This window comes from Dendrobates tinctorius, unplaced genomic scaffold (genome assembly GCF_039654945.1).
Source record: "Dendrobates tinctorius isolate UK_male_01 unplaced genomic scaffold, ASM3965494v1 ptg000098l, whole genome shotgun sequence".
Taxonomy (NCBI): Eukaryota; Metazoa; Chordata; class Amphibia; order Anura; family Dendrobatidae; genus Dendrobates; species Dendrobates tinctorius.
In genome coordinates, this window is record NW_027361766.1 from 20,044,329 (window position 1) to 20,188,507 (window position 144,179).

At 44.7% G+C, this 144,179-nt stretch overlaps 1 protein-coding gene across 1 annotated transcript; it reads right to left on the reverse strand.

Annotated features, from left to right (window-relative positions):
* Nucleotides 1–24,584: 24,584 nt before the first annotated feature.
* Nucleotides 24,585–117,454, reverse strand: DSTYK (dual serine/threonine and tyrosine protein kinase). The gene is made up of 13 exons (XM_073587196.1): nucleotides 117,134–117,454; nucleotides 86,620–87,008; nucleotides 65,025–65,679; nucleotides 49,683–49,918; nucleotides 48,110–48,193; nucleotides 46,991–47,167; nucleotides 41,017–41,146; nucleotides 39,911–40,067; nucleotides 38,749–38,881; nucleotides 36,688–36,801; nucleotides 35,503–35,617; nucleotides 26,237–26,371; nucleotides 24,585–26,110 (listed from the first exon to the last, which is right to left on the reverse strand). Exons 1-13 carry the CDS (start codon nucleotides 117,339–117,341, stop codon nucleotides 25,929–25,931), a joined length of 2,715 nt encoding a protein of 904 aa, XP_073443297.1. The 5' UTR covers nucleotides 117,342–117,454; the 3' UTR covers nucleotides 24,585–25,928.
* Nucleotides 117,455–144,179: the final 26,725 nt, after the last annotated feature.

A 144,179-nucleotide genomic window follows, 5' to 3' on the forward strand; every position in this document is an offset into this window, starting at 1 on the left:
TTATAAACTTCTGTAAAGCCCTTGTGGGTTCAAAGTTCTCACCACATATCTAGATAAGTTCCTTAGGGGGTCTAGTTTCCAAAATGGGGTCACTTGTAGGGGGTTTCCACTGTTTAGGTACATCAGGGACTCTCCAAACGTGACATGGCGTCCGATCTGAATTCCAGACAATTTTGCATTGAAAAAGTCAAACGGCGCTCCTTCCATTCTGAGCTCTGCCATGCGCCGAAACAGTCGTTCCCCCCCACATATCAGGTATCAGCATACTCTGGACAAATTGCACAATAACTTTTGCAGTCCAATTTCTCCTGTTACCCTTGGTAAAATAAAAAAAATTGAACCTGAAGTACTTTTTTTGTGAAAAAAAGTTAGATGTTCATTTTTTTTTTAAATATTCAAAAAAATTCCTGTGACGCACCTAAAGGGTTAATAAACTTCTTAAATGTGGTTTTGAGCACCTTAAGGGGTGCAGTTTTTAGAATGGTGTCACTTTTGGGTATTTTCTATCATATAGACCCCTCAAAGTGGCTTCAAATGTGATGTGGTCCGTAAAAATAAAATGGTGTTGTAAAAATGAGAAATCGCTGGTCAACTTTTAACCCTTATAACTTCCTAACAAAAAAAAATTTTGGTTCCAAAATTGTGCTGATGTAAAGTAAACATGTGGGGAATGTTAGTTATCAAGTTTTTTGGGTGCCATATTTCTGTGATTTAAGGGCATAAAAATTCAAAGTTGGAAAATTGCGAAATTTTCGCCAAATTTCCGTTTTTCTCACAAACGCAAGTTATTTGAATGAAATTTTACCACTAACATGAAGTACAATATGTCACGAGAAAACATTGTCAGAATCACCGGGATCCATTGAAGCGTTCCAGAGTTATGACCTCATAAAGGTACAGTGGTCAGAATTGTAAAAATTGGCCCAGTCATGAACGTGCAAACCACCCTTGGGGGTGAAGGGGTTAAACATACCTATATGGGAGTCTCTGTTTTCCTATTTGTTAACATACAGTAGTTCCTGTTCTGCTGCCACAGCTGCATCACTGTCTGCCTATTTTTGCTGTCTATTTGTATTGTTATTTGTAAATATCTTGTCCGTGTCCTGTTGTTGATCTTTTTGATTAAATCAATAAAATGTAATTTTTTTTATATATAACAGGACTTATTTTATATAGTGTATTTTCTTTGGAGGTAAAAAAAAACCTCTCATTTTCTCCTGATGTCTTGCTTTTTATTTAAGTAGCAAAAATTCACCGCACACTCTAACATGCCTCCCAACTTTTGAAGAAGGGAAAGAGGGACAAAGGCTGTGGTGGCAAATTTTAGGCCAAGCCCCGACCACACCCATTTCAGAACTAGTCAGACCCATGTTCATGCCCCAACGGCACCCATTTAGCACTGCTGATCACACTGACTGGTACTGAGGGCACAGTGACTGGCATTATGGGCACAGTGGCTGGTACTGTTGGCACACCTGACTGGTACTGAGGAAAAGAAAGAAAAAGAGAGAGAGAAAAAAGAAAACAGAGAAAGAAAGAACAGAGAGGGAAAGAAAGAGGGGAAAGAACGAACAGAAAGAAAGAAACAGAGAGAGAAAGAAAGAGGGGAAAGAACGAACAGAAAGAAAGAAAAAGAGAGGAAAGAATGAACAGAGAGAAAGAAAAGAACAGAGAGAGAAAAAGAACAGAGAGAGAGAGAACAGAGAGAAAGAACAAGATTAGAGAGAGAAAGAACAAAGAGAAAGAGAAAGAAAGAGGGGAAAGAAATAACAGAGAAAGAAAGAGGGGAAAGAGAGAAAGAACAGAGAGAGAAAAAAGAACAGAGAGAAAGAAAGAGGGGAAGAAAGAACAGAGAAAGAAAGAAGAAAGAAAAAGAACAGAGAGCGAGAAAAAAGAAAGAGGGGAAAGAAAGAACAAAGAGAGAGAAAGAAAGAGGGGAAAGAAAGAGAGAGAGAACAGAGAGGGAGGAAAGAAAGAAAGAAAGAACAGAGAAAGAAAGAAAGAAGGGAAAGAAAGAACAGAGCCTGTTTTTAAACAATATTTTACCTGACAAAATGTATCCTCTGCGATTTCCTGCTGTAATGTCAGTATTGTCTTTTGCTTCCTCCCCTGCCCAGGAGCTGTGGTATGTTCTGTACACGGTCAGACACAGACAACTTTTAAAATGAACTTTCGTTCGTGGGAAAACCCCTTTAAAAAGCAAATTTCAACACCAACATGGCTCCTCCTAAAAAGTACGCCTATGACAATGAAAGGAAAGCAGCAAAGGCGCAACGTTCCATGTTAATAAAATGTTACCTTTACCTACTTTGCTTTTATTTTAACACAGGGGGAGGGGTGAGTGCACATAGGAAAGAGGACACACGGGGAGACAGCTCAAATGAGAGAACACATGAGGGAAGAAGACAGCACAGTGGTTAAGATAGACAGAGCAGACAAGGGGGAGAGCACATTGGGTACACAGGTCAAAGAAGAGATGACATGAGAGGAGAAGACAGCAGATGGAGAAGAGAGAAAGCGCACATGGGTGAGAGAGACAGAGCACAGGGGGGAGACAGCTCAAACAGGACAGCACATGAGGGGAGAACACAGCACAGAAAGGAGAAAGACAGCAGAAAAGGGGGATAGCACTTGGGTAGACAGGTAAAAGAGGAGAGCACAGATGGGAGAAGTCAGCACATGGGGAAAGAGAGTGAATAGGTGGGTGAGCACATGGGGGGAGAGATTCTCAATGCTGCAAAGCCTACCCCCCATCGTGACATTACCGCCCTCCCAATGCGATAGTGGAGCGCTCCGGCCAGTATCGGGGTACTCGACACCGGGCACGTTGATCTCAATGGGAGTTATCAAGGAAGCTGTGACCCGGTCTGTGGCCCTGGGGCTCCATGGCAAAAGGGGTGAAAGAACAATGAAGTAGAATTGATGAATAGTTTATGACGCCACCTGTGGTGCTCGGCAAGGGGGATGTTAAGCCGACGCTGCATGCAGATCCTCTGGCACTGGTGGTGTGTTGCAGCCAAGATGGTGAAGCTCCCCACAGGTGGAGCTGTAGTCCCAGGGCAGTGTAGAAGCTGGTACCCAGATGTAGTGGTACCAGGTGTGTTGGCGCAGGAATGAATGGAGGACACCGGGGCTTGTAGCTCCAAAGCTTTACTCAGTCTGTAGTACACACCGGTGCCTGCCTCCGTACTGTGTCTTCCGGGTCAGAGGCTCAATCAACCTCCAAATCAGATGGAATGCTCCCTTCCAACACTCCGCCAACATGTACCTTTCTGAACGTCTCCTCTTATAGCGCCTTTAAGTGTGAAGATCTCCTAGTACTGAGTTACACTGGAGTTCCTCCTGACAGATGTTCCCAAGAACTCTACTTGTACTGCAGACAGCTGTAGCCTGCTTCGGGGACTCCTTACTCCTGATTCCCGGCTCACTATCAATGTTGCTGTTGGGCCCCCAAGTCTTAGATGGGAGTAGTGCATTTACAGCCCACTACTCCACCGGTGTCTGCTGCAGAACCATTAGTGTCCATACAACCTTGGGGACCGGGCCCCAGCCTTGCGCTTAGAACTTCTAGGCAGGGTTCCTCCTCTAACCCACATCCTCTGTTCCCTTTTACTCCTACGTTCCATACTAGTCTTTCCTTCTTATGGAAGATCAGGTTTCTGTTCAACGTCTTTCTCCTTCTTTCCTTTCCTGTGCCAGCTGGCTCAGATCACTGAGGCAGCTGCAGCACTCCTTCCTCCATCCCTCTCTCAGGGATCTTCCTTCCTCACTCCTCTCTGAGTGACTCCTCGACTGACTGACCTCGAACTCCTGAAATAAACCTTCCCACTCTTTTATGTATTCTAAACTCCACCCGCCTCCCAGCACGTTTCGTGTTCCAAGCAGGGAGCCACCAAAGGTGCTCTGCTACACTCCAAGCAGGGAGCCGCAATGTGGCTTTGCTGAACTACTGTGTTGTGTGGGATACGAGTGTTGGAGCGTGGTTTGCAGCCTCCAAGTCACCTGGATGGTGGGGTACCACACCTCAGGAGGAGGTGCAGTACTTCTGTGGCAACTGAACCCTCAGGGGCACCACAATAGCATCGGGCCTCCATCTAGTATATGTATAATTATCAAATACGTCACTATTTTTTAAATATATTTTTAAAGGTGATATTTACATGAAATTCTCACCAGATGACGGTAATAACTCATCCAATCCACACAGGCAAAGAAATGAAACCATAGATGTCCATAAATTAAGTTATGAGTAATAATAAGAAAAGTCAAAAATCGTGACAATTTTTACAAAGAATGCAGCTCTCCTGAAATTGCTAAGATATTGGGGCGCGATCACAGAACCATCAAAATTTTGTTACAAATAGTTAAAAGGATAGAAAAAAAAAGTGTTGAGAAAAAAATTTGTTTGAGAAGAATCAAACATGAAGAGACCAGGAAGCTATTATGATGTCAGTACCTGAGGCAGGTTGCTACATTGTATGGAGCTGATGTGTCGGACTACCACCTAAATTCTGGACAGTCCCTTTAGCTTTTTTGCGACATTGATCGTCACGTATGGCAGATGTGTGAACTAACTGTATGGAGCGGGCTCAGGAGCTGATCCTGCTTCATACAGTGCAGGTGCCGGCTGTGTTATACAACTGGTACCAGGGTGTAATTGCGGTGATCTGAACTAGCCCTGAGTGCAACAGTTTTACCTACAATTTATGGCTCTCTGATTATAGCACCTGAACCAAATTTTTTTAAAGGGAATGATTTGTGATTTGGAGCCTTACTGCACGATTCCAATCAGGCATACTTCTCTCTGCAATGCTCCAACGTTTCCAGAGGCTTATGTTTAGAGAGTAAAATGATATGTAGTCTGAAATCAGACATGTCATAGAATCATAGAATCGTAGAGTTGGAAGGGACCTCCTGGGCCATCTGGTCCAACCCCCTGCTCAAAGCAGGATTTGCTAAATCATCCCAGACAGATGTCTGTCCAGCCTCTGGTTGAAGACTTCTATTGAAGGAGAACTCACCACCTCTCGTGGCAGTCTGTTCCACTCATTGATCGCTCTGTCAAAAAGTTTTTTCTAATATCTAATCTGTGTCTCCTCCCATTCAGTTTCATCCCATTGCTTCTAGTCTTTCCTTGTGCAAATGAGAATAAAGATGATCCTTCTACAATGTGACAGCCCTTGAGATATTTGTAGACAGCTATTAAGTCTCCTCTCAGTCTTCTCTTTTGCAAGCTAAACATTCCCAAATCCTGCAACCTTTCCTCATAAGACAGGGTTTTCAGACTGGTCACCATTCTGGTCGCTCTTTTCTGAACTTGCTCCAGTTTGTTGATGTCTTTTTTAAAATGTGGTGTCCAAAACTGGACACAGTATTCCAGATGAGGTCTGACCAAAGAGGAGTAGAGGGCAATAATGAGTTCACGTGATCTAGACTGTATGCTTCTGTTAATACATCCTAGAATTGCATTTGCTTTTTTTGCTGCTGCATCACACAGTTGACTCATATTCTGTCTGTGATCTATTAGTATACCCAAGTCTTTTTCACATGTGCTGTTGCTTAGCCCTATTCCTCCCATTCTGTATATGCTTTTTTCATTTTTATTGCCTAGATGTAGTACTTTGCATTTTTCCCTGTTAAAAACCATACTGTTAGTTGCTGCCCACTGCTCCAGTTTATTTATATCTTTTTGAATCCTCTCTCTCTTCTCTAGTATTAGCTATCCCTCCTAGCTTTGTGTCATCAGCAAATTTAGTCAGTTTACCCTCAATTCCTTTGTCTAAATCGTTGCTAAAGATGTTGAACAATACAGGGCCCAGCACTGTGGGGTACCACTTGAGAAATTCTTCCAACTGGATATGCAGCCATTTGCGACCACTCTTTGGGTCAGATCACTAAGCCAGTTATGAATCCACCTAACAGTTGCCTTGTCCATTCCATACTTAGTCATTTTTTCAATAAGGATTGTGTGAGATACTTTGTCAAATGCTTTGCTGAAGTCAAGATATACTATATCTACAGCATTTCCCTGATCCGCCCAATCAGTGATTCTGTCACAGAAGGAAATTAAGTTAGTCTGACATGACTTATTAGTTGCAAACCCATGCTGACTCCATTTAATCACTTCATTCTTATCCAGGTACCTACATACATGTTGTTTAATAATTTGTTCAAAGATCTTATCTGGTATAGAAGTCAGACTCACCGTCCTATCGTTGCCTGGGTCCACCTTCTTCCCCTTTTTGAAGATAGGAACAACATTTGCTCTTCTCCAGTCTTCTGGGACTTCTGTTCTCCAAGAATTTTCAAAGATTATGGAGAGGGGTTCAAAAATTTCTTCTGCTATCTCCTTCAGTACTCTGGGGTGTAATTCATCTGGACCTGGAGACTTGAATTAATTTAGGTTAGCTAAGTGTTTCCTCACTATCTTTCTGTTTATAGATATCCTGGGTTCTTCTATTCCCTTAATAAGACAGTGATGAACAGTTGATGTTACATTACCTTTCTGAGAGAAAACAGATGCAAAATAGGAATTTAAAAGTTCGGCCTTCTCAATATCCTGGCTTACCATTTCATCATTTTCATCCTGTAAAAATCCTATAGTATCTTAGACTTTTCTTTTAATTTTGACATAGCCTCAAAATCCTTTATTATTGGTTTTGATGTCTCTTACAAGCTTCAATTCATTGTCAACTTTAGATAATCTGATTTGTGCCCTGCAGGTTCTGCAGACAGCATTATATTCTTCTTTAGATATGCATCCCTCTTTCCATTTTATAAACATTTCTTTCTTCCTTTTTAGCATGTGCCTAAGTTCTGTGTTCATCCATCCTGGTTTCCTTAAATGCTTCCTATTCTTCCCTCTTTTCGGAATTGTTAACAATTATGCTTTGAGAATTTCATTTTTCAAGATTTCCCATCCTTCCTGGACATTTTTGTCCTTAAATCCAGCCATTGGATCCCTTCAATTCTCTTTCGGAGTACCTTAAAATCTGCCTTTCTGAAATCTAACCTTGACATTTGAGTCTTCACAGGTCTTCCTCCTCTAGTTATCCAAAATTCTAAAATAGCATGGTCGCTACCTCCTAGGGTCCCAGCCACTTTTTCCTCCTCAACCATTTCCTCCTTGTTTATAAGGATTAGATCCAAGGTAGCATTTCCCCTTGTTTTCTCCCCTACCTTTTGGAAGATAAAGTTGTCAGCAAGAGAGGATAAGAATTTCCTTGACCTGTTAGTTTTGCCTGAGAGAGATTCCCAACAAATGTCTGGATGTCTGGATAGTTGAAATCTCCCATGACAACTATGTCATATTTTTTGGAGAACTTAGCCATTTGATGCATGAAGAGTTCATCCATTCTTCAGCTTGCACAGGCGGCCTGTAGTAAATGCCTACAATGGTGTCCTTTCCATTGTTCTGTCCTTGTATTCTTACCCAAACAGTTTCCACAGAACTCCCAGTCTCCGAAGCTTCAATCTTTGTGCAGATATACGCGTTTCTAACATACAATGCGACACCTCCTCCTCGTTTATCAAGTCTGTTTCTTGCAAATAAGTTGTATCCTTCTAGCATTGTATTCCAATCAGATACAAACCAGACAGGCCCAAATGCATCCGCCTCAACACAGGGCGCAGCGGACCCAAGCAAAATGGCAGCTGCACAGGTGCACAAATACCAAATGAAACAGCCAGCCTACAATCAGGGATTTGCCGTGTGGTACACCAGTGCAGAAGAAATAATCCGCATGTGGCAGTGTTCACACAGGGAATGCAGGGCTTCTGGTATTCCAATCATGTGTATGTCCCACCAAGTTTCAGTGATTCCAATGACATCATATTTCTTTTCCTGTGTTAGTAGTTCCAATTCTCCTTGTTTGTTGCCCATGCTTTGTGCATTAGTATAGAAACATTTTAGTTTGTGATTGGTTTCTCTTTCTCCAATATTTTTATTAATTAGATTCTTTTGTCTTTGTTCTTCCTTTCCACTTCTAATAGCAGAGTTCTCAATAGAATTTGTTAGGTGTATGGTTTTTTCTGGTCTTTTGCTTCCCTTCCCATGTTGTTCTAGTTTAAATCTCTCCTTACAAGTGTAGCAAGGCGACTTCCAAATACATGTTTTCCTGTCTTCGTAAGGTGCACCCCATCTCTAGCAAGTAGTCCATCGTATAGGTAATTCACTCCGTGATCCAGAAATCCAAATCTTTGCTGACGGCACCATCGACGTAGCCAGTTGTTCACCTGCAGAATCTTATTCCACCTCCTTGCTCCATGGCCATCCACTGGGAGGATGGAAGTGAAGACCACCTGCGCTCCCAGTTCTTTCGCTTTCTTTCCTAAGTTTTCAAAGTCACTGCTGATGGTTTCCAGGTTGTTTCTTGCTGTGTCATTTGTCCCCACATGTATTAGCAGGAATGGGTAGTCATCTGTAGGTCTGAAGGGTCCTGAAATCCTATCAGACACATCTTTAAGTTTTTGCACCTGGAAGACAGCACATTTCTCTTGAGGTTATATCCGGTCTGCAGATAGCAGCCTCTGTTCCTCTCAACAGGGAATCCCCCATGACCACCACTCTCCGTTTCTTCTTCACAACATTTTTCTTTCTTCATCCAGGAGGATTCTCTAGGCGTACAAGGTTGCTGTTTGTGGGCAAAGTCTTATCCTGATGTATTTCTTCATCGTTCTCCTGCGTAAGAGCCTGGTACTGGTTCCTGAGCAGTATGGGCGCTGACTGCCTCCCGATCCTCCTGCTTCTCTGGGTCACATGTTTCCATTCCTCTGTTTCTTCAGGTGCACTTCAAATTTCTTCTCTTTCTGTAACATGAAGAGATAATTCTGCTCTGTCTGAGAACTTTTCACCTTCCTTAATGATTTTCAATGTAGCTAACCTCTCTTCGAGATTTTCAACTTTTCCTCCAACAGGGACACAAGCTTGCATTTGTGGCATGTGAAGTTTGGCTTTTCCACTGGTAAGTCTGTGAACATGTAGGAAGAAATGCAGCTCACCAAATGGCTCCTGACCTTTTCCATATTGTTATGGTTAAAGAGATTGAAAAATGAGCCAAAATTCGGCGCACAGTTTACCGATTTCCTCTTTTCAGCTGCAACGGCCAAAATCCAGTGATCATTGAGCTCACGGAGACTCTTCACTTATCCCAGAAGGCCCTGGTAATATGCAAATGATCTCCTCAGGACTCTTCCCCTGGTTTCCCGTCGAATCCTTAACTCCTTTGCGGGACAATCATCTATCGGGGCGCTCATAGACTGTCTGCCAAACCATTGATATCAATACCAAAAATCACTAAAAAATTTAATTATCAATGAATTTCTAAATACCTTTATCTAGGGAAGTAATCACTATAGAATGTGAGTATGTTTTTAGTGCCTTTTATAGAAATTGCCGGATGTAATACCACATTTCTCCTGTAACGGCCGCTGCTTGGAAAACAAGTAACTGAGAGCAACTTTCACCAACAAAATGAGTTGATTGCTGGAGATTTTCGGATGCAGATCAGAGACTTTTAGATGATTGCTCAGATTATTAATGTGTATGCAAAATGTAAATTCATATAAACACATGACCTTTACACAGAGAAAACCAAAAACAAAAAGAAAACAAATATCCTGAAATAAAAAAGTTAAAAATAAATAGCTAAAATTGCATGAAGATAGTAATAATAATTATAATAATAAGGGTATTTATTAAACATAATTTTGATCAAAACCTGTTATTGAGTTGGGAAATCCATCCTGTCTGGCTTATGCTTTTACTAGTGGTCAGTCCCTCTGTCCTTGTTCACATTTAAGTCACTTGACAAGTGGAAAGGTTTTAAATACAAGAGTTAGGACTGTCCCACAAGGGTTGCCATGACGTGGCGGGATGGCTTGTACATTATTTTGATCAAAATTATGTTTACTAAATACCCTTACTATTATCTTCATGCAATATTTGCAATTTATTTTTAACTTTTTTATTTCAGGATATTTTTTTGTTTTGTTTTTGGCTTGCTCAGATTATTGTCTGTGTGATGAGACGACCCTAATAGACCTAGATGGATTATCATTGCTAGAACTGAACGTCTGCTAAAAATATAAGGTTAGTTCTTATGGCGAATTTTATGCCATGACTTGTCACACTGGCAAATGCATGCATGCATACAAGGGTTAATATGATTGGCATGAGAACGTCTATGGCTTTTAATCAGATTGATGAATAAAGCTAAGATTGCACTCTATTGTACTAAAGCAAATCAGTGTGTGATGAATGAAGTGTGAATAGCATAATGGCATTAGGAAATGAAAAAATACATGAGATGCTTAGCACAAGATTTGGCCAAAAATTATGAGCCCATCTATTTATTATGTTAGTTATTTTTGGTATGCACTAGTTCAGACTAGCTTTTTGTTCGGTCAGTTTTTCATTTTTATTATGTACTACTTTTTCTGACTTGGACACCCCGCTCTTCATGAAGCTTTGGTTTTAATTACGTTCAACCACATTTGGTTCCAACCTTCCTATATATACATACAGGCTTTACCATGTTAATAGCTAGAGGTAAGTTCACATTAGGCAGCCAGGTTAAGGACCCATCTGATTTTTACCTTGATGTTGGTAAATGGGCTCACAATTTTTGGCCAAATCTTGTGCTAAGCATCTCATGTGTTTTTTCATTTCCTAAAGCCATTATGCTAGTCACACTTCATTCATCACACACTGATTTTCTTTAGTACAATGGAGTGCAACCTTAAAGCTTTATTATGTTAGTTATTTTTGGTATGCACTAGTTCAGACTAGCTTTTTGTTCGGTCAGTTTTCCATTATTTTAATCAGATTGTTCTGGTGTCATGTGTCGGGTAATTCATGGTGTGTGCTCTGTCTGGGTAACTAGATGGCTCAGACGCAGTCTACTACGTCAGTGTCTGCCTCCTGTAGGTGTACACTCCCGAAAATGATGTATGGCAGGTCGCACGTTCGCTCTGCCATCATCATTACAGTCTATGGTCCTGTCGGCGCATTCGCCTGGAGCCCAGTTTTGCAAGGATTTCGGATGTATGCCGTGACAGGGACACAGAACGCAATGTGAAAGCACCCTTATGCAGCGGACGCCCAATTGTACCTGCTCGGATTGCAGCTAGCTGTGAACATCGCAGTATAACACCCTTAAATACTGCAGTCAATCATGACAGCAGAATATATGTGGTTCAATACTAGAGAGGTGGCCAGCCCATTCCATCACCTGTAAATGTGCCCCTCCGCAACACTATCCTAATGAAGGCCCTCATGTCTACCCATGTTTGTGCGCTTGTGGCCAGGCATCATTGGTGAGCAATTTTACAATTTCAACAGTACTATAGATTATTAACCAAAATTTAAAAAATAAATAAAAATTGAAGTACAAAAAAGTTATTTGTTATCGTTTCACCTATAACAGTCCAAACATATAAAATATATTAGTTATACTAGAAACACAAACACCAGGCACAGTATGGTATATAAGTATCAGGCCGTAATAAACCGTAAAACCATGGGCAAATGTGCCCAAAACAACCACTCTTAGATCAAATGACAAAAGGAGAAATAAATTTAGCTTTAAGGCTAAAAGTTCCTTTATTAATGCAAATTACAGTATATAAAATCAGTCACCTAAATCAAACCAAGACAAACAGTTAACAGGGGGCGGGAAGAATACTGAACCGATGAAAGGATTCACATCCTGTTGGTGGATAGGGAGGAAGAGTCAACATTTTTTTTACTTATATTTAATTTAGTAAAGGAAGTGTTGCCATAAAGTGTGTAACTCCTCCGTACCCTAAAAACATCCAAGAATATTTAACTAAGGGCCCCGTCACACATAGCGACTCACCAGCGATCCCGACGATATCAACTTGTCAGGATTGCTGGTGTGTCGCTACATGATCACTGGTGAGCTGCCAAACAGGCAGCTTCACCAACGATCAGCACCATTGACGACGAGCGCTCGCTTCGCTGTGTACCTTAGTTACCAGCGCGCTGATGCAGGGAGCTGGTAACCAAAGTAAACAGCGGGTTTCTAAGCGTCGTGCGGCACTTAGAAACCCACTGTTTACCTTGGTTACCAGCTCCCTGCATCAGCGTGCTGGTAACTAAGGTACACAGAGGGTTTCTAAGCGCCACGCGGCACTTAGAAACCCGCTGTTTACCTTGGTTACAAGATCCTGATCGCTGATCGCTGGTCTCCCGCCTGCCACACACAGCGATGCGTGCTGGCCAGCGGGAGACCAGCGACCAAAAAAAGTCCACCCCTTTCTACAACAATCAGCGATACCCGGCAGGGGTCCGGTCACTGATAGGTGTCTCACACAGCGATCTCGCTGGTGAGATCGCTGTTGCGTCACAAAACTTGTGACTCAGCAGCGTTCTCGCTAGCGAGATCGCTGTGTGTGACGGGGGCTTTAGATATATATTTCTCAAGGGGAAATAATTACCTAAATACCTCCCCATGAGAAAGCCATGGATTAATGACTGATTTTTTTATATTTTGTATTAATAAAGGAACTTTTAGCCTTAAAATTCCATTTATTCCTCCTTTTGTCATATTATTGATATTGAGCAGTGAAAAAAAGAATTTTAGTTTTTTGGGGACACTTCAACTCTAAAAAAAATCAAAAAAAACCCCCGTCTTTTTTTTTTATCCCAGATTAAGTGCCAATAAAAACTAAAGTCCGACTCTGCATCCGATTCTCAAGAACCTAGATCTTTCTCTTCTCGTGAAGCAGAAAGAACTTTACACTTTGCTGAATGAGAATTACGTGGAAGACGATGACATGTTCTGCTTTAACTCTTCTCCGGAGGTTTTACTATGGTGAGTAGCCGAGGTTTCCATGATATTAGATTGTTAGGTTCACATTTGTGTCAGAGTCTCCGGTTTAGATTAATTTGTTTTGACCAGAATATTTAGTCAATATGATGGATACCCTGGCAGACCTCAATGAGCCCCTAATGTAAGTCATTGGGGTCTGTTTGGTCACCGCCGGTATCCATTATGTGACATTTTTGTCATACCTCTTTGGCATTGGAAAGCAAGGCCTATCCAATGTCCATCTACTTCCAAAATTAAAGGAATAAAAAGATAGTGAGTAATGACCCTTCAACCCCTTCATGACCAGAGGTATTTCCATTTTTGCATTTTCGTTTTCTACTCCCCTTCTTCCCAGAGCCATAACTTTTTTATTTTTTAGTCAATATGGCCATGTCAGTGCTTGCTTCTTGTGGGACAAGTTGTACTTTTGAACAACACTATTAGTTTAACATATCGTATACAGGAAAAAAAAAAAAAAAGCCATTTTTTTTACCATGTTCACTAAATGCTAAAACTGACCTGCCATTATAATTCTCCAGGTCATTACAAGTTCCTAGACAACAAACATGTTTAGGTTCTTTTTTAGTTAAGTGGTGAAAAAAATGCAATGTTTGTTAAAAGAAAAAAAATGACTCCATTTTCCGATGGAGCGTCTCCGTTTTTTGTGATCTGGTGCTGGATGAGAGCTTATTTTTTGCGTGCCAAGCTGGCGTTTTTATTGATACCATTTTCGTGTGGTTGCGATCTTTTGATCGTCCTTTATTGCATTTTATTGCAATGTAGAGGCGACCAAATAACTAGAAGCTGCATTACTTCAATCTCCTCTGCTACATACAGGCGATGATCAGATAGCCTGTATGTAGAAGAAATGCTCACTTGGTATGAGCGCCGACCAACGACCTGTTTGGACGCCAAATCCCACAATCTAGGGTGCCAACCTCCGCTGCTAGGCAGGATCAGTGAGTCCATTTTTTTTATGATATAGAATCTGAGAGGGCATCACTGACCCGACACAATATTTATCCCTATCTGTGATAGGTCATCATTGAAAGTATGGTGAATCTGTTATAAGCATTCATATTGATATCTGTATTACTAAACAAAACTGTCAGGATCAGAATCTTTTAATGATTTTGTCTGCAATTGAATATTAATAAATAACTGTAGATACAAACTCACTATACACAGGGATTTATTGGGTGTATTTTAGTTTTTTTTTAAATAACTTCACACTTTTTATAGGGAATTATGTACTCGTGATGATATCTTACCCTTAGATTATGATGTAAATATATGTCTTCGTAATCTCGTCTATACATTGCAGATGCTTTCTGTGTGCAAATTGACCATCGGTGCAGATTTTTACATGTGCAGCAGGTCAGGTTTACAGATTTCACCCTTTACAATGGAAAGAATGTATATAGTACAAACAGGACTGGACCTCACTCATTACTGAAACGCCATTTACACTGTTATGTTCTGCAGAGTCATCAGATTCCAGTGGCTTCTGGCACAGTTGGGCCTTGTGTCTCAGGAGCCCATGTTCTGAGACTGCAGTATAGCGGAGAATGTCGCCTGTGGAGATCACAGCCAAGTGATGCAGTGTGGAGAAAGCAGCCAAGGAGACCAATATCCACAGCTTCATGGCATCACTCCCTGATGGAAGTCATCAAAACTATCATTTGTATGTGATTGACCTTTAGGCTGGGGAACATTACAACTGATAATTACAAGGTTAGAAGCTGCAGTTGTCAGGGACACGACGGACATCCTGAGGAGACTGGATGGTCTATCATTGGATTCTGATGTTACTTGTAACGGCTGACGTCGAGTCATTATATACAACTATTTGTCATGAGGATGGGCTTGAGGCTGCTGCTTTCTTTTTGTAGGCCAGTAACTTGGATGCAAATTTGAGGGAGCTGGTGTTGGACTTGTTGTGGTTCATACTGACACATAATTTCTTTACGTTCCAGGACCGCTACTACCTCCAGAGACGTGGTACAGCTATGGGGGCGGCGTGTGCGCCTTCTTATGCAAATTTGTTTCTTGGGTATTGGGAGAGAGAGATCTTCCCTGATGGCGCACACGCCTCCTCCCAGATCCTGGGGTGGTATCGGTTCATTGACGATATACTGTTTATTTGGCAGGGTACTGTGGATGAACTGGATGCCTTTATGTCAGGTTTGAACCGCAACAGTCGCAATATCAAGTTAACTTACACTTATAGTAAGGAGACCATCTCTTTCCTTGATATTGAAATCAGGGTACAAACCAATGGTCAACTGCATACTGACGTATATCATAAGCAGACATCAGTTAATGCACTACTGCATGCCTCCTCTGCTCATTTGAACTCACTATTAAGGCCATCCCCATGGGGCAATTTCTCCGTGTTAGACGGATTTGTACTACTAGTGATCTTTATGAAAAACAGGCTGTGGACCTTGGGCAAAGATTCAGGGATCGGGTTACAGTGAAAGGAATATTAAAGAAGGTTATTTGATGGCTAAGAGAGCCACTAGAAAGGATCTTTTGACATATCAAAAGAAACCCCAGAAAGAGGTGGGGATACGGTATTTCTTGACATTTAACAGACAGTGGGATGTAATGCGGACCATTTTGAGGCGTCAATGGTCCATACTTTTGACTGATCCAATTCTATCAAAACACCTTTCTAAAGGCCCATTAATGACTGCTCATCGCAGCAAAAATCTTAAAGATATCCTATGTAGGAGCCATTATGTGGGAGGTACGAAACAGATGCTATCTACTGGAGGGCAAAGAACGGGTTTCTTCCCATGTGGTGACTGCTTGGCGTGTAGGAATCATGTGAGAGCAAGCAGTTTCTTGTCGTCTAATGGCCAGAGAGAGTTTCAAATTAGGCATTATATCACGTGTAGGACAATGAATGTGGTTTACTATCCCCAATGTACCAGTAAGCTCATTGATATAGGTCTTACCTCCAGGGAGTTACGTGTTAGAACACGCGAACACGTGAGGGATATCTTGGCAGCACGAGAAATAGACGACTTGAACAGTTTGAAGACAATCCCACGCCACTTTAAGGCGAAACATAATTGTAATCCCAAGGAATTGAGGATTTGGGGGGATCGATTGTATTCATCTGGGGATTCGTGGTGGCGATGTGAAGCGTGCATTGGCACGTAGTGAGTGCCAATGGATTTCAACCCTTGATACAATGACGCCAGCTGGTTTGAATGAACAACTTAGTTTTGTTCCTTTTCTTTAAACCATTTGGCATCGTTCTTGGTTTTGTTTTATGTTATATTTTTTCTTGTTTTTTGTGTTTGTGTGTATTATTGTTTTTATTATATTTTGTCTTTTTTAGTATTATCCTTTTTACTGTACATATTAAAGATTTCTGCTGGAATCATCATACTGGCAATTCAAGAAAAGTGAACATCGGACTGCACAAAAAATGTTATTGTTGTATGTGGTCACTATTATCATATCACCATCTATGTTTATTATTTATTTTCCATATTCTAATATATACGTATATACATTGGTTTGCACAAAAAATGTCATTGTTGCATGTGGTCACCTTTATTTTCCCACGGTTATTCATTCTCCATATTGAATATACATGCATTGTCACTTTATTGGTATTTCACTATTTTATCACTATATATTATTGCATCTTGTGCCTTAGATTTATTATATGGCAAATATATTTATTATTCTCTATGCTGATACACCCTTTACAGTGTCCATGTTCGCAATCGCGTTTGCCAGTATATGTTCTTTATGCGATCCGTTAGGGCAAGTTTTAATGGTTTATCAGTGTTGGTCCCACAGTTAAAATGGTGGTCCGGGTATTTCCTGTACCGGAAGTGACGAGTGCGCATGTCTTGTGTGTTCACGTTGCTGGAGCGTCGCATCGGGCGCTCTTTGATGACGTGGCGGGCCTGTGACGTCAGCGGGGTTTTCCCCGAGACCCGCTCCGTCTTTGAGTGCCTGGTGCGTCGCAACTTCCGGGGCACGGGAGCAACACACGCTCCAGTAATTAAGTCACAGGTTGGCGCCACGCTCTGTTAGGTATTTAAAGCAGTATGGACACACTTTGGACACGGCCCCCTGAGGAAGCCAACGCAAAACGCGCGTTGGTGCTGCATGTTCCGGGACTCTGGGAAGGGGGACTATGGGTAAGAGTGGCTTTGTCAGTATTTTTTGAGATTTTCGTGCACTTTTTTTGGTTACTAATTTTTTGCTCTCAGCGGCTACACATAGCCATTAGGATATTTCTACAACTATCCAGCACTGGTATTTTTTGACCCGGGTGCCTATTAAAATGTGATCTTATTCTGCACTTTATTATTTGTTTATTAACTGAGCGCATTGATATATATATTGTTGCACTGATTATGATGATTGACTTGTATTAGCCCTGCTACTTTCCCACCTCTTTATATATTTATAATGCCAGACCCGGTGTTACATATTTACTTGTTTGTCTCTCCCCTCTATTCATGAACTTTACTATTTCTGACATTATTTTGTATTGTACTTTATAAATAAAAATTTTGTATATTTTTATATATTTAGGGGGTATACTCTGTGTTTCTTGTTATCATACTATTTAATGAGTGTTCCTATTGAAAGACATGTTTGTCCTGGTCCCAGTAAAATTGAATCCTGAGGATCTTATGTGATGCAGACACAATGTATTTCGTTCTAATTTGTCTCCGACTTGTGATAGTTGCAATAATTGTAAGCCAGCCACAATATTATCCCACAACTCCGTCCTCCATGCGGTGAAACCTTGATTAAAAGATAGTTAACTTCTGGCTCAGCTGTAAGTGGGCTTCCTATAGTATGCTGTATATTGCCAATACCTTAATATAAAGCAGATCTGTAACCAGAACACAATGCAAACTATAAGAATTATTAAATAGATCTCCTACACCTGATGAGGCAATTGTGCTTACTTTAAAAAATCCATGGCAGAATGCCTGCATAATTCTTTGTGAACGTTTGGTGCTCGCATGTTATTTGGGCAGTGATTAGTTTTGTCCGAGCATGCATCGGTCCCAATATCTTGGAAGTGAGCTTGACATTTACAGATTGTAGACCAATATTGGTTACTTTGCCTACATCAGACCACACTCTGTGCTACTTGTCAATCAGTGGACCAGGAATATCTGTTCTGTTCCCACATAAGGCGAATGGAGGTGTAGTTGAGTGGGGCTGGGAATGATTCCTACCTTCCGTTTCCCCGATGCAGAGCAGACAGGACCATTGTTGATGTTTTGCTGTTTATGCGTCCGGAGAGATGATACACACCAGATATTGTGAAGTCCAGACTTGTTTAATGGAAATCTGGACATACAGCGTATGCTTGGTAATGCAGTACTTCTCCAGAAATGCAGGTGTAACAACCCAGGTGGTACAGCAAGATGTATGCAGCAAGATGATTCAGCAAATTGTGTGTGGTCAAAAAACTAATGCCTTCCACAGCCTGGTAAGAGTGTCTCTCCCGGGTGAAAAAGAAACTAGTAATGGCAACCGGCAGGAAGAGAAGGAGTCACCTGACCTGGAAGTGGGAGGCATGTACTAGAATTAATTAGCTGCCGTCTGCTATACAGAAAAGGACAGCAGGTGGCAGCAGACCAAATGCAAAACTGAATACAAAGAAAGGTAACTTAACACAATTATATAAGCATACAATCATAACCTTAGATGGAACAGCACAATATCTGCCAGCCAAACCAGAGTGCGGCTCCAAGTTATTAAAGCTGTAAAAGCTCCAAAATTGGATCAACAGTTGAAATTGTGATGTTTGTGCTATTTTTTATGCTTTTACATTCTGATCTGTGTGTTAAATTCTTTGTATCTGTAATAATGTAATGTTTCTCTCCCCCTCAGGTTGTACAGGAACCTCTGGAAAAAGCTGGGGAAGGTCGCACAGGCATCGCTATCCGCCTGTCCAGCAATCAATACACAGATAAAATCACCATGATCCAGAACAAAAAAGTTGTAGAACAGGGACACATCAGCAGCTTTTGCAGATGATGAGGGAGGGACACATCAGCAGCTCAGACCCTCATGAGGACACGCGAGTGAACATTGCAGATTCAGATGGTTCTACTGTGAATCCAGAGACCATTAAGGGGCCAGCGCTAAGGACATTACACCGGGCTGGATCTCTCACTCTTTGTTCCTTCTGACGATAACCAAACGTAAAATGAAAAAAAATGAATGTTATGTTGTGTAAGAAATGGTTACGTCAAGTTCTATACAGTATATGTTTGGAGGAAGCAAAGACGCTGGTATAGAGATAGATGATGAGAGCTCTAATAGTGATGTTGGAGCTGTTTTCTGTATGCAAAATGTTTAATCCCTTAACGACCGCCGATACGCATTAAAACAGCCGTCGTTAAGGGGCCTTATTCCCTCATCGCCGATTTAAGATCGCAATCGGAATTAAGTAAATAACACCACCCCTCAGGCAACAGCTGTACATGATATCTGACACCCTGCAGTATCGGCCCCGGACGCTTCTGGAACCGATCGAGGCCGAGTAACCCTGTCAATTAAGTGGGTTGAAGAATCCCATTTGACCGGATCAACCACCCACGATCATAATCGGGGGGCGCATTGTACCCTGAGATCATCTGATGATCCCAGAGTACAGTGGCCTATAAGATACTGCTATAATCAGAGACTAAAGGGGGTTTTACACTAAGCGATATCGCTAGCAATATCGCTAAAACGTCACTGGTTTTGTGACGTTATAGCGATATTGCTAGCGATATCGCTATGTGTGATACTTACCAGCGACCGGCTCCCCCGCTGTCCATTGCTGATCGCGCGAGAATGTCCGGCTCCATTTCTCGTTGGGCGCTTCCTGCTGAGACTTCCTGCTGTGACGACGAGCGACGCGTGGAGGCGGGCGGGAGGACGCCAGGATCGCTGTGTGTGAATGGTAAGTATCGTGCGCTGCGTCGCTGTGAGATCTTTCTGTATGAAAGCTCACTAGCGATCATTTAGCGATGCACCAGCGATCCTGACCGGGTCGGATCGCTGGTTGGATCGCTAAATGTAAAGGGGCCTTAACAGGCTGAAGCAATGAGTCACTGACAGGTCTCCGACAGTGCAGTACATGGGAACTGCAATGCACAAGATCAGAGATGAAAGTAAAGCGTATACAGTGGGTATGGAAAATATTCAGACCTCTTTAAATTTTTTCACTCTTTGTTGCAAGTTCATTTTTTTCTCATTAATGTACACTCTGCACCCCATCTTGACGGAAAAAGCAAATGTAGAAATTTTTGCAAATTTATTTAAAGAAAAAACAAAATATCACATGGTCATAAGTATTCAGACCCTTTGCTCAGACGCTCATATTTAAGTCACATGCTGTCCATTTCCTTGTGATCCTCGAGAAGGTTCTACTCCTTCATTGGCGTCCAGCTGTGTTTAATTAAACCGATAGGACTTGATTTGTAAAGGCACAGACCTGTCTATATAAGACCTAACAGCTCACAGTGCATGTCAGACCGAATGAGAATCATGTGGTCAAAGGAACTGGCCAAGGAGCTCAGAGACAGAATTCTGGCAAGGCTGATGCTCTGCCCAGGATACAGAATCAGAGTTGGAAGGGACCTCCTGGGCCATCTGGTCCAACCCCCTGCTCAAAGCAGGATTCACTAAATCATCCAAGACAGATGTCTGTCCAGCCTCTGTTTGAAGACTTCTATTGAAGGAGAGCTCACACCTCTCGTGGCAGCCTGTTCCACTCATTGATCACTGTCAAAAAGTTTTTTCTAGTATCTAATCTGTGTCTCCTCCCATTCAGTTTCATCCCATTGCTTCTAATTTTTCCTTGTGCAAATGTGAATAAAGATGATCCTTCTACAATGTGACAGCCCTTGAGATGTTTGTAGACAGCTATTAGTCTCCTCTCAGTCTTCTCTTTTGCAAGCTAAACATTCCCATTTTTACTGAAACTGGACCTCAGGAGAGGTCTAGCATGGACTGTACCATTCTACGTCCAAATTTTTTTTTGGGTATACTGGACTTCAAAGAATTTTAAACGATAATTAAAGATGGATACCAAACTGAAGTTTTTTTATTAACCCCTTCACAACCCATGACGCCTACGTAGGCGTCACGACAAGTCGTGCCCAAACGACCCATGATGCCCCCCGTAGGCGTCATGCTTTAAATAGTGTTCCTGCGGGTCGGGTGACCGGGTCACCGAAATGTCACCCGACCCGCAGATACAGGACAACATGCAGTTAAGCCCGGGGGGGTGGCTTTGCACCCACGTGGTTAGGATCGCTCTGATTGGCTGTTAAAAGTGAAGCAGCCAATCAGAGCGATAGTAATATTTCATCAATGATAAAAGCATCGGACATGGCTGGAGACACTAACATGACCCCACTCCCACACGGCTGGTGGGGGCGATGGGCCCCCACCACGGACTGACGGCAGCGATGGGCCACTGCCATCACACTCTACTCCCCCTCCCTCCTGTTCCCCCCCCACCCTCCCTGGTACCTCCTATCTCCCGCTCTGCCTCCCGATGTCCCGCCATCCCTCCTGCAAGTGCGCCGCCATCTTGGAAAATGGCAGGCACATGCGCAGTGCGCCCGCCGGAATATGCCGGCCGGCAGATTCATTTATTTTGATCACTGTGAAACTATCACAGTGATCAAAATAAAAAAAAAAAAAATAAAATAAAAAGTAAATCACCGCCCCCCTTATCACCCCCATAGGCAGGCACATGTAATAAAATAAAGAAAATATTTTTCTTTTTCAATTAGGGCTAGGGTTGGAATTAGGGTTAGGAATAGGTCTAGGGGTGGGTTGGGATTAGGGAAAGGCTTGTGGTTAGGGGTGTATTGGGGTTAGGGGTGTGTTTAGGGTTATTAGGGTTGGGGTTAGGGGTGTGTTGGGTTAGGATTGGAGCTAGAATTGAGGGGTTTCCACTGTTTAGGCACATCAGGGGTCTCCAAACGCAACATGGAGCCACCATTTATTCCAGCCAGTTTTGCGTTCAAAAAGTCAAACAGTGCTCCATCCATTCCGAGCCCGACGTGTGCCCAAACAGTGGTTTACCCCCACATATGGGGTATCAGCGTACTCAGGAAAAATTGCACAACAACTTTGGTGGTCTAATTTCTCCTGTTACCGTTGGGAAAATAAAAAATTGGGGGCTAAAAAATTTGTGGAAAAAAAATGATTTTTTATTTTCACGCCTGGGCGTTATAAAATTCTGGGAAGCACTTGGGGGTTCAAAGTGCTCACCACACATCTAGATAAGTTCTTTGGGCGGTCTAGTTTCCAAAATTGGGTTACTTGTGGGGAATTTCCACTATTTAGGCACATCAGGGGCTCTGCAAACATAACATGACACCGACAGACCATTCCATCAAGTCGGCATTTCAAAACGTCACTACTTCCCTTCCGAGCCCCGACGTGTGCACAAACAGTGGTTTACCCCCACATATGGGGTACCATCGTACTCGACACAACAACTTTTGGGGTCGAATTTATCCTGTTACCCTTGTTAAAATAAAATATTGTGGGCTAAATAATCATTTTTTGAGGAAAAAAAAGTGATTTTTTTATTTTCATGGCTCTGCCTTATAACTGCTGTGAAGCACTTAGGGGTTCAAAATGCTCACCACACATCTAGATAAGTTCCTTGGGGGGGTCTAGTTTCCAGAATGAGGTCACTTGTGGGGGGTTTCTACTGTTTAGGTACATCAGGAGCTCTGCAAACGTAATATGATGCCCACAGACCATTCCTGTTGTGAGCTCATTTTCGGGTTTGCCTCTGGCTTCTAGTGAAGGTTATGGAGCTGGCTTTTGACAGAGGAGTAGTGAGTTCTCTATCAGGACTCCCTCGCTTGGTGAAGGGAGGTAATGAAGCTGATCTAAATGGCAGAGACCGGCCACCTGAGGAAGAGGACTGTGATTGGACATCAGGTATTTCTGATTGGATTTAAGGCAGCCGACTCCCTAGTTTCTTGCTGGTGATTTCTCCTGACTGTGGCTTCTGGTTTCCAGTTTGGTTCCTGCCTTCTTAAAGCTGAGTTCTCTCTATTGTTCATATGAGTTTTCGTCTGGTTTACTTAGTTTTTATGTTCAGCCAGCCCTGGCTGGAACTGGGCTGAATCCCCATTTGGTTCCTCTGATCAGTTGATCTCTTTTGCTCTGTCTTCAGAATATACCTGAGTGCTGATATAGGAAATTGAAGTCTAGCGACTTCAGGGCCTTTTTCTATCAGACGTGTTGGACATTTTTTGGCAGGGTTTTTTTGCATGAATGCAGACAGCAGCTTTTCTTTCCTGTCCTTTCTAGCTAGTGAGGGCCCCATCGTTTGCTCAGCCTATCTTTCTATCTGTGTTTGTGTTTTCATCTTGTTTCACCAACAATACATGTTGGGGGCTGTCTATTGCTTGAGGTCTGCTCTGGGGCAGTTTAGATTTTCCCTTTCTTTCGGCTTAGGCTAGTTTCACACTAGCGTTTATGAGCGCAGCGACGGCCTGCGCACGGCCGCCGCTAAGCCCCGCGCCCCCGCCGGTAGCTCCGCGCATCACAGGGGGCGCAGGCCGTGCGCAGTATGCGTTTGGCGGCGCATGCGCCTTTTTGACGGTGCGCCGACTCAACCAAACTGCAGCAGGTTGCGTTTGGCGCAGGTCGGCGCACCGTCAAAAGGACGCATGCGCCTCCAAACGCATACTGCGCACGGCCTGCGCCCCCTGTGATAAAGATAGGAGACGCATGGCGCATGCAGCGTCATGCGCTGGTGGGCGGAGCTACCGGCGGAGGCGCGACAGGGGGCGGGGCTTAGCGGCGGCCGTGCGCAGGCCGTCTCTGCGCTCATAAACGCTAGTGTGAAACTAGCCTTATTTAGTTCTCCGGCCGTGACGAGGCGTCTAGGACCACCGTAGGCACGCTCCACTGCTAGTTGTTGTGGATAGGATCAGGGGGTCTGCAATCTGCTAGTTACCAACCTCTCCGGTTTTCTGGGCTTAGCTTGCTTTTTGTGCAAAAATTTTCTCTCATTTGTGCATGTCACGTGTGTTTTTAAACTTTTTTTTTTTCCTTGCTTAGCATGGTTTGGGAGACCCCACCCCTCTCTTGTGTGACGTGCACATAAGAGCTGTCTCAGACCACAAGCCCATACTAGGGAGCGGACTGTCTGAATCCTGTTCATATTAGACACTGTTCACATGTTCAGGTTTTTAATACATTAGATAGGGACTGCTTCATTAGGGGTTACCTTGACGTGGTGGAGCAGCTTGGTGTACATTTTTTTGCGCAAAAAAAGTATCGACTAAATACCCTGTATTTGTTATCCAGCACTTGCTGATTACTGCCATTTTTTTATTGCAGAGTATTTTTGCAAATCTGTCATTCTGTGTTTTCTTGTTGTATCTCAGTTAGTGGGTGGTGTGAGCATTGTCTGATCGACGTGTTCACATTTGTGCATGTCACGTGTGTTTTTAATCTACTATATAAAATGGTACATCAATATTATATGGCTGCAAAACACCTTTAAATGTTCAATTATCCCTCCTCATGTATTTGTTGAGCATACCATTCCAAATTGCTAGAAATCCCCTTGCATTTTTAAGGGGGATGTGGAAGAAAAGTGTCAATGCACCCTAACTGAGCACGGTACCCGCAAGCTCATGGGTAGTGGCTACTCTCCAGTCCATGATTACTTCTGTACCAATACTGTATTGCAAAACAGTAGAATTGGAAACACAATGCATTCGCAAGGCACGGTTTATTATTTTAACTTTTAATAAAATATTAATAAACTGACTTTGGAGACCAATAAACTTCTTAAAACTAGGAGCCCATATTAGCCATATTATACACGTTGGATTACCTCTGGGGGAAGTATGTAACAATGCGAAAGAGCAATACAAGTACAGTACATTAAGGGACAGTACACTATGGTTACTGTTCATGGCTGATAGTGTTTCATTACTACGTAAACAGATGCACTACACACAGAAAACATTAGCATGTCTATGGTACTGATCCTTGGTGCACAGTGAAATGCTTAAAACCAATGTGGGGGAAAGACTCATTGGAAAGTACTTGTATTATATGTATCAGTAAAAAAATAATAATTTAGGGTGGCATGTCAAAGCTCATCCGTGTATGAATTGTGTATCAATTCCCTATTGATCAAAATATTTGCTTGCTGTCTAGGAATTAAAACATGACCTGTTCACATCCAGAGGTTAGGTGATGGCGGATTTCCATTATTTGCCTGTAGATCTTAAACTTTGTAGAATCAAAGCAGAATGTGGCATAAAACTCTTATAACGATTAGGGTTGTTTTAAGTTTGCTTTTTTTCTTTTAAATAATTATATAAATTTTAGTGGATAACTAGTTGGAGGAGATACCGGTCCCTCCCTCAAAAACTTAATTAAAATGAAAAATATATGGATAAATATTAAAAAACAAAACACGAGTGCATCTAAAAATGTGCAGCACCTATAACACAAACCATGTAGAAAACGTAATGAAGAATATCAAATTCAGGTTTTCCGGTCAAATGTGTAGTATGGGCCAATGCACAGCGATAGTGGAGGAGTGGCTTACAAACTGGCAGAAAGTAGTCTTTAAGGAGGAACGTTGGATAGTCCTTCAAAGGGAACATCTCAGGTACAAGTCAATAGTGTTCGTTTTTAGTAATGGATTTGGTAATATTAAATCGGGAAGGCCACACAATGATTTTCCATGGAAGGTATAAGAATCAAATCTCTATAAAAACACGCTCAGGAGATGTAACAGCTTTCAAGCACCCACCGTAAACAGAAGCAACAATCTATGAACAAGAACCCCTTCATATTGTAGCTTGACTGGTATTGCAAGTTTGCCCAAGAGCCACCAGTTCTGCGCTGGAGTCAATAGGGTTAAGAAAGTGACTACTACAACTGTGCAAATGGAGCAGCTCATCCTATAGCTTCATTCTACTGTGAGAGCATGCACAGGGCAAGGAACACCAGATCATACAAGGAGTCTTCACCTTCCTGCTGTACAGGGAGTCAATAGGCAGCATCTAAACATCCACACGTGCTACAGGTGCTGTGTCTTCAGGTTGAGTCTTCAAGGTTTTTGCTAGATTCCTGGTTGCGGCAAAGTCTGTCCTTGATACCCTGCAACATAGGCTGAACAATACCCAGAAGAGGCCTTTGAGAGGGGTCTCCATTCCAACATGCCTCCATTAACTTCCAACACTCATCATCAAAGACGGGAAGCCTCTCAGGACGGGCACCTGTGGATGGAGAATAAGGGTGATACCTTTAGCCTACAATATCATCTCACCATGTACATACACAAAAAGGAGTCTGGCTAGGCCTTATGCATACTACACAGTGGTGATATTTTTCAAGCCATTTACCTCTTTTGACATTATTCCATAGATGATCTTTATTTGCACATCTTTCAAAGGCTTCTGGAAGTTTCACTGACCCCGAGCAAATATACCAAAACAGGATCCCAAATGCATATACATCCACTGAATTGTCGTACTTTCCTAGTCGAGAAAAAGAACAAGGCATTAAAATCAACATATAGTAATCAAGATATTCTGCTTTTCCATGGTGCTTTCCCCTTTGCTGAATGTGAATTTTTTTAAATTGGTTTGTATTTTTTCAACTATAAAATTAATAAAAACATAGGAAAAGCAACCCCAGTAACCCGCTTTCCAACCCCAATCCATGGAGACATGATCAAAGCATGTTGTGCGACAGAACTTTCCAGCTTCCTAAAAAAACCCTAGGCAGCACCTAAAAAAGAAGCCATGCCCGATTCGTCAGTCCAGAGTGCCCACAGATTCTCAAAATGTAGTTAAATTTAAAAAAAGAGAAAGTTATCTTTAATCAAAATTTTTCGAGAATAACAGTCATAAAAGCACAAATGTAACACAGTAGAACAATTGTAACAACCAACAGAGAAATACATCAAAGATTGATATACAGAGCACAAAGAACTACTTGAACTTTTAAAAAAACATGAATCCTATCATAACCAAATGTGCATTGTAGTTCCAGATGAACCATTTTGTAATAACACAAAATAAATAAACTAAAAGAATAAAGGGGTTTGGGGGGGTAGTCAGAAAAGAAGTCAGATATTCAGAGGCTCCAAATTCCTTCTAGTAAAACAAAAGTTTTGTAGAAGCGCTCATATGAATTACTAACTGTAGAGGTGAGTTCCTCCATCAGCATTATCTCATTCATTTTAGAAAAAAAAACAAAAAACAAAAAAAAAAAAAAAACAACACACAAAACAAACAGGAGACTGTTGGGGTGGATGACTTTTTCCAAAGCACAGGGATGCATGCACATACAGTTACAATTACGAGGAATGCTGCAGTGATTGAGAAGGTGGAGAGCTGGGTTCAAGTCGGATTTCAGGTCAGTAATCGTAAATAGCACTCATTGCACTTTTTCACGGGAAGGAGTAAAACGTTTACAAGACCAGAATATACAGTTGTGCTCAAAAGATTATATATCTAGACAGAATTTTTGCTTTCTTGGCATTTTTTTGCCAAAGAATTTGAATACCAAATTTTTTTCTCCACTAATGGTTAGTGGTTGATTGAAGCCATTTATTGTCAAACTACTCTCTTTAAAATCAAAATGACAACCCAAAACATCCAAATGACCCTGATTAAAAATGTTACATACCCTGGTGATTTTGGCCTTATAACATCCACAGAAGTTGACACAAATGGGTTTGACTGGCTACTAAAGGTAACATCCTCACCTGTGTCCTGTTAGCTTTTATGCACACACACTGATTACAAGCAGAGTGAGTTTCTGGGATCCAGACAGGCTCTTGCATCTTATATCCAGCCACTGACGTTTCTGGATTGTGAGTCATGGGGAAAGCAAAAGAATTGTCAACGGACCTACGGGAAAAGGTAGCTGAACTGTATAAATCAGGAAAGGGATACAAAAAGATATCCAAGGAATTGATAATGCCAGTCAGTAGCGTTCAAACTGTGATTAATATATGGAAAATCCAGGGCTCTGTAAAAACAAAAACCACGGTCAGTTAGACCAACAAAAATTGGCCACAACTGTCAGGAAAATTGTTTGGAATGCAAAGAAAAACCCACAAACATCAGATGAAATACTGGACTCTCTGAAAACTAGCAGTGTATTTGTTTCAAGATGCACAGGAGGCACTTGAAGAAAAATGGGCTGCATGGTCGAGTCGCCAGAGGAAAGTCATTACTGCACAAATGCCACAAAGTATCTAATCTACAATACGCAAAACAGCACAGAGACAAGCCTCAAAACTTCTGGAACAAGGTAATTTGGAGCAATGAGACCAAAATTGAACTTTTTAACCACAACCATAAATGTTACATTTGGAGACAGGTCAACAAGGCCTATGATGAAAGGAACCCCATTCCTACTGTAAACCACGGAGGTGGATCGCTGAAGCTTTGGGCATGTGTGAGCTACAAAGGCACAGGAAACTTGGTCAAAGTTGAATGCAGTGCGTTATCAGCAAATACTGCAATCAGCCTAGAATCTGTGCATGGGACGTACGTGAGACATTCCAACATGACAACTATCCAAAACACAAAGCCAAGTCGACCTCATTGGCTACAGCAGAACAAAGTGAAGGTTCTGGAGTGGCCATCTCAGTCTCCTGATCTGAATATCAATGAGCCACTCTGGGGAGATCTCAACCGCGCAGCTAATTCTAGACAGCCCAGGAAATTACAGGAACTGGAGGCTTTTTGCCAAGAAGAGTAGGCAGCATTACCATCTGAGAAAATAAAGGACCTCATCCACAACTATCACAAAAGAGTTAAAGCCGTCATTGATGTTAGAGGGGGCAATACAATGTATTAAGAAATGGGGAATGTTTGGATTGTCATTATGATTTAAAAAGGGAAAACACAGTAGTAGTTCGACAATAAATGGCTTCACCCAACCACTAACCATGAGTGGAGGAAAAAGTTTTGATGTGATCATTCATATTCTCTGGAAAAAAAGGCCAATAAAGCAAAAAACAAAAAAAAAAACAAAAAAAAAAAACAAAACAAACACACACCATGGTTACTTACCGGCTAGTAACCATGGTTTTTTTTTTTTCTTCTTCTTTCCGGAACCCATGACAGCACACCTGAGAGAGGAATCCGCCCCGCCAGGACAGGAACCTACTGAGACATAAGGGGCGGCACCTCTCCCCCGCTTCGGTTGGGTTACAGAGCATTGAGAGGACTTCCCGGTTAGTTACATGTTTAATCCAACACTACATCACTCAAAAGCACCCTACTAACTGTGCACACCCATACGGTGAAAAGGGGGGGGGGGGGGATATACGAGTGCTGTCATGGGTTCCGGAAAAACAGGCTACCGGTAAGTAACCATGGTGGTTTTCCCTTCACCAATGACAGCACACCTGAGAGATTTTTGGAGACTACGAAGCACCTTAGGGAGGGACCACCGCTTGCAGCACCCTTCTACCAAAGGTAAAGTCAGCAGAGGAGGATAGATTTAATCTATAGTGCTTAAAGAAGGTGGAAGGTGAGGCCCAGGTAGCGGCCTTACAAATCTGTTCAATTGATACCTCTGCCTTTTCAGCCCAGGAGGTCGCCACGGCTCTGGTGGAATGAGCCTTGATGCTGTCAGGAATCGGGATACCACTAGCTGAGTAGGCTACACTAATGGCCTCCCTAATCCATCTAGCAATAGTCCCTTTCGAAACCCCATAGCCTTTCCTGGCACCCTGAAAGGCTACGAATAGGGACTGGGACCTCCTCCACTGGCTAGTGACATATATATTCTAATATAGCTCTCTTAACATCCAAACTATGGAATTTTTCCTCCCCAAAATTTTTTGGATTCTCGCAGAATGGGAGGACAATCTCCTGACCCCGATGGAAATCTGATGCTACCTTAGGCAGATAAGCAGGGTCTGTTCTTAACACCACCCTATCCTGAAAAACTTGTGTATAAGATGGATTTACCGAGAGAGCCTGTAAGTCGCTTATTCTGCGGGCTGACGTAAGGGCCACTAAAATGATTGTTTTTAGGGTCAGAAACTTTAGGGGTAGCTGGTGTAACGGCTTCTAGCACTAGGTTTAAATTCCAGTGGGCTATTCTGGGTATTGGGATAGGCCTAGCTCTATGGCAGGATTTAATGAGTCTGGCTACCCATCTATTTGATGCCAATTTGCAGTTGTAGAGCGCCCCTAGTGCAGACACCTGAACTTTAAGCGTGTTCACCGCTAACCCCATCTGCAACCCCGATTGTAAGAACTCCAGGATGGCACTAATCGGGGGTTCTTTTTCTAACGGCTTACCTAGGAACTGTAGGAACTTATTCCATGTTCTGCCGTAGATGTTAGTCGTCACTGGTTTCCTACTCTTTAGTAGGGTGGCCACCAACCCAAGGGAGAACCCTCTATCCATTAAAAGCGACCTTTCAAACTCCACGCCATCAGATGGAATCCTTTGACCTGAGCGTGGAATATTGGGCCCTGAGCTAGTAGGTCCGGGAATTCTGGCAGAACTCATGGATCGGAGAGGGACATTCTTTGTAGTAGAGAAAACTAGGGCCTTTTCAGCCAAAACGGGGCTATTAAAACAACCCTGACTTGATAGCTTCTGATCTTCCTGACAACTGTTGGGATCAGAGCCACTGGGGGGGGGGGGGGGGGGGGGGGTTACGCATAAGCTAGCCTGAAGTTCCACTGGATGTGCAATGAGTCCACTGCCCACGGCTTTTCCCTCGGGTTTAGAGAGCAAAACCTTTGTTTGCCCGTTATGCTTGTTGGCAAAGAGGTCTATCACTGGTTTCCCCCAAAGCTGCGTTCTTTTTTGAAAAATGGACCGATTTAGCGTCCATTCTCCGTGCCTCAAGGTATTGAGACTCAGAAAATCTGCCTCTGTTTTCTGCCCCTTTTATGTGTAAGGCTGTCAAGGAGTGTAGGTATTCCTCTGCTCTGCTCAGAATGTCGCTCGACACTTTCATTAGGGAGTGTGATCTTGTCCCCCCTTGGTGGTTGATGTATGCCACTGTTACCCTGTTGTCTGACATGATGCGTACATTGCGACCCTGGAGTAGCGAAATGAAGTGACTTAGGGCCTTGTTCACTGCCCACAGTTCTCTTAGGTTGGAAGATGCCTCCATTTCTTGAGGTGTCCAGGAGCCCTGGCCTATGAGGCCCCTTAGGTGTGCCCCCCACCCCGAGGAGCTTGCATCTGGTAAAATCACATCTGTTGTCTGTCTGTCCCATGGTATTCCTGAGGTCAGATTTGTACCGTCCAGCCACGACTTGAGAGAGTCTCTGGTTTTTACGGAAAGCTCCAGCTTTCCTTCTAAACGCCCTCTTAGCGATCTTTGTGCTGATAACATCTCCCCCTGGAGTTGTCGGGTGTGAAATTGAGCCCACCCGACCGCCGGAATACAGGACGTTAGGGTACCTAGTAGGGACATTGCCCTTCTTAATGTCATACATGGTTGGTTTCGGGCCGACAAGGCCAGATTCTGTACCTTCTCTATTTTGGACTCTGGGAGCAGACACGCCTGCCTTTCTGAATCCAGTATAAATCCCAGGAAGGTCTGTTTTTTTAGGGGTTGTAATTTCGTTTAAAATTGATTATCCACCCTAGTTCTTGCAAGGCGTCGGTCACCTGGCTCAACTGCACCGTGCAGTGGTCCTCTGAGCTGCCCACTATGGAAATCGTCCAAGTACGGTATGACCGTATCGTGAATCCGGAGAAAGGCTGTCACCTCCGCTATGACCTTGGTGAAAACTCTCGGGGCTATGGATATGCCAAATGGAAGAGCTCTGAACTGGAAATGCCTCAGTACGCCTTGGATATAAAGCGTTACCCTCAAGTATTTTTGGTAATCTGGATGGATATGGATGTGATAAGCATCCTTTAAAGTCGACTACGGCCATAAAACAAACAAACAAACAAACAAACAAACAAACAATCTTGATGTAGTAGCTACTGACTCAATCTTGAAGGTCTGGTTTCTTATCCATCGATTGAGCCGTCTGAAATTTATAATCGTCCTGAATGATTGATCCTTTTTTTTTTTTTAATAAGAAAAAGAGGTGAATAGAACTCCCTTCCTTCCTGTGTGTGTGGGACCTCGTAAAGTACCTGCTTGTCTATCAGGCTCAGGATCTCCGCTTCTAAGGCCAACTGTTCTTCGGTCACCTTCCTGATGGGTGTAATGACAACCACGGGTTTTGGCTGGCGAATAAAGGGGATTCTCAGGCCTTCTCTTAAGATGCCCAGGATCCAGGTATTGGAGGAGATCTTTTCCCAGGCCTGGAAAAAGAGTGCCAATCTCCCCCCCACTGGAATACTGGCATCATTGTGGCGATTTCTTTGAGGTGGAGGTGCTTCCAAACATAAATCCCGACTCTTTTCCTTTTATCCTCCCATCTTCTCCTGTCAGCAGGAAGACGCCCAGTATTGAATCTTCCCCTCCGAAAGGGCTGTCTCCTCTGTTCCGTCGGGAATCTCGGGAAGCCTTTTTTCCTATTGCTTGCTTTCTCCAGGATATCGTCCAAGTTCTTGCCGAATATGAACCGACCATCGCAGGGGAGAGAGCACAATTTAGCTTTAGACTGTAGGTCACCCGGGCAGCCCTTAAGCCATAACGTGCATCTGGCAGCATTTGATAGTCCAGCTGCTTTAGCTGTCAACCTCAGAGTCCGCCGAGGTATCTGCCAAAAAAGCTGCTGCCCCGTGCAAGAGATACATATCTGCTAAAATTTTCTCTTGGGACCCTTGATGCCAGCTTCTCTTCTAACTGCTGCAGCCAGATCATGAGGGAGCGTGCCGTGCAGGTGCCCGCTATCGCCGGCTTTAGTCCTCCTGCTGTCGCTTGCCACGCATGCCTCAAATATGAATCCGCCTTTTTGTCCAGCGGGTCTCTAAGAACCCCTGAGTCTTCCAAGGGCAGGGCCGACTTTTTGGAAGACCTGGATACTGCTGCATCTATTTTTGGGACTTTGTCCCATATCTCCGCATCCTTGTGCTCAAAGGGGTATCGTCTCTTAGAGGTGGACGGAAGGGCCCCAGATTTTTCGGGTTTCCTCCACTCTCTCTCAATAAGCACCTGGATCTTCTCGTACACTGGAAAGGTCCGCTTTTTCCTCTCTTGAAGCCCCCCAAACATGACATCCTCTAGGGTTTTAGCCGCCCTTTCTTCCTGTAGGCCCATTGTGGTTCTAATGGCCTTTAGGAGAGAATCTGTATCTTCTACAGGGAAACATGGCTTACCCCCCCGTGTCACTGTCTGAGGAGGATGCCCGTTCCGCCTGAGATGAGGCTGATGAGGAATCTGAGGGAGAACTAGGGGGATTCTTCCTACTTTTCTTCCCTTTTTTCAATAGGGTCGTAATTGTACCCTCCATTTCTGACCTGAGGGCGGATATCAAATTGGCTGCGAAACTAGGCGCTTCCTCCGCCATGGTCCGCTGAATGCAAGAGGCACAGAGATCTTTCTGCCAGTCTCTTGCTAGGCGAGTTTTACATATAGCACAGTCCCCATTCTTCTTGCTTACTGCTTTTTTGGGCCTTTCCTACAGGGTAAAGCATACAGAGAATCCCTATTAACATAAATGCTAGCATACACGAAGATCACTCACCACCCATAATCAAGGGTGCCGGACTCGGAGGCTGCGTCAGAGCACCTGTGCTCTCTGGACGACCTTGAGGATTCTCCTGATCTGCGGCGGCTGCTACTTGAGTGGCTTCCATGTTTGCCTGAGGGTTGTGAGGGAGGCAGAGACAGCGATCTCTCCTGCATTTCCCACCATCTTCCCCGCCGCTGGTCCTTAATATATGCAGCCTCTGCCGGTGGTGTCTCCTCCCCTCCCCCCTGCGACCGCCGGCCGACCGCTTCAGAAAAGCCGGCGTCGCGACACCGTCGCCCTGTGCTGACGTCAGCCGGCGCACCCACAATCCATAGCGCCGCTGATGTCAGCGGCCGGAAGGAGCCAGCATCTCTCCCCTGCCATGGGGATCGAGATGCGGCATGCACGAGGGGAGGGCGGCGTGGCGGGGGCTCCCCGGAGCCACCGGGATCCCATCCGCACCCACACGAACCTGGAGCCCAGAGGAACACCGGGGACTGTGCTTCCAGGACCCGACGGCCGGCGCTACAGGTAAGTTACCCGTTCTTCCCGCGCCGGGACGGGCCTGGGTCCCTTGCTTTCTTTTTTTCCTTCTTTCTTCGCCCATGACAAGCACTGCCACAGTGGGATTCCTTCCAGGACAGGAACCCAACTGAAGCGGGGGGAGAGGTGCCGCCCCTTATGTCTCAGTAGGTTCCTGTCCTAGCGGGGCGGATCCCTGTCTCAGGTGTGCTGTTATGGGTGAAGGGAAAATTCTGCTGTGGTATGTAAACTTTTGAGCACAACTGTATGTAGTATGTCCCCTTCCTCCTCCCCGCATCTCAAACAAGAGACTGACAACTGGGAAGATGTCGTGTAGGAGATTTGGGACCCTGTACCACCGCGACAGTAGTTATTGCATTTCCTTTTTCTAGATTCCACAGCTCATTTATTTTAAAGTTATTAATTGAGGGATCGCTGGCACCTCATCTGTTATCCAATACTGCGCTATCACCTTTCGTGCGAATGTGCCTTGTTTGAAGGTGGAAGTGGATCTTCTATCCTCATGTACCACAGATTGTGTTATCAGGGCTTCACCGCTTGTTATCGGCCAGTAATCGCCAAGTAGTTACTAACAGTGCCATATGTGCAAATTACCATTTTGGGGCACTTGGTTTGAAGTTAACATTGGCATAAGGTCATGGCTTACACCAAACCTGCAGAAGAATAAATCTAAAAATACAAACAATGCGCCGACTTCCAGTCCCACCTCCAAAGACTAGCATCTTTTTGCTATGCTAATACATAAGCACGCTGTGTATATGAAAGACTATGAAATCCAGCATTGTGATCTAATCAAATAGCTCTTCAGCCACAAGGAGGAACCGTCCTAAAGAATCACGTAAAATAGGCAACCATTAATGGTGCACTGTGTGTCCATGTCATCATCTAGGTAAAGTGAAGATGAAGTAAAGAGTGACCATGCATGAGTGCTGCCATAATTATAGTGGTTTATGTGAGAAGGGAAATACCCGACTGTCAGCATCCCTTATAAATATTGAAAAAAGGCAAGACTTTTCCCTTCTGGATTGTGAACAAAAGAGAATACAACCCCTCCTACAGATAGTTGTCGATACCATTTTTTGAATCGCCCCTTATGATATTTATGTTGTGATGTTAATGGATGTTTTATTGTGACCCATGGGGTTGGTTCAATCTGGAAAAGTGACAGTCTGAACATAAAAAAAAAAAAAAAAAAAAAAAAAAAAAAACCCACAAAAAAAAACAAAACTTTGGAATAGTTTTGGGAGTCTAATTATTGTATTGATATGGACCCAGTGGGATAAAATTCTCCAAATCAAGAAGCTGTGCAAAAAAGTGAGCAGTTATAAAGAGAACACATGGAGTTTGCAGTACGACAACTCATTGGATTCTATAATATTCTCGCATAAACTTTATTGGTACAGTCATTTGCCACAAAAGCATCAAAATAAGATTTCACAAAGACACTTTCATATATACAAGTAAAAAAGAAAAATAAAATAAAAAAGGTTTACCTGAAAAGAGCTCTGGTGCCATGTGTATAGGAGTTCCTACAATGCTGCCAGACATCATAGCCTCCGGCTTGCAGAAACCCAGATCAGTTATCTTGGCCCTGTTCGGTTTATCCAGCTGTATAAGTATTAAAGCACAATATTTTATTATGCTTTGCTTATATAGCACCATTAATTCCGCAGCGCTGTACAGACACCAACATCACTGTTCTGACTTGGCTCACAATCTAAATTCTTTATCAGTGGGTCTTTGGAATGTGGGAGGAAAAGGGAGAACCCGGAGGAAACCCACACAAACACGGGGAGAACATAAACTCCTTGCAGATGTTGTCCTTGAAGGAATTTGAACCCAGGACCTCAGTGCTGCAAGGCTGCAGTGATAACCACTGAGCCACCATGCATAATATGCACACCTCTACTGGCATCATGACAGAAATGACCAGTTTTAACATTAGAAATGGATCGTTTATCAAGTAGACAGGGCACTGAGTAATGGCTATCGATTCATCAGATGCTTACTGGATAGCTTGCTCAGAATAAATAAGTACTTCTGTCATTATCACTGTACATTGAAGTATATTGGATCCGTTGGGTTCCTTTTCACTTTAGAATTAATCTCAAACTATCCTATGCTGGTTGTCAGACTAATAGAAGCCTTGTCTCAATAAAAGTTGTCAACATAAACCACATTTTCTTGGCATGAAGATGTTTTGAAGGTAGAAACCATCTATAATATTTAAACAGGAATTGAGAAAACTCTAACCAGTAACAGTGCTGTGGCCCTAACCAATGTTCTCCAACTCTTCTTCTGAGAGCTTGTGATGGCATCGTTGCAAGATGCCAGTCCACCCACGCAGTAAGAAGTTTATATTCACTGTACCATAGGAATGAGTACGGATGATTGTGAACAACCTCAGTAGGCTAGGCTCAGATGACCATTTTCGTGTTCTTTATGTGGACCGTGATGGATGGACTTCAGGCCTCCTCTCCCAAACAGCATCATGGGTATATCGGAGGCTGATCAACGGGTCAGGAGAACTACAGTGCAGCAAGGCATTGTAGTCTGGAAACGACCAAGAAAGCTGGCTATCTGACCCAGCTTAACATCGGCCCAAGGAAGGGGGAATATAAGATCATTTAATAATCTATACTGCAGCTTTCTTGAAGTCAGCACGTCTAGCCTCTTACCAGAACATTCTTCAGCTTTATGTCTCTGTGGACGAGGCCCTGGCTGTGTAGGAATCTGATGCCTTCCACCACATCTAAGGCAATTTGCAATCGTGTTTCCAGAGAAAGCCCAGCCTGAGAAGAAAAGATGTGTGGGAGAAATGCTAGGAAGGAGCAGGATTATGGATCATGCCAGAAACCCCTCAGAATGTTCTCATTCTCCAACATGCAACATTGAGCTGTATAGGGAACATAGGCATGATGTTGGGGCTAGGTGAGGAATGACTACCAATTAGTATTCGCAAATTACTGGCAATAATGACTAAATATAGAAGAAAAACAAAACAAAAACACTTTAGGGGACATGGTGGAGGTAATGTGATGGTGTGGGGTTGCATTGGTGCTGGTAAAGTGGGAGATTTGTACAAGGTAATTGGGATTTTGAATAAGGAAGGCTATCACTCCATTTTGCAACGCCATGCTATACCCTGTGGACAGCGCTTGATTGGAGCCAACGTCCTCCTACAACAGGACAGTGACCCAAAGCACACCTCCAAATTATGCAAGAACTATTTAGGGAAGAAGCAGGCAGCTGGTATTCTATCTGTAATGGAGTGGCCAGTGCAGTCACCAGATCTCAACCCCATTGAGCTACTGTGGGAGCAGCTGACCGTATGGTACCCAAAAAGTGCCCATCAAGCCAAACCAACTTGTGGGAGGGGTTTCTGGAAGTATGGGGTGAAATTTCTCCAGATTACCTCAGCAAATTAACTGCTAGAATGCCAAAGGTCTGCAATACTGTAATTGCTGCAAAGGGAGCATTCTTTGACGAAAGCAAAGTTTGAAGCAGAAAATTTCAAATAAAAATCTTTTTTTTCGAACCTTGTCAGTGTCTGGACTGGATTTTAAATTCATTTGGCAACTCATCTGATTAATAAAAAAGTGTGAGTTTTCATGGAAAACACAAAATTGTCTGGGTGACCCCAAAATTTGGAACGGTAGTGTACATACCTCAAAAAGCGATAGCATTTTTAAACACCACACTCCTTAATATATTCAAAACTGCTGTCAGGTAGTTTAACCCTTAAGGTGCTTTTAGGGAATTAGCCCCTTCAAGACCTTGGGGTTTTCAGGTTTTTGCCCCATCTTCCCAGAGGTATAGCTTTTTCTATTTTTCGATGAGGGCCTGTTTTTTGAAGGACAAGTTCTACTTTTGAACTACCTCATTAGCTTTACCATTTGTGCACTGGATAAAAAAAAATGAGAAGTTAAAAAAAAAAAAAAAAAAAAAAAAAAAAAGCAATTCAACTTTTTTTTTTTTTTTTTAACCATGTTCAACAAAAGCTAAAACTGACCAGTGATTCTCCAGGTCATTACAAGTTTACAGATACCAAACATGTATAGGTTCTGTTTTATTGATGTGGTGGGGAGGGAATCGAATGTTTGTGGGGGGGGGGGGGGGGGGAGGCGCCAATTTTGGAGCCCCACAGTGTCTATTTTTTGGGTTCTGTGGCTGGGTGAGTGCTTATTTTTTGTGCACCGAGATTATGCTTTTAGTGATACCATTTTGGTTTATATACGATCTTTTGATCGTCTGTTACAATGTCGCCCTGCCAGAAAAAAAAACAAAAAAAAAAAAAAAAAAAAAAAAAAAAAGCATCAGGGATTGGAGCCCTGATTGGTGCCATCAATTGGATGACATTTTTCTGTTTTTGTATTTCTATAGAATGAAAGTTACACAATTTTATACCACTGGTTCTTTATGCATGGTTTTTTTTTCTGTCGGTTATATTTTGTTATAGTGCTGAACCTTTAATATTTTCCTTGGCTAGATTTGGAAACTTACTGTTGCTTACATGCTACTGTTATTTTTTGGATTTTTATTGCTTAGTGTGCTTTTATTATACTTCAGGGTACAATAAAAAGGTTGTACAGAAGTAAAACTTCACGGCTGCCTTCTTCCAAAATCAGCAACACACTGGTCAGTGAATGGTGTTCAACCCATTTCAATAGTCATCTTTCAATCTGAACTACATTTCACAAAAGCAACCTCCATCTGCAGTGCACAAATCCTACACTCACCTTAAGCCCTGCATAGAGGTCCCTATGGAGACGTTCCGTGATCAGCAAAACTGCAATACTTGAGCCTCCGCCATAGCTGTAATCAATCACTGAACCATGTAAATCCACTAGACGCTCATGTTTTGGGAGTGACCTAGAACAATTGAGACAATAAATGAGTTGCACATTACATTCTAATATTTAGCAGTTTCAAGTGAATTTGTCAAGCTGATTGTTAAGAAAATGTAAGCCAGGGCTGTGGAGTCTGTAAGCCAAACTTCTGACTCCGACTCCACCAAAATGGGCTCCGACTCCACAGCCTTAATGTAAACTCTTCTCAATATTCTATGTCGGTTTTGGAGAATATCAGATCGTCAAGATCGGAGTCTACTCCATACCCCAGCATCTACTGTTTAACCATTTAGATGCAGTCATCAATCACTCATACCAGCATTTATAAGACCTGTTTGCATGGCACAATGGAGCCCATTGCCTCATGTGTCTCCTTGTGATGGGATTGCAGAAAGCTAACGTATTGCTATGGCAGAAAACCCCCATCCCCATCTTGTGACTTGGCTTCATTGGAAAGCAATAATATTCCTATGTACTGCTGCACCCTGGAAAACCCATCATAAGTTCACATTCCTTAATGGGGACAATTAATAATAAAAAAATTACTCACATTTTTTACGATAGAAAAATAAAATGTTATGCATCTCAGACAACGGCAACACAAACCAAATTTTTGGCTATGGCTCTTGGGAAAAATGAAAAACCAAAAAATGGAAGTGCAAAAAGAAAAAATAAGATAAAGAAAAATAAGGAGTTTTGCTTTTCCATTACAAGCAGACCCATTAACTCTCACATGTGAAGTCTATTTTGCAATCCAAATTTTCAAGAATAAATAGGATAGCTAGTATGAGATACTCTTTCAGTGGAGGCCATTTCAGTCCCCTCAGAATTTGATCTCCATTACCATAATGAACCTTAGGATAAACATGACTCCAATTAAAAAGGGTCATTCCAGGATGGATAACTGATAAATAAGTGGTGGCCCAGGGCTCCAAAGCCCATAAATCACATGAATGAGTTCTGTCATATTGGATGGCTGGTGATAGGCGAGTACTGTACTCGCTTTGCTGCATACGGGGTTATCTACATGTGAAAGTTGTACCCAGCTTACCGCATGTAGTGAAATTCCAGCGCCAGGTCGTTCCAGTGCTTCTCATCCGGAGGTACAACAGACTTCAGTGCACAAGGGAAATGTCCTCCCCAATGTTCACACAAGTAGACAACCCCATACTGTCCCCTTCCCAGCTCTCGCCCCAACCTAGGCTTGCCTGCAGGCATAAAAAAAAAAAAAAAAAAAAAACGTTCAAGTGAGTGGGGAGGTAATGAATTTAGCAGCATAGACACTGGCCAGTAGTGCTGCTATAAAGGGTAACACTGATATGGGCCTTCACAGTGTTAGAGTTTGTAGCAGGGATCTACAGTACCAATCAAAGCAATGACTCACAAGATATAATATGGATATGGAATAAGCAAGTCTTCGGCGTGCTCGAAAAACATGTTTGAGTCCCTGTCGGCTGCATGTCTCATGGCTGTTAGTCAGCCGCACCACATGCAGGGATTGCCTAACAGCCGCAAGACATGCAGCCGTGGGGACTCTGATATAATTTTCAAGCATACTGAAGACACTCTGTTAGCACATGAGCATTCTTTGATAACTTATCCAAGAACGTTCACTCATCACTAGGGTTGATCGAATAGCTTTGGATAAGTGCTTATCCGAATAGCTGCCTTGGTAACCTGGAGCGCTCCCGATGATCAGCTGTTCAGCGCTGCAGCTGCATGACAGTCACAACACATGTATGGAGAGCCTGTTTGTTGTGTCTGTCACACAGCCGTGGCGCCAAACAGCTGATCATCAGGAGCGCTCCAAGCATCAAGGTTACCGATGCAGATATTCGGTAAGCGCTGTAGCTATTTGGATGAGTTATCCAAAGCTATTCGTTCAACTCTACTCATCACTAATATTGCTTCAGTATAAGAAATAGAGTAGCAATAAGTGGTTTTCTAAAATGAGACAAATTGCATTACACACGATATTTACCTTTAAAAGAAAAAAATGGATGCCAAACACCCATGAAAATAGCCTCTAATAATTAGCTCTGGAGTACCAGTGGTGTGAAAGCAGCCAAGATGTTTCATATTTTTAAATTTGCATGAGAGTCCAGCAGTGAATGAAGTTTGGGCACCAAAAGTCTAAACAGTCCCATGGCCTCTTACCATATAGTAAAACATCCCGAAGAGATCTGCTTTCCAGCGACAGCCGTGCCAGGCGTGGGGCATGATCTTTACGAACCCTTAACCAAAGATCCTCAGTTTTCTCAAGTCTGCCACAGTGACCAACCTCCAGCTGAAAAGGAGAAAGAAAGAAAAAAAAGGAAGCACACTTCTCAATTAAAGCTACTTTCATTAAAAGGAGGTTCTCCCATTTAACAAAGGTTTATAGAGCTCTGCATGCGGTAAAGCATTTAATGGCAGGATACTAAAGGGTGTGTGCACATGTTTTTTTGAAGATGAAGAAGAGGAAAGAGAAAAGAGAAAGAGAGAGAGAGAGAAAGAGACTCTTAGCCAAAACTCTGTAAACTGAACCCAGAGACCCACAAAGTGTTGGAAAAAGAGCACCGAGGATCAGCCAGTAACACTTTATGCCAGTGCAATTCTTTAGTATCTGGACAATTTTAATTATACAATAAACAACATCTCTGACAAATTTTTGGTGCAAAATTCCGATTACCGCTTTACACAACCTTGACATACTGTCCAACAGCTTCATCAGGTGGTCATCTAGGCTGACTTCCAATGAACAGGTATGCTTAGTCAAGAGTTCAAGAAGTGTTTGCAACCATCCGATGTGTTTTGTGGAACCATGGTTCAATAATGTGCTGAGCCCTATTCAATTTAGCTGTTCTAAGCCAGAATAAGGCGAGAAGCGCTCAACAGTAAAATAAATAAAATAGTAGTCCATAAAGTAATGATGGACTATGACTTTTTTATTTTAAGATGTGAAGGACAGGCTATCCAGAAAAATGCAAGAAACTTGAAGGCATCCTTAAATGCAATCATGAAAACAGTCAATTGCTATGATGAAACTGTCTCTAAAGGGAATCACCCCAGGAAAGGAAGACCAAGAATTACCTCTGCTGAAGACGATAAGGTCATCTGAGACGCCAGCCTCAAACTATAACTTGACAGCACCTCAGAGAGCAATCAACATAAATGATAGAGACAACAAGGAACATACATTTCAACATCAACTGTCCCGAGGAAAGTGCAGCAATTCATCCAAACAAGGATTGGACATTGAATCAGCTGGAAATATGTCCTGCAGTCATTAAACTAAATGAATTAAAATGTTGATATTTTTGGTACCCACCATGTCTTCGTGAAACTCAGAAAAGAAGAGCAGATTGTTTCTACACGTGTCGCATCCATCATTAAGGATGGAAGGGGATGTGTGATGTTTGTACTTTGCTGGTGACAATGTTGGCGATTTATTCCAAATTCAAGCAACACTTAACCAGCAGGTTGACCGCCACGTTATCCACCAGCATGACATACCATCTGATTTGCACTTGGTGGGATCATCATTTGTGTTGCAACAGGACAATGACGCAAAAACCCCTTCAAAAGGACTGTGACCAAAAAAAAAAAAAAAAAAAAAAAAAAAAAAGGAGCACTGAAGAGCAGTGCCTGATGATATGACCTCCATCATAACCAGATTTCAACGTAATTGAGAGGGACGAGTAGAATGTAGAGTGAAGGCAAAGCCGCCAACAAGTGATCTGCACCTCTGGGACATTTCCATGATGAGCTTTTGAGGTTTCAGAATTTAAATTGAAAAACATATGAGGAAAAGATTCCCTAGTCAGCTTTCCTCCCGAACATCCACTGTGGAGACTGCGGTGCATCAGAGTTCAATAGAGAGGAGGAAATTCCAGCAAAAGGCGGATCCAATAAAAATGGCAAAGTTTATTTAGTCATATAAAATTCAAGGATGAACTTAACCTGTCCCTGTTCCATCGCCGTGCACCGCTGTGTCTCCGGGTCCTCCTACTGTGACATTCAGGTCAGAGGGCGCGATGACGTAGTCAGTACGCGCCCTCTGCTAAACGTCACTGCAGAGAAACGGGAGACAGAGCGGTGGACGACGATGGAACAGGGACCGGTAAATATCGCCGGTGCCGGGGGGCTCAGGACACTGGCACCTGGCTCCCAGCGACGGATAGGTGAGTATGTCTTTTTTTTTTTTTTTTTTTAATTGCAACAAGCAGCAAATAAGGGGTATTTATGGAGCATCTTATGGGGCAGCATTAACCCTTGTGCAGCAGCATATGGGGGGTATTTATGGAGCATCTTACAGGGCAGCATTAACCCTTGTGCAGCAGCATATGGGGGGGTATTCTCTATGGAGCATCTTCCTGTACCACCATTAACCCTAGGCTTATACGCGAGTCTACAAGTTTTCCCAGATTTTTGGGGCATTTTTTTTTTTTTTTTTTTTTGGGGGGGGGGGGGGGGGGTCGGCTTGTACACGAGTATATACGGCAAGTTTCTTTACTCCTTCTTTCCATGTGTATTCCCTTGTGGTTTTGCGGCTTTTAGTCTATCTACAATGTACACATTCTAATAGGAATAAATAAAACCACTGCATTAGCAGGCATGTCTAAACTGTAGATAGAATCCACAGAGCGCTCAGTAATGGTAGATTGGCAGATTGCTGACTAAACCAAGCATTGGCACTTCAAATGCCAGAATTTGCTGTTCCTAAACTAACAATACATTTGTTTGTTTTTATACATTTATTAATAGTTCATATTTTTTGTCCAAAGTCAGGTCTTCATATATGATGTCCACTCAGGAGATTATGGCTTTGTTACATAGCCAGCATCTGCCTCCAACAGTAGCGACAAACCATGAGTGGTGTGGGTTTCTTGCCATTACAGCTCATGAAGACTAGCTGCAGGCTGGCCTTCATAGGAGACAGCGACATATATTAAAATAGTATAGGCAGACGAAGATAGAGTGTGTATAATATAATATATATATATATATATATATATATATATATATATATATATATATATATATATATATATATATATATATATATATATATATATATATATATTTTTTTTTTTATATATAAAATTTTCCAGACTTTCTTTGCAAGTGTTTTAAAAACATATGGTAATATGGACGACAGATTCAGATATTATACATTGATTTCTGCAAAATTTACAAAACTGAACATGAGATTCTTAGTTATCATTGCGATCAGACTGTATGAAGCCCACTGCAAAATCATGGCAGTGGGTCCCTAACTTGTCAGGTGTATGTGGGGAGGGGGAAAGAGCCAATGCACCCCAACAGCACCCATGCTGTAAGGCAAAGCTCCTACAACTACAGGTAAGCTTCAAAACTAGAACTCACCCAACAAAGAAAAACAATGTCGGCTGGTTGGGGGTGAAGGAGGGAGAAGAAATACAATAAAAATAGTGTGGTTCTGTAATTTATAGCCTGTATCACACAGGTTACCAATAGTGATGAGCGAGTATACTCGTTGCTTGGGTGTCCGAGTATTTTGGCGTGCTCGGAGAGTTAGTTTGTCAAAGCAGCTGCATGATTTGCGGCTGCTAGACAGCCTGAATACATGTGAGGAATGCCTGTTTGTTAGGGAATCCCCACATGTATTCAGGCTGTCTACAAGTCGCAAATCATTCAGCTTCTTCAACACAAACTAAATCTCCGAGCACGCCAAAATACTCGGAGATCACCTGAGCATGCTCGGGAAAACCCAAGCAACGAGTATACTCACTCATCACTAGTGACCAATAGTGCAATAAATCTGCAGACAAACAGAGTCCACAAGTGTTGGTCCTTATCCAGACATTGGTGTTTCGCGTGCGTGCTCCTTTCCAAATTTCACAGATACAAAACAAACCCTTTATAGTCTATGGGGCAGTTCACATCAGTGTCTGGAATAATCACGGACAGTGCATAGATTAGATAGGTGATTGACATTGTTATATATAGAAGCTTTTACTTCATTTATCCTTACGTGAGAAATCACTGATGAAACACTGGTAAGTGTATTACTTTTTATTATCAAGCACTAATGAAATGCTGATCCACAACACTCCTATCACTTACAGTGCCTACAAGTAGTATTCAACCCCCTGCAGATTTAGCAGGTTTACACATTCGGAATTAACTTGGCATTGTGACATTTGGACTGTAGATCAGCCTGGAAGTGTGAAATGCACTGCAGCAAAAATGAATGTTATTTCTTTGTTTAATTTTTTTTTAAATTGTGAAAAGTTTATTCAGAGGGTCATTTATTATTCAACCCCTCAAACCACCAGAATTCTGTTTGGTTCCCCTAAAGTATTAAGAAGTATTTCAGGCACAAAGAACAATGAGCTTCACATGTTTGGATTAATTATCTCTTTTTCCAGCCTTTTCTGACTATTTAAGACCCTCCCCAAACTTGTGAACAGCACTCATACATGGTCAACATGGGAAAGACAAAGGAGCATTCCAAGGCCATCAAGAGACAAGATCGTGGAGGGTCACAAGGCTGGCAAGGGGTAGAAAACCCTTTCCAAGGAGTTGGGCCTACCTGTCTCCACTGTTGGGAGCATCATCCGGAAGTGGAAGGCTTATGGAACTACTGTTAGCCTTCCACGGCCTGGACCGCCTTTGAAAGTTTCCTCCCGAGCCGAGGCCAGGCTTGTCCGAAGAGTCAAGGCTAACCCAAGGACAACAAGGAAGGAGCTCCAGGAAGATCTCATGGCAGTGGGGACATTGGTTTCAGTCAATACCATAAGTAACGTACTCCACCGCAATGGTCTCCGTTCCAGACGAGCCCGTAAGGTACCTTTACTTTCAAAGCGTCATGTCAAGGCTCGTCTACAGTTTGCTCATGATCACTTGGAGGACTCTGAGACAGACTGGTTCAAGGTTCTCTGGTCTGATGAGACCAAGATCGAGATCTTTGGTGCCAACCACACACGTGACGTTTGGAGACTGGATGGCACTGCATACGACCCCAAGAATACCATCCCTACAGTCAAGCATGGTGGTGGCAGCATCATGCTGTGGGGCTGTTTCTCAGCCAAGGGGCCTGGCCATCTGGTCCGTATCCATGGGAAGATGGATAGCACGGCCTACCTGGAGATTTTGGCCAAGAACCTCCGCTCCTCCATCAAGGATCTTAAGATGGGTCGTCATTTCATCTTTCAACAAGACAACGACCCAAAGCACACAGCCAAGAAAACCAAGGCCTGGTTCAAGAGGCAAAAAATCAAGGTGTTGGAGTGGCCTAGTCAGTCTCCTGACCTTAACCCAATTGAAAACTTGTGGAAGGAGCTCAAGATTAAAGTCCACATGAGACACCCAAAGAACCTAGATAACTTGGAGAAGATCTGCATGGAGAAGTGGGCCAAGATAACTCCAGAGACCTGTGCCGGCCTGATCAGGTCTTATAAAAGACGATTATTAGCTGTAATTGCAAACAAGGGTTATTCCACAAAATATTAAACCTAGGGGTTGAATAATAATTGACCCACACTTGTATGTTTAAAATTTATTAAAATTTAACTGAGCAACATAACTTTTTGGTTTGTAAGATTTATGCATCTGTTAATAAATCCTGCTCTTGTGTGAAGTTTGAAGGCTCTAACTTATTTGCATCTTATCAAACCTGCTAAATCTGCAGGGGGTTGAATACTACTTGTAGGCACTGTATGCGTACGTGGAAGAAAAAGGGAAAAAAAAAAAAAATAAAAAATAAAATGCATTTATAAACCAGCTATGTAAGCTTCAGAATTATTAATTTGATAATGGAATAAAGCAAAGGTTGGAACTCAGGACCAACAAAAGAATTAATGCAATGAATTAATAAGGGATTTTATGTTAAACTTGCATTTTTATACAATAAACACAAATTTAAAACTTAAGCTTTCCCCAATTGACAGCAGCTGTCCATGTGCCCCTTTAATCTATTCAACTTCATAGAGGAAGGTTTCCTCCACTCAGAACCCTTTAAGACCCAAGAAAAGCACGCTTCCAGATATAAAAAGCGCCAATAAAGCATCTGATCCCAGTGCTGCTAACAAAATAACGCACCCCCAGTCTCAGCACTGCAGAGAGAGATCGGTCACACAAGAGAGTTCATGCCGTTTTTGGTACCCACCTGTTTGAGAGATGCTGCAAAAGCTTCATGAGAGCTTTTGAGACGCTTACAAAACTGGCTGCAGATTCGTTTTGCAAGTTTAGACGCACTCAAGCTCTCTATGGCATCCTGAGCCACCTTGCGTTTCCATTCCGGGGTTATGGATGGTGGACTCACCCATGTAATGCGCTGTATTATCTAAAGGAAGAACATGTCATTAGTATAATAATCTGTAGGATGGCATTAAAGGGAATCTGTCACCTACTTTTGGCGGGCAATGAAAACGAGGTCAGTCCGGTCCGATGGGCGGTGTTCCCGATGTGTGCCGCCTCCCCATCCTTGGCCGCTGTCCGCAGTTTTTTGAGGAATAGGAGTAGGTCTCCGCCATTTGTTGCACGTGCGCCAAGCATTCTTGGCTAGCGCACGCACCGTATGGTTTGCCCAACTGCGGGAAAAGCCTGACGGCGCATGCGCTGGTTAACTAAGCCCCGGAACACAGCAAAATACTTCCTGACTGCGCATGCGCCAGTTAACCAAGCCCAAGTATTTTGCTGTGTTCCGGGGCTTAGTTAACCGGCGCATGCGCAGTCAGGCTTTTTGGCTTTGCCCGCAGTTGGGCAAAGCATACTGCGCATGCGCTAGCCAAGAATGGCGGAGACCTACTCCTATTCCTCAAAAAAACTGCGGACGGCAGCCAAGGATGGGGAGGCCGCACACATCAGGAACACAGCCCATCGGACTGGACCAACCTAGTCTTCATCGCCCGCCAAAACCAGGTGACAGATTCCCTTTAAGTACGGTGTACAAGACATATAAATTTTTTTTATATATATATATATATATATATATATATATATATATATATATATATATATATATATATATATATATATATATATATATATTTTTGAGGAAAAAGACATCTAGTGGCATCAGTGATCACACTCGTCCAATAGTAATTGTCAGGTTAATCTGTATCTAACACCTCTAGTGTTATGTACTGAATTCTTTAATTTTTTATTTGGTTTTTGAGTCATCTGTATCCAAGATCTGCCAAAGCTACAGCCAACGATTCCATGACGTTTCTTATGCATTCTAGTGAATGAGTCAAGACTGTCATTAGCGAGGGGTCTGTCTCACCTGGACTATCTGCTCCCACACCATTCTGGTGACTGTGGATCCAGAATTAAATGTGACCTCCACGTGGTATGCAGCATTCAGTATCTGGTAAGACATACAAAGAATGACAAAATAAAAATTATATCTACGCTAGTGTCCTAAAATTATTCATCAGATGGTAATAGAAGAAATATTACTGACCCACTAAATAAGTCAATTGTTTTGAACCCTTAAAAAAAAAACAAAAAAAAAAAACAAAAAAAAAACACAAAACCATCTACTATAAGAAAGGGCCAACAATTCCCACTGACCAGCTACGGCTATAAACCACATGCTGGGCACAGTGCCATTTAAACTGTAATGGCCGCAGCAGAACAGCTTTTATTCAAAAGTGATGATGCAGTACCTGGTAGCGGCCACTAAACTGTGAATGGATTCTAAAAACCTATATAACTATATACTTAAAGTGGAAAAAAAGCTGACCAGTTCCATAGACCAACTTGATAATCGAGTCATAATAGAACGCAACTTAAGTGGATTGTTTTTCACAAAAAAGAAAAAAAAAAAAAATCCTTGTACTATGGCATGATCTTTCCCCCCCTCATATAATCCAGGTGCTTGGATGACCACTGAAAGGAGTAGGTAGACTGTAGAGTAGTCTCTGGTCCAGAAACGTTTAGGGCAGGTGATTTATAATTGCTAATGCCAAGGTAAGTAATAACCAAATGCTGATACAATAGAGAAGAGAATAATAACGCACTGTATAACAGACAATGGGTTTGGGTACATGGGTAGGAAAATTCAGATGAGGGGCAAGCAGAGACAGATTCATTATAAAAAGGGAATCTGACAGCAGATACATACTGCCTGACCCATGGGCAGCAAGCACCACACACCGGCTGCATGGTATCAGACATATATTTTAAATAACGTGACGTTTCAGAGAAAAATATAGTATAAAAGCCACCAAAGGACTAAGCTGCACAGGACACTAGTCAGACAGGCATGTCCCTGGCAGCTTCTCCCCGCCCACGGCCAGTGACTGATCGCTCTCTCCCTGCATGCACTTGTAGGGAGAAACCTGTCAATTCAGGGCAGCGGGTAGACGCCACAAGAGAGCCCCGTGTCTAACTCATCTGCCATGCTGCTCAGTACTTGTAGGCTTCTAAGGCATGTATTCCTCCGAAATGCAACAGTGTTTCAGAAATAAAACATATGGTTGAGCTCATACAGCCAGCATCTAATACATGCTGCCCATGGATCAGGCATCAGTGATTTGCACCTCAAAAGCTATCTGGGTAAAGATGCCCTTCAGGGTAGCTTTGTTGGCATCCTACATTTCCTATTTACCAGTATTGGCCCTTTTAAAACAATAACATCCACACAATTATAGGAAAAAAAAAAAAAACAAAAAAAAAAAAAAAACCACACACACACACACACACACGACCTTTTAACATTGCCATAGACCTTGATCAGTTGCAATTTTTATCACAATTGGTGGTAAATCGGTCGCTTTGGCCAAGCTTCATCTTCTGCACCAAGCAAGTCTACATCTAACAAGACATCCACGGCAATCACAAGTACTACGTACCTGCTTCAGGTGGTTGCTTGTAACATGTGAAGACGACTCTTGCTGGGACTTTTCTAGACTTCGGAGACATCTTTCTAGTGTGCCCACAAAACTCTCTCGTAGATAATCCACGGAGCTGATCAGTTTGTTCACTACAGCTTGGTTGAGTCGTGAAATGATCAGGTCTTTGATCTGAAAGATGCAGTTTTTCACTTCTTGTACTCCAAGAGGCTCGCCATTTTGAGGGATGGAGATACCTGAGGAAACAGAAGAGCATGCATAAAGATCCTAAGTGTCGGTAACTTCTGAACAGGCCACTATAGCCCGCAGACTCTACGGCCGCTATTTGGCTGTGAATTGTCATGGCGAACATCAGGACCACACAATCGCTGAAGGGGATAAAGAGGAACCCCCACACTCTTATTTATATGATATAGTCAATATTGAAAGCTGCATCTAAGGGGTCAAACAGATTTGGATGGTGCCATCACTGATCATGGCTGATGCAGCAAGTTGTCAGCTGTAGTGTGCAACGGACAGCGCTGGATTGTCACCTGTATGGGGATGATATTCTCATATCTCAGGTTAGTAAAAAGTCATATTGGCGGTCATTAAGGTGTTAAATATTGTTATTTCTCACATTTACAGATGCTATTGCTGGTAAGTTCCCCTCTCAAATTGAAATCCATGAGCATTTAAGATCGGGCGCTTGCTAGCCTAAAATACAACTATGATCCTAAATTTGCCCCTCCTGTCAGACATTCACCGACCCATAAACTTGCATAAAATAGCTGGAAAATAATTGACGTCATTCACCAACTCCCTTCCCTGTGCACACTATGGACACTTACACAACCCCTTTCTTCTCGTGTATGAGACGTGCTACCTTTCAAAAGCTCCGAAGTCACCGTGCCCAGACTCTTCTACATACATTATATATACATATATATACACACACACACACACACACACACACACACACACACGGGTTGGACAAAATAATGGAAACGCCTACAGTTGTGGCCAAAATTATTGACACCCCTGCAATTCTGTCAGATAATACTCAGCTTCTTCCTGAAAATGATTGCAAACACAAATTCATTGCTATTATTCTCTTCATTTACTTTGTCTTAAGTGAAGAAACACAAAAAGAATTGTCCTAAAGCCAAATTGGATATAATTCCACACCAAACATAAAAAAGAGGGTGGACAAAAGTATTGGCACTGTTCGAAAAATCATGTGATGCTTCTCTAATTTGTGTAATTAACAGCACCTGTAACTTACCTGTGGCACCTAACAGGTGTTGGCAATAACTAAATCACACTTGCATCCAGTTGACATGGATTAAAGTTGACTCAACCTCTGTCCTGTGTCCTTGTGTGTACCACATTGAGCATGGAGAAAAGAAAGAAGACCAAAGAACTGTCTGAGGACTTGAGAAACCAAATCGTGATGAAGCATGAGCAATCTCAAGGCTACAAGTCCATCTCCAAAGACCTGAATGCTCCTGTGTCTACCGTGCGCAGTGTCAAGAAGTTTAAAGCCCATGGCACTGTGGCTAACCTCCCTAGATGTGGACGGAAAAGAAAAATTGACAAGAGATTTCAACGCAAGATTGTGCTGATGTTGGATAAAGAACCTCGACTAACATCCAAACAAGTTCAAGCTGCCCTGCAGTCCGAAGGTACAACAGTGTCAACCCGTACTATCCGTCGGCGTCTGAATGAAAAGGGACTGTATGGTAGGAGACCCAGGAAGACGCCACTTCTTACACCGAGACATAAAAAAGCCAGGCTGGAGTTTGCCAAAACTTACCTGAAAAAGCCTAAAACGTTTTGGAAGAATCTTCTCTGGTCAGATGAGACAAAAGTAGAGCTTTTTGGGCAAAAGGCATCAACATAGAGTTTACAAAAGAGAAAAAAAAACAAACAAAAAACACGGCATTCAAAGATAAAAAAACACGGTCCCTACAGTCAAACTTGGCGGAGGTTCCCTGATGTTTTGGGGTTGCTTTGATGCCTCTGATAATAATACCAAACAATTTGTGTTTGCAATCATTTTCAGGAAGAAACCGAGTATTATCTGACAGAATTGCAGGGGTGTCAATACTTTTGGCCACAACTAACGTTTTGGCATCATAATCTTCAAACATGTTATAAACATGCAAACTGACATATGGTAATGTTTTGTAGTTGATTATTTGTGTTATGTGATATGTGTATGTAAATTAACTGTGTTTTGCAGAATTGTAAGAACAGTGATGAGAACCTGATACCAATGGCAGACCGCTCGGATTTTCAAAGAGGCCAAATTGTTGGTGCTTGTATGGCAGGCACTAGTGTAACAGAAAGTGCCCGAATGCTTGGCGTGTCAAGAGGTACTGTCTCCAAAGCAGTGATGACTGCGTTTGAAAGAGAAGGAAAAACGTCCGCAGCAAAGCACAGGTTCAGCCGAAAGTCAAAGTTGACAGAGACCGTCGGACTCTAAAGCGAATTGCGAGAGGATCGCAAGACCACGGCTCCGAAAATCACTGCTGAGCTCAATGAACACCTACAGAACCCAGTTTCCACGAAAACGGTTCGTCGGGAGCTGAACAAATCTGGATTCCACAGAAGAGCTGCAATTAGAAAACCGCTGCTCTCAATGACAAATGTTTCCAAGCGTTTAGAATGGTGTAGAAACCTCCAGAATTGGTCCCTCGAGCAGTGGAAACATGTGATATTCTCAGACGAATTATCGTTTACCCCATTTCCGGCCGAGTGTACGTTTGGAGACAGCCGAATGAAGCATTCCATCCAGACTGCCTTCTCCCAACCGTAACACATGGCGGAGGTTCTGTGATGATCTGGGGTGCTATTTCGTGGATATCCGCCAGGCTAATGATATCCTTTCATGGAAGAATTAACAGCCGCGATTATTTAGCCATTTTGGGCGACCAAGTGCATCCTATGGTTCAAGCACTGTTCCCGGAGGGGAACGCAATCTTTCAGGATGATAATGCACCAATTCATACAGCTAGAATCGTTAAAGCATGGCACGAGGAACATTCTAATGAAGTTGAGCATCTAATTTGGCCCCCACAATCCCCAGACCTCAACATTATTGAGCATTTATGGTCGATTTTAGAAATTCAAGTTAGACGTCGCTTTCCATCGCCACTCAAAGAACTGGAGGGTGTTTTACCTGAAGAATGGGCTAAAATTCCTTTGGAAACAATTCACACCTTGTATGAATCCATACTTCGGAGAATTGAGGCTGTATTCGCCGCAAAAGGTGGACCTACACCCTATTAAACTAACTTTTGTTGAGGTTTCCAGGTGTTTCCATTATTTTGTCCAACCCCGTATACATTTGCCTTAAACTGTCCATCATCCACTTCCGTCTGGATGTCCTCGAATCCCATGATTCCCCGCGTCGACCGTAAGTACGCCGACCGCCATATTGGAATACCCAATATGACACCCACGTCGGACCACACCCGCCGCCGCTGGACATGCTGCCAGAACACGCCGCCGTCTGCCCACCCACCTCCGTGCAGTCACAGCCAGCAGAAAAGACTGCGGCTTGTGCTGGAGATGGGGTGCGGGCACCCTCTGGTGACGCTGCAGCACCCCATCTCCAGCACAGGCCACAAACCACGTGTTTCCTAACGGCTGTGACTGCGTGGAGGTGGGTAGGCAGGCAGTGGCAGTACACACCCCACACACACTTCCCTTCCAATATGGCAACCCTCTCTGCTGGGTCTCACCCGCCGCCAGGACCCCAAGTCGCAAAGACTCCACACCCCAAGGACCCCTCTCCACCGCTGGGATCCAGCCGCCGCTGTAATCCCGGCCGCCGGCGATACATAGGGAGATGCTAAGTAGATATGAACTACATACATAGCTGCTAGATACATGTCACATACTGTACATTGCTAGATGATAGGTTCATACAACATACATCTATGATACAGACATAGATGGAAATCACATACATACATTAAATATAGATTGAGACATAGATGACAGGAGAGCGCACAGACAGGATAACTCAGCACATGGTGAAAAGAGAAAGTGGATAGGTGGGTGAGCACTTGAGACAGATTCTCAGTGCGGCAAAGCCTGCCCCCATCAGGACGTCACCGCCCTCCTGATGCGATAGCATTGGGCCTCCATCTAGTATTACATAAAGCATTTTTTTTTTCCTGCCTTACTTATCCGGGATTCCCACAAGATGTTTGCAACTCCGTCAAGATGTTGTGCCGGTGCCCTGACAGTTTTCTTGGTTGGCTTATGTCCATCTGTAGCATATATTTCACTCTTATCAAGATTGTAGACTTGTTTCTTGTAGACTATGCATTTTAATGGAGCATGCCATGGGTACAAGAGCAGAACACAGATTAAGGAGTAACAGGGGAAAACTGGCACCATGTTGCCCAACAAGGCAATACAACTTCAGAGATGCTGTTCATGCCATGTAGACAGTGGCTGAAATCATGATTAGAGGTGTATTCTCAAAACTAGAATTTATTCCAAGGCCGGGGTCAAACGTGCGAGAAACTCGCACGCGTCTTGCACATCAATACCCACCACTGCCGCCGGCACTCGGATCGGAGCGTTCAGCTGCATGTATTTCTATGTAGCTGAACGCTCCGGGCCCGAGTGCCGGTGGCAGTGCCAAGTATTGACATGCGAGACTCGTGCGAGGTTTTATACGTCTGACCCCAGCCTTACAATGAATAGGGGTACAACTTCCAAACTTGAGAATATAGCCTTTTAACGCAGTCTCTTTATAATGAGTACAAGTCAGGGTTCGCAAGCTTTCTACTCCCGCAATATAGGCGACAGCCCCGACGATTCCGGACCCTTCATGGAGGAGACATGCCTAGTTAGTTCATTCCCTTACACAGTCTCAAGGAGTTTATAAATGGCAGGACTATCCAAGTAACAAAGAGCGCCGGTTCTCAGGTGACCTATATCATATCAGATTATCCAACAGGGTCACATCATAGAAAAGTAGTTGAACATCTCCACCATAATGGAAAGCCAATGATGCTCTGTAGATGACTTGTCAAACTCTGGCCGGCAAGCAGATAACACTCCCGCAGGAAGGCAGTCTGAAGGAACAGCACCAGACACAAGCAAGTGCCCTGTGCACAGTGAGTGTAAGGTTACTTGCCACCACTTCTTTAGACTGTCCAATCGGAGAAGAGAAGTCCCAGCAGGTGACCTGACAAGAGATGCTTCTGTGTAAGGATAGAGCAGACCTTTCTTCTGTACACAGTAAATCCCCACGTGACCGCAGCTTGCCTCTGCTGGGAGGAAGGGGCTGGAGAATTGTACTGGCTCCTGTGCCATTCAGAAAATAGAATTAGACTTACCGGTAATTCGGTTTCTAGGAAACCTTCCACGACAGCCACCTTGGAGGTTGTCTCCCCGCCCTAATAGGGGACAGGAACACGAAGAGGTTAAATAACCCTCCCCTTCCTGCTACCTCAGTGTTTATGAACATACTGGCATGAATAGTTACCGCCAGTAGAGCAGGAATAATCAGGTAAATACATCATATAGGGAGGGAAATTAGTACTGTCGTAGAAGGTTCCTAGAAACCAAATTACCGGTAAGTCTAATTCTATTTTCTCTAGTCACCTTCCACGACAGCCACATTGGAGTCATGCCAACGTTAATTTTTTAGGGAGGGACTACGGCTTGCAAGACGCGTCTGCCGAACGTCAGATCCCTATTGAAATCCAGTCTATAGTGTCTAGTAAAGGTGTGCACAGAGGACCAGGTGGCTGCTCTGCATATCTGCTCCGAAGACGTATTTCCCCTTGCTGCCCAGGACGTGCCGACTGATCGAGTGGAGAGGGCCTTTAACGACTCTGGAGGAGAGAGATGTCTTGCAGAATATGCCAGAGAGATGGACTGCTTGATCCAGGCCGCTATCATGTTCTTTGCCGCCTTCTTCCCTTTATTTCTTCCTGAATACTGAAGGAACAGGTTCTGATCGATTCTCCAATCCTTGGTTGCTTCGAGGTAACGGAGAACTACCCTGCGGACATCCAGGGTATGAAATTTCGCTTCCTTCGGGTTAGAAGGATTTGGGCAAAATGAGGGCAACACGATATCCAGGCTTCTATGAAAGTCTGACACCATCTTGGGCATAAAGGAGGGGTCTAGGCGTACTACTATACTGTCTGAATTGAGTAGGAGATAAGGTTCCTGTACTGAAAGGGCCTGTAGCTCCCCCACCCGTGTAGCCGATGTGATCGCCACAAGAAACTGTTTTGAGTGTGAGTATTTTTTCTGGAACTTCTGACAGGGGCTCAAACGGGGCCTGTGTTAGGCCTTTAAGCACTAAATTAAGATCCTAGGGGGGAACCCAGCTAGGGAGCGAAGGGCGAATCCTGCCTGCTGCTATCATGAACCGCTTCACCCAGCGATGTTTGGCTAGGTCTTGGGGGGGGGGGGGAAAAAAAAAAAAGCACTTAGAGCAGATACCTGTACCTTTAACGTACTCGGAGTAAGCCCTAGATCTAACCCTTTCTGTAGGAAGTCTAGTATTTGGGCAATATTTGGATGGGCGGGGTCAGGGACCCTCAGGAGGCACCAGGAGGAAAATCTTTTCCATATTTTGCCGTAAATTGCATTCGTTATCGGCTTTCTACTCTTTTGAAGGGTCCGGATTACCTCATCCGACAACCCTTTGGCCTTCAAAATGTTGGCCTCAACCAGGCTGCTAGGGATAGCTTGGCTGGGTCCGGGTGCAGCAATGGACCCTGAAAAAGGAGGTCGGTCTTCTGGGGTAATAGCAAGGGACCTTCTTGGGCCATGTCCAACAGAGCGCTGTACCAGCTTCGTCCTGGCCACATCGGAGCCACCAGGATCGTCTCGACTCCGTCTGCCCTGATCTTTTGTAGGGTTTTTGCCAGCATCGGGATTGGTGGAAAAGCGTAGGCCAGTCTGAAGACCCATGGATGGGCAAATGCATCCGTCCCCCTGGCTCCGTAAGTGGGACTGAGGGAGAAGTAGGTTGCAGCCTTTGTATTTTGTGCATTCGTGAACAGGTCGACTTCTGGATCCCCCCCCCCCCCCCCCATCTTGAGGCTAGAGCCTGGAACACCTCTTAGTTCAGACACCATTCTCCTGGATGGACGTACTTCCTGCTCAGGAAGTCTGCCTGGATGTTTTCCGACCCCTTCAGGTGTACCGCGGAAATGGATAACAGGTGCTTCTCTGCCCAGAGGAAGATCCTTGCTGCTACTTTCTTTAGGCTGGCATACCTTGTGCCCCCTTGATGCCTGAGGTATGCCACCGTGGTCACGTTGTCGGAGTATATCCGAACATGATGGTTCTTGACAAGGGCTGCTGCGACCTTCAGTGACGCTTCCACCGCCGTCAGCTCCCTTAGGTTTGAAGATCCGGCCCTTACGTTCTGGGGCCACTGCCCCTGGAAGTATGAATCTTCGACCACAGCCCCCGAGACCCTCAGGCTGGCATCGGTGCATAGTATTCTTAGAGGAAGCTGATCCCAGCTTACTCCTCGCCTCTGGTTTCGGTAGCTCAGCCACCACCAGAGGGTCGATTTTACATGTCCTGGAAGTAGAACCCTTTTTGATAGGTTGTTTGGATATTTCTTCATATTTATTAGGACATACGACTGGAGGACTCGCTTGTGAGCTTGTGCCCAGGATACCGCCTGTCAGGGAACCCAGGATGGACATGGCGTCCCTCAGCGACGGAGCCCTTTGTTCTCTGAACCGGATTATTTTCTGCCGAAAGTCTTTTTGACGATCTTCGGGAAGAAAGGACGTCCTCTTCTCTGAATCCAAGAGAATCCCTAGGAATTTTTTCCTCGGGGAAGGACAAAGGGTCGACTTCTGGAGATTTGGTATCCACCCTAGAGTTTCAAGAATCTGTAGGGTTCTCGATACGTCCTGGTTCAGCCGGTCTATTGATGGGGTGACGATCAGCAGATCGTCCAGATACTGTACAATGCATATCCCCAGAAGCCGAATGAAGATGACTGCCTCTTTCATGATCTTCGTGAACACCCTTGGTGCTGGGGATACCCCAAACTGCAGGGTGTTGAACTGAAGGTGGCCGATTCCTCGGTTGTGGGTGACCGCAAACCTCAGAAACTTCCGGTGGTCCGGATGAATGGGTACATGGTAATACGCATCCCTTAGGTCTATTGTCGCCATCTGCAAGTCTCGTCCAATAAGAGGAATCGCTGATCTTACTGACTCCATCTTGAACCTTCGGTAATTGATGAAGTGGTTCAGGGGTTTTAGATTTATAATGAGCCTGTGCTTTCCTGAGGGTTTCTTTATCAGGAACAGGCGAGAATAATGTCCCCTTCCCTCCTCTTGTGGAGGTACATATGAGACCACTTGTTCCCATAGCAGTTCTTCTATCTGAAGCCACAGAACTTTTTGCAGACTTGGGGGATTGCGCTGGGGTAATCCTTAGGGCATGTGGTGAGGGGAGGGGGGGTGCTCGAATGCCAGTTTTAGCCCAAACTGAATAGTGTGCAGGACCCACTGGTTCGCAGTCGTGGCCTGCCATTGGGCGAAAAACTGTGTGAGTCGACCCCCTACCCGGGAGTCACTGATTTTCCGGGAGCTGCAGCTGCTGGGGCACAAGGATGTTTCTTCCCTTACCCCTTTACGCCCTTTGAGAAGTCTGTTCCCTTGAGGGATGAAAAAAAAAAACCCGCCTTTTGGTGGGTTTCTGTTCCGGCAGTGACTTATTCTTGTCAGAAGCCTTCTCAAGGATGTCATCGAGGACCAGCCCGAACACGTGGTGACCCTGGAAGGGGATGGCACAAAGTTTCGTATTGGAAGTGATGTCGCCTCCCCATGACTTCAGCCACAAGGCTCTCATGGCCGAGTTTGAGAGGAATAGGGACCTTGCTGCCACCCGTACCGTTTCTCCTGAAGTGTCAGCTAAACAGCCTGTTGCCTTTTGGAGGATCGACAGGGAGTCTAAGATTTCCTCCCTTGGAGTGCCCCCCGACAGGTGGTCTTCCAACGTACGTAGCCAGAAAAACAACGATCTGGCTACGCAGGTGGATGCAATATTTGCTTTGAGCAGGTACGTAGAGGCTTCCCAGGACTTTTTAAGATGGCTCTCTATTTTGCGATCCATCGGATCCTTCAATTGGGAGGCATCCTCAAAGGGCATCGTCTTCTTAGCGACTTTAGACACCTGGACGTCCATTTTAGGGATCTCCAAAATGGAACTCTCCCCCTCTAGGGGGAACCGATTTTTTTTTAGCTCAGAGGGCACCGTAAGTGCTTTCTCGGGGGAGGACCACTCCTGAGCTATTAAATCCTGTATAACCTCATGAACCGGGAAACCCTTCCTACCTCTGGGTTTCAACCCTCCAAACATCTCATCCTGGACTGAGAGCCTAACCTCCTCCTCCTCCAATCCCATGGTATTTCTTACCATGGAAACTAACTCCTCCATATCCTCCGAGGAGAAATAGTATTTTTTTGTATCATGACTGGAGGTGGATGTGGAGCCCTCATCTTCCCAAATCTCCTCCGACCTCGAGGAACGGACCACTCCCGAGTCGGCTTCTATAGGTACCCTTTTCCTCTTTTTTGGGGCAGGGCCCCGAGTCGGGGTTTGGGCTGCTATGGAGGTCTGAACCTCCTGTCCAATGAGAGACTTTATGCTGTCAAACAGGGAGGGTTGCTCGGTACGCAGTATATTTTGCATACAAGGCTGGCATAACTTTTCTGTAATCAGAAGGAAACCTGGCACCACATATACCACACTTGCGGGGGTTTTTAGTGGCAGAGGCTTTGCCTTCCTGCAAGAGAAGAGAATGCCTACTCAGACCTGTGCCACCAGTCATCTGACAGGCAAGGGACCGGCCCCGCTACTCCCTGTAGGAGGGGGAACGCTGGGCTCCGCAGATGCTGCAGTCGAGGGCTTCTCACCGTCCATTCTGCACACACACTCTGCACTTACCTGGAGCTGCTGCACCCTTTTAAGGGTGATTGAGGCGTTCATTCCTGGTGCTCCTCCCTGGGGAGGATATGCTCGACTCCCGCCATCGTGATCGTTTCCCCGGGTGCCGGTGCGCGTTTCCCCTGTACAGGACGCCGGAGGTCGCAAACCGGAAGTCGACTGCCCGCCCCCTCTGACGCACGCGCCCTGGCCCAATGTGGCACTGGGAGGAAGGAGGAAGCCGGGGAGGTGTGCAGGACCCCGGCAGGCACCGTACCGCCCCGCTTTACCCCGGAGGGCGTGGGAGGGGCGGCCGACATCCCGAGTCACACCAGTGGTGGAGACGGGAGCAGCGTATGGAGGAGGAGAGGCGAACCCCCCGACCTCGGCTGCCCAGCTCTGTAAGTACCTAGGGGCTCCGCTCGCTGGCCACGGCAGCCCCTTGTGACCTCTTCATGCCCCGATAGGGACAGGAAAAACACTGAGGTAGCAGGAAGGGGAGAGTTATTTAAGCTCTTTGTGTTCCTGTCCCCTATTAGGGCGGGGAGACAACCTACAAGGTGGCTGTCGTGGAAGGTGACTAGAGAAACAGCAGGGATTCCTCACACGTACTGCTTTCCAGGTCTGAACATTAGAGCACTGTAGGTTTCCTTAGATTTTCATTCCATACTGCTTGGTTTTTCCTTTGCTACATTCTTGATGCTTTTGATGTCAGGCTTGTCAAATTGCTAGTGTGCTTAAAGCTTTACTTGTCTTCAAGATCCAAAATTTGCCACCTTAAAGGCACCCGAAAAAGAACCCCAGCATCACCCGCGCCGCCCACCGCCTCCTCTCTCCCATACACATTCTGTAGCAAATCACACTACAGTAGGAATGGAGTCCTGCATAAAGAGCCTGAATCCGGTGTTCTTCCCTGTGAGGTCACTCACCCCAGCAGCAAATAGTGAGCGCGGAGTTGTGCACCTGAAGGGGTAGTGGCATTTCCCTGGTGTGTTATCTGGGAGGCACCATTTCAGTTACACTGCAGTGCCAATCATCTTGAGATTCATTAAAAGGAGTTGTCTAGTTTAAAACGACAAGTCTGCACTTACTCCATGCGACTGCAGACTTGCGAATGCTCCCAGCACACACTGCTCGCTGTAATGATACTCCACAGTCAGCGCTGGGAACAATAGTCACGTGACCGCAAGTATACAATATGCCAGAACCTGACTAGACTTATTATGGCATGCTCAATATTGGTATATTGTACGAGGTCAGAAACAGTCTACTTATATTTGTTGATAAGGTAAAAACGTCCTAAATTATAGACATTGTTTTAATAACATCAAGGTCGGCCTGCGACTTTGTCCAAGTTTTTAATCTTGGCCCTCTGTGGATTTGAGTTTGACATCCCAGCTGTAGACGGTCAGGGCTGGATGAGTTGGAAAGTGCTCGGAGCTGATCAGCTCATGCTAAAAAAGGTCCATTAGGCATGTCTCACATTTCAATATTTTATATAAAGAGAACCTGTAACTTCCAGAAGTGCAATTTACCGGCAGATATAGGGTTAACCTGCAGGTTCATAGGATGCATGTCCTGTATAGGCTGGGGTTTCCACACTTGCGAGTGCGATGCGAGAAACTCGCGCAAGTCTCTTGCATCAATACCCAGCACTGCCGCCGGCACTCGGGACCGGAGTGTGTGGGGCTGCATAGAAATACATACAGCCGCACACTCCAGTCCCGAGTGACGGCGGCAGTGCCAGGTATTGATGAGAGTTTCTTGCACTGTACTCGCAAGTGTGACCCCGGCCTTAGCCAGATTTCTACAGCAGCAGCTAAAGGAAGAAACTGAGGACAAGATTTACAGGAGGCATCTCAGAGTGGCTGCTGGAGTGTCACCCACACTGGCCAGAGCTTCTCAAGCCTCTGTGGGCATTTCCTTGATCACTAGAAGAGCTTGTACAAGGGTATAGTAGCTTGCAAAAAAATATTTACCCCCTTAGTATTTTTCATGTTTTGTTACCTTACAACTTGGAATTTCAGAGATTTTTTTTGAGGGTTTACATCAGTTCATGCAAAGAACATGCCTACAACTGTGAACATTTGGTTTTCGTTATATTGTGAAGCAAACAAATCGAACAAAATTACTGGGGGGGGGAACGACTTAATTGTGCACAACTATTCACCCCCCTAAAGTCAGTGCTTTGCAGAGCCTCCTTTTGCAACAATTACAGCTGCAAGTCGCATTGGATAAGTCTCTAGGAGCTTTCCACATTTTGCCACATTAACCCTTTCCCATATTTCACATTGGCGCAATCTGGTTGATTTCCATGCCAACATAACCACACAAGTCAATTTTATTCAATTATTCATTTCTTCACGTCAATTTTTTTGCTACCAGCTTGCGCACAAAATGAACAATAGAGTGCTGTGCAACTCATGTATGCAAATGGTTAAATAATCTAAACTCACCTTTGAATACAGTTTTAAAGTTCACATTTCATCTGATTTAAAATACGAGGGGCGATCGTAGTACACTTTTATTCTTAAATAAAAGGGTTGTCCACTACTTGGACAACCTCTTCTCATTCTTCTTGTTTAGCTCCACACAAAAAAACAAAAAAAAAAAAAAAAAAAAAAAAAAAAACCACACCACACACTTAGGCTTCTTTCAGACTTACGTTAGGAGGCGCAGCACAGGGCTGCAGCTATGCTCCGCCCCGGCCGCGCCTCCTCCGGTCACCTCCTCCTCTGGGCGCATGACACTGCATGCGACCGGCGTACCCTATATTTAAGCATTGGGTACGCTGGCCGTGTGCTTATGTTTTTGCTGGCGCACGTGCCCTTTTTGCGCTGCGCCGACGTGCACCAAACGCACCGTGTAGCATTTTTGTACGCTTGGCGTAGCGCAAAAAGGGGTCATGCGCCGGCAGAAACATACCAGCGCACGGCCAGCGTATCCAAAGCTAAATATAGGGTACACCGGTTGCACGCAGCATCATGAGCCCAGAGGAGGAGCTGATCAGAGGAGGCGTGGCCGGGGGTGGAGCTCTGCGGCGGCCCTGCACTCCACGCAAGTCTGAAAGTAACCTTACTCGCCTCCTGTGCTGATGCCGCTCCAGGGACATCGGACCTGGCGTTCCCAGGGCTCACATGAGGTTGTTGCATCATATGAGCCTGGTGTCCAATTAGAGTCGGCGTCACTGGCCCTGCCCTTCGAGACACATCCAACATCAAGAGGAAATTGGGGCAGCCTCAGCTTCCTGCTGGTGTTCAATACGTCCAAAAGGTGGGACCGTGAGGCACGGGAGAAGAGTACAGATGTTTTTACTTTACATGGGGAATGAAGTTGTTGATCTAGTATTGGACAATCCTTTACTATTGTACTTATCCTTGGCTAAACCTTTGAGGCTTAAAGATAATACCTTTAATATCTGCGATCCAATGTCTTATTCCAGAAAAATCCAGGTTTTTCTTCTACGTATATAGGCCAGACACATATCAAGGTATCACTGTATTCAGCTTCCTATGACCTGGATTTCCATATATACTGCTTAGAAGGGTCCAAACCAATAAGTCTGACTACTTATGAACCCCACCCGCCCGCACACACACTGAGTTGCTGGGTTTCTCCGGTATCTGATCCGGGACTGGAGGCTATGTATGCGTTATACATACCTCTGGCCAGTGGGGGTGGCCTTGCTCCATACACTTGTATGGAGTGAGGCTGCACCCACTAGCTGTCCGCATCACTGGTCGGGGCCCGGCCTCTGCTCAATACAAGTGTTGAGGGCTCCCGGGTCCAAAACCGGCGAAACTCCACAGCGCACAATGCATGTGCTGGGAGGATTCACAAGTCTGCAGTCACACAAATTGTCCTTCTAAAAGCCAGAACTTTAAAATTTTTCTGACAGACGTATGAGCGCTGGTCTTTTGTAGATAGAGTTGTTCTTTCGAAGGACACCATTCATTTTACCACATAGCAGGAAGAAAAAAACAAAATATTCAAGAAAGTGATGACTTTCCAAAAACACTTTATACTTTGATGATAGCCCCACATACCGTATTTTGCGGATTATAAGATGCACCCCAAATTGAGAAAAATAGGGAAAAAAAAAAAAAAAACAAAAACAAAAAAAAAAACAAAAAACAAAAAAACCATAAAATGGTGGTGCTTCTCGGCACCAAAATCTTAGGAGATGAGTTCTTAGCGCTGAGATCTCCATCTGCACATGCGCCGCCCCTGGCAGCCATTTTTCCTGAGTCCACCGCACAGTAAACCATGTAAGTGCGGTGGCTCTGGGCTTTCGCAAAATGTTGGTAGAGCCCCCACACCACCGAACACCCGCAGCGGCGCACATCGGTACACCCCCTCAATCCCAGCCTGCAACAACGCTCCACTCTTGCCTCCTTCAGCAGTGACACCAGGACCCTGCTCCACTGCAGCCGGTAAGGTACATCCACATTACAAGAGGCACCCTGATTTTCCTCCCAAGTTTTGGGGAAAAAAGGTGTGGCTTATAATCCGAAAAATACAGTACCTTCTGTTTCAGCCACAGGAGTGGGCAGCTTTAGCTCTTCAGTCAAACGCCCATTTCAAATTCTCCACACCCATCACATCATGATTCCTCCCCTTCACTGATCCCTACATCACTGCAATTTCCCAGCAGATCCCACGCTTGCACAATGACAGTCAGCTTTTCCAGCATGCACACTGAATCTGAGTGTGCGCTTCTGCTTCATATTCTATATGCGCATGCTCCAGAAAGCTGAGATGTACACCCAAGTTCATATTTACCATGTTCACTACATTGTAAGACTGACCAGGCAATATGACTCTCCAGGCCAGTACGAGTACACACATGTGAAACATGTATACATTTTTGTTTTATTTCAGAGGTGAAAAAGAAACAGACATTTGTATGAAAAAGTAGTTTTTATGTAGCCAATTTCCGAGACTTGTATCGTTTTTGATTTTCGATATATAGCGCTATGGGACGGCTTATTTTTTTGCACCCTGTGAGGATGTTTCTACTGATACTACATATAATGTTTTGATCGCCTCTATTGCAATGTTGGAGAACAAAATATGCAACTCTGGAGTTTCAATTTATTTTTCTCGATACGCCACTTGCTGATCCGATTAATTTTATATTTTAATAAAATCAGACTTCTGAACACAAACCAAAATTTGTATTTTTTTAATGGTTTTATTTTCATTGGGGGGGGAGATTTGAACTTACTGTATTTTTTTCCTCCACTTTTTACTGTATTTATTAGTCCCCTTAGGGGACTTGAAGCCATGATCATCTGACACATAGCAGCACAACAGCAAATATTTTTTTGGCTCCAATTATTCCACTGATCAAACCTGTGGTTAGGATATATTCTGCATTATCTAAAGCACTTCATACAGACCATACTGGTGACCAACCTTGGAATTCCATGTTGGCCGCGTCCTCCAGAAGTTGCTCCCTCATGCTGTTGAGGGTTTCCACAATCATGTCCTTCAGTTCTTCTTGCTTACGATCAGCGATCCCCATGAGAGATTCGTACAGCTCACTCTCCTTCTGCCGTGTGTACTCTAGTCTTTTTGGTGTAATTTGAAGATCTCTCCGCATATCAAACGCCGTATTGATGAATAATTCCAAACTACGACTGTGCACCATGTTAAGAACCATTGCTGCATCAACTAGGTGCATCTGCAGCACTTGCCGGGAGAAACCGCCGAGTAGACGCAACTTGTCAAATTGTTCAACCAGAACATTAGGGGCTGGACTGCCAGACCCTGCGGCTCCGCAGCTACATATACCCCTTTTTATATAGCCAAGTTCAGTCATCTGCTCGTGTAGTGCTGACAGCTCACTGTCTGAGCTACTTATCAATTTGTCCTTAGGAGTTGTTCGAATGAAAAAGATGGGGAGTTTGTACTTTGTCTTAATATCTGTAAGCTCCTCTTCATCCTGGGTAGATAGGAGGTTCTCACTAATGGCATAAACAACCACTGACTGCACATGGTCAATGTAGTCTTCAATGGTAGTGGTCACAGGTTGGGAGCCACGACAAGGGGTGACCACAAGATCAACATCCTGTGAAAAAAGAAGACAAAAAAAGTTCAAATGAAATTAGAAGTATGCAAACACAGAACATGACTGTCTGATTCATACTGTTTATAAGGATTGTTTCAACTGGACAGCACAATCTGAAGGGAAGCCAGTCGCTTTGGCACATGGACCCCAACAAGCCTCAGACAGGTAACCTAGCTCAGATATTTCTCTTTAAAAGGAAACATCTGGGATTTTTAGAAAATTGGGTTAACAGCAGCTCAGTTGAGATCAGCGATTACTTCCCTGTAATGTACCATTAACTACCTGGCCTATACGGATAATGCTAGCAAGTACGACAAGAACAGCGATTGGCTACAGCGGTCATATAAATGTAAGACATTCCTACAGGGAATGGATCACTGGTCTCTGATCTGGTGCTGTACATGCCAACATCACCACAGAGGCCAGTGATTGAGGCAGCGGTCAGAGATCACCACTGCAAGTAAACAAAGATCAGCGACATTCAGAAGTTAAATGCAAGATTTGCAAAGAGGGTAATGGGGATTTGTTTTATCTCTAAGGGCCCCATCATACATAGCAATCTCGGTAGCGAGATCGCTGCTGAGTCACAAGTTTTGTGACACAATAGCGATCTCACCAGCGAGATCGCTGTGTGTGACAGCGATCAGCGACCGGCCCCCATGCCGGTATCGCTGATTGCTGTAGGAAACCGCTGGACATTTCTTTTGTCGCTGGTCTCCTGCTGGCCAGCACACATCGTTGTGTGTGACAGTCGGGAGACCAGCGATCTGCTGGTAACTAACGTACACATCGGGTATCCAAGGGATGTGCATCCCTTAGATACCTTATGTGTACGTTAGTTACCAGCTCCCTGCATCAGCGCGCTGGTAACTAACAAACACAGCGATGCCGCGCTGATGCAGGGAGCTGTGCTGATCGCTGGTGAAGCTGAGTGACAGCTCACCAGCGATCACTTAGCGACTCACCAGCAATCCTGACACGTTGATATCGTTGTCGGGATCGCTGGTGAGTCGCTATGTGTGACTCCAGCTTAAGACTTTCGGTACGCGACTTGCGCACAAAATCTACATGTACTCCATTCTGCCATGTGTGGATTTTTTTAATTTACATTTACAAATGCTTATATTCAGCATGCAGACCTGAAAAATAAAACCCAAAAAGAAAGGGGGGGGGGGGGGGGGAAATGGAAGCAGCACTCTCCTTTATTCAGCAGCAAAATGAGCCAAATGCAGTCAGACCCATCATCTTATCTGCCTTGTAGGTCTCGCTCGATTAACAAGCTAGATGCTGGATATATGCCAACCTCAAAAAAGACATGACTCACGCTTTTTGCATGGTATTTTTAAAAGGAGGCAAGCAGAACAGGGGGAAAAAAAAACGTCAGTAATAATTACTGAAAGGTTTAAGAGATCCAAAATACCCAAACTTTGTATTCCACCCAACAAGTATGAGCACTACTGCGAAATAAATCCTTAGACTATGTTCACACTGCACTTCTGCGACTCACTCCGAATTCCCCTAGAAACAAGGATTCAGACAAACTGCAGACTGGGCCATAGACTGCAGTGAAAAACAGAGTTAATTTGATTTCTTCCTGAGCCTTTCCCCTGAACATGTCTATTTGGTGAGACATAGAAATGCAATGTATTCTACATGTATGTATACAGACACGTTATAGGGAATCTGTCAACAGGTTTTTGCAATGTAATCTGAAGGCAGTATGTGGTAGGGGTGTGGCATTGATTTTAGTGGTATCATTTATTAGACTATTAGATGGAGGCCCGATGCTATTGCATTGGGAGGGCGGTAATGTCACAATGGGGGCAGGCTTTGCAGCGTTGAGAATCTCTTTCCCCCTCCCCATGTGCTCACCCACCTATCCACGCTCTCTTTCCCCATGTGCTGACTTCTCCCGTGTGTGCTCTCTTCTTTGACCTGTCTACCCCATGTGCTGTCCCCCTTGTCTGCTGTCTCTCTCCTTCCTGTGCTGTTTTCTCCCCTCATGTGCTGTCTCGCTTGCGCTGTCTCCCCCTGTGCTTGACCGTGTACAGAACATACCACAGCTCCTGGGCAGGGGAGGAAGCAAAAGACAATACTGACATTACAGCAGGAGATCGCAGAGGATACTTTTTTTTTTTGAGGTAAAGTATTGTTTAAAAACAGTGAAATATTTTACCTCACAAAATGAATCCTCTGTGATCCCCTGCTTTAATGTCAGTATTGTCTTTTTCTTCCTCCCCTGCCCAGGAGATGTGGTATGTTCTGTACACAGTCAGACACAATTTTTAAAATTAACTATCATTTGTGGGAAAACCCCTTTAATGTGACCGGCTTCCTCTGCCTGTGGACACGTCACGCATCTGCCTCCAGGATCAGCAGAATGATTCACTGCACCTGCGCGGAATTCGCGCAGGCGCAGTGCGATGGTGTTCTACTGGCTGCGTGAGAGTGAGTGAGTGTGTGTTGCGACGGTATTCCGCTGGTGGTGCCGCGCAATAGGTTGGTACCAGCAGCAGTTTCCATATTGAGACACCCATCACTTGGTTGTCCCAATATGGAGGTCGGTAAACTTCCGCCGCTTGGAATTCTGGAATGCGGTGACATCTGGACAGAACAGGAAATGAAAACAATACAAGGTAATTATATAAATAAATGTGCAGTTTCAATTCAATAAGTTTTATCAGCAGATCATTACTGCCAGACTAGCTGCCACATGCATCCATGACCAACCACCCTCACCCCAGCACTGATTAGCAGTTTACTGTAAAAATTCAAAAAAAACCCAAAAACACAAAGCTGTGGTGTGAGCAGGGTTAGCTTTCTGTGCTCTGCTACATCTAAGAACTGACTATCACACTTGCAGCACCCAGTGAACTAAGTGACACATCGCTGGAATCAGGGTCTCTCTCTACATTATGCTGCTGTCAGTTGAGGGAGCAAAACGTGCTAACAGATTTGCTTTGATATTTATACATCTAGAAAAACTTAGCAACTTAAGCAGTGTCGGCACATTGTTCCTTTGTAAAACTTTAGGTAAAACACAATTTTCTCTTTTTAATATATTTCGCAACTCCCACAGAAAGTTGAATGTAAAAGGCTGCACAAATCTTACTGCGATATGAAAAATGCATTGCGCCACTTTGCAACTTCCCAAAAGGAAATATCTTCCGTGTCGGGGGAAGGGAAGGGCGGGGATCGCATGAGAGTGGGACTGATGAGTCAGACTCAGGACCGTTGTACAAGGAGGAAACCAGAATGCAAAAACAAACCTACTGAAAAGGGAGAAGCAAAGCAGCATCAAAAGCAACAGGAGAAAAGTGCACAAGTAACAGTTCTGAGAAACAAGATTAATGTGAATTTGACACAGAACTTCAGCATGTCAGTACGCCTGCAGGAAAAGGCTCTGCACACACATGCTACCGAGCCACGCTCGCTACAGATCTGCTGTGTTATTATTTGTGCATGCCACAAGCAGATCACATGTGTTTTCTTTCCCAGGGCCTGAGGCAAATCCTTACAGACCTCACCTGATGCACAGAGCAATGCTGGGCAGCAGGGGGGCTCAGTGGTTAGCACGGTTGCTTTACAGCCCCAGTGAGGACAGTGATGATCATATACAGGCGCTTCTCACAAAATTAGAATATCGCCAAAAAGTTCATTTCAGTTCTTCAATACAAAAAAGTGAAACTCATTACAGAGTGATCTATTTCAAGTGTTTATTGCTGTTAATGATGATTATGGCTTACAGCCAACGAAGACCCAAAAGTCATTATCTCAGTAAATTAGAATACTTTATAACTCCAGCTTGAAAATTTTTTAAAAAAATTCAAAAGTGTTGGCCTTGATGCAGTAATTGATGCCAGAGGAGCCCTGACCAAGTATTGAGTGCATTTACTGAACATACATTTCAGGAGGCCAACATTCCAGATTTTAAAATCATTTTTTTTCAAGCTGTTAGGCCGGTTTCACATTTGCGTGTCAGGGCGCAGCGACGGCCTGCGCACGGCCGCCGCTAAGCCCCGCCTCCTCCGGTAGCTCCGCCTACCGGCGCATGACACCCCCTATCTTTATCACTGGGGATGCAGGCCGTGCACAGTGTGCGTTTGGCGGCGTATGCGTCCTTCTGACGGTGCGCCGAGCGCAACCAAATTGCAACAGGTTGCGTTTGGAGCTGGTCGGCGCACCGTCAAAAGGACGCAGACGCCGCCAAAACGCATACTGCACACGGCCTGCGTCCTCAGTGATAAAGATAGGGGACGCATGACGCATGCAGCGTCATGCGTCTGGAGGTGGAGCTACCGGCGGAGGCGCGGCAGGGCGCAGGCCGACGCTGCAGCCTTTAACGCAAATGTGAAACTAGCCTTATAAAGTATTCAATTTACTGAGATACACGGGTATTACATACCTGGTAATGTGTTTTTTCATGAGACATGACGGCACCACGAGAGAGGGGATCCGCCCTACGAGGACAGGAAACCTTCAAGATAAAAGGGGCGGCTCCTCTCTCCGCATCAGTTGTTTTACAGAGCACGAGAGGAACTCCGCAGGTTAGTGCACACATAAATAATACCTATTTTACACTGCTAAATTTCCAACACCAAGGGAGTGTATAATACTAACCAAACACCCAACTAATGACGTGATCAAATAGGGCGGGAATATAAGGGTGCCTTCATGTCTCATGAAAAAACACATTACCAGGTATGTAATACCCGTGTTTTTCCATGGTACATGACGGCACCACGAGAGAGTTACAGAGATTTGTATTCCCTTTAGGGGGGGGGGGGGGGGAATCACTGCCTGTAACACTCTTCTCCCAAATGTGAGATCAGAGGTAGCAGATAGGTCTAATCTGTAATGTCTGAAAAAGGTAGATGAGAGAACCAAGTGGCCGCCTTACAGATTTGGTCGATGGAGGAGTCCGCTCTCTCCGCCCAGGACGTTGCCATGGCCCTCGTGGAGTGGGCTTTTAGGCCCTCTGGATCAGCCCTGCCTGCACTATTATATGCTAGTATGATGGCCTCTCTCACCAATCTAGCTATAGTTTGCTTAGAGGCTTTAAGGCCTTTCCTTGCCCCCTGATATGAGACAAATAAGGCCCTCTGTTTCCTCCATGGCTTTGTCACCTCTAAATACTGTAGGATACACCTCCTAACGTCTAAGCAATGTAATCTCTGTTCCTTTTTGTTACTAGGGTTAGGACAAAAGGATGGCAAGATTATTTCCTGAGCTCTGTGGAATTTCGACACTACCTTAGGGAGGTATGCTGGATCTAATCTTAACACGACTCTATCGTCCATAACCTGAGTGTATGGTGAATCTGCTGATAGTGCGTGTAAGTCCCCAACCCTACGTGCCGATGTGAGTGCCACTAACAAGGCTGTTTTTAAAGTTAACACTTTATCTGATGTTGCGTTTATTGGTTCAAATGGACTTTCCGTTAGGGATGATAAGACTAAACTTAGATCCCAGGGAGGAGGTTTAGGGGATGGGACAGAGTCAGCTCTAGTACAGGCCCGGATAAATCTGGCGACCCATCTATCGCTTGCCAGGTCATAGTTGAATAATGCTGCCAGGGCTGAAACGTGTACTTTCAGGGTGCTGACCGCTAAGCCCAAGTCTAAACCCCTTTGTAGAAACTCTAGCACTGCCCTCACAGGTACTTCCCCCTCCTGTATTGGGCCTGAGGTGGACAAAAATTTTCTCCATATCCTCCCATATATTTTTGTAGTCACTGGCTTTCTGCTACTGATTAGGGTGGCAATCAACCTTGCTGAAAAACCTCTCTTCTCTAACAGTGACCTTTCAAATTCCAGGCTGTCAAATGCAGCCTGGAATTCGGAGGATGATTGAAGGGACCTTGTGTTAGGAGGTCGTGGTCCTCTGGGAGCACCCATGGGTCTGTCACTGACATCACTCTCAGCCAAAAGAACCACGTCCTTTTTGGCCAAAAGGGAGCTATCATAATTACTCTGGCTTGGTCCTCCCTGATCTTCTTCAGGACTAATGGAATGAGGCATATCGGAGGGAAGGCGTACAGGAGACCTGATGTCCATTTTATTCTGAAGGCATCTACCGCCAGTGGCATGTCTGCTGGCCATAGGGAGCAGAATTTTTGAACTTTTCTGTTGGTTTTTGAGGCGAAGAGATCTATTATGGGTTTTCCCCACCTCTGCACAATTTGTTGAAAAATGGACTCTTTTAGGCACCATTCGCCTTGCTTTAAGTGGTTCCTGCTCAGAAAGTCCGCCTTCCGGTTGTCCGCGCCTCGGATATGCAGGGCCGATAATGAGAGAAACTGATGTTCCGCCAGAGTCAGGATTCTTCTTGCTATTTCCATTAACGACCGAGAACGGGTGCCCCCCTGATGGTTCACGTATGCAACTGCTGTACAATTGTCCGATAGGACTTTCACATGATGTCCTCTCAGGTGTGTCAGTAATCCTTCCAGCGCTCTTTCGATGGCTAGTAGCTCCCATTCGTTTGAGGATAGATCTTTTTCCTCCTGAGCCCAAGGATCTTGGAGCCATAGGGTGTCTAGATGGGCTCCCCAGCCCCAGGGACTGGCATCTGTCGTGACTACTCTGGAGGCTGCATATGTCCAGGGTACTCCCCTCGGAGAGGACTCTATCTGTAACCACCATTTTAGTGACTGGAGTACAGGATCCGGGATGGTGAGCTTCTGTTCTAACTGCCCTTGAAGCGTCAGATCGCTTTGTAACACGCACCACTGAAGTTCCCTTGTGTGAAATTGAGCCCATTTCACCACTGGTATGCAGGAGGTTAGGGACCCCAACACTGACATGGCTTTCCTCAGAGTCATTGTTGGCTTTCCTAATGCTGTTCTGATTAGGTTTTTGATTTTCTCTTCTTTCTCCTCCGGGAGGCGACACTCCTGTATTACCGAGTCTATTGTTAGGCCCAAAAAATTCTGGACCATTGTTGGCTCCAACCTGGATTTTTTGAAGTTCAGTTGCCAACCCAGAGTCTGAAGAGTCTCTATCACTATCTTGACTTGTTCCTGACAGTGAGCGAAATCTTTCCCCACTATCAAGAAGTCGTCCAGATATGGTATTACTAGAGCATCTTTTTCCCTGAGATGTGCTGTGACCTCCGCAATCAATTTCGTGAAGACCCGGGGGGCTGTTGCTACCCCAAAGGGCAGAGCCTTGCACTGAAAGTGATGCCACTGAGATTTTATCTGGACTGCCACCCTGAGATATTTGCGGTCTTGCTGCCGGATCGGGACATGATAGTAAGCATCCTTGAGATCCAGGACCGACATGTAACACCGAGGAAAGAGGAGTTTCACTGTAGATCTTATCGTCTCCATCTTGAATGATGGGACTACTAGATACTTGTTGAGGCCTTTCAGATTTACAATCGTCCTCCAGGAATCGTCTGGTTTCTTTATCAGAAATAGGGGGGAGTAAAAGCCTTCCTTCTTTTCTTTTTCTGGAACTTCTTCCAGTACGAGTTTTTGTACAAGCGATAATACCTCCTCCTCCATCTCTTTTGTCTTTCTTGAGATGATTGTACCGGAGTTTGAATGAATTTTTGTGGTGGAATTTTAACTCCAGACCTGACCCTACTATCTGTCGGATCCAGGTGCTGGATGAGATCCTTTCCCAGGCTGGGAGGAAGTGAGAGCCTTCCCCCCACCTGAGAAGGACCGTCACTGGGCGGGTTTTTTGGCTTCTCTAGGGGGCTTACTGAAATAGAAGCCTCTCCCTCCTCTGTATCGCCTGTCAGAATTGTTTCTGTCACGATCTTTAAATTGTTGCCTTCTGAATTTTCGGCCCCTCTGAAAGGAGCGCCGAAAGGCTTGAAATGGTTGTTTCGGAAAATTCTTTTTTTGTATCACTCGCTTTTTCTAACACTTCATCCAATGCCGGACCGAATAAGAAATTTCCTTCACATGGTAGAGAGCAAAGCTTCATTTTTGCCTGGGTGTCCCCCGGCCAGCATTTGAGCCATACTGCACGTCGTCCTACATTGGTTAAGGCTGCTGACTTTGACGCTAGTCTGTCCGAATCTGCTGACGCCTCTGCGAGAAAGTCCGCCGCCGCTCTAATAGCCGGCAATGATTCCAGAATCGTCTCTCTGGGAACTCCTTGTTCTAAATGATCCTCCAAGTTGTCTGTCCATATCTTTAGGGACCTAGCCACACAAGTGGCTGCGATGGCGGGTCTTAGTGCGCCAGCCGAGGTTTCCCAGGCTGCTTTAAGGCAATTGTCCGCCTTTCGGTCCAGCGGCTCTTTTAGAAACCCCAGGTCCTCAAAGGGTAGGGAAGATTTTCTGGCGACCTTTGATATCGCTACATCAATTTTGGGGGCCCTATCCCAGGATGAGGATGCCTCTTCCTCAAAGGGGTATCTCCTCTTCAGGGAATTCGTTATCTGGGACTTCCTTTCTGGCTTTTCCCATTCGCGTTTTAGGAGTGCTTTTAGTTGCTCATTAACAGGGAAGGTCTTACGTTTTTTCTTTTGTAGCCCACTGAACATGACATCTTGGGCTGTCTTTTTTGTCCGTTCTTCTACTAGCCCCATGGTAGATCTAACTGCTTTAATGAGTTCATCCGTAGTCTCTACTGGAAAGGTATCTTCCCCGTCCGAGCTACTTCCTGAATACTGCGACTTATTTGAGTCGTCCTCTGACCCTGTAGAGTCTTGTTGAGAGACCCCTGAGGGGCTTGATCTCCTAGTTTTCCTCTCTGTATCTACTGTTTGTAATGCTCTTACTGACTTGGAAACTTCTGTCTGAATTATAACCCTCATTTTCGGATAGTCTGAGGGCGTCTCCTCCGCTATGGTCTTGTTAATGCACTCCTGGCATAACTTTTTGTTCCAGGCTGCTTCTACGGGACTTTTACATAAGGCACATTCTTTATTTTTTGACTTTCCTCTACATTTCTTAGGGACCTCCTATACTCCACCCCGCCAATGTATGTAAGAGGAGGAGGAGGAGGAGAAGGAAAGAGAGGAGAAAAGATAAAGAGAACAGACATTAGACTACTGGACTTCCTCGAAGTTCACTCACCACTCGGACGCTTCCTAGAACGGGTACCGGATCTGGAGGTTGGCTGGTCCTTTCACTGTCTCCCAACGAGATTATGGACCCCTCTTTTCTGCGGTGACGATCCGCCCGTGCGCTGCCCGAGTGGCTCACACTGCTGCTGCGGCGTGTCTTTGCTTTCTCCTCTGAGCACGACCGCCTCTCCTTTGCTTCCTGGCGCGATTGCACATGCTCTGGCGAAGGGATCTCCATTATGCTGCTTATGGCTGCAAGCAGTCACCTCCAACTCAGAATTGGTGCTGTGACACCTGCTCGCCTTCTCTGGCGATCTTAAATAGCCCCTCTTTTTTTTTTTTTTTTTTTTTTTTTTAGACCACCTGGTCTCGCACCTGCCCTGCTCGCTGTGTGGGCGCGCGCGCGTGCCTCATGCCTCTGCGTGCCCCCCCCCCCGGGACCGAGCACACCTTCTGACTCTCCCAGGCCCCGCGGTGCTGTGCGCGCCGCTACCTCCGGGTCGCATGCAACCACTTCCGGTTCATCGGCCATCATGCGCGCTCCTCCCGGTGCGGCCATACGAACCCGGGCCGGGTGAGCGCCTGGGCCCTGCTAGCTTCGGGGCCCCCAGACACCCCTTACCTGCGCGATGGACCCCTTCCTGATCTGACTGCAGGTATACCCTTTTCCGCTGCGGGGTCCGGCGTCTGGTCTTCAAAAGGTAGGGTACGCTGTCTGTGGCCTCCGAGGAGCTCTCTGCCCGGGCACCGATGTGTCTCCTGGGCTGCATGGCCACTGTATGTCGACAGGGAGGGAACACTGAAAAAACCACGAGAGCAAAAAGAATTTGACCCTAAAAATTAACTTTTATTCCAATATTAAAAACCTGGATAGTACCAATATAGGGAGCAGGGTACATAATATTTTGAACATACAAATTGTGCAATACATCAGGGCACTACACTCGCCCTAATAGGCCCTAGTACGTCCCTTCCTTGCCGCGGAGGTTGGCACCCTAATATATGCGATATGGCGCCCCCGCTCAACGTCGGTGACCCCAATAGCACCCTGTACAACCCTAGTCGACGAAGAGGATACACAAAAAAACACAAACACACACACAAATCCCGAAAAAATGACCCCTAGTGGAGAGACCATGTACTGTCTCTAGGAGTACACCTAATCTTAACACAGAGTGGAGGGTATATATCCACCCTAATATCTCGTAGTAAAAAATGCTTATGGTTGCAGCTCAATTAGAACCTAATCTCGTAGGAAAAAATGCCAAATGCTGCATAGATGACAGACTGTAGCTTTCTAAAAAAGCGTTTACACATAGCAATAATGCATAGATTAAATCCAACAGGAGTTCATCAGGAAAACATATTTGCTGATCTAGCGTGTCCAAGGGACATAATAGTCCTCAAAAATCACAATAGACACAATAATCTCTTTTATAAACAAGTATGGCAAAAAGCACCATTAAATTCATTCATGGGATGACCCAATTACCCAATAAACAAATTGCCATCCATCAGTCTGTCAGCATAAAAAAAAAAAAAAAAAAAAAAAAAATACTTATCAGCCATCAGATGATAACGAGCCCAGCCCGACGCGTTTCTCCCTCTTAGATGTTGAGGGTTCATCAGGGGCAAAAGAGCGCAAGGGGTCTCATCACCCCAGCCGAATGATCAATGCAGTGTGCGGCGTGTTTTCTGTCTCCCGCCGGCTCATATTTACCGCGTTCAGACTACGGTAAATATGAGCCGGCGGGAGACAGAAAACACGCCGCACACTGCATTGATCATTCGGCTGGGGTGATGAGACCCCTTGCGCTCTTTTGCCCCTGATGAACCCTCAACATCTAAGAGGGGGAAACGCGTCGGGCTGGGCTCGTTATCATCTGATGGCTGATAAGTATTTTTTGATTTTTTTTTTTTTTTTATGCTGACAGACTGATGGATGGCAATTTGTTTATTGGGTAATTGGGTCATCCCATGAATGAATTTAATGGTGCTTTTTGCCATACTTGTTTATAAAAGAGATTATTGTGTCTATTGTGATTTTTGAGGACTATTATGTCCCTTGGACACGCTAGATCAGCAAATATGTTTTCCTGATGAACTCCTGTTGGATTTAATCTATGCATTATTGCTATGTGTAAACGCTTTTTTAGAAAGCTACAGTCTGTCATCTATGCAGCATTTGGCATTTTTTCCTACGAGATAAGGTTCTAATTGAGCTGCAACCATAAGCATTTTTTACTACGAGATATTAGGGTGGATATATACCCTCCACTCTGTGTTAAGATTAGGTGTACTCCTAGAGACAGTACATGGTTTCTCCACTAGGGGTCATTTTTTCGGGATTTGTGTGTGTGTTTGTGTATCCTCTTCGTCGACTAGGGTTGTACAGGGTGCTATTAGGGTCACCGACGTTGAGCGGGGGCACCATATCACATATATTAGGGTGCCAACCTCCGCGGCAAGGAAGGGACGTACTAGGGCCTATTAGGAAACCAAAAGCAAAACAGGTCATGTGTTCATATGCAATTACATTTTGCATGCACATTAATTTACTTTTTCTGCTCAGACCCAGTTTCTCCTATTAGGGCGAGTGTAGTGCCCTGATATATTGCACAATTTGTATGTTCAAAATATTATGTACCCTGCTCCCTATATTGGTACTATCCAGGTTTTTAATATTGGAATAAAAGTTAATTTTTAGGGTCAAATTCTTTTTGCTCTCGTGGTTTTTTCAGAATATTTGATCCAATAATCGTTTGAGGTTTTTTTAGGGAGGGAACACTGCAAGTGGCCTTCCTGGACCTTCTTTGTGTGCTGTCATCTTGGAGGGTGCACCGCCAAGGTACTCCGTTTCGCCTGGGCATCTGCCCTACCGGCTGTGGCCATGCTTTCGCTCAGGGGGGACATAGGCATATATGGCCCCCGAGGCGACTACCGGTACCCGGCGTCGGGTGTAGCAAACCCATGCCTGCCATTAATCACCCGACCCAGGTCCAGGCATCCTCTTCTTCGGAATCTTCAAAGAGGCTTTCATCTTGAGGGTTCCCCGTCGAGGACAGGAAACCAACTGATGCGGAGAGAGGAGCCGCCCCTTTTATCTTGAAGGTTTCCTGTCCTCGTAGGGCGGATCCCCTCTCTCGTGGTGCCGTCATGTACCATGGAAAAAATGACTTTTGGGTTTTCATTGGCTGTAAGCCATAATCATCAACATTAACAGAAATAAACACTTGAAATAGATCACTCTGTAATGACTATATAATACAGCCCTTGAAAAAATTGAGAGACCACCTTCAAATGTTCTGTTTGTCTGATTCTTCTATTTATAGGTATGTTTGAGGACAAATATAACATTGTTCTTTTAGTCTATAAACTTCTGACAAAGTCTCAGAATTTCCAAGCAATAAGTTTTGTAATTTTTCTGACAAAGAAAAATGGTCACAATTAAAAAAAAAAAAAAAAAAAAAAAAAACCCTAGTGCTTTCAGACCTCAAATAATGCAAAGAAAAATTCATAATCATTTAGAAACAAGAATACTATTTTAATCACAGCTTTCACGCATCTTGGCGTGCTTGCCACCAGGCTTTCACACTGCTTCTGGCGCAAAAATTTACGCAGTTCTTCTTTGTTTGATGGCTTGTGACTATCCATCATTCTCTTGATTACATTCCAGAGGTTTTCAATGGGGTTCAGGTCTGGAGAATGGGCTGCCCATTACAGAGCTGTATGTGAGTCACTTTTTGTATTGAAGAACTGAAATAAATTAACTTTTTGATATTCTAATTTTGTGAGATGCACCTGTACGTACAGTGCAATGGAATTAGTGGTGCTACGTTAAGGCCTCATTCACACGTCTGTATAAAACACGTATGTGAAAACCTGGTAATGGTGTCAGTGCTCTCCATCCGTGTGTCACCAGGTATGAAAAAAAAAAAAAAAAAATTATATATATATATATATATATATATATATATATATATATATATATATTAAAATTGTGTAGTTCCTCCTATACTTCCCAATGTTAAACACGAACCCATAGATTTGTATCAGGCGGTGTTATCTGTGCTGCCGGAAAAAAAAAAAAAGTTGCCACATGCACCAGAAATAGATGTGTGAACGAGGCCTAAGTGCGTAAAATAAATGTTGTAAAAGGCACAAAAATAATATCCCATCCTCACCACGTGCACGCTCGGCCAATGTGATGACAAGGCTCCAGCTAGTTACATCCTGTCTGGTCCCTGGTGTTTATTCTGCCTATGGTACAAGGTTATCACCGGTCCTGGAAGTCATTGGCAAGCACCGGAAAACTGGAGGAGGGTGGGCCAGAGAGCCCCTTCTACGCTCTCTAGAGGAGCCGGTCCTGACAGTTAAAAGTTATCCCCACCGTCAAAGGACGGGCAAAGAAAAAAAAAAAAAAAACCCCACACTTATGTAATATTTCATGAACAGCTGAAAACTTGCACACCGGGCATTCACTAATAAAAATCATCCTTTGTGCATGGAATATCAAACATAAAAATTACTGCACCCGACAAGAGTTTTGCTGGCTCATAGGGTGAATACGGAGATAGGTTAGTCGGGCGTCCTTACGAGCACTTATTAGCAGATACTCGTTTCTCAAAAAAAAAAAAAAAAACAAAACCAACAACTGCATTTCATTGGTGGTGGATCATAGAATAGGCATGTCGGCATGCAATTTTTTTTTTTTTTTTTTTTCCCTTTTCACTGTAAAAAGGAACCAAAACAAATGTGAAGTAATATCTTTGTGGAGAATGTGTAGATTTTTTGTGCACACATTGAAAATCGTGAAGCGCTCTGTAGACCCACTGCAGACTTAAGGCAGACGCACGTGTCAATTCACACTGCACACCTTCTCCTCCACAGGATTCGGTCATACACCTAGTGGGAACATACCTTTATGGACTATACAACTTACTCACTTGGTTCCTATATAAAAAAAAAAAAAATTCATCAAGTTTTCTAAACGGTGGTACATCCTTGGATCGGCCAGTACACCTTCAGACCTACTTGTTCTCCATCTTCCACCTGCACACATCCTCCCACTCACAACTGATTGACAGCTCTGGCTTTATAGAGCCTGAGAAGGGCATAGAACGATAAAAACAAGTAACTGGGGAGGTGCACTGCACTGTTTGTCCACACCTAGCGTGCACGGACCACTTGTACTTGGTTTGAAGAAGAGGTTGTTCTTGAGAGCACAAATATTAAGAAAGAAGAAAGCATCCAAGTCATCAGGGAGGGTAGATCACAAGTTGTATGGCATCACAGTACACAGGAATTTAAGCACACGTTGGTCTGCAGTGGATGAGTTATGGCGGCTGTGTATTAATGTAGAGAGAGAGGCGACTACACAGGCAGGCTTATGGAGGCATCCGTGTGTTAGGACAAAAGGAGAAGAGAACCCTCACAGCTGTAGAAGTGTTAAGTGCTACAGGAATAAAGTGTGCTAGTACATAAGAGTTCATAAAAGCTACAGCATTCTGAAAAGATTCACAGGCCTCACACCTAGCATGTAGGACTGGGACATCATACCCACAAGAGAATCGTCTGAAACTAGTTACATATCAGAAGTTTTGATCAAGGAATAAAAGATTGCAGAATGAAATTTAGTAGCAAAGCCACGATAACAGGAATTAGATTTCTCCAAAAAATTCAAGAATTAAGCACAGCAAAAAAGAGGCAACAGCATTTACCTGCCCGGGTCCCAGAGCTAATGCACTCAGGATACAGCAAACCCATATAATAAAGAGGGCAACACAGGAGCAAAGTACTGACGAGACAGCCGCACTAGCTTAGCTTTTAGTTTTTTGTGTACTGTAGGCACTCGCAAGTGTGAAGACCCTTGATGCGGTTTGCGAGCTTGCGCATTTTGGACAAAATATCAACCAATACCTTAAATGTATACCGTATATTTTTTGCACGTTATTTATAGTCAGGGTGCAGCCAAGCCCACCAATGTTAGCCTTGTAAACTGGGTTGTCTTCAAATGGGGTTCACTTATATAATGCTGGGCACCACTTATAGGCTGAAAGCCAGTCACTGTACTACCTGTGTGTGACCAGTGGCCTATACAAACCATTTTTGTGTGCAATTTTAATACCAAGCAATCACCCACGCCATGAATTCGTAGGTTGTATGTGGCTGTCGCATCACTAATTTGCACCTGTGTTGCTGCATCCTGATAGTGCATTAGTTCAGAGACCTTGACAGAAATACTGTGGTCTTTTTTTTACTGTGTTAAGACTGAAACTTAGGCCCCGATTGATCAGTTAGCACACTTTTCAGTCATTATGCTTAGTCAGGGGTGGTGTGGCCAAGCACGGATGACAACTCATCATAATTTAGGCTACAAAGTGGGGGGGGGGGGGGGAAACAAAAAAAAAAAAAAAACCACACACACACACACACACACACACACACACACACACACCATAAACAAATTTACTCTAGTTGCCAATTGGATTTTTTGCACCAATTTGCTAAATGGCCTGCCTGCCAAAGTTCCAAGACAAAAACCACTGCTAAGCAGTAACAAAGGCTCATCTCTGTTTCCTCCCCCCCCCAAGACTCTTGGGAGAATACTCTGGACTGGTGAGACAAAAGATGAACTTTTTGAAAGTTGTACGTCGAATTTCATGTGGACACAGCATTTCCGAAGTGGAACAGTAAAATATGGTGGTGGTAGTGTGATGGTCTGGGGCTATTTTGCTTCTTCAGGACCTGGAAGACTTGCTTTGGTAAATGGAACCATGAATTCTGTTGTCTACCAAAAGATCCTGAAGAAGAATGTCTGGACATCTGTTCGTGACTTCTGCTGCACAAACCAAGTGTGCTTCAGCTTGAACAATGATCCAAAAACACACCAGCAAGTCCACCTGTGAATGGCTTATGATAAACAAAATTAAAACTTTGGAGTGGCCTAGTCAAAGTCCTTTAATCCGATTGAAATGCTGAGGCATGACCTTTAATAAATGGTTCATGCTCGGAAACCCTTGAAATGTTGCCGAATTTTAACAAATCTGCAAAGATGAGTGGGTCAAAATTCCTCCAGAGCGCTGTAAAAGACTTATTGCCAGTTATTGCAAATTTCATTGCAGTTGTTGCTGCTAAGGGTGGCCCAACCAATTAGGTTTAGAGAGCATTCACACTTTCATACAGGGCCCTGTAGGTTTGGATTTCTTTCCCTTAATAAGGGCCTTTATTTGAAAAGCTGCATTTTGTGTATGTCTGTTATCTTTGTCGAATTTAAAATTTGTCTGGTGATCTGAAACAGTACCTACCACACCAGTAGACATCTTCCCAGAAATGACATTTCAGCTTGGACTAGCCAGACTTGTTCTCACCCCTTGTATGTTTATTTGTACATGATCCCAAGGAACCAAGTAGCAATAAGTTACAGCTAATATCTTCTGGGAATAAAATTTGTCCTGTGGGAAGAAAGAGCCCTCTGTCTGGCAGCAGGGAGGAGACCATCATAAGCATGGGAGACACTGCAAGCTCCTTAACTGGTATACATGTCTTATTTTGGCGTAAAGAAAAAAAAATCCAAAGTGAATGCAGTAATTTTGAATTAAGACAAGAGGCACACAGGGGTAAGCCCACACTTTCAGTGATCTCTGTAGAGCTCCAAGTCAGGTTTTCTGTTGAAGTTCCTTAAAAACAGGATTTTTAGAGGATACAGGACAGTCAGGCTGTAGCCATTTGCTTCAATGACTGTTCAGTCACTGTTGGCAATATTTGGCTTTTTCAGTAGAAGTATACCAGACCAAGTCTTCATGCAGGTCTGAGAAATGAGGACTACTGTCTGGAAGGAGGCCAGTGTCTCCAACAAAGTGACTGCCTCATCCAAGGTTCTTAGCAGAATCTTGTTTTTTGGGGGATCCCGACAATACGCGAACTAGTACTCAGCAGAGAAGAGAACTGTCTAAAGGCCATTGGGTCTAGCGACCGCTTTGGCCGACTGTCTAAAACACACTGCCTGCAGGTTGCATGCAGCCCCTAAGGCAGCACCATGCGGCCCACAGGTGCTGGAGCTCCCATGACCATCACGGGCCTGTCCAGGGGGCACCGATGCCAGTGCTTCTTTTCAATTGAGATGTATTGTGGCACAGAGACCAGCTCTCTGCACCGCACGACCAACAGCAGCCAATCAGACGGCAGCAGCTGACACAGTGCCTGTTCTGGGTGGTGTATGATGCCACTGCCATGCACCACCCCGAGTGTGGAAGAGAGAACGACACTGTTCTCCAAGGGAGTGAGGTCAGGCGGAAAGGATTTTTTTTCCCCCCCAAATGTGTATGTGAAGAGCGGCACAATGGGGGCCATTACTATAAGATGCTGGTGAGAATTGCCAAAAATATAATAAATGCGACTAAAAATAATGTTATGTAAAAAACTAAACAAAAAAGTGCATGTTTGTTATCGCCACAATTGTAACAATTCAAGTTATAAAAAGGTGCCATTAAAAAAAGTTAATTAGCACGCTAAAAACATTCAGAAAAAAAAAAAAAAAATGGCATCAACAAAAAGGTCCTATCAAACTGCAAAGAATACCCCAATTTTTTTTCCTTTGTGCAACCCATACACCCGACCGTGTTTCAGACCCCTGGTCTACCATGTATGGCAGAGAATAATCCAGCGTAATCTGGACCATCAGCAGTGAAAGAGTGTATGTTCAAACCAAGAAGTGGTGCTCAGGGCACCCTCAGTGTGGCTAAACGCCCAGTGCACTAGCGCCAGTTTGTTTTCCATCATTCTACACCTTCATTAGCCCCTTAAAAAAGTTAGGGCTGTCAATCAAGGAAGAGAGGGGTGGGACATCGGTGCAGAACACCTATACATGTACACTAAATTGACTGTTCAAACCAAGCACAGGAGCTCTGTGCCCCCTCAGCGTAGCCAGACACCCGATGAAGTGGCCTTAGCATAATCATCACAACCCACTTGTTAAGGGGAGGGGGGTGCCCATGAATAGAATACTCCATTTAATAATACATGCCATGACTCCGTTTTGTAATTAGGCGTATTGAAAGAAAGAAGAAAAAAAAACATATATATATAATAATAAGTCTGGAATGATATACAGTGGGGAAAATAAGTATTTGATTCACTGCTGATTTTGCAAGTTTTCCCCACCTACAAAGAATGAATATATTTATTTTTTTTTTAGTATGTCTCTCACAGTTGCAGTGTACCTACAATAAAAATTATATACAAAGACCATCACATTGCATGCGCAAGAATTCTGGCTCTCAGACCTGTCAGTTTTTCTATAAGAAGTCCTGCTACTCAACACTCAATACCTGTATTAATTGCACCTGTTTGAACTTGTTGCCTGTATAAAAGACATCTGTCCACACACTCAATCACACTCCAACCTCTCCACCATGGCCAAGACCAAAAGAGCTGTCAATGGACACCAGGGACAAAATTGTAGACCTGCACAAGGTTGGGATAGGCTACAGAATAGTAAGCAAGCAACTTGATGAGAAGGCAACTGTTAGCACAATTATTAGATAATGGAAGAAACACAAGATGACTGTCAATCTTCTTCTGTCTGGTGCTCCATGCAAGATTTAGCCTCGTGGGGTAAATGATGATTCTCAGAAAGCTCAGGAATCAGCCCAGAACTACGTGAGATGACCTGGTCAATGATCTGAAGAAAACTAGCAGGGCTGTGGAGTCGATAAGCCAAACCTCCGACACCGACTCCACAGGCCTGAGAGCTAGGACCAGTGTCTCAAACATTACCATTAGTAATACATTACGCCATCATTTAAATCCTGCAGACCACGCAAGGTCCTCCTGCTCACGCCAGCACATGCCCAGGGCAGTTTCAGGTTCACCAATGACCATCTGAATGATCCAGAGGAGGCATGGGAGAAGGTCATGTGGTCAGAGGAGACGAAAAGCAGAACTTTTTGGCATCATCTCCATTGACCGTGTTAGGAGGAAGGATGAGTACAACTTAAAAAAAAACAAAAAAAACCCAACACAGTCCCAACCGTGAAGTACGGTAGGGGAAAACATCAAACTTTGGGGGTGCTTTTCTGCAAAGCGGACAGGATGACTGCAGTGTATTGAAGGGAGGATGGATGGGGTCACATATCGCGAGATATTGGCTAATAACCTTCTTCACTCAGTAAGAGCACTGAAGATGCGCGACAGTGACCGAAACCCACAGCCAGGGCAACTAAGGACTGGCTCCGAAAGGAGCATTTCAAAGTCCTGGCGTGGCCTAGCCAGTATCCAGAGCTGAAACCAATAGAAAATGTTTAAATGTAGCAGAAACTCAATGTTGCCCAGCGAAAGCTCCGAAACCTAAAAGATCTGGAGAAGATCTTTATGGAGGAGTGGGCCAAAATCCCTGCTGCTGCGTGCTCAAACTTCATCAAGAACTACAGGAAACGTCTGATCTCTAACTACAAAACAAAGATTTCTGTGCCAAATATTAAGGTCTAATTTTCTATTGTTGCAAATTATTAATTTACAATTTTATTGCATGAAAAAAAGTAGTTAAAAAAAAAGAAAAAAAAAAAAAAAAGATACAATGTGATTGTCCAGATTTTTTTTTTTTTTCAAGATTCTGTCTCACAGTTCAAGTGTACCTACGATAAAAATAAACCTCGCCATTCATTTAGAAGAGATCTGCAAATCCTGTGCACCACTTAAAAATAGACAAATCTGACTAATATATATATTCCATACATGTTTTACATGTAATGAGGATCAGTGCTGGTAGTGTATAGTACACACCAAGGCACCACAATGTGCCAATGTTTTGTGGATGTCATTTTTCTTGTTGACAATCATGTTCAAAGAGGGAACCTGTCAGGTGGACAGCATGAGTCACAGGCGGATATATTATTCTCTGAAACAAGACGACATTTCAGAGACGATATACTCGGAAAATCTGGCTGAGAACCATAGTGAGACCAGACTACTCTAGCTCCGCCCCTGTCCAGCACAGCTGCAGGTGATTGACAGGTCTCTCCTTTGCATAGGGTACCGTTACACCAGCGAACCTGACGATACGGATCGCTGGTGCATCGCTAAGTGGTCGCTAGTGAGCTGCCAAACAGGCAGATCTCACCAGCGACATAGCAGCGGTCGTGGGTCACTACTTACCTGTCAGAGGCGGCGATCCTGACGTCCTCCCGCCCATACGTCGCTCATCGGCGCCACAGGAAGCGCCCGGCGAGAAATGGTTCAGGACGTTCTCGCGCGATCAGCGATAATCAGCGGGGGAGCCGGTCGGAGGTATCACATGTAGCAATATCGCTGCTGCGTCACAGAACCAGTGACGTTACAGCGATATTGCTAGCGATATCGCTATGTGTAACGGGCCCTTGAGTGAGAGACCTGTCAATCAAATGAGGCGGCGCTTTGAGAACCCCGCTGGCTGCGGAGCAGGCCTAGTATTAGGTCTGACTAGGATAACCAGCTGATCTTCAAAAGTATATTTTCTCTGATACACTGGAATATTTCAGAGAAGAAAATACCTGGCTGGAACCAGGCAATGAATCAAGCTGGCTGAGGTTTGGACGGCACAAATCACTTGACAGTTTAGTTTTAAAAAGGCTCCGATTCCAATCTGGTCTACCAAATACTGAATTTTTCATACACTGAAGCCCCGACATCAGCCATGAAACGCTAGAAAACCAGTACAAATTAGCACTCTACATTGCCTCAGGAAGAGTCCGCAGGATTAGGATGGCTAGAGACCCACCGATGGTCGCTTTCTGCAGCATTGTATGAGGAGCACCAGAAAGCCAAGCACAAGGATAACCATTCCTACAGGAAAAAGCTCTCTGGAAATTGGACATTTAACAAATTAATTTTTACCCATATTCTGCTGCCAGAAACAAGTGACTGGATACCTTACCTGAAGCAACTGATACGGTAGAGTCACCTCAAGCTCTGCCAGTCTGTGTGCAGGATCCTCCTCATCCTCTGGGATCTCCAAGTCTTCATAAGGAATGGTGTGCCACTTGCCCTGATGGGCTACTAATTGATGAACTAGTTCATACTGTTCCGGCAATGCCAAGCTGACCAGTGTCCTTTGCCCATGCCTAAAGCGGATGCGCCTTCTCTTGCAAGTTTCTGGATCATCACACCCACCCACTGGTAAAAGAACATCCCCTAAAAGTGCATTGACCAATCTGCTTCTAGCACCACAGTTCTGTCCCAGGACAAACAGGCATGGCCGACAGCGAACAGTCACCTTCAGGTAGTCCTCTTCTTGCTTTGAAAAACTCATGCAATTCAACTGACCTGCAAGTAAAAACAAAAAAATAAATAAAATATTAAATTACACAATTTCAACATATTTCTGTCAGTTAAAATAGGATGGGGGAAAAAAAAAAAAAAAAAAAAATGACCTAGGTCCATCAAAGGCTGGTTTCACATTAGCGCTTTTTAAGCGCACGCACGGCCGGGGGTAGCTCCGCCCCCGAGCCAGCTCTCTGCCCGGCGTGCCCGCCCCTTGCTTGTAGCGCCGCCTCCTAGCGCACAGCGGCGCCTGCGATCGGCGCACCCTATCTTTAGCATAGGGTGCGCAGATCGTGCGCAGGCTGTGCGCTAGTTGCGTTTGGACCTGCGCTGCGCACTTTTGACGGTGCGCCGAGCACGCCGAAAAGTTTGATTTTGGCGCGCACGGCGCACCGTCAAAAGTGCGCAGCGCAGGTCAAAGCGATCTGCGCACCCTATGCTAAAGATAGGGTGCGCCGATCGCAGGCGCCGCTGTGCACTAGGAGGCGGCGCTACAAGCAAGGGGCGGGCACGCCGGGCAGAGAGCCGGCTCGGGGGCGGAGCTACCCCCGGCCGTGCGTGCGCTTAAAAAGCGCTAATGTGAAACCAGCCAAAGTGATTCTTTCTCCACCAATTACACATTGTGTCAGTAAATTATCTATAACCCACAGTGTTATGTATAATGAGGTGATCATCCTTCCCTTTTTAACCCCTTTACTACCAAGGGTGGTTTTCACATTAACTCCCGGGCCAATTTTTACAAATCTGACCAGTCCCTTTATGAGGTCATAACTCTGGAACGCTTCCATGGATCCCGGTGATTCTGACATGGTTTTCTCATGACATATTGTACTTCATGTTAGTGGTAAAATTTCATTCATATAACTTGCATTTATTTGTGAAAAAAAAAAAAAATATAATATGGAAATTTGACAAAAATTTAGCAATTTTCCAACTTTGAATTTTTATGCCCTTAAATCAGATACTGCACACAAAAAACTTAAGTAACATTTCCCACATGTTTACTTTACATCAGCACAATTTGGGAACCAAATTTTTTTTTTTTTGTTAGGAAGTTATAAGGGTTAAAAGTTGACCAGCGATTTCTCATTTTTACAACATTGTTTTATTTTTAGGGACATCACATCACATTTGAAGCCACTTTGAGGGGTCTATATGATAGAAAATTCCCAAAAGTGACACCATTCTAAAAACTGCACTCCTCAAGGTGCTCAAAACCACATACAAGAAGTTTATTAACCCTTCAGGTGCTTCACAGGAATTTTTTGAATGTTAAAAAAAAAAAAAAATTAAAAAAAAATAAATGAACATTTAACTTTTTCTCACAAAAAAAATTACTTCAGGCTTAATTTTTTTTTTATTTTGGACTGGAAAAGTTATCGTGCAATTAGTCCTCAGTACGCCGATACCTGATATGTGGGGGGGGGGGGGGGAACCACTGTTTGGGTGCATGGCAGAGCTCGGAAGGGAAGGAGCGCCGTTTGACTTTTTCACTGCAAAATTGGCTGGAATTCAGATCGGATGCCACGTCAAGTTTGGAGAGTCCCCGATGTGCCTAGAGGACGCTGATACCCCATATGTGGGGGTAAACCACTATTTGGGCGCATGGCAGAGCTCGGAAGGGAAGCAGCGCCATTTGACTTTTTTTGGCTGGAATTGAGATCGGACGCCATGTCGCTTGGAAAGCCTCTGATGTACCAAAACAGTGGAAACCTCCCAATTCTAACTCCGACCCTAACCCCAACACACCCCTAGCCCTAACGGGAAAATGGAATTAAACAACTTTTTTTTTTTTAATTTTATCGTTTTTCCCTAGCTAAGAGGGTGATAATGGGGGGGGGGGTTTGATTTACTATTTATGGCGGTTTTTATTTTTGGCAGCTGTCGCACGCTAAAAGACGCTTTTTATTGTAAAAATAGTTTATGCATCACCACATTGAGAGATATAATCTTTCCATATTTTGACCCACCGAGTCATGTGAGGTCTTACTTTTTGCGGGACGAGTTGACGTTTTTATTGGTACCATTTTCGGGCACGTGACATTTTTTGATAGCTTTTTATTTCGATTTTTGGGACGCAGAATGAACAAAAAAACAGCGTTTCATGAATTTCTTTTGGTGTGGTGCGTTTACACCGTTCCGCGTGCTGTAAAATTGATAAAGCGGTTTTATTCTTCGGGTCAGTACGATTACAGCAATACCTCATTTATGTAGTTTTTAAATTTTGGCGCTTTTATGCAATGAAAGCAATTTTATATAAAAAAATTATTATTTTGCATCGCTTTATTCTGCGAGCTATAACTTTATTTTTTCGCTGATGATGCTGTATGGCGGCTCGTTTTTTGCGGGACAAGATGATGTTTTCAGCGCTACCATGGTTATTTATATCCGTCTTTTTGATCGCGCGTTATTGCTCTTTTTGCTTGGCGGTATGAAAAAGCTTTATTTTTTGCTTTGTTTTTTATTTTTTAAGGGGTTCAATAAAGGGGTTAACTAGTGGGACAGTTTTATAGGGCGGCTCGTTACGGACGCGGCGATACCAAATGTGTGTACTTTTATTGTGTTTTTAATTATTTTCAAAAAATGAATTAGGGAATATTGTTTTTTTTTTTTATTTAGTGATTTTTTTATAAATTATTTTTACACTTATTTTCTTTTAACTTTATTACAATGTCCCAGGGGGGACATAACTGTCATGTGACAGATCGATCATCTGTCACATCACAGATCGCTGTGACAGATCAGCGATCTGTCACAGGCAGTGCTGCGTGCTTCCTCATGCCGGCGCTTTGCAGGCATCAGGAAGCCGCCTCCCTGCAGGCCCCCGCCGCCATTTTGGATTCGGGGACCTGCAGGGAAGGAGACCCCCGCAGCAGCGCTGCACATCGCGCTGCTGTGGGGGTCTTAGGGAAGCACGGAGGGAGCCCCCTCCCTCCCGATGCTTCCCTAAACCCCCAGTACACTGCGATCGTGTTTGATCGCAGTGTGCCAGGTGTTAACGTGTCGGGGGCGGTCTGTGACCGCCCCTGACACATTGTGCCGGGTGTCAGCTGTGATAATCAGCTGACACCCGGCCGCGATCAGCTGCACTCCCCTGTGAGCGCAGCTGATCGCGCTAGACGTACCATTCCGTCCATGTGACCTGGGACCTAGTACATCTAATGTAGGAAAGGGCTTAAGGCTGTTTAGGGTCTGCCATTACTACCTCTTGTGGTCGGCATTCCAGTCTGACTACTAACTGTAAAGAACCCTTTCCTATTTAGCTGCCGGAATCGCCTATCTTCCACCTGTAATGAGTGCCTCCTTGACCTTAGTATGGCCTTTGGAAGGAATACCATAAGTCGTGTACCACTCCTTTGTAACTAACACACACACGCTTTTCTAACCTCTCATCATATGAGATGCCTTGCATCCCCTTTTAATAATCTAGTTGCCCGCCTTTGAACTGACTAACTTCAGAATACCCTTTTTAAACTATGGAGCCCAAAACTGGTTCCCATATTCTAGGTGTGGCCTTACAAGTGACTTATAAAAAGAGGTAATTTTTTTTTTTTTTTTTTTTTTTAAAAAGACATCCTAAAATCTCGCTTGCCTTTGCGGCTGCTGCTTGACATTACGGCTGCTCAGCTTCCTTGTAACCAGAATGCCCAAGTCCTTCTCCTGTTCTGTACTCCCGAGTATACTCCCATTTAGTGTATATGAAGCAATAGTTTTACTCCTTCCTAGGTGCATTACTCTACATTTATCTACATTAAACCTCATTTGCCAATCTTATTCAGATCATTTTGCAATATTGTAATGTCAAGGTCAGATTTTAATATCATAGTTTGGTGTCACCAGCAAACACTGACACTTTACTTTCAATCCCATTTGTCTATACATTATAGTGGAATTTCCACCATGATAATTTTCCTAATCACTGTTGATTCCTAAACGGGACTCGTTTCTGGATACCAGTACTCCAGTAAAGGGAGCGCTTGGAAATGCTTAGGTGTATCTTGAATAGCTGAGTTCTATTGTCACTATATGACGAAAATGAACACGACCTAACGGGAAACCCCCCCTTTATATCTCCTTGACAGCAACAATGAATGAAAAAAAAAAGTATTGTTTACAAAAAAGTGAAACCATTGGCTAAGTATTTTTAGATCAGACCTGGGCAAAGGGCAGTGTGGAAATCTGAGATCCACACCGTGCCCGCCCTCTGCTGCAGTCAGCATTGGTGGAGAAGGGGCCTTCCGCCACGTCCTCCACCAATCAGCGTGTGAAACAGCTGACGCAATGACGTCATATCATCGCGTTAGCTGTGTATCACTAGCAGAGCGCCTGGGAATGGGACCGAGGAGAGTATGTGGTGCATTTTTTTTTTTTTCATGTGTATGAATATTGGGATTCTACGGGGGCGACATGCAGCACATGGGGAGGCCGTGTGGGGGCCTCATGCCGCATATGGGGAGGCTGTGTGGGGGCCTCATGCCGCATATGTACAGTCATGGCCAAAAGTTTTGAGAATGACACAAATATTATATTTTCACATGATCTGCTGCCCTCTGGTTTTTATGTGTGTTTGTCAGATGTTTTTATCACATACAGAAATAATTGCAATCATATTATGAGTAACAAAAGGTTATATTGACAGTTAGAATGAGTTAATGCAGCAAGTCAATATTTGCAGTGTTGACCCTTCTTCAGGACCTCAGCAATTCTCCCTGGCATGTTCTCAATCAACTTCTGGATCAAATCCTGACTGATAGCAGTCCATTCTTGCAAAATCAATGCTTTTATTTTGTCTGAATTTGAAGGTTTTTGTTTGTCCACCCGTCTCTTGATGATTGACCACAAGTTCTCAATGGGATTAAGATCTGGGGAGTTTCCAGGCCATGGTCCAAAAATCTCTATGTTTTGTTCCCTGAGCCATTTAGTTATCACCTTTGCTTTATAGCAAGGTGCTCCATCATGTTGAAAAAGGCATTGTTGATCGCCAAACTGCTCTTGGACGGTTGGGAGAAGTTGCTCTCGGAGGACATTCTGGTACCATTCTTTATTCATGGCTGTGTTTTTAGGCAAGACTGAGAGAGAGCCCATTCCCTTGGCTGAGAAGCCACCCCACACATGAATGGTTTCAGGATGCTTGACAGTTGGCATGAGACAAGACTGGTGGTAGCGCTCACCTGGTCTTCTCCGAATAAGCCGTTTTCCAGATGTCCCAAACAATCGAAAAGGGGATTCATCAGAGAAAATGACTTTACCCCCAGTCCTCAGCAGTCCACTCCCTGTACCTCTTGCAGAATATCAGTCTGTCCATGATGTTTTTTCTGGAGAGAAGTGGCTTCTTTGCTTCCCTCCTTGAGACCAGGCCTTGCTCCAAGAGTGTCCGCCTCACTGTGCGTGCAGATGCACTCACACCTGCCTGCAGATGCACTCACACCTGCCTGCTGCCATTCCTGAGCAAGCTCTGAACTGCTGGTAGCCCGATCCCGCAGCCGAAACACTTTTAAGAGACGGTCCTGGCGCTTGCTGGTCTCTCTTGGGCGCCCTGGAGCCTTTTTGGCAACAAGGGAACCTCTCTCCTTGAAGTTCTTGATGATGCGATAGATTGTTGACTGAAGTGCAATCTTTCTAGCTGCGATACTCTTCCCTGTTAGGCCATTTTTGTGCAGTGCATTGATGACTGCATGTGTTTCTTTAGAGATAACCATGGTTAGCAGAAGAGAAACAATGATGCCAAGCACCAGCCTCCTTTTAAAGTGTCCAGTGGTGTCATTCTTACTTAATCATGACAGATTGATCTCCAGCCCTGTCCTCATCAACACCCACACCTGTGTTAATGGAGCAATCACTGAAACGATGTTAGCTGGTCCTTTTAAGGCAGGGCTGCAATGATGTTGAAATGTGTTTTGGGGGATAAAGTTAATTTTCTAGGCAAATATTGACTTTGCAAGTAATTGCTGTTAAGCTGATCACTCTTTATAACATTCTGGAGTATATGCAAATTGCCATTAGAAAAAATGAAGCAGTAGACTTTGTAAAAATTAATATTTGTGTCATTCTATAACTTTTGGCCATGACTGTAGTAGGCTGTGTGGGGCTCATGCTGTATATAAGGGGCTGTGGGGGGGGGGGGGGGGAGGTGTCCGCATACTTAATTATGCTCAATATTAAGTGATACAATATTAATAAATTAATATTGAGTAGAATTAATTTTAAGCAATTCGTTCGGCCCTCCACAACAGTCATGGTCTCTCATGCGGCCCTTTGGGAAAATTAATTGCCCACTCCTGTTTTAGATGAAGTGAACAAAGGTGCACTGCTTCAATTACAAAGCCATAAAGTACCTAGACAGAGTCCAATATGTTCAAGCCGTCTATATGGGCACGTAGGTCATAGGAAGCTGAATAAAATGATGCCTTGATATCTGTAATCTGAGGTCTTATTCCAGGGAAATCCACTGTGAAGATCTATGGCCTAGACATGGATCTCCCTGAGTATTTGCCTCCAGGGTTTGTTTTAAATGAAAGGGGCATTTCCAGTGTGATGAAACATTTCATTTAACACGCACACCATAAGAGGAAATGTCAAGTTAGTTAAAGATATCCCTCTATCACCTCTTATATACAGGATATTTAGTAAAAGAGTCAGGCCTCTAGTGACCCAGCCAATCACAAGAACGAGTGTGCAGTGCCCCCGTTAGCATAATGCGGCAGTCAAGAATGCGTGCGGTTGCCCCACAGAACTGATGGAGCCCATGACCAGTAATCTTCACTAGTCCCAAAGACTTTAAACCAAGTTCACACTAGGTGATTTTGCTGCATTTTTTAATGCTAAATTTTCAGCTTCGTCTTACAGTACCAGAAAAGCCTATAAGATTGCAGAAATCTCATGTGCGCACTGTTTTTTTGTCACCAGTAATTTGCGTGTTTTTTTGGACATAACATGTCACTTTTAACAGTTTTATCACCCATTGAAAGCAATGGGTGATGAAAAACTGATGACAAAATGAAAAAAAAAAAAAAAATAAAAAAAAAAAAAAATGAAGCAGTATATGAAACCCCATTTATACATTAGTAATGTGCACAAAGGAAACATTGGCCCACAAAGGTGTGAGAATGAACAACGCCCGTGACTGATCAAAGTGTGAGATTGAACAATGCCTGTGGCTGACCAAGGTGCGAGGGTGCAAAACGCTTGAGCAACTCAATTGCTGACCACAGTGTGGAAGTTAACTAGTGTCCTACAAACTCAACGCACTGCCAGTGTCTTAGGTAAATTATTCTAGACCAATTCATCTCCCTCAGCTGTTACATTTGTATGTGTATTTTTCATGAACATAGGTCTTGTGTTTGTGACCTGTGTTCACGCTTCTGTGGTCGCAACAACACTTTTTGGATCCTGAAAGACGCAACAAGACATAGGTTTCTTTACGCTGCTCCTTTTCTGCCAAGAGTGCAGGTTTTGCTTCAGGAAAAAAAAAAAAAAAAACACCGCAGCAAAAATGCCTAGTGTGAACTTTGCCTTAATACATAAGCAGAGCACGTGTGACTACTGCACTTCTCAAAACGATGACACTGGAATCACGATCGAGCGGTGGATTTTCGGGAAAACGGCCGTATAACTCGGATGAGGATCACAATGCAATGTTGCAGTGCGCACTCCCAACCCAAATGTGAAAGCATGTACTTCAATGCAGCTGTCAGGCTCGGGTCAGAAGAGCCGCTGGTCAGTCAGAGCACTGCGTTGCGATCCTTGTCAGAGATGCCCAATAATCTGACTCTTCCCGTACAGCGATTAGAAACGTATATTCTGAACAGGTGATCATTTAGAATTTATTTTACTCATTTATATAGCGCCATTAATTCCACAGCGCTTTACAGACATCATCATCACTGTCCCAGATGGGGCTCACAGTCTAAATTCCCCATTAGTAGGTCTTTGGAGTGTGGGAGGAAACCCCTGCAAACACGAGGAAAACATACAAACTCCTTGTAGATGATGTCCTTGATGGGATTTGAACCCAGGATCCCAGCGCTGCAATGCTAACCACTGAGCCGCGGTGCCTAAATAAGGGGTGGTTACGTGCATTTTCCTTTTTGTAAAATTATTTTCCCATATTATCTTTAAGAAATAAAAAAAAAAAAAAAAAAAAAAAAAAAAATACTGTAGTCTTGCCAATTTCACACTGGACACTGGCTTTTTAACACACACACTAAATGCCCGGTCAGTGTACATTTACTGGAAGACTCCTTATCAGAGGCAGGATTACACCGCCATGCTACATTCCCACCATGAGCTTTTCATGTTGCAGATTTTCTGCACCCATTAAAGTAAAATTATTACTTGCAATTTTTGAAATTAGAATGTAAAAAAAAAACGCACTAAAACTCACTTTTATATACTGCTGATATTAATTTTGTGTTATCACAAGAGGACCAAATGGTTAGATCAGGATATTTTGATAGATTTCTTTTAAAGCGAGGTGGGGAACCTCCGACCCAGGGACTGCGGTGCTCAGGCTGGGGGGGGGACCTTGGTTTGACAGCCCTGTAAATTCTTTCCTGCACTGTAAGCAGTGTTCCCTACTGAATGCTGCCGTGCATGCAATGAAGGATTACACACGTTGCGGGAAGAGTTGGGAGGGCATCGCATGCCATCATTCATATAAAGACAGTGGCAGTAGCCAGCGTCTCCTGGGCGACGTGCACCGCAGCAGCGCCAGTGTCTCCTGGGCGACGTGCACCGCAGCAGCGCCAGTGTCTCCTGTCTCCATACAAACATGGTAAGTTAAAAAAAAAATGATATCCATGTAAAAACGAGTGGACAATATAGAGACCTAGATTCCAGTGATGTGTCACTTACTGGGCTGCTTAGCAGGAGATGATCACTAGAAAACTAGTAAGTCTGCTGCCATATTCATCAGCTGTGTATAGCCCCAGCACTGATACGCAGCTTTGTGTACACTGTGCATAGGCAGAAAGCTGCCAATCAGTGGTGTGGGCGGGGTTATACAGAGTTCAGTATTCAGAGAACTGGTAAATCCGTAGCAGATGAAACCATGATTTTATTAAAACTGCAGCAAGCAGCCAAGTAAGTGACATCACTGGCATCATTCCCTTAATCATGCTGCTCTCAAAAAGAGTGGCAGATACCACAAATCTGTCAATGACGCAGTTTTTTGTTAAAATGGCTTCACAAGGATAGAAAAGCAAAAGCAAAATACTATCACAGCCTCAGTAGCAAAATGTAAAAGTTTTTTTTTTTTTTTTTCCTGAGTGTCTAGGGTTGGCAGGGTTAAATCCTAGTAATGAGGTTAGAAAATCCTAACTAGAGTCACATGCTAACCAGCAGCGTTAAGAAGTAGGCCAACTAATGTGTTCCTGAATAGGAATTGGAACAATTAATAAAAATGTGAATAGAAAACTGCTCATAACCAAAGCATGAACGCTTGTTATTTTAATAGGGATTATCCCTGAGTAACAGAGCTAAGAGCAAGTTAGTCTTCTCCAGTCTGTTGTGTGGGAATACACTGCCGCTTCACAGACACAGAACAGAGGCCTACGAAAAGGCACATCTCCCAGAGCAACCAATCACAGAACCACTTTCATTTTATCACAGCAGATTTGAACAGAAAAGGCATGATCTGATTGGTTGTTACTGACATCACATCAATCACCTAGAGAATGAGTTATACGCTTGTTCGTCAGGTGAAATGATCTTTTAGCTTGTGCAAAAGATAATCGTTCCCAGCAGCCCAACGTGTAAAATGGGACCTGTGTTGCTAATAGCAGCCTATGCATACTGACTGGACAGTGCGTGTAAGAGGTTATTAATTGGTCATTTAACGACGCGCATAGAGTGCATATTTACCATTACAGTATTGTTTTGCCTCAATATACCATTGTTTTAGATCACAGAAAATGCAACTGCAAACTATAATGGTCAACCCCTCGGCCAAGGACAGAGGACTGTGAAGATTAGTGTCCTCCAGTTACATGAAGCCATTGGTATGCATTACCATTGAAGTGGCCATTAAAAGGTTGTTAAATAAAAGCTTATCTACTGCTGTAGACTGAGTATTAACTCCACTCCTCCCTCATGAATTAATCTATAACCTAAAGCCAAAGACATTACGTCACAAAGAAGTCCGGGAATGTTCTCTGCCAAAGAGAAGACCCAGATAACATCCTCTCTGTCCACATTTTGCCAGAAGAGAGCAGAAAGGCCCCAGAGGGGTCCGCGTGACCACTACACCCTGCCCCAGAAACAAGCCCCCATAGGGCGGTGTGAGAGGGCCGAAGCCTCACACGTCAAGTTCACGGCCAACTTCACAGAAGGTTATGCCGTGCACTTCTACAAAGCTCTCCTCGCCAGCGTCCAGGAAAGCAAACCTCCATGGATGAAAGAATTCCTGAGAAACCGGAAAGGAAAATGATTTTTAACAACTGCAGATACAAAAGCTTTGCACAAACAGCAGCGGTCATGGAAATTGATAGAGGGGAGGATGGAAAGAGTCTGGTTTTCCACATTACAAAGAGAACGATGAAGACAAAACAAGAAATTACCAAAGTTTTACGAATACATTTCATGTACGAATGTTCATGATATCACTTTCTGTACGTTCTGCTACCACCCACCTTTCGTGTCTCCCCTTTTTCCTCATAGACTGTAAGCTTGCGAGCAGGGCCCTCATTCCTCTTGGTATCTGTTATGATCTGTAATGTCTATCGTCTGTACAAGTCCCCTCTGAAATGTAAAGTGCTGCAGAATATGTTGGCGCTATAGAAATAAACTATTATTAATTATTATTAGTTGGAAGTCTTAGGGTATGTGCACACGCTGCGGATTCTGCTGCGTTTCCGCAGCGTTTTTGGCTCTGCAGAAACGCAGCAGATTTTGCTGCGTTGTACAGTACCTTTATTTCCTATGGAAATAAAAAAAAGCTGTGCACATGCTGCGTTTTTTTTCCGCGCGGTTTTGCTGCTGTTTACAATCCGCAGCATGTCAATTGTTTGGTGCAGAAACGCTGCGGTTTTACACCTCATCCATTATGAGGTGTAAAACCGCAGATAAACCGCAGCACTTTGTCCTGCGGATTTCCTGCGGTTTTCTCTACAAAATCCGCAGAGACTAAAAACTACGTGTGCACATACCCTTAGACCCCCATTTATCAACAACAGTGTTTTTCACACTGGCCTTTGATGACAGGGCATGCGGAGTCCATATCTCTTATTGAATCTGGCGCATCTGAGAAGTGAAGTGCGTCTCTCTGTGGTCAGGGACGGGAGTAACATTTGTTGGATAGAAGGGAGTGCCACCACGTCCCATCCCACTCCAGCTTTTCCCTCATTATCTCAGCTGGGCAAAAACGGTGCGAAACGGTGAAAAATTTTAGTGCAGCCTTACACGACAGTTTTTTATGCCACAATTCTGGCATAAATGCTGATGTCTTCAGGTTTGTGCACATTTTGTCTTACAGACACTGGCGTATCCGCTGATTTTTTTTATATTCTCATCTTTGGCACTTTTGTGGTATATTTATATCCCGCATTTTTCTTTTAACTATATATAAAATAGCAAGCAGATCCAAAACCCAACCATTTTTTAGCTGCTGTGCACACACAGCCTTATGAACGTGCTGCAAATCATGGACACTATACCAGCAGCAGAGGCAGTGGTATAACAACCAGCAGGGGGTACAGGAATTTTACACTCTCAGCCCCTTTGCTCTGAAGGCTCATTAGCTGCCAAAGATACCATTTTTTTTGGCAGCCTGTACTATGGGCTTCCTGCACTGAACGACTTGGCACCAACATGCACCATTTGGACAAACAGGCATAACCAGCCACGGTTACAGAAACCTGACATTGCTCAGAGAAGAAAACATTTTAGTTCTTGAAGTGATGTATCCTATAAAATGGCATAAAGAAAGGCACAGAAAGAGCAAAAACCAAGCACCTGAACATAGGACTATATCGAGTAACTGAAGTTTGAGGAGTCACACAAACAAAAAAAAAAAATTAAAAAATAAATGTATACACACGGTACACATCTATATATCTATCCACCTTCCCTATAATTATTCTCTTGCTGCCAGCTAGTACATCAACAAGTGTGGTTTAGCGTCGGTCTGATGCTGCTCAGCTTGTTTCTACAACACGTGTATGACAGTCAGGCCGTACATTTTGGAGAATTGGCTGCAGTTATCACCATTATGTGGAACTTAAGAGCTCGGTGTAAAATCTTGTAAGTTGGTGGCAAAGCCTCGCAATCAGGTGCAGTTATAGAAGCTTGTATAACTGTGTAAATGTCAGATTTGCCTGTTGTAAGAAATGCACAGGATCTCCAGAATATACTGTGTGTGTATATATATATATATATATATATATATATATATACACACACACACACACACACACACACACATTTTTTTTTTATTATTTATTACACACACGCTAAGGGCAGTTTCACACGTCCAGATAATGCCGGTACCGGAGCCATCCGTGTGACGTCCATGTGCACCATCCAAGTTTTTGAAAAATTATTTTCAATGTTAAACCTTTGACTTTTAAAAAACGCACACGGACAGCATTGACTTGTATGGGTCCGTGTGATCCGTGCTGTTGCACAAAAACGGACATGTCAGCGTGTTTTGCACACAGACACACAGTCCGTGAAAACACGCTGACATCTGTATAGACACATTCATGAGAATGTGTGTCAGTGTCTCCGGTACGTGAGAAAACGGTCACTACACGTACCGGAGACAATGACGTGTGAAACTGCCCTAAGGGCTTGCTGACTGAGTGCAGTCCGATGGTTCACTTGCACCCATAGACACGTATGGGTGGACATTATCCAAATATCGGAGGCACACAGCATGCTGCAATTGTTCTCATACAATAGCAGATCTGCACTGCCCCATAGTATAACATTGGGAAGAATGCTGTACAAGAAAACATTGGATAGCACTGGGCCATGTTATATGGCAGTGTGAACGAGCCTCAAGAGAAACGTCTTGCTGCAGAGATAAACTGAAGCTAGCAGGCAGTAGAAGATTTCAGCAATGCATCCCTTATCAAGCTCCTTTGATTTATTTGCCTGCAATGATTGTTTTAGCAGCAGGAGGTTATCATTGCTGGGATGCTGCAGCTCCTTCCTCCTGTGATGGGCACCTGTCTATGGCTTTTGTACATACAGAGCCTGGTGTGGGCAGGGTTAGCTTCCTCAGCTCTGCTTCATGATAAATCTAAAAGCTCCGATTGTGTCAGAACAGCTGCACCTAGTAATCTAAGTAATATATTGTTGGATTCAGCTAATCTTGGCCTACATCAGGCTGCTCTCAGATGTGGTAGCAAAAAAGCCTGGTGACACATTCCCTTTAGCATGTGAATATACCGTAAAGTTGAAGAAACTAACCATTCCCCCCCCAAAAAAAAAGTATATATTTAATTTATGTTTTGGGGGAGAAGACAGACAGCCACACCTAGGCAGATGACTTTGCATTTTCAAAATGCACATTGTTGCCAGCTTATGTCTTTCTATCATGTTGTACAGGCATCAGATAAAAAAAGTCACTTTATTTTCTAACTCAACCACAAAGTTGGTAATAAAAGATCATTCTGCATCATATTATTTTAACTGGAAAACTTTTTTCATTCAAAGTATTAGAAAGGATCATTTTGTCACTCACTTTTGTCTCAGTCTGTAAAAACAGGAGCAGGCATCACACTTCCCTGTAGAATGTGAGGTATCCGTCAGCAAGAAGAATTTGGGGTAATTAGTAGTGATGAGTGAACGTGCTCCGATAAGGTGTTATCTGAACATGCTCCGGCACTGCTGCCAGTCCATGCTGGGGATTATCCTTTGAAAAGAGAGGAAGTTTGGGGGCAGAAAAGGCACAGGCAGTGATCAATGTCACCAAACCAGGAATTTTTCCATGCCAAATCTCAAGAGGCGTGCGCCACCACGGAATTAAGCAGATCTTTCCACTGGCGCACGCCATCACAACAAAGGTACTACAGTCAGTGACTAAACTACTTTTCTGCTGTAATTTATGGCACTTTTTTTCTTATGTGAATTGCAATGAATTTGTCAGCTGCACTTGACCACCACCCGACCAAAAAGTGGTGTATTTGCAGGGACTGGTGTAAAAACGTTAGGAAAGGTAACAGTTTTGCTGCGTTGTAAGCAGTTTTACATCAGAAAACTAGCAAAAGCTGCTTGGGGCCACAGGTGATATTTTGGAAATTCCACAGCAGATACAATGTACACAAACCCTATGGCCATGTTCCCACATTCAGCTTTTGATGTCGCAGAATTTCTGAAGCCATTATGGAAACTATGTTAGGCTATGTGCACACACTGCAGATTCACCTGCGGAACCGCAGGTAAAGTGACCTGCGGTTTCACACCTCTACTATGTTAAAGGTGTGAAACCGCAGCAGAATCCGCAGAAACAATTGACATGCTGCGGAAAAAAAAACCGCAGCTTTTCCGCAAGTAAAAAACCACAGCCTGAGCACTGCGGTTTTGAAAACCCATAGGCTAACATGGTAAAGTACCATGTCTGCGGAACTGCTGCAGTTCTGCAGGGCCAAAACCGCAGCGTGTGCACATGGCCTTACTTGTGGTTTTTTACATTTGCTTTTATCACGTTTTTTGATGCTGCATTCGTCTTTTTTTCATATGCAATGCTTTAATGATATCTGATCACCGGGTCTTCCCCCATATAAAGTACAGCCAGCACCTGTAAGCACTGTCACAGCATACTAGAGTGCTGTATATATGTCCCCAATCCACTCTGGAAGGCACAACCCGCCCCCCCCCCCCCCCCCAAAAAAAAACAAACAAAAAAAACTGACCCTTTATTACATTAACAAACGTTACAGTCCGATAGGTGGTCTCTGATCTTGATACGGCGCGTCCTCTTCAAGATTGCCATTCTTCATGTGTACGATACATCCTACGTCAGCCACACCGTGTCCATTGCGTTCCTGCACAGGCATATTTCTCTCTGCCCTGCAGTCAGCAGAACTGAGCACATGCACCGGCTTTACCTACGGGTCATCGGCGCTCTTTGGCCTCTCCTGGCCGACGCAGACCACATACTTGCCAGGGCAGAGAGATGCACCCGTACAGGAGAGCAATGGACACTGTGGACGACAAAGACAAATTGCACATATCTAAATAATGGGGCTATACTCCCACCGCATTTAGTGTAGTCGCCGGGAAAGGTCCTTACATTTCCACCAACCCATAGTCTTGCACTGAATCCAAAAACTTAATTTTGGGTATGGCAGCACAGTGGGACTACTTAGTACACACCAAGATCTCAAACACAAAAGCACCCTGCAAATAAAAAGTGAACTTATCTCTTTCAGTGGAAGACCACAGCAGAAGGTGAGCTATGGGCACACGGTGCGGATTAAACCTGCGTTTTACGTGCAGATTTAGGCTACGTTCACACATAGTGGAACTCTCGCTGAAGTTATCGCGAGAATTCCGGTTTCCATGCCGCGGGGGGGTGGGGGGGGTAGGGGAAAAAAAAAAAAAAAAAAAAAAAAAAAGAAGATTTCGCATTTTAAATTCCCGCCACTTTCCCGTGGAAAAACTAGCGATTTGCAAGCGTAGTTGGCTTGCAGAATGCTAGCGTTTTCCAAGCGATCTGGAGCATCACTTGGAGAACTGATTGACAGGTTGGTCACACTCAAACAGTGTTTGACAAGTGTGACCAACTTTTTACTACTGATGCTGCCTATGCAGAAGAAACTTTAACACTTTTCACAACCTCCTCAGGCCAAAAGCACAAGCCTCCATCACAAACATTTGTGTTGATGATCTGGCCTCCCACTTTACAGATAAAATAGATAATATCCATCAGGAAATTTGCTCCCAACCACCAAGTGCTGTGACTCCCATCCCTTCCTGCATCTCCCCTGGCTCACTTTCCACATTTGATCCCATCATAGAAGAAGTCGTCTCCAGACTCCTCTTCATCTGGTCCGACTACATGCACTACCGACCCCATTCCCTCACATCTCCTCCAGTCGTCACAACCCACCTAACTACAATCTTTAATCTCTCCCTCTCCTCGGGCATTTTCCCATCCTCCTTCAAACACGCCATCGTTACTCCATTACTAAAGAAACCCGCTCTCGACCCATCCTGCCCAAAACTACAGACCAGTCTCCAATCTCCCCTTCATCTATAAACTTTTGGAGCACCTAGTTTACTCCCACCTTACCCGTTACCTCTCCACTCACTCCCTTCTAGACCCTTCACAGTCCGGCTTCCTCCCCCCTACATTCGACTGAAGCTCCACTCAAAGTGACCAATGATTTTCTGACAGCAAAACGTAATGGTGACCACTCTCTGCTCATTCTTCTTGATCTGCAGCTTCCGATACTGTTGACCACCATCTCCTACTCTCTAGGCTCCAGTCACTAGGCATTAAGGACACTGCTCTCTCCTGGTTCTCTTCCCATCTCTCTGACCGCTCCTTCAGTGTTTTGTTCTCTGGCTCCACGTCATCTCCTCTTGCAGTCGGGGTACCTCAGGGCTCAGTCCTTGGCCCCCTTTTTTCTCTCTACACGGCCCCAATTGGAAAGACCATCAGACGATTTGGCTTTCAGTACCATCTTTATGCTGATGACACACAACTATATACACGTCTTCCTCCGACCTTACCTCCTCTGTACTAAAGAACGCCAGTGACTATCTGTCCGCAGTATCCAACATCATGTCCGCTCTCTATCTGAAACTCAACCTCTCCAAAACTGAACTTCTGCTCCCACCGTCTACTAACCTTCCTAAATCTGACATTTCCCTCTCCGTGGGTGGTACCACAATAACTCCCCAGCAGCAGGTGCGCTGTCTGGGTGTTATGTTTGACACCAATCTCTCCTTCAGATCCCATATACAATCTCTTGCCGCTTACACCTAAAGAACATCTCTAGAATCCACCCTTTTCTTACCATGGAAACAAAAACCCTCACTGTAGCATTGATCCACTCCCACCTGGATTACTGCAACGCTCTATTAATTGGCCTCCCCGTCACTCGACTATCCCCTCTCCAGTCCATACTTAATGCAGCAGCCAGGGTCATCTATCTAATCGGTACTTGGACGCGTCCGCTCTTTACCAGTCCTTACATTGAATTGGATCCTATAATGAATGGGCAGCCAAAGTACTTGTTCTCACACACAAAGCTCTCCACAGTGCGGCACCCCACTACATCTCCTTCCTCATTTCTGTCCATCGGCCTAACCGATCGCTGCGCTCTGCAAATGACTTTCAACTAACCTCTGCACTAATCCATACCTCCCACTCCTGACTCCAAGACTTCTCCCGTGCTTCTCCTATCCTCTGGAATGCTCTACCCCAAGAAATCAGGACTATCCACAATTTGCATAGTTTCAGGCACTCCCTTAAAACACATTTGTTCAGAGCGGACCATCATGTTCACTAATCAAAGTCATTCTATGTGTAAGTGTGTGTGTGTAGCCCATTCACTATCTCCATCCATACCTCACGATGGCTGGACCATTGTTGTAAATACACACCTGTACTTTGTATCTCCGCCACCTCATTGTAGATTGTAAGCTCTCACAAGCAGGGTCATCTTATTTTGCTTTAATTATTGTATTGTTAACGTTGTTACTTATGACTTGTGTTTTGAAACTGTTAAACTGTAAAGCGCTGCGGAATATGTTGGCGCTATATAAGATTATCATCATCAGATTCTCTCGGATGAGAGACCTGCAGCACAAGGGCAGAGAATATGGAGAAAGACTTCTCCTTCCTGCGAATCTGCGGACATCACACTGTACTCAGGTGACATCCGAGCCCTACGATTTCCATGCATACCCATAGACTTGAACGGTTGCGCACCTTCTGATTTGCAATGTATAGCGCAGCATCCTGCTTTTTTGTTTTCTCCTTTAGCTGAATAGGTAGGCAGGGAAAAAAAAAAAAAAAAAAACACACCCTACACTATTCCCGACACAGCCATTCACTAGACTGGAGCTGACGTATAAAGTGCGGTCTCCATCCTGGCATGGTCTGTTTTTTTGGGGGGCACCATGGTGGATCTCTGTTGCTTCGCAATGCTTGGGTCCAAGATTCAAATCCCACCAAGGAGTACGGTACATATTTTATCCCGGTTTGAATGGGCTTCATACCAAACTCCAATGACATACCGACAGGGAAGTTAGATTGTGAGCGACGACGATGATGACCTATGAATTTCCGCAGCGCTTTAAACAGCACTATACAGGCAAGATAAATTTGCAGCTATGCACAAAATATCAGATTCACTCAAGTAAATGACTGTCGGGGCTCGGTCAGGATACCCATCAGAATGTTTTTTGGGAGTTTAAACAGAAACTCCAACGTACTACTCTTGTATTAGGCCGGGGTCAGACTTGCGAGACTCATGCGAGTTTCTCACATCTTAATAGCCGGCACTGCCGCTGGCACTCAGATCAGAGCGTTCAGCTGCATGTATTTCTATGTAGCTGAACGCTCCAGTCCGAGTTCCAGCGGCAGTGCCGGGTATTAAGATGTGAGACTCGTGCGAGTTTCTCGCAAGTCTGACCCAGGAATTAATGTGAGACTAGTCCAAGGAGGCATCACGCAAGACTAAGTAGAGCAATGTGATACAAGGCGCAGACATCACATTATCCATGTTATAAATACACCAGAGAAGTCATTACGCTGTCATAGCAACCAATGAGACAGATTTTCCACTGTCTTATCTGATGGAGGGTGGACAGGGAAGTCTAGTAGAATCAGACAAAATGTATCAAAAACAAAATCTAAAAAAAGAAAAGAAATTATGTACATTATATAACATTATCATGGCTAGCAGGTCTGACCCGCTGGGATCCCAGTGACCCAGAAACAAGAGGGCAGAAGCGCTCAAAGCCAGTCATTTTGCAGAGAATTACAGCACAGTCCCATACAAAGTAATGGAGCTTTTCTACAGGTCCAAACAGTTGTGGCCAAAAGTATTGACACCCCTGCAATTCTGTCAGATAATACTCAGTTTCTTCCTGAAAATGATTGCAAACACATTCTTTGGTATTATTATCATCTTCATTTAATTTGTCTTAAATGAAAAAACACAAAAGAGAATGAAGCAAAAAGCAAAACATTGATCATTTCACACAACTCCAAAAATGGGCCAGACAAAAGTATTGGCACCCTCAGCCTAATACTTGGTTGCACATCCTTTAGCCAAAATAACTGCGACCAACCGCTTCCAGTAACCATCAATGAGTTTCTTACAATGCTCTGCTGGAATTTTAGACCATTCTTCTTTGGCAAACTGCTCCAGGTCCCTGATATTTGAAGGGTGCCTTCTCCAAACTGCCATTTTTAGATCTCTCCACAGGTGTTCTATGGGATTCAGGTCTGGACTCATTGCTGGCCACCTAAGAAGTCTCCAGTGCTTTCTCTCAAACCATTTTCTCGTGCTTTTTGAAGTGTGTTTTGGGTCATTGTCCTTCTGGAAGACCCATGACCTCTGAAGGAGACCCAGCTTTCTCACACTGGGCCCTACATTATGCTGCAAAATTGGTTGGTAGTCTTCAGACTTCATAATGCCATGCACACGGTCAAGCAGTCCAGTGCCAGAGGCAGCAAAGCAACCCCAAAACATCAGGGAACCTCCGGCATGTTTGACTGTAGGGACCGTGTTTTTTTCTTTGAATGCCTCTTTTTTTCTCCTGTAAACTCTATGTTGATGCCTTTGCCCCAAAAGCTCTACTTTTGTCTCATCTGACCAGAGAACATTCTTCCAAAACATTTTAGGCTTTTTCAGGTAAGTTTTGGCAAACTCCAGCCTGGCTTTTTTATGTCTCGGGATAAGAAGTGGGGTCTTCCTGGGTCTCCTACCATACAGTCCCTTTTCATTCAGACGCCGACAGATAGTACGGGTTGACACTGTTGTACCCTTGGACTGCAGGGCAGCTTGAACTTGTTTGGATGTTAGTCGAGGTTCTTTATCCAACATCCGCACAATCTTGCGTTGAAATCTCGTCAATTTTTCTTTTCCGTCCACATCTAGGGAGGTTAGCCACAGTGCCATGGGCTTTAAACTTCTTGATGACACTGCGCACGGTAGATACAGGAACATTCAGGTCTTTGGAGATGGACTTGTAGCCTTGAGATTGCTCATGCTTCCTCACAATTTGGTTTCTCAAGTCCTCAGAGAGTTCTTTGGTCTTCTTTCTTTTCTCCATGCTCAATGTGGTACACACAAGGACACAGGACAGAGGTGGAGTCAACTTTAATCCTTGTCAACTGGCTGCAAGTGTGATTTAGTTATTGCCAACACCTGTTAGGTGCCACAGGTAAGTTACAGGTGCTGTTAATTACACAAATTAGAGAAGCATCACATGATTTTTCGAACAGTGCCAATAATTTTGTCCACCCTCTTTTTTATGTTTGGTGTGGAATTATATCCAATTTGGCTTTAGGACAATTCTTTGTGTTTTCTCATTTAAGACAAATTAAATGAAGGTAATAATACCAAAGAATTTGTGTTTGCAATCACTTTCAGGAAGAAACTGAGTATTATCTGACAGAATTGCAGGGGTGTCAATACTTTTGGCCACAAGTGTATGTAGGAAACCCCACTGTGGACAATGGCATTTCCTCATAGATTTATAGGTTTGGAGAAAATGTTTCAACTTTTTGGAGCATTTTAATGTTTAGTGCCAATGGTCAATCTGTATAACCAAAGGAACCTCAAAATCGGTAACTACTGATCAGCAGTCATTTAAAGGAGACTGTCATGTTAAAATAAAAAAGCCATTAACCTGTAGATATGTGATTAATTGTGTTCTATAGCCGTGCTGCCGCATTGCAGCCAACAGGAAGACAAACTTTATTCGTCTCAGAAGCCTCCAGCTTTGAGTGAGAAGAGTGTCCGGAGTGACTTCAATCACCACCCAGTTCATAGTGAGATGTGGCTGTAACCACACCCCGGCACTGACTGACAGCCAGCTCAGCACTGATTGACTGAAAGCCGAAGGCAGCCCATTAACACAAAGATTCTTGTGACTAGAGAGTTCCCTCCTTCACAATAGTGCATTAAAACTAAAATATCACTTTTGAAAACAGGTCTGAGGCTTAGCTATAAGGAGGCTTGGTGAAGCGTGGCCAACAAATTCATATTTATGCTACATACAGTGGGCACGGAAAGTATTCAGACCCCTTTACATTTTTCACTGTTTCATTGCAGCCATTTGGTAAATTCAAAAAAGTCTCATTAATGTACACTCTGCACCCCATCGGACTGAAAAAAACAAATGTAGAAAGGTTTCCAAATTTATTAAAAAAGAAAAACTGAAATATCACATGGTCATAAGTATTCAGACCCTTTGCTCAGACAGTCATTTTGTCACATGCTGTCCATTTCCTTGTGATCCTCCTTGAGATGTTCTACTCCTTCATTGGAGTCCAGCTGTGCTTAATTAAACTAATAGGACTTGATTTGTAAAAGGCACACACGTGTCTACATAAGACAAGGAGCTCACAGTGCACATCAGACCAAATGAGAGTCATGAGGTCAAAAGGAACTGGTCAAGGAGCTCAGAGACAGAATTGTGGCAAGGCACAGATCTGGCCAAGGTTACAAAAGAATTTCTGCAGTACTCAAGGTTCCTAAGAGCACAGTGGTCTCTATAATCATTAAATGGAAGAAGTTTGGGACCACCAGAAGTCTTCCTAGACCTGGCCGTCCAGCCAAACTGAGCGGTAAAGAAGACCCCCAAGATCACTGTGTCCGAGCTCCACAGATGCAGTAGGGAGATGGGAGAAAATTCCACAAAGCCAACTATCACTGCAACCATCCACCAGTCAGGCTTTTATGGCAGAGTGGCCCGATGGAAGCCTCTCCTTAGTGCCAGACATATGAAAGCCCGCATAGAGTTTGCAAAAAAAAAAAAAAAAAACCACACACACACACACACACACACACACACACACACACACACACACACACACACACGAAGGACTCTCAGACTATGAGAAATAAGATTCTTTGGTCTGATGAGGCAAAGACAGAACTTTTTGGTGATAATTCTAAGCCGTATGTGTGGAGAAAACCAGGCACTGCTCAATACAATCCCAACAGTGAGACATGGTGGCGGCAGCATCATGCTATGGGGGTGTTTTTCAGCTGCAGGGCAGGACGACTGGTTGCCATTGAAGGAAACATGAATGCGGCCAAGTACAGATATATCCTTGATGAAAACCTCTTCAGGAGTGCTCTGGACCTCAGACTTGGCTGAAGGTTCACCTTCCAACAAGACAATGACCCTAAGCACACAGCTAAAATAACAAAGAAGTGGCTTTGGAACAACTCTGGGACCATTCTTGACTGGCCCAGCCAGAGCCCTGACCTAAATCCAATTGAGCATCTCTGGAGAGACCTGAAAATAGCTGTCCTCCAATGTTCACCATCCAGCCTGACGGAACTGGAGATGATCTGCAAGTAAGAATGGCAGAGGATCCCCAAATCCTGGTGAGAAAAACTTGTTGCATCATTCCCAAGACGACTCATGGCTGTACTAGCTCAAAAGGGTGATTCTATTCAATACTGAGCAAAGGGTCTGGATACTTACGACCATGTGATCAGTTTCTTTTTTAATAAAATTTGCAAAAATTTCTACATCTGTTTTTTTTTTTCAGTGAAGATGGGGTGCAGAGTGTACAAGACAAAAAAAAAAAATGAACGTTTTTGAGTTTACCAAATGGCTGCAACGAAACAAAGAGTGAAAAATTTAAAGGGGTCTGAACACTTTCCATTCCCACTGTAAGTTGCAAAAATTATGACAAATGTCAAAGCAACTGTTAGGTGGATTCATAACTGGCTTAGTGTTCGGACCCAAAGAGTGGTCGTAAATGGCTGCACATCCAGTTGGAAGAATGTCAAGTGGGGTACCACAGGGCTCTGTCCTGGGCCCTGTATTGTTCAACCTCTTTATCAACGATTTAGATGAAGGAATTGAGGGTAAACTGATTAACTTTGCTGATGACACAAAGCTAGGAGGGTTAGCTAATACTAGAGAAGAGAGAGAGAGGATTCAGAAAGATGTAAATAAACTGGAGAAGTGGGCAGCAACTAACAGAATGGTTTTTAACAGGGAGAAATGCAAAGTACTACATCTGGGCAATAAAAATGAAAAAAGCATATATAGAATGGGAGGAATAGGGCTAAGTGACAACACATGTGAAAAAGACTTGGGTATACTAATAGATCACAGACTGAATATGAGTCAACAGTGTGATGCAGCAGCAAAAAAGGCAAATGCAATTCTAGGATGTATTAACAGAAGCATACAGTCTAGATCACGTGAAGTCATTATTTCCCTCTACTCCTCTTTGGTCAGACCTCATCTGGAATATTGTGTCCAGTTTTTGTGTCCACATTTTAAAAAAGACATCAGCAAACTAGATCAAGTTCAGAAAAGAGTGACCAGAATGGTGACCGGTCTGCAAACCCTGTCTTATGAGGAAAGGTTGCAGGATTTGGGAATGTTTAGCTTGCAGAAGAGAAGACTGAGAGGAGGCTTAATAGCAGTCTACAAATATCTCAAGGGCTGTCACATTGTAGATGGATCATCTTTATTCTCATTTGTACAGGGAAGACTAGAAGCAATGGGATGGAACTGAATGGAAGGAGACACAGATTAGACATTAAAAAAAAAACAAACAAAAAAACTTTTTGACAGTTAGAGTGATCAATGAGTGGAGCAGGCTGCGATGAGAAGTGGTGAGTTCTCCTTCAACAGAAGTCTTCAAACAGAGGCTGGACAGACATCTGTCTGGGAAAATTTAGCGAACCCTGCTTTGAGCAGGGGGTTGGACCAGATGGCCCAGGAGGTCCCTTCCAACTCTACCATTCTATAAGAAAGGATGTGTAACCGGACACCAGTCTATTATACTATGAAAAGGGACGAGCACTCCACACAGTGAAACTATGCAGATACAGATATTGTGCTGCAGCTTTCAGCAAAAAACATTTTGCCGGACTCACAGCAACAATGCTTGTGTAATGTCCACCATACTACATCTCTCCTTGAGGAAAAAAAAATATAATAGGAACCTCTGTGTGTGCTGGGTAAGGGAGACAATATACCAGTCACTATCCACCCACTAGGTCACAATGGCCAGGAACAGCACTACCACACACACACACACACATCAGCTTATTCTGAGAAGTTACCTTCCAAGGGAAATTTTCCAGGCGTTTGTCACCTAATCTGAGAGCATCATAACGTAGAAACAAGACCCCGATTCCAACAGTGGGTCATGCGTTACTGGGCTGCTTCATGTAGTTTTGATAATCTTCTGCTGATAAAACTTTGATTTTATCAATAGGGAGCTAGTAAGCCGTTGCCACGTAGCAAAGCATATTCATGAGCTCTGTATAACTGCATCCCCACCACAGATTGGCAGCTTTCTGTGTACACTGTGCATAGGCAGAAAGCTGCCAATCAGTGGTGTGGGCGGGGGTTGTACAGAGCTCAGATTTTTTTTTTTCTGTTCCAAAATGAAATGTGGAAAGCTACTGTAAACGTAGCCTTACATGCTGCTCACAGAAAGAGAAGCCAGGATATTGATGTGGTTGCCACAGAGACATGGAGGAAAAGCCTGAAAACAAAGAAGCTTGTATTGGAAGACATTTGGGGATTTTTGGTGCCAATAAACTCCATGTGAAAAGGCCCTGACAGTCTTTAGCAGGAGTTAGAACAGAAAAAAAAAAAAAAAAAAGCTAAAACTCAGCATGCAGCATTCTTGTCTGATTTACGGACTTTATGTTTGTTATATGGCAGGCAAAAAAAGCAGACAGAGCGGGGTGCTGCGCATGCATCCATTCACAGGACATGACCGGCTCAGAGAATGTCAGAATTCATCGAAACCCAGCCTCAGGCCATGTTACCTCAATAGCTGTAAGTCAAAGCCAGGCGTGGGTGACAAATATAGACGTGGTGACGTGATTCTATTATACTTTTCCTCTGATTGTTCCACTTCTGGTTTTGGCTTGCATATACTGGATATGTGGAAGGTGGCCTTGGGGCGATTTTACACTAGCTGATGGCAGCCATTAAACAAAAGCTCACTGACTTCTATGTAGCCGCTCAGGAGTGCCGGGTATTGATGAGAGTTGCTTGCACTGCACTCGCTAGTGTGACCCTGGCCTTAGCCAAAGGGATGACAAAGACGCCCTAGGACGGTGCATGGATCACCAGGAAATTCACCATTTCCATGATGGCAGGGCTCCAGGCTCCAAAGGGTTAAAAAAAAAAAAAAAAAAAATATATGGCAAGTTACAGAAGAAAAACACTAAAGAGACTAAAAACTGAAAACTTAGAACCCAAATAAAACTGTGACGTCAATGGAGAACATATTTCACAGCTTCAGGAGGCCGCCTGGGTACAATTTCACCCTTCAGTATAGCAAAGAAAAAAAGCAAAAAAAAAAAGCAAGTTCCTATGGGAATATTCATTGTGATTTTAGTACATGTTATGCACCGACATCTGATAAAAGAAAAATAATAAGCTATAAATGGGGAGATCCGTGCTCCACTTATCTGTGTTGTGTATGTGCACACAATCCAGAAACGGCAGCGCTTTGGATGTGCTGCCGTCTATTGAACGCAGGGGAACCTACACGTGGTCACCGAATCGTGCGGATTCACTGCATCCAATACCCTTGTACCCCACAGAGAAGAGTAGTGGCAGCAGCAGGGGCTGGCGGGTCAGAAGAGAGAATCAGGCAGATTATGGTAATGTCACTCACATCACACTGTCAGAGTTTGAGCCGAGTGTCAGTTTACTGTGATCCGATTCTCTTGCAGGAGAAAATCATATCACAGGTGCGGAGAAGATGGAGAAATTAAGTTCTCCATTGTCTGAGGCCTCATATGTTGGACTGCACTCGGATGACATCTGAGTGCAGTCTGATGTTTCACATACACCCATAGACTTTATCTATATGCATTCACCGCCATGCTACGATTTGTTCTCTCATGCTGAATCGGCTTGTGAAAAAAAAAAAAAAAAAAGTGCAAGTCAGTACAGGCCCATAGCTTAACATTGGCCCTAGTGCCATCCTATAAATACGCTAGTGTGAACAAGTCCTCAAGAAGAGTAATAAAAAGGACGCAGCAGCACATTGTTAATCTGAGGACTGACTGCTTGTCAGGTTTAGACGCACTTTCATCTTGCTGGATTGACAGCGGCGATGTAGCACATGATCCTGAACAAGATCCACTTACAGGAAGAGATGCAGCAAGAACAGAACGCTTCACAGAGCCGCGGCCTTCAGGTCACTGCAAACACCCCCAAGAAAAGCTCCCAGGACCCCAGCGTGCGTCACGTGCCCCTGAGTCACAAGGCGAAGGGATCAGAGCCATGCCGCCCTATAGTAATGGCAAACATACAGAACGGCTTCCCTTATACCAGGGGACGAAGGCTGTGATAGAATATAGACCGGTCTTCTGTTACTTTCCAATCTGCAGAATTTTTAACATATTAACAGATGTGGCAGATATCCAGAACGGCAAGTGCAAGGCAGCATGGGTCTTAAAAAAACTGTTCCACCATTTCTTATTTTCATCTTCTGTGCAGGACCATGGCTTTTATTAGATGTAAACTTTGTGAATTATCAAGGAAAACCACAAGCGAGTCTGAGCCTTACGGCAGGTGCAGACTGTTTTCTCGCCATTTGAGAAAAATCAGTCCGATTATGTGATCAGAGTGGGATCTGATTTTCTTGTCGGTGGGAAAAAAAAAAAAAAAAAAAAAAATTATATATATATATATATATATATATATATATATATATATATATATATATATATATATATATATATATATATATATATATATATATATATAATTTCCCCCCCCCCCCCCCTTTACCTTCTCAGTTCTGGCCATCAAATTTGGCCTGCACTTGGGTGTCAGAGTGCAGGGCCATGGACCAGCTAACATGAAATGGGGAGTGTGGTTCACAGAGCTCACTGAGGAGTCCAGACGGATGTCCTTCAGATGAGCCTGCAAATCCTCTCCGGCCCTGCACGCTCACTGATGTGGGAGCACAGAACTACGGAGACACAGTCAGCCATCATGATCTAACCTTTTATTGGGAAAGTTCTGGCCTATTTAGAAAGGTTTTTCCCAGCTGCATAAAGGGTCATTTCCATCTTCATACATTGAGATACTTGGAAAAACAAAGCACTTTTGCACGTACTCCTTATTAAATACTAGATGGTGGCCCGATTCTAACGCATCGTGTATTCTAGAATATGTATGTAGCTTGGCTAGCGCCGTCATCTCCCGGCTGCATCGCCGCTGACCTCCGTGTGGCAGGAGATGACCTGCGGCAACCGTCAGGAGATCAGTGGCTAGATCTCCCGATGGTAGCGGTGGCGTGTGTTGTTCAAATTCCGCACCAATTCACGGCCGGACTGCGCCTGTCACTGATTGGTCGTGCCCGGCCGGCTGCGACTAACCAGCGACGCGGGATTTCCGTTACAGAGAGACAGACAGAATTAGACAATTATATAGTAGATTGTAGCCTTCTTGAAATCTCATTTCAGCTCATTACTTCGGAGACCGAGAAATCCTGATCAGCTTCAACACGCAAACCAGTGCTTACAAGATCAACTGAAAAGAGCTTGTAAGCACTGTATGTTCTGCTGTCCAATATCAGTAATATGTCTCCATGGCAACAAGTTGTAAACAGATTATAAGAGTTAGAAGGGAACCGGGTCAACTTCCACAGTCCCTCTAAACCACCACAGGGCGTGATAACATTACTGGGACAGTCTGGGAAAACCAGCGCCCTCACAACTAATCACCCAATAATCATAAAATGGATTTTAGGCATATTCAAAATTCTACAAGGAACTAAAAGGCTCAATAGATACATGAGGCACTCTGGGGGTCCGGAGAAGCCAACAGGTTCCCATTAACGACTCAAGAAAGGCAGAAAATACAAACAATTAACCCTTTAGGCTCATAAAGGAGGAGGAGCAACTAAACTTATTAATGGTGAGCACAAGTATTCTGGTTTCAGTTAACGTTCGTCTAATGTCTATGAGGACCTAAGGTTTACACAGGATTAGTAAGTCAGCTTTGTGACAACAGTTTCCAAAATAATAAAGTAACCAGAGAACAGGGGAAATTTACTGATTGCTGGAGAACCACCTAGAGGCAACTGCCGAGACCCCCGGCAACTGCTGAAAGTGGACTCTGGGGCGGGCAGAGAAAACTAATGGAGTGAAGCGGAGCACGTCTGCTCCGCACAGGACAGCTCTCTGCAGAGGCCGACCAGCACCAGGTCACCCCTAGGATAGGATATTAAACATCTTGGAGACAACGTCACATTTTCAGATTCGCAGTGTACACAGCCCATCCAGTATCTGACATGCACCCCTCGTGCTGTCACTTAGCAAAACCCCTGACGACCACGTCCAGACCTGAACTATTTTTGTTTAAAGGGAAACTTTACTCAAAAACCAGAACCCATGGACAGCTGTGACATGACGTACAAGCATGTGACCGATGCCGCCAATCACTGGCCTCAGTGGCGCTGGATGCACCGCACAGCATGTGACCGATGCAGCCAATCACTGGCCTCAGTGGCGCTGGATGCACCGCACAGCATGTGACCGATGCAGCCAATCACTGGCCTCGAGGGCGCTGGATGCACCGCACAGCATGTGACCGATGCAGCCAATCACTGGCCTCGAGGGCGCTGGATGCACCGCACAGCATGTGACCGATGCAGCCAATCACTGGCCTCGAGGGCGCTGGATGCACCGCACAGCATGTGACCGATGCAGCCAATCACTGGCCTCGAGGGCGCTGGATGCACCGCACAGCATGTGACCGATGCAGCCAATCACTGGCCTCGAGGGCGCTGGATGCACCGCACAGCATGTGACCGATGCAGCCAATCACTGGCCTCGAGGGCGCTGGATGCACCGCACAGCATGTGACCGATGCAGCCAATCACTGGCCTCGAGGGCGCTGGATGCACCGCACAGCATGTGACCGATGCAGCCAATCATTGGCCTCGGTGGCGCTGGATGCACCGCACAGCATGTGACCGATGCAGCCAATCACTGGCCTCAGTGGCGCTGGATGCACCGCACAGCATGTGACCGATGCAGCCAATCACTGGCCTCAGTGGCGCTGGATGCACCGCACAGCATGTGACCGATGCAGCCAATCACTGGCCTCAGTGGCGCTGGATGCACCGCACAGCATGTGACCGATGCAGCCAATCACTGGCCTCAGTGGCGCTGGATGCACCGCACAGCATGTGACCGATGCAGCCAATCACTGGCCTCAGTGGCGCTGGATGCACCGCACAGCATGTGACCGATGCAGCCAATCACTGGCCTCAGTGGCGCTGGATGCACCGCACAGCATGTGACCGATGCAGCCAATCATTGGCCTCAGTGGCGCTGGATGCACCGCACAGCATGTGACCGATGCAGCCAATCACTGGCCTCAGTGGCGCTGGATGCACCGCACAGCATGTGACCGATGCAGCCAATCATTGGCCTCAGTGGCGCTGGATGCACCGCACAGCATGTGACCGATGCAGCCAATCATTGGCCTCAGTGGCGCTGGATGCACCGCACAGCATGTGACCGATGAAGCCAATCACTGGCCTCGAGGATGACAGACGTGTACAACATGTGACCAGAGACCCCCGCAATTCACAGAATCAGATTGTCAGTGCAGGATTACAAGCGAGCAGTCATTCTTTCCCTTTCACAGAAGGCTACCAGAGCCTATACATGCAGCCATTCTAATGGATATGTCGCCACCCCCACACAGTGGCACCTGCAGAGCCCACATCACAAGTAACGCCAACAGGTAAGAGCCAATGCAAAATAACACTGGAACGGTTCCTGACATCATCGCAGCCTTGGACCAGAGGAGACTGGAGCACTGACACCTGATGGGGCAGGCAGCATACACGCCACAGCCAGTGCTGATCGGGCATCACACACTTGTTGCTGCAGGCCATCCTGGAACTAGTAGTTCCCCTGCAGCCAGTGTGCGCACTCCTCTACAGTACAGCCCTTCCACCAGCTTACCGAGCTCCCCAGCAGTCAGATCGGCCTCCGGTCCCCCGGGAGCCCCGCTGTACGTCTGTTTAATGTCCCGGAAGAATTTCTTAGTGTCCCGCAGATTCTGGTGCAGCCTGGCCAGATGCTTATTATAATGGGCGAAGCCTCGGCCTAACTCCCGCTGCAGGGAGCCGGAGCCCCCAGAGGAGCTGTGCCGGCGGTCGCCTTCCTCCATTGCCGGTCAGCCAGTGCCCTGCACCCGCACAACAACAAGCGGAGCACTGCCCATGGGACGGAACCTTTATCATCAGCGCCCGGGGGTGAGGCGGACAGCAACCCCGAAACACGCATGCGCGGGGACTGCCGAAGGGCGTGCAGGGAAATGTAGTCCCGAACCGGGAACCCGCTGTAGTGACGTAGGGGAGACGTGGGACCGAGACTAGAGAGCTGCTCCACAGCCTGCTGCGCTGCCAAGTGACTGCTCTCTAGGAAGCCTTGTGGCGCTCGGACGTACTTCAACTCCTCTATATGCAGAATACTGCTTTCATGCTGTATTTTTTATATTTCACCTCCCAAAAGTGATTACGAAGTCATATGTACCCTAAATCCTGTCACTCAGAAATAAGCCCTAAAAAAAAATCTATATTACATTTATGGTGCTCAGAATATGATGACGCAAAAATGATTTATTGAAATTATTATATAAAAGTAAAATATATTCAGCTACGTTCACATGCAGAATTTTTGCGCCGTTTGCAACATTTTTTCGCAGCTTTTTCTGGGTGTGTGGATCATAGGCGGACACACCGCATGTGCAGCCTGCGCAGCTGCAGCGGAGCCAGGCATGGAGGGGGTTACTGCAGGGCGGCTAATAATGAGGGCAATCTGACCTGTTTATCTGGCCCTGAGGCTCCGGGGGGCTCCTGGCCCGATTGCCCTCATGTGCGGCAGCAGAGAGAGATCCCCACAGCTCCGCTGCCTACAAGAGAAAATGGCAGCAGAGCGGAGCTGCAGTGATCTTTCCTGCCCGCGCCTCCTGTCTCTCACACAGCAGCGCCGCTGGATGACGTCATCAGTCAGCAGCTGGCTGTGTCAGAGAGGACGCTTCCGGCGATGGGAGAGCGTGCGGAGAGGTGAGCGGTGCTGTGTGTGTAGAGATGAATGATGGTGTGCGTGCAGGCGTGCGTGTGTAGCGCTGCAGGGCAATGTGCAGAGAGGTGAACTGTGCTCTGTGTGTCTGTGTGTGTAGGTGGGGGAGAGGGCAATGATGGGGGTGGAGGTGATGGGGATAAGGCAATGATGGGGTGATGGAGAGGGCAATGATGAGGGTGGTGGGGGAGGAGGAAATGATGGAAGTGGTGGAAAGGGCAAGGATGGGGATGGTGGGGGAGAAAGAAATGATGAACGTGGAATGGGCAACGATGGGGGTAGGGGGAGAAGGCAATGATGAAGGTGGTGGAATGGGCAATGATGGCAATGGTGGGGGAGGAGAAAATGATGGCGGCGGTGGGAAGGGCAATGATGGGGTTGGTGGGGGAGGAGGAAATGATGGAAGTGGTGGGATGGGCAATGATAGGAATGATGGGGCGGAGGAAATGATGGAGGTGGTGGAAAGGGCAATGATGGGGATGGTGGGGGAGGAGGAAATGATGGTGGTGGTGGAATGGGCAATGATGGGGGCTGGTAGCGGAGAAGGCAGTGATGGAGGTGGTGGAAAGGGCAATGATGGGGGTGGGGGAGAAGGCAATGATGGAGGTGGTGGAAAGGGCAATGGGGTGATGGAGAGGGCAATTACGTGTCACGCCGTTCTGACATACTCACCCGGCCTCCGCTCCCATGCCATCTCTGCATACTCACCCGGCCATAGCTCCCACGCCGCAGCCCCTCGCCGCCCGACAGCCACTGCGGTCACCTCTGACAGGCGCGCGGCTGACGGTTTCTGCATGCAATGCGCATGCCCCATAGGCCGCCCCTCCCTTCTGCTTCTTGTGCTTCGGCTATGCCTTAACCCGGAAGCACCCCCTGACCAATGGCAGGCCAGACAGGTGCATATCAGGCCGCTTCCCCCTGAGGGAAGCGCCTGATCATTGTGTTTCCTAGCACACTGGGTCCGCTTCTTCGTGTGCTCTCAGCAGTATCACAGTCCCGCTCTCGTGTGCTCTCTGCAGCAGCTTCGCAGTCCTGCTATCTATGTCTCCTGCTGTACTCCAGTCCTGCCTCCGGTGTTCCTGTTCCGTCCTACTCCAGTCCTGCCTCCAGTGTTCCTGTTCCAGTCCTTCCGTCCTACTCCAGCCCTGCCTCCGGTGTTCCTGTTCCATCCTGCTCCAGTCTTTCCGTCCTACTCCAGTCCTGCCTCCGGTGTTCCTGTTCCATCCTGCTCCAGTCCTTCCGTCCTGCTCCAGTCCTGCCTCCGGTGTTCCTGTTCCATCCTGTTCCAGTCCTTCCGTCCTACTCCAGTCCTGCCTCCGGTGTTCCTGTTCCATCCTGTTCCAGTCTACTGTCTTACTCCACTCCTGTCTCCTGTGTTCCAGCTCTGTCCTGTCATCTACACTTCAGTCCCTAGACGTTCTAGTCTACTGTCTTACTCCACTCCTGTCTCCTGTGTTCCAGCTCTGTCCTGTCATCTACACATCAGTCTCTCCACGTTCCAGTCTACAGTCTTACTTCACTCCTGTCTCCTGTGTTCCAGCTCTGTCCTGTCATCTACACTTCAGTCCCACACACCTACTCCAGTCCATCCTGAGCCGCCCCTCTTGGTACCAGCTACCGTGGTACTCAAACCCCTGGGCCTGCTCCTAACGGTCCCTGTATAGCGGTCAGTTCCACTTGGCAGCTTGCCCGGGGCCACTCGGTGCCACGGCCCAGAGGGTCCACTCCTGGAGATTCCGGCTCCAGACCAGCCACGCTAACATGATGGGTGGTAGGGGAGAAAGCAATGATGGAGGTGGTGTAAAGGGCAATGATGGGATGGTGGGGAAAAAAGCAATGATGGAGGTGGTGGAAAGAACAGTGATGGGGTGGTGGGGGAGAATGACATGATGATGATGGTGGAAAGGACAATGATGGTAGTGATGGAAAGGGCAATAAGGTGGGTGGTGGGGAGGAGGAATTGATGGAGGTGGTGGAATGGGCAATGATGGGAGTGGTGGGGGAAAAGACAATGATGGGGTGGTGGGGGAGGAGGAAATGATGGAGGTGGTGAAATGGGCAATGATGGGGTGGTGGGGGAGAAAGTAATGATAGTGGTGGGGGAGAAGGCAATGATGGAAGTGGTGAAGAGTACAATGATGGGGTGGGGAGAGGACAATAATGGGATGTGGGGGGAGGAGGACAATGAGGGGTTTGGGGGATTGGGATGGGAGGAAGGGGGACTTATAATGGACTTAGGAAAAGGGGGAGGTGGAGGAAGGCATTATTATGTCTAACACAGTCCCTTAGTATATAGCGTACATACTTATTATGTATAACACCATCTTTTTTTACATAGCTTCCTCTTTTATTATGTATAACACCATCCCTTATTATGTACCATCCTCTCTAGTTATATATGGTGCCGTCCCTTATTATATAGCTTCCTCTGCTGTTATGTACACTGCTGTCTCTTACATAGTGTATTCTTGTTCATTTTGTTATTCACAGTGCCCTCTCTTTTTAGATATAAAATGACTTCTGACGGAGGAGCTGGTGACCAGTCTACCAGTCCATCATCTCCTCCATTAGAAAGGAAGTTTTCCCATGCTAGATCAGCCATCATTGCATTATACAGCTAACAAGACAGGACGGTATGTAATAAAAAACAGGGCTCTATATAATCCAATATGTAAGGGACGGTACAGGACATAACAAGAGAGGGCACTGTATAATAATGGACGGTAATATACATAATAAAGGAGACTATGTAATATATATACATATATGTGTGTAGCTATATATTGTATGTTGCATTGTCGCCATAAAAGGAAGGGGGCCCAGAAACATTTCTTGCACAGTGGCCCCAAAGCTGTCAGTGTCCGCGCCTGGTGTGGATTACATTTGTGCTTTGTCTACAGTAGACGTGTAATAAAGTTAGTTTTACCGCTGCATTTTTTCTCCGTCTCATTGTTTACTATGGGTGAAAAACCGCAGAAAGACATGACATGCTGCAGATTTCTAAAACGCAGCAGTTTTCCTATTTAGTAAGGAAAAAACAAAACTAGCGTGTGCGGGAGATCTCTGAAACCTCATAGCTTTTGCTGGTGCTGTAAAAAGCAGCTTTTAATTTGCAGAAGAAAACACAGCATGTGAACATAGCTTAAATTTGCCATCGCCATAAATGTTGTGATCGACAGACTAAAGTCAATGCTTTATTTGTGCAGCCAAAATAAAAAGCGTTAATATTTGAAATGTAACAAAACAATTGCTGTTTTTTTTATATTTCTCTCAATAAGAAGTTAATATAGGTTAAGGCTATGTGCCCACGTTGCAGAAATGCTGCAGAATTGTCCACAGCATTTCCGCAACTCCCCGCCGCAGGTAAAACGCATGCGGAATTTGCATGCGTTTTCCTGCAAAACACAAGCGTTTTTTGCTTACAGAATGCTTGCGCTTTCCAAGTGATTTGAAGCATCGCTTGGAAAAGTGATTGACAGGTTGCTCTCACTTGTCAAGCATAGTGCTTGACAAGTGTGAGCAACTTTTTACTATTGATGCTGCCTATGCAGCATCAATAGTAAAAGATAGAATGTTAAAAATAATAAAAAAAATAAAAAATAGGGATATACTTACTCTCTGTCGGCCCCCCGAAGTCGTCCCGGCCCTCATCGGTGCTGCCAGCAACTTCCGTTCCCATGGATACATTGCACGAATGACCCCCGATGACGTAGCGGTCACATGACCGCAACGTCATCTGGGATGATTCTCTTGCTGGCAGCACCGATGAGGGCCGGGGCGACTTCGGGGGGCCGACAGAGAGTAAGTATATCCCTATTTTTTATTTTAATTCTATTTTTTACAGGGATATGGTACCCAGGGCCTGGAGGTTAGTCTGCTCTCCTCCAGACCCTGGGTACCATCCGCACATAAAGAGCTCACTTTACGCATGGTGGGCATAGCTACTTGCGTAAAGTGAGCGTTTCAATGCAATCCTATGGCGGCGGAATTGCCATGATTCTGCAGAATTAATGGACATGCTGCAAATTTTACCGCTATGTGATTCCACAGCGGAAAAACCCGCAGCATGGGCACAGCAACTGCGGAATCCCATAGGATTGCATGGGAATGCATTTTTTAAGCGTTTTTTAAGCATTTCCACAGCGGCAAAAATGTGGCGGAATGCTTAAAAAACGCAACGTGGACACATAGCCTAAGGCAGCAAGGTGCCACTGAAAAATTTAACTCATCCCATAGAAAAAAAACACCATATAGATATGTCAAGTAAGAAAAAATACTGAGGTAAAAGTGTTTTACCTCATTATCTGCAAGCAGGGCCGCCATCAAGGCATTACTGCCCTGACTGTCATATGGGGCCTGGTGGGCAGAGAGGGCCCGCACCGGGCACGTCTCATCTGCTCACCAGGCACTAGCGGGACGCTAAAACGGGCCCTACCGGCAGTTAAACTCTATTGGCAGTTAAACTCCATTCGGAGGCTGGCAGCTGACGTCAGAGCGCACATCGCCGACGTCATTGTCATTTGCTGGCGAGTGCACACTTCAACAGCGTGGAGTGAGCTTTGCCGCAGGAGCACGGCCAGGTAAGAAGAAAGTGTTTGTTTTTTTACTGAAAGCGGCAAGCCAGGGGCAGAATTTGCATGGGGGCAGAATGTGAGACACAGGAGGGGGCAGAATGGACACGGGGGCAGAATGTGAGACACAGGAGGGGGCAGAATGTGAGACACAGGAGGGGGCAGAATGGACACGGGGGCAGAATGTGAGACACAGGAGGGGGCAGAATGGATACAGGGGCAGACTGTGAGACACAGGAGGAGGCAGAATGGACATGGGGGCAGAATGTGAGACACAGGAGGGGGCAGAATTGACAAGGGGGCAGAATGTGAGACACAGGAGGGGGCAGAATGGACACGGGGCAGAACGTGAGACACAGGAGGGGTCAGAATGGACACGGGGGCAGAATGTGAGACACAGGAGGGGCAGAATGTGAGACACAGGAGGGGGCAGAATGTGAGACACAGGAAGGGGCAGGATGGACACGGGCAGAATGTGAGACACAGGAGGGGTCAGAATGGACACTGGGGCAGAATGAACACAGGACAGAATGTGAGACACAGGAGGGGCAGAATGGATACTGGGGCAGAATGTGAGACACAAGGGAGGAAGAATGAACACAGGGGCAGAATGTGAGACACAGGAGGGGGCAGAATGTGAGACATACAGTCTAGTTGGTTCACTGCTGGAACGCCCAGGTAACGACTGAGGTAAGTATAAAAAACGTTTTTGTTTTTTTAAATGGGTGAGGTGGGGGGGAGTGAGACTGCACATGATGAAATGATAGGGGGCTGCAAATGATGAAGTAAGGGGGGATCGGGGACTGTAAATGATGAAGTAACGTGGACTGCAAATGATGAAGTGGGGGTGATGGGGACTGCAATCAGAGGCGTATCTAGGCTTTCTGGCACCCGGGGTAAGAATTTGGTTTGGCGTCCCCCCCCCAAGTACATATGCGACTTGCACACTTAGCCATGTACCCACGAGCCGCTCTCCCTAATGGTCTCAATGTTCAGTAAAAAACTGAAAGCAGGATGAGAAGCTCGTTGTCACAAGACCATAACTATGAAAATCGCATATGAGTGAAGTGTCCATGTGATGACTACTGGAACCTACAGAGCTGAATCCTGACATTGCAGCTTCTGAATTCTCACAATGAATGCACCGCACACTTTTAGGATTCTCCCTTGCTGATGTACAGTCATGTCAGCACAAGTATTTGATTTGTATACTTCTGGCCACATTCCGACTAGACGTGCCCTGCCTCGCTCAGTTCATTTTCATTGAGTGAGGCCACACATGTCTAGTCAGCATGTGACCGTATGTATGTAAATTACCGGCATGATAGAATTCTAACAGTGTTCAGTGAGCACTGCGAGAATTCCGAAGTCTGCAGTCACATAGAATGACTGTAGACTCAGCACAAACCTGGACAACCCCTTTAGGCTATGTGCCCACGTTGCGTTTTAAAACGCTCACTAAAAACCGGACTCCTTCCCAGAAATCGCGCGGATTTTTCCGCGCGATTTCACCGCGATTTTACCGCGATTATGATCGCGATTTTGCCGCGATTTTCACGTGCGATATTCAAGCACTTTCCAAGCGATTTCAAGCATCGCTTGGAAAGTGATTGACAGGTTGGTCACACTCGTCAAACATAGTGTGACCAGGTTTTTACTATTGAGGCCGCCTATGCGGCCTCAATAGTAAAAGATAGAATGTTAAAATGCTAAAAAAAATAAAAAAATCGGGGTATATTTACCTTCCGGCGTCCCGCGCTGCCATCCCGGGCCTCAGCGTTCCCAGTAATGCCTTGCGAGACCTGTGATGACGTAGTCTCGCGTTGCTATAGCGATCTCACGAGACCGCTAGAGTCACACGAGACTACGTCATTACAGGACCTTGCCGCAAGGCATTACTGGGAACGCTTAGGCCGGGAATGCAGCGCGTGACGCCGGAAGGTAAATATACCCCGATTTTTTATTTTTTATTCTTTTTTTTACAGGGGTATGGTACCCAGGGCCTGGAGGACAGTCTCCTCTCCTCCACACCGTGGGAACCAACCGCACATGAGACGCTTAACTTCTCACATGGTGGGCATAGCCACATGCGGGAAGTAAGCGATTCTCATGCATTCCTATGGGTGCAGAATCGCGGCAATTCTTTGCGATTCCGCACAAAAGAATTAGCATGCTGCGATTTTTTCCGCGATGCGATTCCGCCGCGGAAAAAAGCACAACATTAGCACAGCATGTGCGGAATGCCATAGGGATGCATGGGGGGCATTCTGTACACGATTTTTAAACGTTTTTGCGCCGAAAATTGCGGCAAAAACGCTTAAAAATCGCTACGTGGACACACAGCCTTAATGTTCCTAACAAATAAAAACATGAGAATTAGTCAGTATCACAAATAATATTTACATCCAGGTACCTTAGAGATGATGTCGTCTCTGGAGTCCCTCTCCTTTTCTTCTTCTTGTCCAGACCCCATGATGAGTTTTCTCATCCACAGCTGTCTCTGCAGACTTCCATCTTCTCTGGTCTTCTGCAGCAAATCTCCATATGATGCCCTTAAAGATAGAAGTGTCATTATAATGCTCCTAAATTAAAATATCTGCACTATACTGTCGCCTCACACTATTCCCCTCCCTCCTCATACTGTGTCCTCTATCATCCCTCTGTTCACCATACTGTTTCCTCATATATTTACCCCCTCACTCTCTATACTGTCTGCTCACACATACCCCTGACTCCCCATACTGTGTCTGCACACATCCCATCACCCTCACTCCCCATACTGTGTCCACATACATTCACCCGTTCGCACCACTTACTGTCTGCACCCACCCCCCATACTGTTTCCTCATACATGCCCTCATACATACATACTCTTCATTTTGTGTCCTCAAATCTCCCCACACACATTAAATACCATCCCCACTCCAAATCCCCCATCCCCAATACCCCACACACATTAAGTACCCCCATTCCCACTCCAAATCCCCCCACACATTAAGTATCCCCCATCCCCACTCAATAACCCCTCGTCCCTACTCCAAAATCCCCCCACACATTATGTGTCCCCACTCATTAACCCCCATCCCTACTCATTAACCCTCATCTCCACTCATTAACCCCCCACACATTAACCCCCATTCCCACTCATTAACCCCCCACACATAAACCCCCATCCCCACTCATTAACCCCTCCACTCATTAACCCCCATCCCCACTCATTAACCCCCATCCCCACTCATTAACCCCCCACACATTAACCCCCATCCCCACTCATTAACCTCTCCCTCATTAACCCCCATCTCCACTCATTAACCCCCATACATTAACCCCCCTACACATTAACCCCCATCTCCACTCGTTAACCCCCCACCCCATTAACCCACATCTCCACTCATTAACCCCCCACTTATTAACCCCCATCCCCACACATTAACCCCATCCCCACATAACCCCCCACATTAACCCCCATCCCCGCTCATTAACCCCCCACTCATTAACCCCATCCCCACACATTAACCCCCATCCCCACACATTAACCCCTCACACATTAACCCCCATCCCCACACATTAACCCCCATCCCCACACATTAACCCACCACACATTAACCCCCATTCCCACTCATTAACCCCCATCCCCACACATTAACCCCCATCCCCACTCATTAACCCCCATCCCCACATTAACCCCATCTCCACTCATTAACTCCCACACATTAACCCCCATCTCCACTCATTAACCCCCACACATTAACCCCATCTCCAATCATTAACCCCCACACTCATTAACCCCCATCTCCACTCATTAACCCCCGCTCATTAACCCCCCACTCATTAACCCCCATCTCCACTCATTAACCCCCATCTCCACTCATTAACCCCCATCCCCACATTAAACCCCATCTCCACTCATTAGCCCCCCCACTCATTAACTCCCCGCACAAACCCCCATCCCCACTCATTAACCCCTCCACTCATTAACCCCTATCCCCACTCATTAGCCCCCATCCCCACTCATTAACCCCCCACACATTAACCCCCATCCCCACTCATTAACCCCCATACATTAACCCCCCTACACATTAACCCCCATCTTCACTCATTAACCCCCCACACCCATTAACCCCCATCTCCACTCATTAACCCCCCACTTATTAACCCCCATCCCCACATTAACCCCCATCCCCACACATTAACCCCATCCCCACATTAACCCCCATCCCCACACATTAACCCCCATCCCCACTCATTAACCCCCCCACTCATTAACCCCATCCCCACACATTAACCCCCATCCCCACATTAACCCCCATCCCCACACATTAAGCCCCACACATTAACCCCCATCCCCACACATTAACCCCCATCCCCACACATTAACCCCCATCCCCACACATTAACCCCCCACACATTAACCCCCATTCCCACACATTAACCCCCATCTCCACTCATTAACCCCCACTCTTTAACCCCCCCACTCATTAACCCCCATTCCCACATTAACCCCCATCTCCACTCATTAACCCCCATCCCCACATTAAACCCCATCTCCACTCATTAACCCCCCCACTCATTAACACCCCCCCATCTCCCATCTTCGGTGGTTCTTCAGCTTCACAGAGGAGCACACTTACCACCAGTGTTCGCTCTGGGCGACGGGGAGTGACGTCAGCAGCGTGATCACATGACCTGATCACGCTGCTGACGTCGCTCTGACCCGGCGGTCAGAGCTTCAATTGTACTGGCATCTGTATAGACGCCAAGTACAATTGCTGCCTGGGAGCCGGCGCGGCCTCCTTCTCTGCGCCGGCTGTCAGCTTGACAGCCGTCACAGAGAACAGCCGACTCACAGAATGGGGAGCGGCAGAACGCAGCCGCCGGGGGAGACACTGCGGACCGCTGTATTAGGCGGCCCGACTGCGCCCCCCCTGCTGCCTGCACCCGGGGCTGCCCCCCTGGATACACCTCTGACTGCAATTGATGATGTGGGGTGATGGGGACTGCAGATGTTGAAGTGGGGGTGATGGGGACTGCAAATGATGAAGTGGGAGTAATGGGGACTGCAAATGATGGCTCAGTGGTTAGCACTGCAGCCTTGCAGCGATGGAGTCCTGGGTTCGAATCCTACCAAGGACAACATCTGCAAGGAGTTTGTATGTTCTCCCTGTGTTTGCGTGGGTTTCCTCTGGGCATACTGATAGAGAATTTAGATTGTGAGCCCCAATGGGGACAGCGATGATAATGTGTGCAAACTGTAAAGCTCTGCAGAATATATTAGCGCTATATAAAAATAAATATTATTATTATGATAAAGTGGAGGTGATGGGGACTGCAAATGATGAAGTGGGTGTGATGAGGACTGCAAATGATGAATTGAGTATGAGGGATGGGGACAGCAATTGAATTGAAGGTGGGGGAGGGGAGAGCAAATAAATATTATTATTATGATAAAGTGGAGGTGATGGGGACTGCAAATGATGAAGTGGGGGTGATGAGGACTGCAAATGATGAATTGAGTGTGAGGGATGGGGACAGCAATTGAATTGAAGGTGGGGGAGGGGAGAGCAAATAATAGTGAATTTTGAGGGTGGGGGAGTAAATGATGTATTGAATGTGGGGGAGAGCTGTTGATAATGAATATAGGTTGGGAGAGAAAGACATTAAAATGAATTGGGGAGGAAGAGGCATGGAAATATAATGAATCAGGGTAAGGGTTAGAGCAGGAGGAACATAGTAGGGGGCATTGAGGATAAAGTGACTGGTAATGAATTGGGGGAAAGAGTACAGGGGCTAATTAATTTATATATTAAATGGGGAAAGTGGCTATGTATAGATAGTGGGGGCACAGTAGTGGATTATAATTTTATATTTGGAATGGTGGGTTGCATATTAGCCAATTTTATGTTGATTGTGGGTGCACGTCTGTATTCAGATGTGTAGTGTAGAAGAAAGGGAAAAAGTGGGGAATGTGCTCTGGAAGTGGTGCTCTAGATAACTGTTATTTTATGTAGAGACAAGTCCTGGCTGAAAGAAGTGATGCCGGTCTGCGCTGGATGAAAAAGAAAAGCAAAGATGAAGGACTTCAGTTAGAGACGTCACTGGTGAGTCAGTGTGTTACCTGTACACTGACAATATACACTGTACACTGTATACAGAGCTGCTGTGTATAATGTCACTAGTGATCAATTTATTACCTGTATGCTGTACACTATATGCAGAGCTCCTGTGTATAATGTCACTAATGATCGCTGTATTACCTATACACTGTTTATAGAGCTCCCGTGTATAATGTCACTGGTAATCACTTTATTACCTGTACGCTATACACTATATGCATATTACCTGTACGCTATACCCTATATGCAGAGCTTCTGTGTACAATATCACTAGTGATCACTGTATTACCTGTACACTGACACTGTACACTATGTACAGTGGTCCTGTGTATAATGTCACTGGTGATCACTGTATTACTTGTACACTGACACTATATACAGAGCTCCTGTGTATGATGGCACCGGCGATCACTGTATGACCTGTACACAGACACTGCATATTATGTACAGATTTCCTGTGTCTAATGGCACTTATGGTGATAGTATTTTTTTTATTAATGATCAGTATTGTAGTACAGGAAAGATATATATCTTTGTACCGTGTTAGCAAATTGTATTGTTAGTATTGTAGTATTCAGTCACTATGTGGTGGCAATATGTTGTCAGGCCATGGTGTGGTGGTATTTGTCACTTGTATGTGCTATTATTCGGTCACTGTGTGGTGGTAATATGTGGTCTGGGCATGTTGTGTTGGCATTTGTTCCTTGTATGAGGTATTATTGGTAACCATGTGGTGGTAATATGTGGTGTGAACATGGTGCGGTGGTATTTGTTCCTTGTATGTGGTATTATCGGTTCATTTTAAAAATTGAAAAATAACTAAAAATATACCTAAATTGTATTGCATATTTTAACAAATATTTATCTCCTTAGTGACAGAGCGAATTTGCAGCTTAATGACCAGGCCAATTTTTACAATTCTGACCACTGTTATTTATGAGGTTATAACTCTGAAACGTTTTAGCGGATCCTGCTGATTCTGAGATTATTTTTTCGTGACATATTGTATTTCTTGTTGGTGGTAAATTTTCTTCGATATGACTTGCGTTTATTTATTAAAAAAATGGAAATATGGCACATTTTTAAAATCTTGAAATGTTCAACCTTTTAATTTTTATGCCCTTAAATCAGAGAGGTATGTCACACAAAAAAAACTTAATAAATAACATTTCACACATGTCTACTTTACATCAGCACAATTTTGGAAACAAATTTTTTTTGTTAGGAACTTATAAGGTTTAAAAGTTGACCAGCGATTTCATATTTTTACAGCAAAATTTACAAAACCATTTTTTTTAGGGACCACATCATATTTGAAGTCACTTTGAGGGGTCAATATGATAAAAAATACCCAAAAGTGACACCATTCTTAAAACTGCACCCCTCAAGGTGCTCAAAACAACATTCAAGAAGTTTATTAATCCTTTACGTGCTTCACAGGAACTGAAGCAATGTGAAAGGAAAAAATTAACATTTAACTTTTTTTTACTTCAGACCCAATTTTTTTATTTTCACAAGTGTAAAAAGAGAAAATTAACCACAAAATTTGTTGTGCAATTTCTCCTGAATACGCCTATACCCCATATATGGGGGTAACCACTGTTTTGGCGCATGGCAGGGCTTGGAATGGAAGGAGCGCCGTTTGACTTTTTCAATGCAGAAATGGCTGGAATTGAGATCAGACGCTGTGTCGCATTTGGAGAGCCCCTGATGTGCCTAAACATTGAAAATCCCCCACTAGTGACACCATTTTCGAAACTAGACTCCTTAAGGAACTTATCTAGATGTGTGGTGAGCACTTTGAACCCCCAAGGGCTTCACAGAAGATTATAACTGTTAGGCGTCGGAGTCCTGCAGATACACAGCAGGGATCCAGAGCCTCACATGCTGCTCTGCAGCAAGTCATTCCTGAGGCTAAGTTCCTCTGCCGCTCCACTGAGCATGCTCACGAGACGATCTCCCATTGGAGGTCAGGAGTCACGTGCTCAGGTCCTTCTCCAGATCTGATTGGTCCATCTCAGAGATCTGGAAGGTCCCGGAAGCGCACGGCTATAAAAGGCCCGCATAGCCGCTCAGCCATGCGCTAGTATAAACTCTTCTTGCTATATGTGTGAATGGTGATGGATGTATGATTCTGGTGACTGACTTATTAAGATTCCCCTCCCTCTGATATTACGCATGTCGATAGGGAACTATAGAAAGAGTCAGCGCCAGTCAGTGGCAAGCCATAGGCCACTGTGCACACCGCACCTCTACACTAGCGTCTGGTGGTGTCATGCCTCTCACGGCACTATCGCATAGCGGCTGTGTCTGCCGCCATGCTGCATTCAGCAGCACTTACCGGCGTCCGCAGTTGTGACGCCGCACGCACGGTAGGTCTAGACAGACACCGTCTGATTGCACATCAGAGGAGAGAGAAATTAAATGACACATCTGACTTTTTTTTTTTGCGGTCGCCGTTTTACGGTTAATAATGGCGATGGCAAAAGTGGGATAGGTAAAAACCGACCTGAATCATGTTCTCTGGGGTCTCGGCTACCCCCGGCAGCTGAGACCCCGGAGAAAATCCGACTCTGGGGGGCGCTATACACTTTTTCCACAGCGCCGTTAATTAATGGCGCTGTGGTTTAAGTACCCTTAACTACCGCCATTAAAGGCGTATCGGCGGTTGTTAAGGGGTTAATAGGTTAGCGTAGAGTAGGGCCCGGCCCTACTCTATTTGGTAACGTTGATATTCTTTTATTAGTGGCGCACCTGTCTTTTATATTCCCCTTTGCAAGCATCCTCATTGTGGTATGGGACATAGAATACCCCTTTTTTTTACTGTTTAGCGAGATTTTTTCATTTAGCGTTATATTTCTTTTAATATAGTTTACATGCATGGTAACTGACACTGGCTTCATAGTGTGATGTCTTTGCACTTAGCACTTTATCCTTAATTGCACAATCCACTTTATTACCTGTTATACATGTATGTATATCTATATATATATATATATATATATATATATATATATATATATATATGTGTATGGGCCTGTTATACGTAATTTTTATACACAATTTATTACACTGTTTTATTTCATTTTGCTTTTCTGTCCCTGATACCTGGTTGTTAGGACTTCATCTGCTGGCTATTGTGATTGTGGACTCACATTCACAAGGCAATGCTTGATAATTCATTATTGTGTTATCTTTTGGGTATATTTTATTATTTATGTATATTTTTTATGTAATTTGGCGTAGGCACTTCTTGTTAGCAGTGTTATTTTATTACATGTATTTTACCACTGTATAAATAAAGATATTTTCTATTGAGATTATCCGTTGCATATACCTTGTTGATTACTGATACAGAACCATCCTCTAGAGTAGAGTAGGGCCGGCCAGGCCAAAAGAGTCTACCTTGTCGTCGTGGCAGATTAAAAAAAATCTTTTGGTCAAAACAAAGCTGCTGGCTATATTTGTGATCTGGTGATGGGAACTGTTAATGAGTGATTGGTGAGAAGTGGAGTTTTTCCAAGAGAGAGCAGTGGGGCTGTGGAGTTTTGTGTGAAATGATCAATGTTTTGCTTTTTGCTTCATTCTCTTTTGTGTTTTTTCATTTAAGACAAATTAAATGAAGATAATAATACCAAAGAATTTGTGTTTGCAATCATTTTCAGGAAGAAACTGAGTATTATCTGACAGAATTGCAGGGGTGTCAATACTTTTGGCCACAACTGTAGCCTCCTTTGTACAATATGAGTCCATACATAGCCTCCTATATACAACCTGAGCCTCTACATAACCTCCTATATGTATGAGGCCCTATATACAGTGTGAGCCCTTATGATGCCAACTATATAGATTGTGAGCCCCCACATAGCATGCTATATAAAGTATGAGTCACCATATAGCCTCCTACATACAGTATCAGCCCACACATAGCCTCCTGTATACAGTATGATCCCCCATATAGCATGTGAACCCTCATATATCCTCCTATATACAGTATAACTGGCACATAGCCTCTTATATACAATGTGAGTCCTGATGTAACCGCCTATGTACAGTACCGTATGTGCCCACACATAGCCTCCTATATACAGTGTGTGCCCTCTTATAGCGTCCTATATCTAACTGCATTGACCTCTGTATCATTTATCCGCTATGGAACTGCTCTGTACTAAGGGAATTATTGTGCGTGTTACATATCAAATCTGTAGATGCGATCACTAATCATACTTTGGTTAGGGCAACTTTAAAATATGATAATGATAATGGTCCTGCCTAGTGACAAGTTTATTTTACAGGCTTCTGGAGAAAGGCACAATGCCAGTCATTCAAGGGTTAATTCTTTTGAACACTATGAGGGACTTTCTAGCCAATGAAACAACAGTATTAAACATCTGTGGTAACTACGGCAACTGTGTTGATGTCACAAACACATGCCTCTATGATACAGGAGAAGATTCCAGAACCACAAGTCATTCCGCCATAGGAGGAGCTGTACTTGATGTGTCTGGAGACCTGGAGCTTCATCACTCCACAATGGGAGGAAGGGGACACCGCTTAGCCAGCCAGATCAGCCATACCGCCTAGCCAGCCAGATCAGCCATACCGCCTAGCCAGCCAGATCAATGGGGTGACAGATGTTGCAGCCAGATCTCCCTCACGTCCGGTGCTCGCCGCCTTCACCTTTATGTGTACGGCCTGGAGAGGTCGCATTAGGCTTCTCCATAACAAATATGATACAATGTACAAATTCTGGTACAATTTGCTGTTACATGTTGGCATTAACCTTCTAAGCCCAAGGGAAGGGCAGTCCTTCAGCCATGGTTCCCTAGAGGTTTCCACCACAGGGGGTTTTTCCTCTCCTGAGTGCTGAAGGATGATTCTTCGTGAGTCGGGGTTCTGCCATTTTCAGTGTCTTTTCATAGTAATTGGCTGATTCTAAATTTCAGACAGTGATTGAAATAATAATAATGAGATTTGGAATAAAATTCGGTCAATTTAACATCCAATAAAAGAGTTTTGTGTGATTCTTTCACAATCTTGGGTTGGTGGGATTTTGTTTGGAATCAGGATCCAGCATCTATGATCAAGCCATGAAGCCAGATATGGAGTCGGAGCAATTTTAACCCTGTGCTGGAAGACAGGACGGAGCAGAGATGACAAAGTGTTACTGCATAATTAGCACGAGGTCACACTCTTCCTTGCATTCAGATTACGGGGGGTGGTGGACGGTGCACAAACCTTTTAATGAATTGATGCTTAGAGATCATTGGACACAACATATAATTTTCCAGAGATACTCGTTTGGTACTCTATAATGATTTACAGTGGCCTTGCGAAAGTATTCGGCTGCCTGGAACTTTTCAACCTTTTCCCACATATCATGCTTTAAACATAAACATTCCAAATGTAATGTGAGACACAGGATGGGGCAGAATTTGAGGCACAGGAGGGGGAAGAATGTGAGACACAGGAAGGGGCAGAATGTGAGACACAGGAAGGGGCAGAATGTGAGACACAGGAGGGGCAGAATGTGAGACACAGGAGGGGCAGAATGTGCAATGATAGGGGACTGCAAATGATGAAGTAAGGGGGGATCGGGGACTGTAAATGAAGTAACATGGACTGCAAATGATAAAGTGAGGGTGATAGGGACTGTAAATGATGAAGTGGGGGTGATAGGGACTGTAAATGATGAAGTGGGGGTGATGGGGACTGTAAATGATGAAGTGGGGGTGATAGGGACTGCAAATGATGAATTGAGTGTGAGGGACGGGGGACAGCAATTGAATTTGGGGAGAGCAAATAATGATGAGTTTTGAGGGTGGGGGAGTAAATGATGTATTGAATGTGGGGGAGAGAAAGACATTACAATGAATTGGGGAGGAAGGGGCATGGAAATATAATTAATCGGGATTAGGGTTAAAACAGTAGGTACATAGTGGGGGGCGTTGAGGATAAAGTGACTGGTATTGAATTGGGGGAAAGCGTACAGGAGTTAATTAATTTATATATTAAATGGGGAAGTGGCTATGTATAGATAGTGGGGGCACAGTAGCGGATTATAATTTTATATTTGGAATGGTGGGTTGCATATTAACCAATTATATATTGATTGTGGGTGCACGTCTGTATTCAGATGTGTAGTGTAGAAGAAAGGGAAAAAGTGGGGAATGTGCTCTCAAAGTGGTGCTCTGGATACCTGTTATTTTATGCAGAGACAAGTCCTGGCTGAAAGAAGTGACCGCAGTCTGTGCTGGATGAAAAAGAAAAGCAAAGATGAAGGACTTCAGCTAGAGACATCACTGGTGAGTCAGTGTGTAACCTGTACACTGACACTATACACTGTATACTGTATACAGAGCTCCTGTGTATAATGTCACTGGTGATCACTGTATTGCCTGTACACTGTATATAGAGCTCCCGTGTATACTGTCACTGGTGATCACTTTATTACCTGTACACTGATACTGTATACTATGTACAGAGGTCCTGTGTATAATGTCACTGGTGATCCCTGTATTACCTATACACTGTATATAGAGCTCCAGTGTATACTGTCACTGGTGATCACTTTATTACCTGTACACTGATACTGTATACTATGTACAGAGGTCCTGTGTATAATGTCACTGGTGATCACTACATTACCTGTACACTGACACTATATACAGAGCTCCTGTGTATGATGGCACCGATGATCACTGTATGACCTGTACACAGACACTGCATACTAAGTACAGATTTCCTGTGTATAATTGCACTTATGGTGATAGTATTTTTTTTATTAATGATCAGTATTGTAGTATTCAGTCACAAGGTTGTGGTAATATGGTGTCTGGTCATGATGTGGTGGTATTTGTTCTTTGTATGTGCTATTATTCAGTCACTGTGTGGTGTTAATATGTGGTCTGGTCATGTTGTGTTGGGATTTGTTCCTTGTATGAGGTATTATTGGTAACCATGTGGTGGTAATATGTGGTGTGAACATGGTGCGGTGGTATTTGTTCCTTGTATGTGGTATTATAGGTCATTATAAAAACTGAAAAATAAATAAAAATATACCTAAATTGTATTGCATATGTTAACAAATATTTAGCCCCTTAGTGACAGAGCCAATTTGCAGCTTAACGACCAGGCAAATTTTTAGAATTCTGACCACTGTCACTTTATGAGGTTATAACTCTGGAACGCTTTAACGGATCCCGCTGATTCTGAGAATGTTTTTTCGTGACATATTGTACTTCATGTTAGTGGTAAAATTTCTTCGACATGACTTGCGTTTATTTATGAAAAAAAACCCGGAAATATGGCAAATTTTTAACATTTAGAAATTTTCAACCTTTTAATTTTTATGCCTTAAATCAGAGAGGTATGTCACCCAAAATACTTAATAAATAGCATTTCACACATGTCTACTTTACATCAGTGCAATTTTGGAAAGAAAATTTTTTTTGTTAGGAACTTATAAGGTTTAAAAGTTGACCAGCGATTACTCATTTTTACAACAAAATTTACAAAACCATTTTTTTAGGGACCACCTCACATTTGAAGTCACTTTGCGGGGTCAATATGACAGAAAATACCCAAAAGTGACACCATTCTAAAAACTGCACCCCTCAAGGTGCTCACAACAACATTCAAGAAGTTTGTTAACCCTTTACGTGCTTCACAGGAACTGAAGCAATGTGAAAGGAAAAAATTAACATTTAACTTTTTTATACAAACATTTTACTTCAGAACCAATTTTTTTATTTTCACAAGTGTAAAAAAGAAAATGAGCCACAAAATATGTTGTGCAATTTCTCCTGAATACACCATAGATGTGGGTAAACCACTGTTTTGGCACCTGGCAGGGCTTGGAACGCTATTTGACTTTTTCATTGCAGAATTGGCATTGGACGCCATGTCACGTTTGGAGAGCCCCTGATGTGCCTAAACAGTGAGAAAGCCCCACGAGTGACACCATTTTGGAAACTAGACCCCTTAAGGTACTTATCTAGATGTGTGGTGAGCACTTTGTGTTAGGCATCGAGTTCCCACCACTGCACAGGGGCAATGTCCTCTGCGGTCTCCCATTCTTCTGCAGCCGCAGAAGTTCCTGCTCAGCAGAAACATTGGTCCCAGCATCTTGCCCAGGTTAATGCTAGTCGTCTGCTTGCTCCTCCAGGCTCAGCTATTGTATCATGCATGAGTCAGCGGAGAGCAGATGCTCCTGGGACGAAGTCCTACTTTTCTCCTACTGAGCATGCCCATGGGATGACCTCTCATTGGAGGTGGGAGGTCACATGCTCAGGTCCTAATGCTGATCTGATTGGACCACCAGGAAGGTCCCGGAAGGCTGCAACTATAAAAGGTTCGCATGACCACCCGTCCATGCGCTAATATAGAAAAAGATTAGACCATGTGGAGTGAGTGTTGTATGCATGCATGAATGTCTCTGGTGAATGACTCATTATGAAATCCCTACCCTTGGTACGCAGGTGTTGTGTAGCCTAGCCTGCTAGCGTCCAGGTAGAGGCAGAGTCAGAGACTGGCATCAGCATGCACCGGTTGCTTTGTCTGTACGCCACGATGCACATACAGTTGTGGCCAAAAGTATTGACACCCCTGCAATTCTGTCAGATAATACTCAGTTTCTTCCTGAAAATGATTGCAAACACAAATTCTTTGGTATTAGCATCTTCATTTAATTTGTCTTAAATGAAAAAACACAAAAAGAATTGTCCTGAAGCCAAATTGGATATAATTCCACACCAAACATAAAAAAGAGGGTGGACAAAAGTATTGGCACTGTTCGAAAAATCATGTGATGCTTCTCTAGTATAATTAACAGCACCTGTAACTTGCCTGTGGCACCTAACAGGTGTTGGCAATATCTAAATCACACTTGCAGCCAGTTGACATGGATTAAAGTTGACTCAACCTCTGTCCTGTGTCCTTGTGTGTACCACATTGAGCATGGAGAAAAGAAAGAAGACCAAAGAACTGTCCGAGGACGTGAGAAACCAAATTGTGAGGAAGCATGAGCAATCTCAAGGCTACAAGTCCATCTCCAAAGACCTGAATGTTCCTGTGTCTACCGTGCGCAGTGTTATCAAGAAGTTTAAAGCCCATGGCACTGTGGCTAACCTCCCTAGATGTAGACGGAAAAGAAAAATTGACAAGAGATTTCAACGCAAGGTTGTGCAGATGTTGGATAAAGAACCTCGACTAACATCCAAACAAGTTCAAGCTGCCCTGCAGTCCGAGGGTTCAACAATGTAAACCCGTACTATCCGTCGGCGTCTGATTGAAAAGGGACTGTATGGTAGGAGACCCAGGAAGACCCCACTTCTTACCCCGAGACATAAAAAAGCCAGGCTGGAGTTTGCCAAAACTTACCTGAAAAAGCCTAAAACGTTTTGGAAGAATGTTCTCTGGTCAGATGAGACAAAAGTAGAGCTTTTTGGGCAAAGGCATCAACATAGAGTTTACAGGAGAAAAAAAGAGGCATTCAAAGAAAAGAGCACAGTCCCTACAGTCAAACATGGCAGAGGTTCCCTGATGTTTTGGGGTTGCTTTGCTGGACTGCTTGACCATGTGCATGGCATTATGAAGTCTGAAGACTACCAACAAATTTTGCAGCATAATGTAGGGCCCAGTGTGAGAAAGCTGGGTCTCCCTCTGAGGTCATGGGTCTTCCAGCAGGACAATGACCCAAAACACACTTCAAAAAGCACTAGAAAATGGTTTGAGAGAAAGCACTGGAGACTTCTAAGGTGGCCAGCAATGAGTCCAGACCTGAATCCTATAGAACACCTGTGGAGAGATCTAAAAATGGCAGTTTGGAGAAGGCACCCTTCAAATATCAGGGACCTGGAGCAGTTTGCCAAAGAAAAATGGTCTAAAATTCCAGCAGAGCATTGTAAGAAACTCATTGATGGTTACCGGAAGCGGTTGGTCGCAGTTATTTTGGCTAAAGGTTGTGCAACCAAGTATTAGGCTGAGGGTGCCAATACTTTTGTCTGGCCCAATTTTGGAGATTTGTGTGAAATGATCAATGTTTTGCTTTTTGCTTCATTCTCTTTTGTGTTTTTTCATTTAAGACAAATTAAATGAAGATAATTATACCAAAGAATTTGTGTTTGCAATCATTTTCAGGAAGAAACTGAGTATTATCTGAAAGAATTGCAGGGGTGTCAATACTTTTGGCCACAACTGTAGTCTGCACTCCTCGGTGGTCAGTGTTTTTCTAGAGGCGTCCACAGGTGCGACGTTTCACGCTCAGCAGGTCTAGAGGGACTCAGACCTCGTGTCCTTGGGGATGAGTTCTGTGACCAATTACTGAGCACTCTCTTGCCAAGTGCTGTGTGTCTTAACAGGCTCTGGTATTTATGTTTCGCGGTACTTCGGCTCTGTGACGTAACAGAGTCCGCTTCTGTTCACACCGGGTGACGTTAACTTGCGTGTGAAATTTTGTATACCGCTATATCCATCCGCCATTACTAAGCAGCAGTTTACCACCTCTGCACGGTGGACCCCGGGCTGCGAACGCACCTTACTATTATTTTATTATTTGGTGCGTTCCACCAGCCCTAACATTATATTAGCGCCAGGGTCTTGCTAGTAATGGCGGACGAACAGCGACTGCAGCGGTACATCCAGCAGCTGGAGGGTAGGTTGGCGGCTCTTGAGAGCAAAACCTCAGCCGTGGATGTTACCGCAATAGCTGTTCAGGCTGCTAGCGTGGCTGCAGCTACTTTGTCCACTGCCACCCCTGTTCCGACATTATCCCTCCTCCCGCTGCCAGATAAATTTTCTGGTGATAGTAAGGCATGTAGGGGATTTCTGAGCCAGTGTGCAATACACCTTGAGCTCCTGGCTGCACATTTTCCCTCAGTGTGGGCTAAGGTGGGGTTCATAATATCTCTCCTGTCGGACAGGGCGTTGGAGTGGGCCATGCCACTTTGGGAGCGCGACGATCATGTGGTGCAGAGTGTTCCGCGATTCTTGAGCACTCTGAAACAGGACTTTTTAGGACCTCGGGTCACCTATGATACGGCGCTCCAACTGCTGGCATCGACACAGGGCTCGTCCATGGTCAGTCATTTTGCCTTCCACTTCCAGACTCTAGCATCTGAGCCTGAGTGGTCGGATAAAGCCCTCATTCCCGTATTTTGGAGGGGGCTGGCTGACCATGTGAAGGACGCCCTGGCCACTAGGGAGATTCCCGCCACACTGGAGGAGTTAATAGCAATATTTACTCGCATCGACCTCCGCTTTAACAAGTGAAGGTTGGAGCGAGCCAAGTGTAGGCAGAGGTTTCGGCTGGCACCCACCTTCGCCAAACCTCTGGTCCAGGCGTTCGAGCCACATGAGGCCATGGAGATGTCTCGAGCGGGATCCAAGTCCCGGACCGCTCGTGCACACATGATCTGTTATGTCTGCCGGCAGTCAGGACATCTTGCCTCCAGATGTCCTCAGCAACTGGGAGAGCGTCCCCATTTGGTGACCTTGGGAGCTGGTTCACTAAATGCAGCGGTGTCTTCTTCTAAGTTGACCTTTAAGGGGACAGTTTCTATTGGCTCATCCACCCATGTGGTAGAGCTTTGCGTGGATTCCGGGGTGGAGGGCAACTTCTTGTCTTCTGCCTTCGCCCGACAGCACGCAATTCCACTAGTTATTGTCATGATCCAGGTTGGATATGACAGGTTTTGAATAAGTAACTTTTTTTTTCCTTTGAGCTGGTTGCTTGGAGTTGGTTTTGCCCCCGGTGGTCATTGGGGTTATTGCACAGTGGTGTCTTTTGTTCTAGTTTGCCCCCGGTGGTGGTGAGCATTATTGCACGGGCATCTCTAACAGGTGTAAGACTCTGGCTCCTAACTATAAAGATATGTCAGGTGTTCTCACTCACGGTTGGTGATATTGGTGTTTTCCAACCATCCTTGGTGAAGGAAGGAGCTAGAGAGAGTTCCTGGCAGCTCAGTCAGAATCCTGGAGTGGCAGCTATGGTGTCAGCGAGGAGTTCTGGCAAAGCTTGGAGGAGTGGCCGCTATGGTGTCAGGGTGGAGTTCTTGCAAAGCATAGTGGAGTGGCAGCTATGGTGTCAGTGAGGAGTTCTTGCAAAGCTTGGTGGAGTGGCAGCTATGGTGTCAGCGAGGAGTTCTTGCAAAGCTTGGTGGAGTGGCAGCTATTGTGAAAGCTGCACTCAGATGCTGGACTGTTGCTGGAAGAGAGCTGCGCTCAGATGCTGGACTCTGTTGCTGGAAAGCTGCACTCAGATGCTGGACTCTTTTGCTGGAAAGCTGCACTTGGATCCTGGATTCCTCCTGCGGGCACTAAGCGCTGTATCTGTTTGCCGAGCCTGCACTCCTAGCGCTGTTAACCCATTCCTGTAGCCCTGCTTTATCCAGTCACATTAATCTAACTCCAATCAGATAAACTCGTGCTCCAGCCTCTATATAATACCAGCAGCATAGACTTTGCTACCACCTAAGGATATCTATTACCCTATCTGTATCTTTTGCAGTTTTCTACCAAAAGAAACCAAAAAAACCTTTCTGATGAAGGTCCGTTGTTGGACTGAAAACGTTCATATGATATAAGTTATGCTCGCCAAGTCAGTGACCATACGGGTGATAAATGGGTCGACACTACCATGACAGATAACCCATCAGACCATCCCTTTTACGTTATCCATGTCTCCTTCCCATCAGGAGATTATCTCCCTGCTTGTCATTCCCGAGGCAATTGATGAGGTCCTCTTAGGGATGCCGTGGCTGCGGTATCACTCCCCTCATATAGAGTGGTCCTCAGGGAGAATTCTGGGATGGAGTAAATCCTGTGTTGGTAGATGTCAGAGGGAGTGCATTCAGGTTGCTACTACTGAGGTACCCGCAGATCTTTCCTCTTTTCCCAAGCACTATTGGTCCTATGCGGACGTATTCTCCAAGAGGGCGGCGGAGACCCTTCCGCCTCATCGCCCCTATGACTGCCCTATTGACCTCTTGCCTGGTGCTGAGCCTCCCCGAAGTCGAGTGTATCCTCTCTCTCTCCTGGAGACAGAGGCTATGTCACAGTACATCCAGGAGAATCTGGCAAGGGGCTTTATTAGGAAGTCAGTGTCACCTGCATGGGCGGCGTTTTTCTTTATGCAGAAGAAAAACGGAGAACTATGGCCATGCATTGACTACAGCGGTCTTAACGCCATCACCGTTAAGAACAAGTACCCTCTGCCCCTGATATCTGAGCTTTTTGATAGCTTGCGGGGAGCGAGGGTCTTCACTAAGCTGGATCTGCGGGGTGCTAACAACCTGATTCGCAGGGACGAATGGAAGACAGCATTTAACACCAGGGACGGACATTATGAATACCTGGTGATGCCCTTCGGGCTCTGTAATGCGCCTGCCGTCTTCCAAGACTTTGTGAACAGCATCTTCCGGGAGATGCTCACCACCTCGGTTGTAGTCTATCTGGATGATATCCTCATCTACTCTCCAGATATAGAATCCCACCGGAAGGATGTTTGCAAAGTGTTCGATCTCCTACGGGCAAACTCCCTCTATGCCAAGTTGGAGAAGTGTGTGTTTGAGCAGGAGTCCTTGCCTTTCCTCGGCTATATCATCTCAGCCCAGGTGTTGGCCATGGATCCTGCCAAACTACAGGCGGTGATGGATTGGCAGGAGCCTCACTCCCTCTAAGCGGTGCAGCGCTTTATGGGATTTATTAACTACTACCGCCAATTCATCCCGTACTTCTCGACTTTTGTAGCTCCCTTGGTTGCCCTCACCAAGAAGGTGTCTCGTGTACCTGTCCTGTGTGACACGAGCCGCAGGTCGGTAACTGAAACAAGACTGTCACGTATACCTGTCCTGTGTGACACGACCCACAGGTCGGTAACTGAAACAACAAGACAAAAGGGGGACACCGGGAAACAGTTACAACAGTGGGCCTTGCAATAGGGAATGGGGACGTAGAGACCTCCTGCACTCCCCTGAGGCAGTGTCCCTGAACACTCCTAACGTTCCCTATACAGGCTCTTCACCTGTCGCTGACTAGGATACCTGAATCCCTCACTAGCCCTGCACCTATCCCTTACTAGGGAACTGGATAGTGCGGACACTGGTCCCACCGCTGCACTAATACACACGAAGGAAAATACACAAAACGGGGGAAAACAACAACACACTTATCTTTCTCTGCTGCAGTCACCGGGCAGCAGAGTTCATCCCAGATTAGATTTCAGCAGTGGCTCGAAACCTCAGAGCCAGCTGCTACCTTCACCATCTTTCTCTGCTGCAAACACCGGGCAGCAGAGTTCAGCACCAGATCAGCTTTGAGCAGTAGATAAACACCTCAGAGCCAGCTGCTAACTTCACCCAGGTTGGAATCCGCCAAGGACCTGCTATAACCAACACCAGCTGATTCACCAGGTGACCTTATATAGCACACGGACCGCCCCCGACACGTTAAACCCTTGCACACCGTGATCAAACATGATCGCGGTGTACCGGAGGTTAAAGGAAAGCATCGGCAGGGAGGGGGCTCCCTCCGTGCTTCCCTGAGCCCCCCACGGCAGCACAATGTGCAGCGCTGCTGCGGGGGTCTCTTTCCCTACAGGCCCCCGAATCCAAGATGGCGACGGGGGCCTTTGGGGGCCTGTAGGGAGCTGACTTCCTCAGTGCCTGCAAAGCGCAGGCATGAGGAAGTCTGCAGTAGTGCCTGTGACAGATTGCTGATCAGTCACAGTGATCTGTGATTTGACAGATCAGCGATCTGTCACAGGACAGTGATGTCCCACCTGGGACTATGTAATAAAGTTAAAAAAAAAAAGTGTTAAAATAATTTAAAAAAAAAAATCGCCAAATAAATTAGAAAAAAAAAAAAATATTCCCCCAATAAATCCATTTTTTGGAAATAATAAAAAAAAAACAATAAAAGTACACATATTAGGTATCGCCGCGTCTGTAACGACCTGCCCTATAAAACTATCCCATTAGTTAACCCCTTTAGCGAACCCCTTAAAAAATAAAAATAAAAAACGAAGCAAAAAATAATGATTTATTATCATACCGCCAAACAAAAAGTGCAATAACGCGCGATCAAAAAGATGCATATAAATATCCATGGTACCGCTGAAAACGCCATCTTGTCCCGCAAAAAACGAGCCACCATACAGCATCGTCAGCGAAAAAATATAAAAGTTATAGCTTGCAGAATAAAGTGATGCAAAAATAATTATTTTTTATATAAAATAGTTTT

What these genes read in the sequence shown, in the direction of transcription:
- DSTYK (XM_073587196.1), bottom strand. Translation starts at nt 117,341, where the DNA reads ATGGAGGAAGGCGACCGCCGGCACAGCTCCTCTGGGGGCTCCGGCTCC. An exon ending in CAAGCAACCACCTGAAGCAG is followed by an intron (nt 48,194 to 49,682) that starts GTACGTAGTACT and finishes ATGTCTTACCAG; the next exon opens with ATACTGAATGCTGCATACCA. An exon ending in TCGGGATGTTTTACTATATG is followed by an intron (nt 40,068 to 41,016) that starts GTAAGAGGCCAT and finishes TTATGCCTGCAG; the next exon opens with GCAAGCCTAGGTTGGGGCGA.